Source organism: Hakea prostrata, chromosome 10 (assembly GCF_041222555.1).
Source record: "Hakea prostrata isolate BN-2017 chromosome 10, UWA_Hpros_2, whole genome shotgun sequence".
Classification (NCBI taxonomy): domain Eukaryota; kingdom Viridiplantae; phylum Streptophyta; class Magnoliopsida; order Proteales; family Proteaceae; genus Hakea; species Hakea prostrata.
Genome location: NC_142609.1, coordinates 48,653,845 through 48,793,278, shown reverse-complemented (window position 1 = coordinate 48,793,278; position 139,434 = coordinate 48,653,845). Strand labels below are relative to the sequence as shown.

The 139,434-nt window shown below is 37.1% G+C and overlaps 14 protein-coding genes and 2 long non-coding RNA genes across 24 annotated transcripts in view; 12 read left to right on the top strand and 4 right to left on the bottom strand.

The window, feature by feature from the left end:
• LOC149003667 (O-fucosyltransferase 20-like) overlaps positions 1-2,411 on the top strand; it is a 3,560-nt gene extending 1,149 nt beyond the window's left edge. The window contains exons 3-6 of the mRNA XM_089137122.1: positions 178-267; positions 371-654; positions 739-997; positions 1,317-2,411. Of these exons, the coding sequence (XP_088993248.1) occupies positions 178-267; positions 371-654; positions 739-997; positions 1,317-1,553 (870 nt within the window). The 3' untranslated portion in view covers positions 1,554-2,411. The remainder of the gene's footprint in view (positions 1-177; positions 268-370; positions 655-738; positions 998-1,316) is intronic.
• Positions 2,072-6,069, bottom strand: LOC149003666 (linoleate 13S-lipoxygenase 2-1, chloroplastic-like). The gene is made up of 9 exons (XM_089137123.1): positions 5,715-6,069; positions 4,881-5,149; positions 4,545-4,782; positions 4,116-4,433; positions 3,931-4,016; positions 3,692-3,802; positions 3,315-3,616; positions 2,950-3,216; positions 2,072-2,828 (listed from the first exon to the last, which is right to left on the bottom strand). The coding sequence occupies exons 1-9, from the start codon at positions 6,064-6,066 to the stop codon at positions 2,072-2,074; spliced, it is 2,700 nt and encodes an 899-aa protein (XP_088993249.1). The 5' UTR covers positions 6,067-6,069.
• Positions 6,070-9,323: 3,254 nt separating this feature from the next.
• On the top strand, positions 9,324-13,586 carry LOC149003665 (linoleate 13S-lipoxygenase 2-1, chloroplastic-like). Its single transcript, XM_089136872.1, has 9 exons — positions 9,324-9,634; positions 9,962-10,230; positions 10,808-11,045; positions 11,153-11,473; positions 11,541-11,626; positions 11,755-11,865; positions 11,955-12,256; positions 12,332-12,598; positions 12,814-13,586. Exons 1-9 carry the CDS (start codon positions 9,499-9,501, stop codon positions 13,571-13,573), a joined length of 2,490 nt encoding a protein of 829 aa, XP_088992998.1. The 5' UTR covers positions 9,324-9,498; the 3' UTR covers positions 13,574-13,586.
• An 8,210-nt stretch (positions 13,587-21,796) lies between these two features.
• On the bottom strand, positions 21,797-26,965 carry LOC149003664 (linoleate 13S-lipoxygenase 2-1, chloroplastic-like). Its single transcript, XM_089136746.1, has 9 exons — positions 26,310-26,965; positions 25,187-25,458; positions 24,735-24,972; positions 23,929-24,249; positions 23,737-23,822; positions 23,513-23,623; positions 23,110-23,411; positions 22,744-23,010; positions 21,797-22,640 (listed from the first exon to the last, which is right to left on the bottom strand). Exons 1-9 carry the CDS (start codon positions 26,659-26,661, stop codon positions 21,881-21,883), a joined length of 2,709 nt encoding a protein of 902 aa, XP_088992872.1. The 5' UTR covers positions 26,662-26,965; the 3' UTR covers positions 21,797-21,880.
• A 4,240-nt stretch (positions 26,966-31,205) lies between these two features.
• LOC149003663 (pentatricopeptide repeat-containing protein At5g66520-like) lies at positions 31,206-33,852 on the top strand. The gene is made up of 2 exons (XM_089137445.1): positions 31,206-32,098; positions 32,203-33,852. The coding sequence occupies exons 1-2, from the start codon at positions 31,403-31,405 to the stop codon at positions 33,397-33,399; spliced, it is 1,893 nt and encodes a 630-aa protein (XP_088993571.1). The 5' UTR covers positions 31,206-31,402; the 3' UTR covers positions 33,400-33,852.
• Positions 33,853-34,665: 813 nt separating this feature from the next.
• Positions 34,666-37,183, bottom strand: LOC149003662 (S-adenosyl-L-methionine-dependent uroporphyrinogen III methyltransferase, chloroplastic-like). The gene is made up of 5 exons (XM_089137336.1): positions 36,458-37,183; positions 36,236-36,313; positions 36,057-36,126; positions 35,661-35,938; positions 34,666-35,486 (listed from the first exon to the last, which is right to left on the bottom strand). The coding sequence occupies exons 1-5, from the start codon at positions 37,001-37,003 to the stop codon at positions 35,337-35,339; spliced, it is 1,122 nt and encodes a 373-aa protein (XP_088993462.1). The 5' UTR covers positions 37,004-37,183; the 3' UTR covers positions 34,666-35,336.
• Positions 37,184-40,620: 3,437 nt separating this feature from the next.
• On the bottom strand, positions 40,621-47,163 carry SYN3 (Rad21/Rec8-like family protein). Of its 2 annotated transcripts, XM_089138475.1 has the most exons (14): positions 46,921-47,163; positions 46,468-46,729; positions 46,333-46,379; positions 46,176-46,225; positions 46,011-46,072; positions 45,558-45,934; positions 45,348-45,462; positions 45,121-45,254; positions 44,376-45,028; positions 44,233-44,281; positions 44,003-44,048; positions 43,790-43,916; positions 42,374-42,512; positions 40,621-41,129 (listed from the first exon to the last, which is right to left on the bottom strand). In XM_089138475.1, exons 1-13 carry the CDS (start codon positions 47,039-47,041, stop codon positions 42,417-42,419), a joined length of 2,139 nt encoding a protein of 712 aa, XP_088994601.1. In that variant the 5' UTR covers positions 47,042-47,163; the 3' UTR covers positions 40,621-41,129; positions 42,374-42,416. The 2 variants fall into 2 exon arrangements, with proteins under 2 accessions (XP_088994601.1, XP_088994600.1); XM_089138474.1 differs by lacking the exon at positions 40,621-41,129 and having other exon boundaries at positions 41,311-42,512.
• A 1,487-nt stretch (positions 47,164-48,650) lies between these two features.
• Positions 48,651-61,695, top strand: LOC149003660 (NAD(P)-binding Rossmann-fold superfamily protein). The gene is made up of 12 exons (XM_089136792.1): positions 48,651-48,905; positions 48,991-49,131; positions 50,706-50,754; positions 51,032-51,049; positions 53,472-53,587; positions 53,707-53,820; positions 57,283-57,333; positions 58,605-58,693; positions 60,052-60,112; positions 60,233-60,310; positions 60,420-60,530; positions 60,805-61,695. Exons 1-12 carry the CDS (start codon positions 48,783-48,785, stop codon positions 60,931-60,933), a joined length of 1,080 nt encoding a protein of 359 aa, XP_088992918.1. The 5' UTR covers positions 48,651-48,782; the 3' UTR covers positions 60,934-61,695.
• Positions 61,696-62,272: 577 nt separating this feature from the next.
• Positions 62,273-81,821, top strand: LOC149003659 (uncharacterized). Of its 3 annotated transcripts, none has more exons than XM_089136446.1 (9): positions 62,273-62,962; positions 63,838-63,978; positions 66,825-67,205; positions 69,292-69,396; positions 74,482-74,622; positions 75,520-75,723; positions 75,854-75,946; positions 78,409-78,520; positions 81,141-81,821. In XM_089136446.1, the coding sequence occupies exons 1-9, from the start codon at positions 62,474-62,476 to the stop codon at positions 81,182-81,184; spliced, it is 1,710 nt and encodes a 569-aa protein (XP_088992572.1). In that variant the 5' UTR covers positions 62,273-62,473; the 3' UTR covers positions 81,185-81,821. The 3 variants fall into 3 exon arrangements, with proteins under 3 accessions (XP_088992572.1, XP_088992573.1, XP_088992571.1); XM_089136445.1 differs by having other exon boundaries at positions 62,276-62,962; positions 80,767-81,820; XM_089136447.1 differs by lacking the exons at positions 78,409-78,520; positions 81,141-81,821 and having other exon boundaries at positions 62,275-62,962; positions 75,520-75,760; positions 75,854-75,942.
• Positions 81,822-85,161: 3,340 nt separating this feature from the next.
• LOC149003658 (FT-interacting protein 3-like) lies at positions 85,162-89,447 on the top strand. 4 transcript variants are annotated; one of them, XM_089137565.1, is made up of 3 exons: positions 85,241-85,390; positions 85,573-85,706; positions 85,822-89,447. In XM_089137565.1, exon 3 carries the CDS (start codon positions 86,252-86,254, stop codon positions 88,571-88,573), a length of 2,322 nt encoding a protein of 773 aa, XP_088993691.1. In that variant the 5' UTR covers positions 85,241-85,390; positions 85,573-85,706; positions 85,822-86,251; the 3' UTR covers positions 88,574-89,447. The 4 variants fall into 4 exon arrangements, with proteins under 4 accessions (XP_088993690.1, XP_088993691.1, XP_088993692.1 ...); XM_089137564.1 differs by lacking the exons at positions 85,241-85,390; positions 85,573-85,706 and adding an exon at positions 85,162-85,230; XM_089137566.1 differs by lacking the exon at positions 85,573-85,706.
• A 5,694-nt stretch (positions 89,448-95,141) lies between these two features.
• EIL3 (ETHYLENE-INSENSITIVE3-like 3) lies at positions 95,142-102,062 on the top strand. Of its 3 annotated transcripts, none has more exons than XM_089137522.1 (3): positions 95,142-95,501; positions 96,056-97,879; positions 98,040-100,707. In XM_089137522.1, exons 1-2 carry the CDS (start codon positions 95,461-95,463, stop codon positions 97,848-97,850), a joined length of 1,836 nt encoding a protein of 611 aa, XP_088993648.1. In that variant the 5' UTR covers positions 95,142-95,460; the 3' UTR covers positions 97,851-97,879; positions 98,040-100,707. The 3 variants fall into 3 exon arrangements, 2 of the variants coding, with proteins under 2 accessions (XP_088993648.1, XP_088993647.1); XR_016170254.1 differs by lacking the exon at positions 95,142-95,501 and adding an exon at positions 101,357-102,062 and having other exon boundaries at positions 95,510-97,879; positions 98,040-98,145; XM_089137521.1 differs by lacking the exon at positions 95,142-95,501 and having other exon boundaries at positions 95,510-97,879.
• A 3,187-nt stretch (positions 102,063-105,249) lies between these two features.
• Positions 105,250-106,072, top strand: LOC149003656 (uncharacterized). The gene is made up of 3 exons (XR_016170115.1): positions 105,250-105,432; positions 105,524-105,570; positions 105,653-106,072. It is a non-coding gene; the product is annotated as an uncharacterized LOC149003656 (long non-coding RNA).
• Positions 106,073-107,800: 1,728 nt separating this feature from the next.
• On the top strand, positions 107,801-108,385 carry LOC149003655 (uncharacterized). The gene is made up of 3 exons (XR_016170153.1): positions 107,801-107,876; positions 107,968-108,014; positions 108,096-108,385. It is a non-coding gene; the product is annotated as an uncharacterized LOC149003655 (long non-coding RNA).
• A 1,561-nt stretch (positions 108,386-109,946) lies between these two features.
• LOC149003654 (deoxyhypusine synthase-like) lies at positions 109,947-118,433 on the top strand. The gene is given in 10 exon segments (XM_089138983.1): positions 109,947-110,102; positions 110,251-110,407; positions 110,623-110,844; positions 110,982-111,149; positions 113,068-113,286; positions 114,029-114,115; positions 116,416-116,475; positions 116,477-116,522; positions 116,600-116,835; positions 117,130-118,433. Coding segments are annotated over 8 exon segments (1,113 nt in total). The 5' UTR covers positions 109,947-110,102; positions 110,251-110,407; positions 110,623-110,637; the 3' UTR covers positions 117,220-118,433.
• A 240-nt stretch (positions 118,434-118,673) lies between these two features.
• Positions 118,674-135,872, top strand: FK (Ergosterol biosynthesis ERG4/ERG24 family). The gene is made up of 13 exons (XM_089138984.1): positions 118,674-118,892; positions 118,996-119,113; positions 119,225-119,295; positions 120,452-120,508; positions 122,455-122,546; positions 124,743-124,790; positions 126,368-126,488; positions 126,587-126,633; positions 130,849-130,930; positions 132,109-132,185; positions 132,275-132,394; positions 134,938-135,012; positions 135,135-135,872. The coding sequence occupies exons 1-13, from the start codon at positions 118,845-118,847 to the stop codon at positions 135,286-135,288; spliced, it is 1,110 nt and encodes a 369-aa protein (XP_088995110.1). The 5' UTR covers positions 118,674-118,844; the 3' UTR covers positions 135,289-135,872.
• Positions 135,873-138,260: 2,388 nt separating this feature from the next.
• Positions 138,261-139,132, top strand: LOC149003652 (small ribosomal subunit protein eS27y). The gene is made up of 4 exons (XM_089138542.1): positions 138,261-138,357; positions 138,445-138,546; positions 138,660-138,688; positions 138,788-139,132. The coding sequence occupies exons 1-4, from the start codon at positions 138,355-138,357 to the stop codon at positions 138,912-138,914; spliced, it is 261 nt and encodes an 86-aa protein (XP_088994668.1). The 5' UTR covers positions 138,261-138,354; the 3' UTR covers positions 138,915-139,132.
• Positions 139,133-139,434: the final 302 nt, after the last annotated feature.

Here is a 139,434-nt window from a genome sequence, read left to right as displayed (position 1 = left end):
CGTTCGTATTTTAAATTGATTTGGATTTGGATTTGGATCAGAAGTCATTAAATCCTTCGATTTCGCTGGTTCTGTAACTGTTGGCAATTTCAAAAGTTTATGAACCATTCCTTGAAGAGTTCATTCACGTAAACTAAAAAACTAGTGTTAGTAACTGAAAACTCTCATCTTTTGCAGCTTAACAGGGAGAACGTATTGCTCTTGCGGGGTTTGGATTCTAGGCTCTCAAAGGATCTTCCCTCTGATCTTCAGAAGCTCCGGTGCAAGGTAGGGTCTGATGTAACCCATTTGTTTAATCTCTTTTCCCCTCTTCCCTTCACCTTTCACTGATTTATATGGCATTCTCTTATTGGTTACTGCGTTGTTTTAGGTGGCATTTCATGCATTGAGGTTTGCTCCTCCTATTCTAGAGCTTGGGAACAAACTGGCAGATAGAATGCGGAGTAAGGGGCCATACCTTGCTCTTCATTTACGCATGGAAAAAGATGTTTGGGTGAGAACTGGATGCCTTCCTGGATTGAGCCATGAGTTTGATGAGATAATTTACAATGAGAGGAAATTAAGGCCTGAACTTCTTACAGCAAGATCAAACATGACTTACCATGATCGGAAGCTTGCAGGGCTCTGCCCTCTGAATGCCTTGGAGGTTACCAGGTAGAATTTGAAAACCTTTACTTTTGAAATTAATGGTATTTTGGTTGTTTCTTTCAAGCTGAAGCTCTTCTTGTTTCATGCTAGGCTGCTTAAAGCACTTGGAGCTCCAAGAGATGCAAGGATATATTGGGCTGGAGGCCTTCCATTGGGTGGAAGAGAAGCTTTACAACCTTTAATTAGTGAATTTCCTCATTTCTATAACAAGGATGACCTTGCATTGCCTGGAGAATTGGCGCCATTTGCAAACAAAGCCTCCCTTCTTGCTGCCATTGATTTTATAGTTTCTGAGAACAGTGATGTCTTCATGCCATCTCATGGAGGGAACATGGGGCATGCTATACAGGTATTATGGTGCTACCACTGTTATTCATTTCGCATTGGAGCCAGTTTTGCTAGTTGTAGTTATGCTGTATTGAATATCTTAATACATTATGAAATAAACTCACTCTCTTAACCAGAATCAATTTGCCTAATAGACCCTGGTTCAGTCATTAGTTAAAATGTATACTCATTTACTTCATAACTTTCAACTTTCAAAATCTCTTGCTGATGCATTATTATTACTGAATATTATTGAATCCTTACTTGTAAGAACTGGTTAGATTATCACATTTTTCTTTGATTTTCCGTTGTTGATAATGATAAAACTGTTGCTGAAACAGGGGCATAGAGCTTATGCAGGGCACATGAAGTATATAACGCCGAACAAAAGACAGATGCTTCCTTACTTCTTGAATTCTTCTCTACCAGAATCAGAGTTTAATAGGATTATAAGGGATCTTCACCATGATTCTCTGGGGCAGCCAGATATCAGAACAAGCAAGACTGGTAGGGATGTGACAAAGTTTCCTGCAACACAGTGCATGTGCAATGATTCTGATCCAAGATCCACAACATGATAACAGAATGGAAGGCTTCCCACAGGTCCCACGGGTTTCAATTGCAATTGTCTCTCCATTGGAGAACTTGGTACGCCGCCCTTGGATGAGTTGTACCTTTTGAGACCTGAAGACTCATTTTGCAGTCCCCATGGTTCCTAAACAGTCTTTTAGAGAGACAATTTTGGAAACATATCTTCTGCAAGTATGCCTGGGTATGTTTTTGTACACATTGCTGCATGTCTATGTATACATGCATACGGGTACTCTATGGTTACCTGTATACGATGATAACACCAGGAAACAGCAAAAATCATTCTTTATTCTTTTCAAAATAGTTTTGCCAGGTATTTTTTTGTATTTTTTTTTAATTCATTCTTTTTTGGCATACATGTATCATAAATCAGTGTTATATATTATAAAAATGTTCATTTCATGGTCATGTTTCTTCGATCAGATTTTGAAACTAGAGAACTGATACCATTAAGAAATGCATCCATAATTAACCGCAATATATAATCACTTTCATCTTCCATTTTTCAAATGGAGATACTGTTTGGAACTCCCATCCCTGTCAATCCAGGCTCAGAGAATGGTCTCAAGAGTTGATATGGTACAATTCCTGCTCCAGTTCTATTCTTCAACTTTAAATCTGTGTTCCTAGCATCTATAATTGCTTCAATCTCTTTAATTCTTTTGTTGAACTTCTCAAATGCAGCTTTTGTAACTGGATCCTCAGCCCATGATTTTTCCATCTTTTCTCCAATGTACTCTTCATCAACGTGTGTAGACAACAGTTCATACAGACTCATCATACTTGTAGCCTGAATCTCTGAAGGTAAGCACTGGAGAAGTTCTAATCCAGGGTTCTCTTTGAATTCCTTGAGGTGTTGTTCTGAAGGGTCCTCAGTTGGCATGTTGGTTCTGGCAATTGTAGGCTGATTTGGAAAGTAACCACCATATGCATATTGACCAAAGTTCACAGCAGAATGGTGGCAGGATGCAACCCATATAATTGTTGTCAAGGTTTCAATGAGATCTTCTTGTGCTTTGAGGACAGGCCACCATGGTTCATCCTTCTTGTCTCCATGACCCTGGGTTCTGATCTCAGTCCACCATGCCTGTAGCTCTTCATCGGATTCAACTAGGCTAGGTTTCGGGTAATAGTGGTTGACATACTCACTGATCCATTGCTTTATGGCCGTCCATATGAGGAGACCATCATCTGCAAAAGGGTAATCCCTTATGGTCAGCTTTACACCATGCTCAGCTGTTGGATCCTCCACTGCCATTCCCCTGTTTGAAATTGAAATTTGATGCTGATTAGTCTATTTGTCTTGAGAATTGTTGAGTGTCTAAGGATTCCATGCTACATCCATATTGATTTCAAGACTTTAAACAAAATATGTGTAGCAACCTTCTAATGAGGTCTGCTGGTAGACCCTCCATGTCAAATCGCCAAAATTTATCATAGACAACAGAACTAAGCTCCATTGAGTACTTGTGCAGTGAGAAGGAACTCTCAATTATCCCATTTGCGTCGATGAGGATCTGCCGAGCAATAGAATTGATTTTCATTGTGTACCGAAAATGAGGATGCAACAATCTGTAGATTGGATGCATTGTGCTAAGCTGTCGATTAGTTGCAATGATGTATGGTTCTGTACAACAATGAGTCCTCAGCCTAGACAAGAAACATAGCCAACATCAAGGTTTGTTATATCAATTGCATAAATGCAAAACGTCCCAAGGATAAACTTTGTTGAGCATTGAAGGTTATACCAGTGGTTGACAAGCTGATGATAACATGATTGGTGAGCACACACATGAGATTTGGCTAGTCTCCATAACCAATTATCAGTGGTGTCAGTGCTAGGCAAGAATACTTGTTTCCATGGTGGTTTGTCATCCATGGTTGGTCTAGTGAGCTCAATAGCAATGAGTTTGAGTGTGCCCTCAGGTTTGAGAAAGAATAGTGCACGAGACCCATACAGTGTCGTGCCTTCTATTCCTCTTACTTTCTTCACATAAGGTATTAGCAAATCATGATAATCAAGCATGAAGAGTTTCTTGCCCTTTATAGCCTGCAAAATGTTAAGTTAAAAATTATGTAGATTTGGAAACCTATCTCCACTTCCAGAACATCTCTTTTGTCCTACCTCATCAATGGTCATTGAATGCTCCATTCCTTGCTCAACGATTTCTGATGTAATTGCCGACTCCGGCGGGCCATAGATCTTAGGATCAAGCTCACTCTTCAGCGGCCATTTCTGCAAAAACTAGTGTTAGTATCTGTTAAGATGACAGGATCCAATCTTTGATGTTCATGTATTATAAGGCTCTCAGAAGATACATGCAGGTTATGTAGTTCAGAATGGGAAGTGTTCATCTATCTTACTGTGACTAGCTGAATCCTGTAGGGGTCGATACCAGCAAGCGTTTGACGGGCAAATTCCTCGTCTCTTAACCAAGAAAAATGGTCCCCTGCAAGAATGATGCTTTGCCTCTTAAGAGAGAGAGAGAGAGAGAGAGAGAGAGAGAGAGAGAGAGAGAGATCCTAGGAGAGGGGATTATAGTTCTTACTCTCGATCAATTCAGGTGTTTTAAAGTGCAAGACCTGAATTCCATGATTGATAGCCTTGAAAAGTCCAGAAATTAGTTCCCTTAAGAGTCCTTGATCTTTATCTTGAGGTAGTTCCATCCCTTTAGTGAAGAGGGAGTCGATGGCAGGGAAGGAAGAGAACCCAAGATTGCGGTTTGTGAGAGAGGCTTCAATCTGAGGGAGTAAAGCATCTGAAACAGCACCTACTGTGCTACCAACTGTTAATAGTGCCTTGGCATCAGAGAATTCCTCGTCCCTTGGCACATATTTGTTGAGGCTTCGTTTCTCAGACAACGGATCTAATTCAGCATTCAAATTGCAAATAAACCCATTAACAAAACAAGTCTCACAATGAAAAAAAGTCTCTTATAGCTACAGATAATTAACTACGACGTGACTTTTGCACTCACCTTTGTCAGAAGGATCACTGCCTGTTCTACAACGTCTTGGATAAGGGTGGTTTCCACCACCTAGGACTGGTCTAGCCAGTTCGTCGCTGTTGTCTGGGTCTCCAAGATCATTGTATGTGTCATAGTCATATATCCTCTCGAATGCCTTTCGTTCTCCCTTACCATCACCCCGAAGGCTCTCGAGCTCCTGCTCTCTCAGCCTTCTTATGCCATTTGGTGTCTGTGATGGCAAGTAGGACTGGTGCAGCTCCACACCAACACAGAGTTAGTCGTGTAATTTTCGAATTGAATTGATCATAAAGTAAGAGATCGATCTAGAGCTATAGAGAGAGAGACCTCATTGGTAAAGAAGATCCTTTTCTGTGGGTTATCAGACTTGGGGTGAATCCAAGAGTTGCAGGTGAAGTTGAGAGGACCAGTGGGAGATCCACTGAGGACAATGGTCCTAATGAAGATTTCTGTTTGGTGCTCATTCTTCACAAGCACTGCACCCACATCACCAAAAGTTGCAGGAACCACTAACTTGCTCTCATATATTGCATTCCCATCTTCTTGGCTCACCCAGCCCGCGTACCCAGTTATGGTATCTTTCTCCAATCCCGTCTCTTCAAGAAAAATAAAAATCAACTCTTATACCCATTACAATGCAACCTTTGAGATCGAAAATGACTAGAATAAAAAGGTAAAGTAATATTTCATATGATTTTTTTAAATAAATGCAATATTGTCTTTTTAACTTCTTAATTTTAACGAAGGGCAACAAAAACACTGATTATCCAACCTTAACACTCTTTTGACACTGACACTATTAGAAGTGAGGGGTAATAATAATATCATAAAGAGCAGGGTTCAATTAGTAATTAAGCTGTAATGCAAGGGGATATCAGTAATTATTCCTAAATAATAACAAACCTTAGGGTTATCTTGAATTGTTTTAAACTATAAAATTGTCACATTATCTAATGGAACTAAACAGCAGGAGAACATTAGTAGTTTCGGGTAAAGTCTAAGGTTGGACTAGTAATTTAAAAAAAAATAATACAGAAGATAAGGTAGTAATTAAGATATACTATAGAAAGCATTAGTAATTGTTACTATATATTATCTAAGAGGGATCAAATAATTAAAGCACTTCAATGGTGCAATCAATTTACAAACCAAATAACTTACTTGGATCAAGTTGGGTGCTTGCTAGTTCCAAATGAAAGGTTCTCCCAAGAAAATTCTCAACGTTAACCAGGCTTAATGGAACCTTAGCAGTGACAATGGCAGTGATGGTGATAGAGTTCTTATCTCCTGCATTATCGATGCTGGCTCTGATACAACCACCTCCAGAGACTGATGAGCAAAGACGATTATAACGGCGGTCACTCTTCAGTTTTTGAAACACAGCCGCCGGCAACGTTCTGCTGGGAAGAACTCTGTAAGTACTCTTATGGGTAGAGACGATCGAGTTGGGTAAACCCAGTAAGGGAGCTCCTCTGTAGATTTCAGCTGGAACGACTCTTCCAGCATTAAACATCGATCTTTCCATGTTCCAATTCCTTTTTCTGACCCTGAAGTGAAGTCACGATTTGAAGTAAGTTTATATGGTGGAAAGGTTACAGAAGAAAACAAAGTGGGAGCTAAAAAGTTGGTATGTAGAAGATAAGATAAAAAAATGGAGGAGATCTAAATAGATTAGGTTGAGGAAGATAAGTTCAAACAAGAAGAGAAGAGTTGTTACCCTGAGATTGATTGTGATGGAAGTAACACAAGAGAGAGAAGCTTAACTACGTTCATGGGGAATTGAAGGCATTTGACATATTCAATGTTTGCACACTCAACATGGGGAATTGAAGGTTAACTACGTTCATGGGGAATTGAAGTCACACAAGAGAGAGAAGGTTAACTGCGTTCATGGGGAACTGAAGGATAAGACTTCGGCACAAGAGTTGTTTGGAAACTCTGAGGGGTGGTGGTCTTGTCGTAGTCTTGGTATTTGTATTAAACGTTCATGGGGAATTGAAGGATAAGACTTAGGCACAAAGTAGTCTTGGAAACTCTATGAGGTGGTGGTGCACTGGATTTTCTTTGTTTCTTTGTAGTCTTGGTATTTGTATTAATATAACTACCTCTAGGGTTTTACTTGTGTTGAATTCTTTGGCAGTGGAATTCTATTAATAAAATTGAGATTAGATGATGGTTTCATGATATCCATATTGTATTGCTTAGGCCATGTATATATAATATAATGATTAACCATGATTTAATATAGAGTCTATTAGTTGTGGGATCTCCTCAATTTGTTACCCAACAAAAAAAATAATCAATTTGGTCGTATATTAGGTGAATCTAGTTATATCATCAATAATGACATTTAATTATCAAAGATGATCTCTTACCATCCATTGAGTGTGGTTAAATGAGCCCAATTTATTAGGTTCTTATTTCATCTATCTTTCTTTCTAACCATAATGATCAAAATGTCTTCACCTATATCTTTATTTCTAATAACTACAATGGCAAAGTTCTACTACCCAACTCACGTTGATAATGACTTCTTGATGTTACATACACCAATTCATTCACTTTCGAAAATAGATCTAACTCATTTGGAGCATCATTCAAATCAAAATCTCTTTGTAAAATATGATCAATTTAAGGTTTGGTTATATCTAGAAGTCTAAATGGATAATCGAAATCCATTTTAGAATTTGCATTGTCATCTTTCTAGGGGTATCTAAATTCGTCCGATTACTAATAAGATGCAGATATGATATACTCATTTCTTACCGATTATTATCTGTTCCGATAAAATTATCCGATTAAATTAGTTATTTAGATTTATTTTTCTTATTTTTATAAATTTTTTACCAGTAATATGTGACTATTTTTCTAGATTTTCTACTAAAATAGTTACTAAAGTAGCTAAATTCTTAAATTTCAAATCAAACCTCATAAATAAAATGGTAAAGCTGTAAACGAGTAGTCCAAAACTTGTAGTCATGCCCATTTAGAAAAATCTACTTAAGAAAATAACTATCCGATTATCATCCGAATCCAATTGAATCTGTCCGAATATAATAAGATGCAGATATGGTATTAATTACCACTATCCGATCATTCCATTTACGCCCCTAAAATTTTCTATTAGTTTTGAATCTTAAATCACTATTTTGCCCATAGAATGAAAGGAAATATTAATAATTTTTTAAAATTTTACAAAACTACATTTATTTTTTTTCCAAATTTACAAAAGAACTCGCTGTTCAGGTGATTCACCTGAATAATTCGTCATCTTCGCTGCACAAGAACTTGGGTTGCCTCTCAGATTTATACAATTGACTCAGTTGCCTTGCACCCAATAGACCTTAATGGAGGCAACGAATGGATTGGAAATTCTGCTTATACTCGGGCAAAGAAAAGTGCTTAAATGCACTGTATCTATGAAGTTTCGTAAAATATTTTCCTTCATCCAATGGGCAAATTGGTAATTTCATATTCAAAATTAACAAAAAACTAACGTGGATTTTTTTTTATAATATTTCAAGTTCACTAGATTTGACAAACTAAAATATTGGAAACTAAAATATCGGTCACTAAAATGAAAAAACAAGAGTTCGGGCCCAACTTAAATGGACAAAATTAAAAATAGAAACTCAAAGATTAATGGAGTTCTGTCTTTTTCAAGGAAGTTTAACAATCCTAATCAAGAGTCTCAACTCAACTAATAGTTATAAAGACTAGGGATTTATTTCTCACATTCAGATCTTCTATACTTGGGTGCACGTTGCATTTTAATATTGTTTTTCTCGCATTCCACTGACATAGGTGGTTTGGGGTCGCTTGTGTTAGGTAAGCTGTAAGAGAGAAAAATTAAATGTTGCATGCATTGAATGGAGGAAATTCAAATCCTTAATTTCTCAACTAACAAAAATAATGCTTGAGAAATTAAAAAGAAAATGAAAACCCTAGTTTTCAAATCCTGCAAGACGTTATTTGAGGAAAACCAAAACTTGCAGTTTCTTCTTTAATTTCTCTTTCCAGTGGCTGTTGTAGCCATTATTAGTGCCGTTGGCCATTCATTTAGGATGGGAAAACGTTAGTTCAATTTTCCCTCTCTTCACCCTGCTTTCCATTGCATTACATCTTCAATCAATTGAGTCAAAAATTTTTACATTACAATGGACCTTGCTTCAATCCTGAGGATTTGCGGTTAAACGGTACATTTCGATCGGTTGAATCGAAATCTTGATCAAAATTTTAGATCCAACGGTCTAAAATTTCACTTGACTGTCATACGCATTTAATATATGACTGAAACAATCTTGCATTCTAGTCTCTTATGTTGGGCTAAAATTGGTTGTAATCAATCTCAAACTAATATCCTGGTGTTGTCAAAGAAGAAATGACATTAAAGTAAACAAAGTGAAATTATGTACCCTTGCTTATATTATTGAGAATTAGAATTCCACCCCATACCTTGTAAGTCTATATTCTCTCCAATCCAACTTGCCTGTTCAAATTATTTTTCGACCCTTGCATAAGTGTGTGATCCACACTGTCCTGTCCGACACCCTGTGAATGTGGGTCCCGTTACCATATATAAGTGTTGAAGACAATCTAACAAGCAGGTTGTGTGGAGAGGATCTAGATGCATACCTTGTTCTCAAAGAACTCCCTTCACCTATAAGGACTGAAAAATGTAAAAAAAATTGGAGAAATTATATTACTAGGCTTTGCATATTTAAAGCTTGTGAAAGCATTGCAAACCAACCAGCATTACTGACTCTCTTCCCAGTGCTTTCTTCTGTGATCTTTCCTCTATATATCTTACCAAACTGACAGCCACGGCTCTGTGTGTAGAACAGTTACAGACAGAGAGACTTTCTTTCGCTCATTATAAATATAAAAGGTGGAGAAGAGAGGAGAGCCCAATCTTGAGCTTACTTAGCTTCACATTGGAGCGAAGATGGCTAATGCGGGAGATAAATCTATTGCCATCACTGCCATTGTTACTTCTAAGGTTTCATTAAGCCCCATTAGTGTCGATGATATTCTTGGAAGAACATTCCTTTTGGAGCTCGCAAGCTCCCAACTTGATCCAAGTAAGTTGCAGTAGTGGTTGTTGTTTTACCCAAAAAAACAAAAAAAAAAATTACAGGAGCCAATAGCAAATTTATAATGTGAAACCATCTCTAATGAAGAGATTTTTTTTTCAGCTTATAATGGAAGAAAACAAAACCCAACAGAAAATTTATGTTTTTTATTTGCATTGAAATTCAAAATGCTAGTTTGCATGAGCATCACAATCCATTCACTTCTCAAGTACTACTGTGTTCAACACAAATGGTAGTGCAATTAGGCCTGAATTTTATGTTCATTTAGGTCTGTTAGAAGAAATAATTTTCATTATTTTCATTCCTATGTTAAAGATACAGGATTGGAAAAGGATACTGTAAAAGGACATGCCCATTGGGTGAGCCAAAATGGTGGGAATTCAAAGTTTGAAAGCAAGTTGTTGGTTCCTGCAACTTTTGGCGATGTGGGTGCAGTGCTTGTGGAGAATGAGCACCCCACCGAGCTCTTCATCAGCACAATTATCCTCCATGGATCTCCCACTGGTCCTCTTGAGATCACCTGCAACTCTTGGATCAATTCCAAATCTAATAACCCACAAAAGAGGATATTCTTCTCCAACAAGGTTTCTCTCTCTCTCTCTCTCTGCATGTCATACTTTGCTTGTACTCTTAAGCATGCATGATATATATCTGTTTCAGAGTTCTTCAAATACAACGAGTCCAGATCCTCTACCTTGATGGCTTGAGATTTGAGATCTTCTCATATTCTTCCATCATATATTACTAGGGGTCTTTTTTTTTTCTTTTCTTTTCTTTACTTTTTTTCTTTTCTTTTCTTTATTTTTTTTGGGGTAAGAATTCAGAGGTGGTAAGAGATGTGAGAAAGAACACAGACCTCTACCTTGATGGATAGAGGATCCTAACTTGAAGGGAGTAGAATCAATTGATCTTCTAAAATTGATTGTGTTTGAAGCAAAAGTTTCAACCTTTTTATCAAGTTTGAGACATGAGTATAGATAGTTCAGAATAACATAGAGGACCTGAACAGGCAAACCTGGGAGTTGCTTCCATGGAAAGCACCCTGTGGACCAATGATATATATATAAGCATTGTCCATTTTACTTCAAAGTATTCTTGTTCATTACTTGAACATAGTATGATAAGCATTGTCCATTACTTTTCTTTCATGTTTGGCTCCAGTGCTACTTACCATCACAAACCCCAAGCGGGCTGAGGAAGCTAAGAGAGAAGGAGCTGGAGAACCTTCGGGGTGATGGGAAGGGAGAACGAAAAGCATTTGAGAGGATCTATGACTATGACAAGTATAATGACCTTGGAGACCCAGACAGCAGCGATGAACTAGCAAGACCAGTCCTAGGGGGTGATACACACCCTTATCCAAGGCGTTGTAGAACAGGCCGCGATCCTTCCAAGAAAGGTGAAATATTGATGATCACCACCCTTATCTTCTCCTTTTTTGATGAATATTGATGGCTGCATTCTTGCAGAGTCATTGTAAATGATTTTAATTTTCGAATGTTGCAGATCCATCGTCCGAGAAAAGAAGCCTCAACATATACGTACCAAGGGACGAGGAATTCTCTGATGTGAAGACCCTAACGTTCTATGGAGAGACAATAAGTACTGAATTGGATGCTCTGCTCCCTCAGATCAGAGCTGCTCTCAAAGACCAGAATCTTGGATTCCCTTCCTTTGCCACCATTGATGACCTCTTCACCCGAGGGATGGAATTACCCCAAGCTGAAGATCATGGGCTCCTCAAGAAACTATCTTCTGGACTCGCCAAGGCTATAAAACATGAAGGAGATCAAATCCTGCGCTTTAAGACCCCTGAACTGATTGATAGTAAGAACTAAAAACCTGTCTCTGTGTGTGTGTGTGTGTGCTGTGATGAACATCATTTATTTTGCAGGAGATCGCTTTTCTTGGTTAAGAGACCAGGAATTTGCCCGTGAAACACTTGCTGGTGCCAATCCCTACAGCATTCAGCTAGTCACTGTATGATATATACATGAATACTACCCATTAAGGACATCACCTAGATATGGCATACTAGATCCTAAAGGTACACATATATGTTAAACATTGAAGCTTGTGATCTTAACAAGTAATACCCAATTTTGCAGGAATGGCCATTAAAGAGTGAGCTTGATCCTAAGATCTATGGTCCACCAGAGTCGGCAATTACAACTGAAATGGTTGAGCAAGGAATTGGAAATACAATGACCATCCATGAGGTAGCATAAATTCCTTAAAGAACCATTCAAAAGTTAGGCTTCAGAATAGGAGATGGTTTTAGATCCACTTAATGGTTATGTGTTTGCAGGCTTTGAAGAGAAAGAAATTGTTCATGTTAGACTATCATGATTTGTTATTACCTTATGTGAAGAAAGTAAGAGAAATAGAGTACACGACGCTATATGGATCTCGCACACTATTCTTCCTCACCCCTGATGGCACACTAAAACCCCTTGCTATTGAACTCACTCGACCACCCATAGACGACAAGCCACAATGGAAGCAAGTGTTCTTGCCTAGCAGTGATGCTACCAATAGTTGGTTATGGGGACTAGCCAAAGCTCATGTGTGTGCTCATGATTCAGGTTACCATGAACTTGTCAACCATTGGTAAGATCTTCAATGCTTAGTCAACTAACAAAAATTAATCTAGCAAACTTTGATGTTGCCCTGTTCTTTATGTAGGCTGAGGACTCATTGTTGTACAGAGCCATACATAGTTGCTGCTAATAGGCAACTCAGCGCAATGCATCCAATCTGCAGATTATTGCTTCCTCATTTTCGGTATACATTGAAGATCAATTCCATTGCTCGGCTGGCCCTCATCAATGCAAATGGGATAATTGAGAGTTCCTTTTCACCACGCAAGTATTCAATGGAGCTTAGTTCTGTTGCCTATGACAAATTCTGGCGACTTGACAAGGAGAGTCTACCAGCAGACCTCATCAGAAGGTAATGCATAGATTCCAAACCACAGATTTAGAGCTCTAACTTGAAAAATAATCTTCAATTAGTTAGTGCATAGCTTCAAATCATTCTCAGACAATATGGTTGGTCACAGATGACATAAAAAGTATGAAATTGTTTAAAGCAATTACAAATGGAACACTCTAGACATGTTCACAGGGAAAAAGTATCAAACAGTGTGAAATTTATATTGCTAACAGGGGAATGGCAATGGAGGATCCAACAGCTGAGCATGGCGTGAAGCTGAGCATTGAGGATTACCCGTTTGCAAATGATGGTCTCCTCATATGGACGGCCATAAAGCAATGGGTCAGTGAGTATGTCAACCACTATTACCCAGAAGCTAGCCTAGTTGAGTCCGATCAAGAGCTACAGGCATGGTGGACTGAGATCAGAACCCAAGGTCATGGAGACAAGAAGGATGAACCATGGTGGCCCGTCCTCAAATCACAAGAAAATCTCATTGAAACCTTGACAACGATTATATGGGTTGCTTCCTGCCACCATTCTGCAGTAAACTTTGGTCAGTATGCATATGGTGGTTACTTTCCAAACCGACCCTCAATTGCTAGGACCAACATGCCCGCTGAGGACCCTTCAGGAGAAGACTTCAAGAAATTTATGGAGAACCCTGAATCAGCACTCTTGCAGTCCTTCCCTTCACAGATTCAGGCTACTACTATGATGTCTCTCTTTGATGTATTATCAATACACTCAATTGATGAAGAGTATCTTGGAGGAAAGATAGAAGCATCATGGGCTGAGAATCCAGTTAGCAGGGCTGCATTTGAGAAGTTCAATGAAAGAATGAAGGAGATTGAAGCAATTATTGATGCCAGAAACACAGATATGAAACTGAAGAATAGAACTGGAGCTGGCATTGTCCCGTATCAACTACTAAAACCATTCTCTATCCCTGGATTGACAGGGATGGGAATTGCTAATAGTATCTCCATTTAGGATTGAATATCAATGTTTTCAACTAATAATCGTCCATGTTATGGATACAGGTTGTATTGGATTGGAGATCCAATCTTTTGTTTCTATTTTGGTGCTACAGTTTCTATTTTCTGTAGTTTCCTTTTTTTTTTCTTGCTTAATAAAACAGAATATTGGACTAAATATTCTGTAATCTTTGTTTCTATCCTTAGACTACATATTCTGTAAAATTTGTTTGTACTTTGAGTGGATAGAATATTCTGCTATAGTAGATTGTAATTGCTGATTGCAGCCCATGCATAAAGTGACTGATAATCCAAAGAAGATTGATGGGTTATAGAAAGGATTTTGATTATTCCAATTGTGCTCGGTTTGAAAAGTAACCACCATAGGCATACTGACCAAAGTTTGTAGCAAAATGATGGCAAGAGGCAACCCAGATAATGATTGTCAATGTCTCAATGAGATCTTCATGTGTTTTGAGGATAGGCCACATTGTTCATCTTTCTTGTCTCCATGGCTTTGGGCTCTGGGCTCTGACCTCAGTCCACCATACCTGCAACTCTTGATCGGATTCAACTAGGCTTGGTTCTGGGTAATAGTGGCTAACATACAGCTGTTTGATCCTCCACTGCCATTCCCCTGTTAACAAAAGAGATTTGATACTGATTAGCCTTTAGTCTTGGGAACTTGATTAGTATCAAGGCTCCATTTGGAGTGTGGATCATCTCCCTGGCAATGTCATCTATGGGTGGCCAAGAGAGCTCACTAGCAAGGGGTTTTAGTGTGCTATCAGGGGTGAGAAAGGACAATGGCCGGACGAGACCCATAAGAATGTCATGCCTTCAATTTCTCTTACTTTCTTCACATAAGTTATTAGTAAATCATGAGAGTCTAACATGTACAATTTCTTTCTCTTGATAGCCTGCAATGACAATTAGAATTTAACAAATTAAGTTGATGCAAAATCCTGTCTTTTTTTAAATTGCCATCAATGTCACAAGGCTATATTTTTTCTGGGTGGTCCATGAATGAACATCATTGATCTCTCCATCTTTTGCTGTGCTTCATCTCTACTCTATATGTATACATACAAATAGGAGAATAGGAGAGATCATCTGTTTAAGCAAGCAAGACACTGTGAAGTAGTGCACATGAAGAGGCAATTTGCTAGAGCAGGTCCAAAGGTGATGCTAGTAAATAATAAATTCAAATTGATTGAAGAAGAAGAACAATTGTCACAAATGGACTAAAACTCTGTTTCCAGTGTTTTTCGAATTTTTTTTGAATTCTTCTAGATGGAAAGATTCCGATCCCCCCCCCCTCTCTCCTTTCTTTTTTTTTTTTGTTGTTTTTTTTCTGTTGCCCTGCTCCTCCCCCCCCCCCCCCCCCCGCCCCCCCCCCGCCCCCCCCCCCCCCCCCCCCCCCCCCCCCCCCCCCCCCCCCCCCCCCCCCCCTTCTTTCCCCCCCCCCCCCCCCCCCCCCCCCCCCCCCCCCCCCCCCCCCCCCCCCTTTCCCCCCCCTTGGGTTTTTAAATAAAGAAAATATATTAGATACAAAGAAGAAAGACAAGATGAGTTCAATCAGAACTGATTCATTCAGTTGAGTGCATTACATATTTATAGTAGAAGGAACATCTACTCTGATATGAAAATACAATATATGATTCTTGCACAATAAAGATATTCTTGATATGAAAGATAGATTGCCGCCAAGATAGAAGGTGCATAGAATGGAAATATTGACTGCCAATATTGTGTAATGAGATGGTTGTGATCTTCACCAATATTGCATCCTGAGGTAATTGAGATCTTCAATTGGAAGTACAATCTCTTTGGGGTAATGGACATCCATAATAAATATTATTTATAACACTCCCCCTTGGATGTCCATCAATAGATAATGTACCTCGTTAAAACCTTACTAAGAAAAACCCTGTGGGAAAAAAATCTTAGTGAAGGAAAAAGAGTATACATATCTAAATAATACGTATTAGTAGCTGCCTCATTAAAAACCTTACCGGAAAACCCCTGGGACAAAACCTTGGTTAAGGGAAAAAGATGCAGCACGTATTTTACTCCCCGATGATAACATCATTGAGTATCTTTGAATACGTACATTCCATTATCATATACCAACTTCTCAACATTTGAAGTAGGCAACGCCTCAATAAATAAACTGTCAAGTTATCACTTGAGCGAATTCAATGAACATATATTTCACCATTTCATTGAAAATCAAGAGTGAAGAAAATTTCGGTGAAATATGCTTCGTTCTATCTTCTTTGATGTATCATCCCTTCAATTGAGCTTTGCATGCAGCATAATCTTCATATAATATTGTTTAAATTCCTTCTTCTAGTAGAAGATTGCATGCTTCATGAATGTATTGTATCATTGATCTTAACCAAATATAAAATAACTAACATTCACTTGAAAATAAATAGCATGTTTGAGATCTAGTTTTATGTAGATCAGATAAATATCCTGCATCTGCAAAACTAGTAAGTTGATATCCACATTCATAAAATAATATCATGTCAATAATTTCTCGAATATACTGAAATATATGTTTTATAACATTTCAGTGTCTTCGTATTGGAGAATAAATAAATCTTGTTAATACACTTATAGAAAATGCTACATCCGATTGTGTATTATCAGCAAGATACATTAATGCCCCAATAGCACTAAGATATGGTACTTCAGGACCAAGAAATTCTTCACTGTTTTCTTGGGGTCGAAATGAATCTTTCTATATATTGAGCGATCTCACAACCATTGGGGTACTCAATGGATGTATTTTATCTAGATAAAATCTCTTCAAAATATTCTCTATATAAGTTGATTGATGAACAAATATTTCATTCGTCAAATGCTCAATTTACAAATCAAGACAAAACATTGTCTTTCCAAGATTTTCATTTCAACTTTCTTAAAATAATCTACTGCTTTTGGAAACTCTTCAGGAGTTTCGATGATATTTAAATCATCATCATATATACTTACTAAAATTAGATCCATATCCTTTAATAAAGGCACAATAATAAATTGGATCATTTTTATGCTTTTCATTTAGTAAATATCCACTAAGGAGATTACCATATATGCCTTGATAATCTTTACCTATCTTCCATTTTGAATCCTTCAAGGATTTTCATATATATATATTTTACACTCGAGTGAGCCATATAAATAGGCTTTAATAATATCCATTAGACGCATGTCAAAATTTTCATATCTTGCCCAGTTAATAAGATATCCAAGGTGATTGCATCCACCACAAGAGAACATGTTTCCATGTAATCAATGCCAGGCATCTGCGAAAATTCTTGTGCCATAATTCATGATTTATATATCACGATTTCATTCTTTTTCTCATTTCATTTTTTCGAAAAACTCAATTGTACCCCATGGCTTTATACCTTCGGATGTTGGACTACATGTCCAAAAACTTTATTTTGCAAGCAAATTCAATTCGCTTGAATTGCGTCTTTACATTTTGGCCAATCATTTCTTAATTTATATTCATCAACAAATTTATGTTCAAGATCCTCGTCTTGATATATTATTTCAACAATAGCATAATATGCAAAAATGTTGTCAACAACTTTATCTTTTCGGTTCCATCTTTTTCTGCAATGACATAACTAATCGAGATCTCTTCATTATTTTCAGTACCTGAACCTCTTCGGGGTTTTATAGAAAGTTATATCTTCGGGATCTTCATAATCAATTGTCTCCATATTATGACCATCTTGATCATTTGATCCTTTCCTTTTCTAGGATTTTATCCTTGGAACCGATTGATCTTCCACATTTTAAACGTGGTTTAATTTCATTTGCCTGATAGATTGTCCTGTTTGGGACATCAATTCTAATTGGAGCATTTACAGTTGGAATATGAGATTTAGTAACTCTTAGCGGTCACATCGCAGTTGATTTATAATATTTATTGCATTATCCTTTGAACTTCAAGTTCACGGTGCTCGATCGAGGATCTAATGAGATAATGATAATGCATACAATCAATCTCTTTTTCCAACTGTTTATTCTCTCCCCTCATGTTGGAAAAACTAATTCATTAAATAAATCTCCTATCATTGGCAATATATTGCATTATATAAGAGATTTATATCCAACATATATTCCCAACTTTATTTGGGAACTCATCTTTGTCTTTTGTGGTGGAGTAATTAGAACATAAGCCGCACATCCAAAAATTTTAAGATGAGAAATATTTGGCTTCGACCATAAGCCAATTGTAATAGGAGAATTTATGACAACCTTTTGGCCCAATGCGTACAAATGATGCTTTGTTCTCATAACCAATGGTTTAGCTATTAATTGGAGACATTTAATAAATGATTTTGCTAAACCATTTTGGATATAAACATAAACAACGAGGCTATTCAACTGTGATCTCGGTTGTTATATAATAATCATAAAGCTCGAGATGTAAATTCACCAGCATTATCAAGACAAACTGTCTTTATCTTATAATTCATAAATTATGCTCTTAATCTCATTATTTGAGCAAACAATCTCGCAAACACCAAATTGCGAGTTCATAATGAACATACATGTGACCACTTTATAGATGCATCTATTAAAATCATATATTATTTGAATGGTCCACATGATGGGTGAATGGGCCCATACATTTCACCCTCTATCGTTTCAAAAACGTAGAATGTTCAATCTCAACTTTAGCTGGTGAATATTAATAATAAATATTTCTTGAGAACAAACAATACAAGAAAATTCACTTAATTGAAGAATCTTCGGTTCTTCAATGGATGACAATTGAATTTTCAATAATTTTTCGCATCATACTTGATCCGGTATGGTCCAACCGGTCATGCCAAATAATAAAATTATTGGAATCAATGTTCATTTGATTTACCCAAGCATGTGTTTCAACCATGCGATATTATGTGTAGTACAAATTGGGAGAAATATCTAATAACTTTGTATAGATATTTACTTATACCATTATTTGTAGTCTCAATCTGATAATAATTTTGGCAAATAGCTTTGAAACTTAATAAGTTTCTTTGAGACTTACTACAAAATAATGAATTATTTATAACCAATTTTATCTCCCAGATAATAATAGATTAGCTTTTCCAGAGCTTCCAATCAATATTGTACTACCGATTTTATATGAACATTGGCTTCCACATCATTAAATAAAAGAAATATATATATATTTTTTTCTCTCAATATAATATCGTCCGATATAAGAGAATATTCACATTCTTCATAAAAATGAAACAAAATATATTAAAAGATATATAGAAAGTCAATAAAAAAAATTATAGAAGAAAAAGATTAAATTTAAGATAAACTAACATATGAGATGAGATTTGAAGAAAAAATTACATAATCAAATCTTCAACTATTATCTTCAAAGAAGTTTGCAGCATCTAGATATGTAGTATCTGTGAGGCCATCAAAATCATTCCTTTTATAGGCAAAAATTGCTCAAGTATCATGATTTTGGAAAATCTAATTTATCTCCACATTATTTTTATTTCTTTAATTAAGGCTTGACAAAGCTTAATTAAATATTGTGAGTATGACGATACATGTCTAATGGCTTTCATACCACATTGGTAACAAATATTATCTTCACTCCTTGAATTGTTATATTGAGAATCCTTATTATTCTCTTATTTATTTCCATAATAATGACGGTAATTATTCCGTCTTTTGTCTCATCATCTTTCACAGTCATGACCATAATTTTAATTTTGCCTTCTTTCAGGCATATCATGAATTGTTGCATTCACTTCAGGGAATGGAACAGAACCAATAAGACGAGCTTCATGACTTTTCATTAATAGTCCATTATTTTACTCCCACAAATAGGCATGATATCATTCGATTATTTCTTAAAACTCCTTTTACAATATTACTATTGTAACAACAAATCTGAAACTTGAAAATTTGTGGGATATTTTCATGAATAATATTTTCTCCTTATAATTTCAAAAGAGAATTAATTTAAAAAACTACAGAACTGTATTTATTTACAGTTTCAAATCTTGCAATTTCATGTGCATCTGTAAAACTGTATTTATTTACAGTTTCAAATCTTGCAACTTCATGTGCATCTGCAGATCGCGCGTATTCATTTCGGTTTCAAATCTTGCAACTTCAAGTGCATCTCATGAACGTACTTATTTACAGTTTCAAATCTTGCAACTTCATATGCATCTGTAAAACTGTATTCATTTACAATTTCAAATCTTGCAACTTCAGGTGCATTTAACAATATTTGTGGTGCAAAGCTAGCAACCACTATATACAATAAATAAAACCACAATCGTTAAAGCAACATAATATCTTATTATTTGATTGATTCTTAGATTCAATAAAACACATACCTTTTTATCATGATGCACTTACATTTCAAGATAGACAAGGTAAACTCCGTTGTTTACAAAAGCGTGCGAGGAAGTCGATCATTCTTTTCACTTTGGAATAGAAAACATAATGATACATAGTATGTTGTCTTTCTTCTCAAAACGCAATACTTCGAGCTGATTCGTTCTTCGAGCGGAATCGTCGATAACGTGTTATAAAATAAAGAGAAAATATATTAGATACAAAGAAGAAAGACAAGATGAGTTCAATCAGAACTGATTCATTCAGTTGAGTGCATTACATATTTATAGTAGAAGGAACATCTACTCTGATATGAAAATACAATATATGATTCTTGCACAATAAAGATATTCTTGATATGGAAAGATAGATTGCCGCCCAAGATAGAAGGTGCATAGAATGGAAATATTGACTGCCAATATTGTGTAATGAGATGGTTGTGATCTTCACCAATATTGCATCCTGAGGTAATTGAGATCTTCAATTGGAAGTACAATCTCTTTGGGGTAATGGACATCCATAATAAATATTTTTTTTAATACAAAAAATAGTGAGGGGGGAAAAATAATGGGGGGGGGGGCGGGGGGGGGGGGGGGGAAAAAAAAGGGGGGGTTTTTTGGTGGGGGGGGGGGGGGGGCGGCGCCCCCCACGGGCGCGGGGGGGGGGGGCCCCCCCTTTGTGTGGCTTCGGCCGACATGATTTCGTGAATCTTTGAATGTATAACAACACGACAACTTCATGATGGACCGCGACGTGCTGTCCTTTATTTTGATCGATTTGATGTTTCGACCCATGAAATCTCTCAACACCAATGAGATCTCAGCCTTTATCCAAAAGAATCAACCTTCCATTGCAAGGACTTTTTTATCTTTCAAAACTATACATAAATTTTTATTTTCTTTTTTTCTTCCACCGTGGAGAAGTATGCCCCCGAATGGATCATCTTTCCTCGCCGAGCATTTCACGGCGTTACAATCACAAATTATGTACAACTTATAAGTAAAAAATAATAAAAATAAATAAATAAATAAACTCAATCACCCTAACCCTGTGTACCTCTTGTAATTCATGGTCAATAGTTGTCAGGGGGGACGATCTGGAATCTATACCCCTGGTCCCGTAAAAATTCAAATTCTAATATCTCATTTTGAGTTATTAGTTTTTTTACCAACTAAGCCACCTCTCAGAGTTACAATCCTTATTAGGGATCTTTGAGGCTTCAAGATCCTTAGCGTACATCCTTGTATTGAGTCCGTCTAACTACTAAATAGATGACATGTAGACGGATTTAATTGAAATTGTCAAATTTTGATTCAAACTTAAGTTGGCTTTAAAACATGCATGTCTTCAAGTCTTCAAATTTGACAACTGCAATTAAAGTTGTCCACGTATCATCCATCCAGTTGTCGAACAGACAGGACGCACTGAGAGATGGACACAAAGAATCTAAATACATCTTGGAGGGATAAGGTGTGTTTTGTATTTTGTGAGTATGATTATTATCAACTTCTTCTTTTTTCTTAAAAAAAAAAAAAAAAAAAAACTTCCCCTTTTTTATATTTGAGTCGAATTGTGTTTATTATTGTAAACGGTTAGAAGAATTATAGTTGTATGAGGATCAAGGTTCTCTTTTATATTCTCTATTCACTTCCTAATTCCCATGCGAAAAAAATCTAGATGCCAACAAGGAGATGGAACACCATTTTAAATAGAGAATGATGTAAAGAAATTTATACATTTTGTTTTCTCCAATAGATTTGTAAGCATTTGTATTTAATTGCATTACATTCATCGTATGCTTTATGTGTTGTTCTTTGATAATTTCTTACTCTTAGTATGTTCATGTTGGACAAAATAGAATATTTCAGCTCTTTATTCCTCCTCATTGTTAAAGATACACTATTGATATGACCATACATTGGATAGCCATAAATTTTTAAATGGAAATGCTGTAAGGAACTCCCATTCCAGTGACCCCAGGCTTTGAGACTGGCTTCAAGAGCTCATAGGGTACCACCCCAGCACCAACTCTGTTCATCAATTTCAAGTCTGCATTCCTTCCATCAATGATGCCTTCAAACTCCTTCAATCTCCCATTAAACCTCTCATATGCAGCATTTATGATTGGATTCTCAGCCCAAGCTGGCTCAATCACTTCTCCAATGTACTCCTCATCTACTGAGTGGTTAGACAACACATCCAAGATAGCCATCACCTTAGTAGCCTGAATTTGTGAAGGGAAGCATTGTAGAAGTGCAAACTCAGGTTTGGCCAAGAAATTCTTGAATTCTTCCTCTGATGGTTCCTCCGTCGGCATGTTTGTCCTTGCGCGAGTTGGCCGATTCGGGAAATAACCAGCGTAATGATATTGGCCAAAGTTGACGGCGGCGTGGTGGCCGGAAGTGACCCATATAATAGTTGTCACCACATAGATTAGATCATCTTGGGTCTTTAGGGTAGGCCACCATGGCTCATCTTTCTTGTCTCCATGGCCCTTGGTTCTCACTTCAGTCCACCATGCTTGGAGTTCTTCATCAGATTCAACTAGGCTAGATTGTGGATAATAGTGATTCACATAATCACTCACCCATTCCTTTAGAATATCCCAAAGGATAAGTCCATCATTGGCAAATGGGTAATCCTTAATTGCTAGCTTAAGACCATGCTCAGCTGTTGGATCCTCAACTGCCATTCCTCTGTCCATGAAAATTGAAAACCAAGGAGTACTGATGAGATGAATACCTAGACAAAGAAATGAAAATAACTGGTAGTCTGGTTCATAAATTGACTAAGCCTTACCTTCTAATCAAATCTGCAGGCAAACCTTCTTGATCGAACCTCCAGTACTTGTCGTAATACACCGAGCTGAGTGTCATTGAGTATTTCCCTGGAGAGAAGGCACTCTCAATGATCCCATCTCCATTTATAAGGTAAACTCGAGCAAGAGCATTGATCTCCATGGTATAACGGAAATGTGGGTACAACAGCCGGTATATCGGGTGCATTGCACTTAATTGCCGATTCGCAGCAATTATGTAAGGCTCAGTGCAACAATGTGTTCTTAGCCTGCAAAATTTCATAGCAACAATGGAGTTACTTCTTTATGGATGGTCTCCAATAGGGGCATCACAACTTGGTCCAAATCGAAAGTTTGTAAGAGCTTACCAGTGGACAATAAGTTGGTGAAAACCAGCATCATGGGCACAAACATGAGCTTTAGCAAGTCTCCACAGCCAGCGACTGGTGGAATCCCAACCAGGGGAGAACACTTGCCTCCACATTGGCTTGCCTTCTTTGGCTGGCCGAGTGAGCTCAATTGCTAGAGGTCTCAATGTATCATCATGGGTGAGAAAGAATAATGTTCTTGATCCATACAAGGTTGTCCCTGGGAGCTCTCTCACTAAATGAACATAAGGTAAGAAAAGATCATGGTAATCTATGATGAACAGTTTCTTCCTCTCTATGGCCTGCAAGACAAGCAAAAATTAAAGAATCTCTGTCAGAGATGATATTTCTTTTGTATATGAGGTAGGTGTTACTTAATGTGATCAAATGGATCTTGTGTTACCTCTTCTAGAGTCATTACACCCTTGATCTCTTGCTCAACAAGTTCTTTAGTAATTGCAGACTCAGCTGTGCCATAGATTTTTGGGTCAAGTTTGCTCTTCAATGGCCACTCCTGCAAAATTTATTATGTTTTGCTTAATAAAACTGCACGGTAACCCACAAAAATAATGCTTACCAACAACTTGTATCAGTTTAAGTTCATAAGATCCAACTGTAAATATGTACCGTAACCAACGTAATGCTGAAGGGGTTTAGACCAGCAAGAGTTTGGCGTGAAAATTCTTCATCCCTGAACCAAGAGAACTTGTCTCCTGCAGTGGAAATTTAGGAGGAAATTTTCTTAAGTATGAATTTTGGGCTTGGGAGGGAGAGGGGAGAGGGAGAGGGAGAGGGAGAGAGAGAGAGAGAGATACTAACTGTTTATCATTTCAGGGACCTCAAAGAGCAAGAGTTCATCACTTCCATCAGCAAGGGCCTTCACAAGCCTTGGCAAAGACAGGCTAAAGAGGCCTAGATTTTTGGGTTTGGGTACGTTGATCCCTTCATTGAATAGTGAATCAATGGCAGTAAAGTATGGAAACCCGAGATCTGAATCAATTAGTGCAGTCTCAAGTGAAGGAAGCAGAGCATGAACCACTGACTTCACTGTCTTGGCTGAGAAATTCAACTGCTTCACTTCTGAAAACGCTTCATCTCTTGGCACATATACGCTTGCACTCCTTGTCTCGGACTCAGGATCTATATCAGCATAATTAGAAGTTAGAAGATAGAACCTAATCATGAATTCAGCTATTTAGAAATATTTTTCTGATTCAGCTTGGCAGTCAAAAATCCTGTAATGTTTTCATGAAGAATAAAAAAAATAAAAAAATAAAAATTCTGGGCAAGCAAATTTTTTTTGGTCATCTTCATGTCAACCTAATCACCGGGGGTTGGGGGTGGTGTGGAGACAGGAATTTGAGCAAAAAATCTTCATCCTCTCCACCCGTCTGCCCCTCCACCCATACAGTCTCAGTCATATGAGTGTGTGACGACCCAGTCTGCCTCTACGGAACACCGGCAGGCTGGGTGAATGTGATTTTAATGGGTGGAAGGGCAAGTTAGATTGAGAAGATTTCTTTCCAAAATCGTCTTGGTCTTATTGTCTCTATATAAGAAGATTACAAACATGCCTCTATATACTTTTGATTGAGCATGAGGTTCATTTGTATTATTGGATTCACCTTTGGTGGAGCGTGGACGTCCAGTTCTGCAACGTCTTGGATAAGGATGTGTAGGACCACCAAGAACGGGCCGAATCAGGTCATCACTCTTATCAGGATCTCCCAAATCGTTGTAGGTATCGTAATCGTATATCCTCTCGTATGTCTTTCGCTCTCCTACTCCAGTCCCACGCAAGTTTTCCAACTCCTTCTCCCTTAGCCTCTTTAGTCCAGCAGGCGTGTCCGATGGCAAGTATGACTGCTCCAACACAAAACACTACCAATTTAGTGAAGAGATCATAGGTTGGAGTACTCTTTCATAATACATGTAATATCTCATCCCTTATATATAAAAAATTCCTTTATACCAATAAAAAAAATACTATTAATTTAAACTAAAATAAAATGACCTTACTCTATACACCCATCATGATGAAAAATATATTATAAAGATGTGAGGATTCATGGATGACCTTATTGGTGAAAAAGATCCTTTTCTCTTTGTCGTCAAACTTGCTGTGAACAAATGAACCACAGGCAATGTTAACAGGTCCAAAAAGGAAGCCATCAAGAACAATGTCCTTGAGATATAGCTCTTTGTGATGCTCATTCTCCACAAAAACTCCACCCACTTCCCCAAAACCAACTGGAACCACAAGCTTGCTTTCATACTTCACTTCATTCTCCACTCTTTTGCCAACTTTGTGAGCATACCCTTTGACCGTCTCCTTCTCCATCCCAGTACCTGCACCAGTTTGAATCTATAAGATTCATGAACATTTCTCCCAAAAAAAAAATTTGTTTTCATTTGTTCATCTAAATTGACTTCTAATGGAAAATGGAAGCCACTGTCGATGTTAATCAGTAGCGTAGTGGTCCAACATCCTGGCCTGAACAGTCTTTTCCGGCAATATTGGACCACAGTTTCTGTGGTTCAACTGTTTAGAGTAAATGATAAGGAAAACCATTCAACCATAAAAATAAAACAATAAAAATTAGACATTTGAAATGAAATCTGCTCACAGGCTCTTTTAAGAAGAAAAAAATCCTAAAAATTCACCAATAAGCTTGCTAGGCTGGTGTGTCTAACCTGTTGCTGCCAATGGTGCTCAACATTGGATAGACGTCACATGAATTTCATTAAATCTAGTCACACAAAAGAGCATGTACAGAATATACCAATTTAATGAAATAAACCGGTTTTTCCTTGATCTGAACCGAATTTTTCTTTTGTGCGACTGAGATTTAATGAAATTCACGTGGTATCCATTCAACACTGGACACCACAAGCACTACCAAGTCAGATGCACCTGCCTAATAAGATCCAGATATCGTAAACCCTGCAAAGTTTCCTCAAGAATTCTCAACTTTTTTCTGAGTAAGATACTCAAAATATGACTAGATCTGCTCATGATATCATCAGACCTAACAAAGTTGAGGAATTTTTGTGAGAAAACACAAATATTATCAAAACTTAGATGCATACATGCCCGCTAAACAAGACACACAGACAGACAGAGAGAGAGAGAGAGAGAGAGAGAGAGAGAGAGAGAGAGAGAGAGAAGGGATACGGTTTGTGTTAGAAAATTAACTTACGAGGATCAAGTTCTGAGCTAACAAGCTCCAAGAGGAGCGTTTTACCAAGCAAGTCAGCAATGTCGTCAAGGCCTTTAGAAATCCCAATATCAGAAAAGATACCACCAACTGTAAGTTGCACTGTAACTGTTGCAGTAACTGTCAAAGGCTTATCGTCGTCAGTGGCACTTTCTACTGCTTTAATGTCACTGGAAACAGCCCTGATAGTACAGCAGTTGCTCCTTTGTTTTTGCCGGAGAACCGGCGCCGCCGCAAGGGCGAGCTGTGCACCACCATGACCGAAGACGAAGGACTTCTGTAAAAGCAAAGGGGGACGGGCAGATTCAATCTGGTGTAGTGTAGGGTTCAACATGTTGATTTGGAAAGTGAAAAAGAAAGAGATGGAGATGAGAAGAATGAAAGCAGAAAGAAGAGAGAGAGAGAGAGAGAGAGAGAGAAGAAGAAGAAGGCTTGAGAGCTGAGGTAGTAATGCAAATGCTTAGAGCTTTATATAGAAAAATGGAAAACCCAGACTGGGTTTTCTCAGTTTCATAGCTTTTGTTTGGTTCTTGATCAGCTAAATGGTTTTCAATTTTCGTTCATTGCCAGATTTGGTGAATGATTATCACGTGGAACATAACACCAAGTGATAGGTACTAGTTAATTACCATTACTATTTTTGCAGAAAGTTTCTCACCAACAGGGTTCTGAAATGAATGTGTTTGTCATTCATCTTCAGATTTCTATCTTCTTTTTTTTTTTGGTAAAATCTTCAGCACAGATCTCTTTCTTCTACGTTTTTGAGATAAGATGGTAAAGGAACAATAATGCATGGATTGTCCTCTTCGTATATTGGATGGTTGACACGTGGATAGAAAGAATGACAGTCGTCAGATTAAAGAGAAACTACAAATTTTGAAAACTTATATTTTTGAAACTTCTGAATGTAAAATCATAACAATAAAAAAAGACAGACTTTGCAACCGTCCAAGTCAGATCTTGGACCACAGTCATGGAATTTGCATCCATTTAAAACATGTGGTGCAATAGTTTTTAGAAGTAATTACAAAAAAATAGAAAAACTATTTTTTAGAACTATCTGTAGAAAATATCAAGAACTTAATGGTTCATATTTTGAAAATTACATTTCCTATTTAAGATAAATTTAGTAAAAATCACAAATTTGAGGACAAACAACAACTAAAGTAACTCCGAAGATGGTTTAGTTGGTACAAAATTAACACTTCCTAGTAGGGGGCTTCGACTTTCGAAATTGCTTGGGTTATGTCAAGACAAGATTTCAGACTATCAAATTCGAATTTTCGGTCGAAATTCATTGAAATTCAAGGGTCGAAATCGAATTTTGATCCGACGGCCCATAGTGTATGGCTTGATGGTTCAAGGCATTTTTGTGCAAGACCCAAGCAAGACCCCTCGACTTCAATGCTGCTTAGTAAATGGTTGAGATCGACATCTAAATCTCGACGGTCTATTTCTAAAAAGTATATAAACACACTATTAGAAATGGACGGTTGAGATCGAAATCTCGACTGTTTGTTGCAGGTGTTTCGCATTAATTACGCAGCATCTCAGCAAAATCCCCTAATAAGAAAACATTTTGAAACTTGTATCTTCTCCTTTGTTTTTAGGGATTTAATTGAGTTATCTATTCCTTAGCCCGGAAAGCATTCACCTCTCCTTTTAGGACTGAGAGGCCATATTTGTCCCTATGATTACATGAGGCGTAATCTGTTTATTTTGGGCCTTGGCCAAAAATAAAAAATTTTGATTCAGAAACCACTTTTATGTTACGCCTATATATAAGATCACACGTTATTAAAAAAAAAATACTTATAATTGATAGTAATTGGCAATTAACCAAAGCTACCATAAACACAAAAATTTGAGAGGGAAAAAGTGGAAATGATTTTTTTTTTTCCTGTTTTTGAATGACGATAAACACTATGAAAGTAAGAAATTAATGTGAGAGGTGTGTCCTTTTTATGTTAATGTCATTTTTTTTTTGGGATAAGAATATGTTAATGTGGTTGGATGGTATTATTTACTGTGGTAATTTTGGAGTTAAAATTTCACCAAAATTGAATTGACAATTACAGGCATCATTTTCATTCCAAAATTCAAAGATGTGCACATCCCTGTATTAGCTGGCTGTCTATATATAGAAGAAAAAAACACACTTTTGATAACATACATGTGTAGTTGATGGGACAAAAGGGAAGGGAACCACACTCATTAGGATTTCTCTTTATTCATCCATGGAAAATATATACATGTGTTTTGGAATGAACTGAAATTATATTAATTAGACTGTCCTTTCTGTGTATAGTAACGTTTTGTCATATACTCATACCATACCCAAAAAAAAAAAATAACGTTTTATAATTTATTTTTATAGTGTCTAAGGTTCATCTGGACTAGCTTGCGTGCACCTCAATTACATCCTCAAGAGGAGCTTTGTCGTCCGCAAAGGTCTTAACACTCTACCAACCCTACATTGACAAAATGTAAACGTTTTATAATATTTTACTAGATAAGAATCTTCAAGTGTACATAGCATTGCAGCATGAGAATATAATATTTTTAAAAATTTAATTTTATTTGTTAAAATTAAAAATTTCACTTAAATGTAAGAGCAAATTGCACTAGTACTTTAAAATAGAGACTTTAAAGCATTGATACCACTTTTTGTTTGAAAAAAACATTGACACTCTAATTCATTAAACACATAAGTCTAGTCTATTAGTAAAACAGTTAATTTACTATTTATTTTTCTTTAATTTCATAAATGTTCTTCCCAAAATCTGAGGAAAAAAATTTTAAAAAATTCAACAATAATATCTTCATCAAATAACTTTTGTATGCAGAAAAATGTCTTTTTTTTTTTTAAATAAGAATAAGAATGGTTGGAAGGATATAATAGTCTTTGTGATAATATAATATAACTAACCAATAACCATTCTAGCAGAATATGACCTATATATTTTTCAAACAAAAAAAAATTGGACTTAATGAATGAGAGATTTTTGTTTTTATTTTTTAAAAATGCATAAGCTGAATCAGGATTTAGTATCTTAAGGGACCAAATAATGATTACAAAATTATTCTTTTATTTTTTTTTGGTATCTGAGGTTCATCCGGGCCAGTTTTTTGCCCACTTTGATTACATCTTTAGAGGGAGCTTTGTTCAGAAGGATATAATAGCCTCTTTGCTGATAAGTAGTGGGATCTTACCACTCTACCAACCCTGTTTGACAATGATCACAAAATTTACACCACTTAATATTAGAAAAGAAATTTTATTATGTATTAACCCAAAATCTATATTAGTTTTTACAAAAATATAATGACATTTTTACCATTGCATCGTTAAAGTTTTTCCAGAGGGCCAATTGCTGATATTTCATACATGAAAAGAACAAATTATAGACATAAGAAGCAAAAATAGAATTTTAAATTAAAAATACCAACAATCCAGGTCGGGGGGGTGAGTTCATGTTTCTTCGAAAGGTTATGGGTCATCCGGACCGATTGTTCGGATCACCGTCCGAATCCGAATCCTCCGGCAAAATTTAGAGAACGCTCCGAAACTTTATCGGATATCCGATAATAATCCGATTCGATAAAATATCCGATTATTGATTGATAATTGTCACTTTTTACATTTTTACTATAAATTTCTAATTTTTCGATTACGAACCCCGCTATCCAAATCCGATTACATTTACACCGACTTATCATCTATTTTTAAAGAAAAATTATGTTATTATCCCAAAATCTATATTAGTTTTTTCAAAAATATAATGACATTTTTGCCCATTACATTGTTAAAAGTTTTTTCCAGAGGGCCAATTGCTGATATTTCATACATGAAAAGAACAAATTATAGACATAAGAAGCAAAAATATAATTTTAAATTAAAAATACCATAAATTACAAAGTCAATAGAAGAGTGAAGATTCATGTTTCTTAACGAAAAGGTTATAGGTTCAACCCTTGCATTCGACATATGTAATACACTCAACCCATATACAAAACTCTCAGCTTCAAAAGAATAATAATAATTGTCTTGAAGAACCATTGATGCGGTGATAAAAAAAATGATAGCTCCATTATAAAATGGTAGCTCAATATTGAGTTAGGTGAACTAAAGAAGATAATGCTTATTACTTGTTGACAAGCTGTATTTTGTTAATCCAACAAACGGATACAATGCATCTTAAATGGTCCTACTTCATAGATTTGAGAAGATATGTGTAGATAAGAAAATCTATCCATCCAATATATTGAGTAAATTTCATATGATAAGTCCAATCTCCAATTATCAAGTCTAGATCATTTTTCTTGTCAGGGCATAACAATGTGTTCGTATGACACTTCTTCATCATACAAAAAGTGAAATCCACATTTAAATACTGATAAAATAAATTAGAGACATAGATCCTCAATAATCCTATATAGGTCCCACCTTTTTCTGGTGGAAAAGCATCAGGGGAGGACATTGTTTTTTCTCTGATCACATCAGCGTTATCAACGAAGGAGCACATTGTTTGGAGCAGTGCAGTAAGTGTCTCTGCACATAAAAGTAGGCAGTCATTTAACCTTGTTGGTGGTTGTTAATGGTTTTATTAGTGGGCCAACTAGCTCGTCATTCTTACATGGGCTTTCAGCCCATCATGGATACTCAGAAGTCAGGCCCAAACAGCAAACAAATCCGGTCTATCAGACGGCACCGATTTCAATCAACCCAACTGACTCGGACCGATTTTTAATCCGGCCCATCCAACAAATCGTCCTGTTTTAAAATTTATCGGGCGAGAATTTTTTTTGAAGATGATTTCCCATACCTTAGGTGGGCCACTCGAAAAACTAAAACTAATATGACCTTGGAGGAATTACTCGTCCAAGAAGGGAGAGAGACCTTAATGGAGCAGCAACTACCGAATCCACTGAGGTTTTCTAGCAGGGTTAATCCCAAAAAATAATAATAATAATATGAAAAATGGTTGTCAAGCAAGCTGAGTCCTATTTTGGTTTCGATAGAAAACCTGGGGATGTTTGGATATGCCTTAGTCATGTTCGTCTGAGTTGTAGGTATGAAGCATTATTTTTCCACTTTAATAACAGCTACAAAACCCCAAAGACCTTCAAATTCGAGTCTTCAGTTGCTTCATCTGGTGGATTCTTGCAAATCCATTAACCAAATCAAGCAAAGCCATGCCCAATTGATCACCACTGGTCTTGTCCTTCACCCTATACCTGCAAGTAGACTTGTCAAAATCTTGGCCCAGTCAAGTTTTGCCTCCCTTACCTATGCCCAATTAGTGTTTGATCAAATTCCTTCAAGGGACCTCTTTATATATAACACCATGATCAAAGCTTATGCTTCCACACCCCATTCTTCTTGTGATTCTCTCTTATTGTTCCGATCCTTAATCCGAGATGCTAGTCTTATTCCTAATCAGTACACCTTTGTTTTCTCACTCAAGGCTTGTTCTAATGGATTGGGAGTTACTGGAGGTGAACAAACTCAAGTTCACGCGATCAAACTTGGGCTGGAGAGTAATGTTTTTGTTACCAATGCTTTGATCCAGATGTATGCGAAATGTGGTTTAATAAATGATGCAAGGAAAGTTTTTGATTGGAGTGTCAATAGGGACCTGTACTCTTGGAATTTGATGATTGATGGGTATGTTATATCTTTTGATATGGATAATGCTATGAATTTGTTTGATGCAATGCCTCAGAGAGATGTTGTCTCGTGGAGCACAGTGCTTTCTGGTTATGTTCAGGTAATTTTGGTTGCATATATCTTCATTCCCTAATCAGCTCATTTGCTGTGGTGGCTCCTTCTTGTTGTCATGAATTATTTGAAAACTTCTCTTGTTGTCTTTAGGTGGGCTGTTTCATGGAGGCTATGGAGCTCTTTCAAAAGATGCTAAAGACAGGACCATCCCCCAATGAGTTCACTCTGGCTAGTGCTCTTGCAGCTTGTGCTAACTTGGTTGCACTAGATCAGGGAAGGTGGATCCATGCGTACATTGACAAAGCTGGGGTCAAGATGAATGACCAGTTGCTTGCTAGCCTCATTGACATGTACGCAAAATGTGGAGAGATTAAGTTTGCCACCAAGGTTTTCTACAATGAAGCTTGTCTAAAGCGAACAGTTTGGCCATGGAATGCCATGATTTCTGGGTTTGCAATTCATGGTCTGTCTGAGGAAGCAATCAATGTATTTGAACAGATGCAGTTGAGAAGTGTAGCTCCTAACAAGGTCACATTTATTTCCTTATTAAATGCCTGCAGCCATGGAAAACTGGTAGAGGAGGGACAACGGTATTTTAAATCAATGAAAGGTTCTTATGGGGTTGAGCCAGAAATAGAACATTATGGGTGCATGGTGGATCTTATGGGTCGTGCTGGGCTTCTTAAGGAGGCAGAGGACTTCATATTAACTATGCCAGTGGCTCCAGATACCATCATATGGGGAGCATTACTCGGAGCCTGTCGAGTTCATGGTAATACAGAAATGGGAGATAGGATTGGTAAAATCATTAGAGAACTAGATCCTAACCACATGGGTTGTCATGTCCTTCTCGCTAACATGTATTCTACTTCTGGGAGATGGACTGAAGCAAAGCTTGTGAGGGAAAAAATTGAAATTGGTGGCACAAAGAAGACCCCTGGTTGCAGCTCCATTGAATTGAATGGATTTTTCCATCAGTTCCTTGTGGGAGATAGGTCTCACCCACAAACAAAGCAAATCTATTCGTTTTTGGATGAGATGACTATAAAGCTGAAGATTGCTGGATATGTGCCAGAATTAAGAGAAGTATTGCTTGATATCGATGATGAGGAAGACAAAGAGACTGCTCTTTCAAGGCATAGTGAAAAGTTAGCCATTGCATTTGGATTGATTAACACAGAACCTGGAACCACGATACGTATAGTAAAGAATCTGAGAGTTTGTAGCGATTGCCATGAGGCCACCAAGTTCATTTCTAAGGTTTATGATCGGGAAATTATCGTCAGGGACAGGATTAGGTTTCACCATTTCAGAGGTGGACTTTGTTCTTGTAAAGATTATTGGTAGTCATGAATACATATTGTTCTTGCTTTTCTTCTCCCAATTCATGTTTATATTTGAATACTGAATTCTGGTATGAAGTCTCAAGTTCAACCCAGTATATACATTTCAGCCAGCAGTGTTCATCAGTGCTATTTGTGCTACATGGAAGTTTTTTATTCTGCATTACAAGTCTAATAAGGTGCTGAATATTGAGAATGACTCCTGACATCAGGTGCTTTGAACTACAGAAATCTACGAATTTTGAAGGCCAAGAGCCCAAGACATGTACCAACTACTGTATGTATGTAAAATTTAACTTTCTACTGTCTTCCTTTCGTATGGCTGGTGTCCAAACTGCTGACTATTATTTGTCCTCTTTTGTTGTGATCCTTGAATAAGTGTACAGAACTCCATATCTGACTAGGATGCACTTTGTAAAATGTAAAGCCAACTGTAATTTCAGATCACACACCCATCTATATTGTAGTACAGCCATGAAATGGATCAACAGAATTTCATAAAAAGGAAAATAGGAAAGTGATCTCCACAAAACCAGATGATTCGTAGTAGGAATTTAGGAAAATGCGTCAGTTCTGCAGTGTAAATATTGGGACTTTAACAGAACAGTGTTAAATAAAACCAAACTACTGTGATATCATACTGAATGTTCTAGCATTCTACTTATGAATTACTGAAGTCCTGCATCTAAAAATAGGAGATAAAGGAAATATAGAAAGTTCTGCTCTAACACTTGGCGGACTCCAGAAGATATATGTGCATTAGTGATTTCTCCAAAATCTAGGGCCAAGGTTAGGTCGAAGCTGCTGCAGGTCCCTTTGATTTAATTAGACATGGTAAACTCCAACTTTATGCTGCAGGCCTGTAGTTTCTGTCTACTTAATCAGGGAAAATGTTTGAAGAGAATTTCACAACAGCTAGTAAGTTTCGATAGATTGAAGCTTGTACGGCCATAGCTGAATTTAAGCTTGAGAATTGCAGAAATCTTTTGATGACAAATTTCTTCCTACTCACAATAATGGAGACTGGATTGGAGATAACATAGGGAAAATGATATTTCGAGAGAATATCCCCAAAACATGGTTTTATGATCGCAAATTCCATGCCATTTAAAGATTAAATGCCCCTGGAAATCAAATAAAAGTTCCTGGAATAGAAACATAGTTTGATGGATGATATAGTTTGACCTATGATGGATAAATTTTATTTCTTAAAATTCCTGGATTGGAAACATATGAGAGCATACTTCTTGCAAAGGATATACATTGTATTAAAGAGGAGTATCTCTAGAGTTTGTCACGACATTTTCAAGCAGTGTATCTACACAGAATGTTTTTGCAGGTTTGAAGAAACAGGAGACGTTTTATTTATTGTAATAGAGGATGCATTCCAAATACAGTTTGATGAATATAATGAATACTGAAGTGTTATAATTTATTCAGTGACAGATGGTGCAGTAGAACAGTACTGCTGCTAAATCACAATTTAGCACAGGTAATCCAACCCACACAATATTCTATAACTTAATCTAATGAATTGTGAATCTGACTGAAGAAACCTCAGATAGAAGAAAACTGATACTACGTAGCATCTTCCAGGGATACTCTGCAAGCAAGAACACAGAGCACTATAAAGCCTCTTCTTCTTTCTTTCTTCTTTAACTTCCCCCTAGGTTGCAGACCCGCAGTTGAGGGAATTTCCACATATCAGCCGAGTTGATGAGATTCCTCCTTCCATTTATTGGACACAATGTGGACAACAACCCATTCATTGGCCCTATAGCAAAAATCCAAGACCATGTCCAGTTCAGAATTCCAGCTACGCTAGCACTCAATTCAACCAGGTAGAAGACTACCAAGCCAAATTTGCCTCCATGATGTGCAAGTAACCACACTGATTATCATCCACTGGAATAGAGTACCACTTTGATATCCTGAACATGACTACTGAGCCTCCACCAGGGTAGCTGCTTCTTTTGAATAGTGGGGCCACAAAGGCGAGAGTGCAACAACCTTACCAATGATGATTAGGGTTGGTGAAACCAAGTTTGCTGATGTAACTTCATCTATGAGATCCTTCAGTTCTGCAAATACCTACACCAAGGTTCAAAATTTGTTGAATTAATGATTAACGAGGACTCAGTGGGTAGTTCCTAGTATTAACAAGCACCAAGCATGTGGATTGAATGATCCACAGGGGGAAATATGGAGGTCACTAGACAGAGACACAGTTAAAACAAAGAACAACTATCAATCTTCCTCACTCACCACATGCTGTTGAGGGGTAGTCCCTCGTTCTATTGCAGCAGAAGGTGTATCAGATGGTAAACCATGATGCATCAACTTCTGAGTAAGAGACGGGAGGGTGGACAACCCCATGTATATAACCAAGGTTGAATCAGGATCTGCTGCATTCTCTGCCACATACAGAGGATCAGTACCTCCTTTCCTTGAGTGCCCTGTTAGAAATCTCACACTATTGGAAACACCTCTGTGGGTCAAAGGAATTCCCAATTCTGCTGCTATTCCTGAAGCGGCTGTAATGCCTGAGCCAACAATAATAACTTCATTGATCAAACTAGCCTTCTATTTTAAATGGGTTTTTTATTCAGTTACAGTTAAATAATGGAAAACTGTTGCCCTCATTCTGTTGTACACTCTTACCTGGAATCACCTTAACTTGAATCCCTTGCTGTTGCAAGAAATCCATCTCCTCTCCACCCCTTCCAAATACCTAATTCAAGCAATTGACATTTACTGGAATCAACAACTTCATCAAGTAAATTCCATTGGGCTGCTTCAAAACCCATCTCTCCTTGAAATATGTCATAGTAGAAACTTACCAATGGATCCCCTCCTTTTAGCCTTACAACAGTAGCACCAGCTTCTGCAAAACACAGAAGCAACTCATGGATCTCCTCCTGCAAAACCCATTTGTAGTTTATGAGAAAAATATCAGTGAAACTCCAATTGGGAGGTCAAAGCTAACATTTTTTTGTGCACAGAAAGGAAAACAGAGAACGACGCATGATCAAAACTGAGGCAGTTCAGAAAGAGAAAAGAACCTGCGTTCGGCTATGGTAACCAGCAGTCTTGCCAACATAAAGAAGCCTCGCCTCTGATCTGACCAAGTCTAGAACGTCATTAGACACCAATCGATCATACAACAAAAGATCAGCACTTTCAATAACTCTCAACGCCTTCAGTGTCAAGAGCTCCGGATCTCCTGGTCCAGTCCCAACTAAGAACACATTTCCAGGCCCTCTATTCCTCTCGTTCGACCCTTCAATCTCTCGTTTCTCTTTCAACACCTGAAGTAGCTTCTTCAACTCGGGCAGTTGCAGGGCTATATCGTTCTCTCTAGTGGAATTACAATCTGTTGGGAGAGAACAAGAGATATTCAGAGATGGGTCTCTGTATAACCAGCTATCTCTTTGGTATCTCTCGATGGAGTGTTTTTCTGTGAAGGGTGAAAGAGATGAAGAAGGATGAGGTTTGTTGGACAAGGAGCAAGAGGGTTTCTGAAAATTAATCGAGTTGGGTTTTCTAGAGAAGAATGAAGAATGAAAATGAGAAGCAGAGAGAGATGGAAGTCGATTGACGTGAATCATATTAGGAATCTGAACACACAAATTTACAACGAATCGAGCACAGGGTATGAGAGAACATATTTATACCTATGCAGAGAAGAAGAAGAAAAAACCGGCTTCGTTACAGTATCAGTTGATCTCTGAATTTTGACGTTAATGGGGTCAGATTCATTTGGACCTTTCTGCTACTGAGCTTTTCGCTTTCTGAAAATGTTAGGGTTGTTATGAATCGGCCTGGTCGACCGATTCAAATAGCCTGTTCTTGGATCTGAGGCCCGATTCAGTATCGATTGATTCCGATTTCGAAAACCCTAAAAGTGGTCGCAGCGCTTGAGCCGTAAGAATTGAAACCACCTAGGTTTGGACCGTTTGGTTCGATGTCATTTCCTGACGTTTAGAGCGGTTTATTCCAAGAATTTGGATCAATTTCCTCAGGAACAAGGCAATGATTAACATATAAGTATATAACACCCCAAAAGTACATGTATCACCACATAACATAAAAATTTTTTTAAAAAAAACCCATAATAAAGTGACTCAAAATCCATAGCCATTAGACACTAAAAAAATAATTTTCATCATGTGAAATGTTTCGAGGTTTCATTTAGAGGTATAAACGTGTTTGGATGTGTAGGCGCAACTTTATTGGGTTCTTCTCTCCTAATTAATGTGCAATGCATTAATGTGACCATTTATTCGTTATGGCATGAGAGGATTATAAGAGTCATTGGGGGTGCTACAAGCCTTTGCCAACTCAAGTTGTCAAGAAGGTTGTGCGGCTTGTGCAACAACATTTCATTAAATATGGAGCGAACAGTGGATGACTCACCAACTCATAGGGACTTCTTTTATAGGTGGAAGATCCCAGTTTTTTTCGAGTTTTGGTCGGTCTCTTGGCATCACTAGACTCCTTCGTCAGTAGGGTGGGTTGTGATAAATTTTGATGGCTCCGTGGTGGTGGCTTTAGTTTTTTATGTCGTGACGATAATGGAATTGTGTAGTTTGTTACAGCAAACGATACAACTATAAATAATGTGCTTTCTTGTGAATTGAAGGCCATGCAACATGGCCTTAAGGAGGCTATTGCAAGGGGTTTTCAAGGGTGGTGCTTCGGTTTGATTCCAATAGTGTTGTGGAGATGGTGAAGGGCATCATAGACAAGCCTTGGTATGTGCTTCCCATCTTAGAAGGTGTCTGGGTGGCTTCAAACATATTGTTGCATTGTGATTTTGTTCATCAAGTTAGGAGACAAACCATGGGGCCGATTTCCTCGTGAGGTTTCTATTGGCACCAGGGGAGGTGGTCTTTGATATGGGTACTATCGGCACCGGGGGGTGCCCCCCTTTTTTTTGGGGGGGGGGGGGGGGGTGTTTGGGTTTTTTTTTTTTCTTTGTTTTTTTTTTTATATATATATATATATATATATATATATCAAATAAAGAAAATAAAATTTTTAACGATAAACATGAGTAGAAAATTCATTGTGCTTTGTGTGAAATATTGATACTTGACCCTTCCCAATGTTAAATCCGCGATCCACCCCTGTCTAGGTGGTCCTTTTCTAATATTAGTGATTGGCAATAAACAATGATCTTGATCAAAATTTCTTGTTCAGGTAATCGATAAGTTTTAGGCCTATATCTGTTTGGATAAATGGTGTTCCCCGTCCCATGTTGGCTGGATTAGTAAATCCCCTAGATCAAGTCATCAGTACTTCAGTTCGAACTAACATTTCTGACATGGATCTTGGCCCAAAACTTCAATCAACATCGTTTTCCTCAAATCGTTGTTCAGTTTCCACCTCATGGTTATGGATGCATAAGACTCTGCACCCATAATGCTAGGAATAGCAACGGTGGATTCTACGCTATTAACTCAGTTGAAGCATCCTCTGTGGGAATTGAACCAACTCCAGAATATACGAAATCCTTCTCATAAATGGTATGAAGATTTATGCACAACCTTGTAGAAAATTAATTCTGACATTGGTGAGAAATAGCAAGATGCAACGTAAGTTTTTCTTTTCAATTGCCTCCAGTATATCAAACTTATTCTTCAGAAAGATAAAAAAGTTGAAAGTCATTATGTTAAACTATAATTAAATGCGTAGAACAACAGAGATAATAACTACAAATATTCCAATTATCCATGCAAATTTCATATGATTATTTATTATCCTCAGTCATGCATGAAAAAAATCATGCATAATGTATGAACAAAGTAGTTCTAAATCATTAGGAAAAAAATAATAAAAAATGTCAATGGTGGGTTAGTAAAGCGGTTAAAAGCCCATACTCCCATAAGGAGGTCTTGGGTTCGCATCCATACAGCGATGTTTCATTTCCAGTATTAAAAAAGCACCAATACCAAAATAATAATAATAATAATAATTAAAAATAAAATAATTTTAAAATGCCTCACCTGATAAGTATTTTTAAAGATAACATCACAATTTTAAACATTTTTTCATTCTCTTAATTACATTTGTATTCACGATTTCACATTATACCTTGAAATATTATTTCTTTTTAATACATCTAACAAGTATGACCTGAAATAGATTTAAATTTTATTATTCGAAAGATAAATAAACCCCTGGTTACACAGTTTTCATGCAGCAGGTGTACATGAACAACCCAATGAGAAGGAAAACTAAAGAAAAGAGAACTTTGAGTTTGAGAGGAAAATAAGAAATTGTGAACGGTGGAGCTTGAGCTTCAAGGTGTGCTTTGGGTTTCTTGGGTGGGCATTTCATGTCAACCCCTGTAACTCGAGGGGAGCCGATAAAAAAATAGAAGAAATGATCGATAAGAAACCCATTGATCTGGTCTTTAGCTCTTGACCGCACTGAAATGTCGCCTTGGAATAAATCGAAGCCTTCTTCGTTCTACTTATACCTATTCTGAATTTGATTCAGCTAAAATCTATAATAAAACTTCATGTAAGTTCTGGTGTGATCTACTTGGATCACAAACACGAAGTCATAGAGAGACTAATTTCTGCATAATTCATGGTAACTGATAGAGTTATAACAGCAAATTAGAAAGCTTACATACGAGAGAGGTTTGGGTTGAAAGGGAGAAAGAAAGTGGAATTGTTGGAGCTCCAGATTTTGGCTTCGCTTTGATTGGTTTATGTTGCTGATAGGACTTTTTTCTGGTTTAACTGATCTTCATCTCCCATCAATCGTTGGAAACACGATAGTAGGAAGAAAAAGATCCAATGCAGCTGAAGAGAACTGACATGAATGCCATTTTTGATATACCAGAAGCTTTCACAAACCCAGAAACCACAAATGCTTTACTGGTTTGCAGTAACATGAGAGAGATCCAAATTCCAAACCAGAAGGAAAAGAAAAGCATGGATCCGAGGCTAGCTTTTAGAAGGCCAAAATAGAAAGGGACCATTCAATCTTTGCTTCAACAAATGTAACAGAAATAAGATTGGTATTAACAAAAATAGCTATATGATCTGCAAGCTTTATCCAACCATTCTATACCACAACGTTTACCAAAAAAAAAAAACCATTCTATACCACAACTAGGGTTTTGGATAATTTCCCGCCATTTCTAGACTAACCATGGCAAATTTCTATCCAGATTCACAAAATACAATTTCAGATATTTAAAAACCCTCACTCAAGTTACAAGACGCTTTTTTATTTTTTTTTTCTTAATCAGAAATAACAGTCCAGATACTCCCAATACCCAAACATCCAATGCTCTTTCACTAACTTAACCCTAGTAAATTCCAAGGTATAATGACATGACTTTCACTTCATAAGAGAAATGCATTAAAGCTGAAGAAAATTACAAGGATGCTGAGACTAATTAATTACTGACTGTATACAACCTTGAGTTCCCTCAACAATATTCACAGAAAAGCGGAATTCCTTCAACAATTCTCACCATGATAAACTTTATACCAAGAAAGCTTTCCAATAAGATATTCACAGAGAACACTAACCCCCCCCCTAAAAGAATAAAAGAATAATTAAGGAGGCCTTCCTGGGCATATATAAACACCAATTTAGCAAAATTTGTAAGAGCACCTATAAATTTTTTCAATGTTAACAGCCTTGCTTCCCTGCTTGCAGCTCAATTTTGCACTTAAGAGTGGACTACATTAATACTGCTGCAGAAATATACTGCAATATATTGAAACAAAAATTTATCTCAATCTCCTCAATACAAAAGAAAAAGATTCTTTTTTCTACAATATAAAACACAAAAACAAGCTAAATGTTTAGGGATTGGTGTGTGGTTTGTATGATTACAATTTCATCCCCCCCCCCCCTTCAAAAAAAAAAGGTACTAAATTGTATTTCAACCACATACTGATGCTTACCTTTAAAATGTTAAATGGCTCAAACAGGAAATCACAAATAATGCATCACAAAGTCCAGGCAGGTTTCTTATAAATAAATGCTTCTTAGTCAATGAAATAGAAGAATCTGTTTTTCCAATATCAATTGATCTTTCTAAGGCTGTGCCCTCTTTGGTTAATAAAATTGGTATTCACCCAAAAGAGTGAAAAGAGTATTACAATAATCTTAGGAAGACATTTCCCTCACAAGTAATGTTAGAACTAAGAAAAGGTAGTCAAACAGAAACACAAAACTTTGAAAACAAGAAGGGGACCAGGAAAATCAACAGAAAGGTTGTTTACAGAGTGTACCAGGAAGAACCAACTCTAATGCCCAGTGTGCACCCAAGCCCTTTGACTCTTTTAATGTGAAGTAAAACAAATACCAAGGATTTACTTTTCCAATATCCACAAATTATAGATTTTAACATAGGCACATGCTAGTCACATGTTATAAAATCATTCTAATCATTTGAGGTCACAAATACAAATCTCTTTGGGGCATCATAAATAAATAAATAAAATAAAATAAGAAGAGAGTAACAGTATTGGTAATTAACGAGTTTGAACAGGTTTCCTCAGTAACCTGGTCAAAGTTAATGAGGTGATGCTGCAGTACGTTTTCTATTTTATGAAGCAGACAGATTAGATGATAATCAGTATTTCAAGAACCAGACTGAAGAAAACAGTTGAACCATTCATACAATAAAAAAAATATATAAAAAAGAAAGATCATAGGTTCTATACAGCTTTTCAAGGTTATAACTTTTATCAATTCCACAAGGTGTACATAATGAGTTAGTTTAAGTAGCCGGAATCTGGCCTGATGGTTTCCTAGGCTTCCAATGCATTCCACACAGGTTGAAATCCCAAATCTTTAAATATTCCCACTTCCACACTAAGAAAAAGTAATGTTTGACTTATTAAACAATGTCATGTTTCGGACTGTTATTCTACAATGATTTCAGCAGAAGATTGAAGGATAATATATTAGTCAGCACTCCTAATAAGGGTTTGGTTACTTACATATTTACACGGCATCCTGCAATCATGTCAGAGAGATATGCCCTCAAAGTTGATCATAAAATTTCTGAGTCACCTTCAAACCTATGTCACCATAAGGTACTTCTTGTTGTACATCAATTAACCCAGAACTCTTCAAGACCTACATTTGATTGATGTATAAGAATCTCCACTTTTACAAATAAAATTAACCATCAACAGTATGAAAACAAAGAAACAAATTTCCAACTGACCACACTGACTGAGGATGGTTCAAAAGCAATCAGAACATAGTTTTCTAAACAGCATGGACTGAATTCTCAAAAGAAATTCCAACCCAAATATTGATATGAATAGCAACAAAGAACTGTAAAGTCCCATACACGGAGAGGGTTTTAGGCACTACTCTCGCAAGCATGGAAGGTCACATACTACCATAGTACCAGAAATCCAAATGTTGCTTGGAAAAAGCTAAAACATAAAGAACTACATTTAAAGAGTTAACTTATGCATTGTCACAACCATGATTTGCCATTTTACTTCACTGGTAGAAATAAATTAAACACAACTCTATTTTATCAGTTCATTTTAAAACGTTGTAAAATTAATAAAAAATAAACTCCTATACTGAAAAGGCGGCCTAACCTAATTTTAAGTTAGTAGGTAACTTAAACAACTCAAACATTGAACTAAACTCAGACCAGAGTCAATTACAACTTAAAAGAGAATATTCCTCTTGTGTTTAATTTTGACAACTGTAGGGGCTTCATCTCTGCCTCTGATTGCTCTAAATGAAGAAACTCTTACAAGGAAAGAGAGAGATAAAGAGACCTGGGGTAAGCCAAAAAGAGAATATTTCAGAGTAACTTTATCTAAACTGCTGGTTCCAACCAGCTAAACTGATATAATTTAAAACAAAACTCAAACATGGAAATAAAAGTACCTAATTTCGTATGCAACATTATTACCCATAGTTTAGGCCCATAGAAGTGGCTTATTACATAGAAAACCCCTGGTGTCAAAAACCTAACATGTATAGAGCTCAACCCAATACTTAATCTTAAAAGATTAGCCCAATTTGGTGATGAAACTGCGTCAGCGTAACTGCTGACAATTCCATCTGCCATGCTGCCCCAAAAAAAAGAAAGTTGCAAACCCAAATTGCATCTCTGAGATTGTGATTTTAAGGATAGAGACAACCATATGAAAATATAATATTTAGATACAAATGATACACATAGGCTGTCACTAATCCTCTAAATCCTCTAGTATGTTGGTATAAGGGATACACGTAGGTTGTTAACTATCCACACACCCCACCTAGAAATGCCATCTAAGAGAAAAAATCAAAAAGAAAGTATTATAAGGAAAATGTTTGTATGGAAGGGAATCACAAAATATTGCAATCACAATTTTAACTAAAACTTCTTATGACCTTACCAAGGTTTCAAAGAACATTCGTGCACTTATTTTTCTGGTTTGTCCTTCTAAAATCTTGTTCAAGCTAAGGATTCCTGGCGGACCCTTAGAATTTGGGGTTGAAGGTGACATCCTATTCACCACTTTCCTGCAGGTCATTCAATTCAAACACGCAAAGGTGAATAGAGATTATAATATACTACTCATCTTCAGGTCTAAAACAAAAGTGCTTACTTGATCCTTTGAGACAGTGTATCAAATACTTCATTTTGTTCAAGCCCTGTTAACAGGAACAGTAATTCCACTAAGAACATTTAATCACAATAGATGGACATTTCTTAAATACATCTGTCCTTATAAATAGCCAGTAACCTTTGAAAATAAAGCATCAAACAAAACACTATGCAAATCAGGATATCATTTAACGCAAACTACATATGAGATGGAAAACTTTTGGCATATACCCGTTAGGTTACTAGGTGGTGTGTTATGTGCTTCGAGAAGACTCCAATCCTACATTTTGCATGAAAATAATGAGTCAATAACACATTGCATTTTGTGTTTGCAGGATGCATTGCCATCACATAACACAGAACAAACAACTCACATCTGCTTCTGCAAAGTTCGGCTCTGGAATAGCTGAAAAGCCAAAATCTCTAGGGTTGTACTGATCCTCCAAACGAGTTAATGGTGTTCCCAGTTTGGTGCTGGGCGGATTAGTAAATTCCTCTAGATCAGGAGTTATCAATACTTCAGTTCTAGCTAACACTTCTGACATGGACCCTGGCCCAAAACTGCTCACATGAAGGGGAGTGAATCTATCCCTTCTTAATGGAGAAGGCACCAATCTAGATGGAGATGACCCCAATTCCGGAGTAGAATCAAGACCGATATGGCCTTCCTCACATCGAAGGTGTTCGATTTCCAGCTGATTGTCTGGTATGGATGCAGAAGATTGTGCATCCATGTTGTTACGTACGAGAGCTGTAGATTGTGCACCTATCAACTTAGCAGGAGCATCCTCTGGCCTCTGTTCAAGAATAGAACTGGGACCAATATGGCTTTCCACACATCGGAGGTGTTCAGTTTCCACCTCATGGTCCGGTATAGGTGCAAGAGTCTCTGTGCCCATATTGTTAGGTTCAGGAGCAGAATACTGTGCGCCCATTAACTCAGCTGGAGCATCTTCTGTGGGAATTGAACCAACTCTAGAAGATACGAAATCCTTCTTATAAATGGTATGAAGATCTGTACACATCCCTGCAGAAAATACATGTTGAGATTTTCATAAAATTAATTCTGGCATTGGTGAGAAGTACCTAGATGCAGCCTGCAAAGTGAAAATCGCTCACCAGAAATTAATGGCTGAAGGAAGACCTCCTCCATCCTCAACCTCTTGAATCTCCAAAAATCCAAATCTGTGGAAGGGAGCCTAGTATGCTGCCCCACCAAGCTACTAGGGTCTTGAAGGCTATTTTCTACGAACCTATGAGAAAAACAAATCAATAAAATAAAATCGCATAACCAATTATGAGTATGAGAGTAAACAAGAACTTCACGGTAAAACAAAAAGGCTTACTCATTGGAAAGCACTATAGCCCTGTTGTCAAACTTCACTTTTCTCTTTCTTGGTCTTGCTTTCGGGTTCTCAACAGGCGGTGTTGGTTGAATTGCCAAACCAGGTGACATATGACCTGCATCATGAGAAAGACAGAAAGGAAAATTTTCTTTTAACCCAACAAACAGCTACAAAAATAGATTACTGTAGTGATGCACAAAGTGAACGCACCCAGTGAAAAATGTACATCAAAACCCTGATGAGCCGCTTCTGAAGCAACAGAGGCTGGTGGTTCTGGTTGTAACTGAAATGGTTCAGAATGTCCTCCAGAAACTAGCATATCCTCCACAATTGGAGAAAGAGTCTTTCCCCCACTCATGTTCTCATTGAATTGCCTGTCTTGCTCAAAAGCACCCTTACTGAGGTCTGGCAACTCTGGAAGATCTTCTGATCTAGAGTTGTGAACAGCATCACGCATAACTTCAATTTCCGGAAGGCCTTGAGAGGTACGCATTTCGGCCTGCCTCTGACTGTAGGCTTCTGCCTGACCTCTTGGACCAGGATCAGAAACTCCCACCTGATTGTCTGTTGGAGCTGAAAGTGATGTACTACATAAAAAGATATCATGTTATTTCTGCAAAATTTAGAAACGCAAGCAAAACACAAGACGTAAAAGAAGCATACTCTTCTTCCATTGGACTAATTTCTGGAATATCTGCAGGGGGAGAAGTATCCATTCTCATATCCTATAAAAAGAGCAAAAGTACCTGTCAAGTTCTGAACAGTACTTGGGACTCAAAAAATCAATAAAACATATCAAAAAAACAATTTTTAATAACGAATTTGGACCTCATCAATGAAGAATGCAATGTAATGATCTCCTTCAGCTGGAATTTGATCTGTGAACAATATAAGACAAACATTTACTCATACATAAGTCAAATAAATTTTAGTTAAAGGGAAAAAAATATCTCATGAGTAAGGAGCATCAATTCAAGGCCAAAACCTGTCAGAGTAATCTCTTCATAACTCCCGAGATGATTATCAGGTGATCTGAGAAGCAATATAGAAATTCAACCAATAAGTTTGAATTGAATATAAGACACATATAAACTAAAAACCAAAAAATAAAAAATCTTACCCATCAAACAAGAACTCAGCATCCAAGTCCATTGCATCAAGCTCCAGTGTCTCTGGCAAAGTGATGGTGTGACGTGGAGCATGAGTTGCATCCTCTGGTAGATTAACATTTGCTGAGAGCGAGACACTGTTTATTTTCTGCAATATCTCTTTGGTGTCATCCCAGAGATAATCGACTTTCTTTGAATATACACGAACAACACCCAACAGCAAGTGGGCTGATAATCTCAGCGCCAATGGAACTGGAGGATACATTATAGTATCTAAGACACCACCACAGGAACACAATTGGAGCATTAACTTGATAAACCGAAGATTGAAGTATTCCGGATAAAAAAATCAACCAGATAGTGATCAAAGGGAAGTTTAGCATTGGCCCAAATTTGAAACTTCTAAACTAATTTGCGAGAACTCTAGAAAAAATTAAAGGAGAAAAACACCGCAGGAGACATACCAAGAGAGGAGAGGATGTCAACGGCTGCAACTTCCCTTTTCTTAGTCGGTGGCTTATGCGCTGCACGCCAAATCGTTGATAGAGGACCCTTCGGAGCGAGTAAAGAGTGAGAGTAGAACATTTTCAGGCTCTAAGGTTTTAACTTCAGAGAAGATGAGTTTCAAAACTTTTAGAATCTTGGTTTCTGAAGTTTCGTTTCTTCCTTAGGTTCCCGAATCTCTCCACGCCTGTAAAATCCTGAGAGGGTTTAGAAAGGGGGAAAAAAATGGGGGGAAAAAAAAACTATATAAAAGGCAGAACAGATGAATAATGGGCGCGGGAAATATGTATTGGCGCCAATATTTCTTTTTCTTTTTTCTTACCAAAATTTGGCGCCAAGTATTTAATGTTGGGAGGGACAGTTACGGAAATTTCAAGATTCTTTTGTATATTCACAAATGTGCCACCACTTCGTGTATCAGATAGGTGTTTTCTCTTGGGAAATTTTATGCGACACTCGTATTTTTTTTGGGGGGGCAGTAAGGAAGAGGGGATGTAGCCGCGGCAAACTTGCGCCGCCATCCTGCTATGCAATGTTCAAACTTTTTAGTATGACATATGCAATCATTAGCCCTACGCACTATTAAAGTACTCCTGAATTACTACTGTTGTTGCAGAATTCGGTCTCCCTGGTCGAGTATCATCTCCGACGAACAAATAACTCAATCTCAATCTCTCAGTGTATTCAATAACATAGAGTGCATACTTTATGATGATAATCACACCTCTTTTTATAGTTATTGTAAGTCGATTACTTCAAGGAATTATTGTCCTAAAGTTTCATTAGGAATTGACTTATCTTCAGTAGGTTGAACTCAACTTGAATAGTAACAGTAGAGTCTGATATGAAATCTTCTTCTTGGTTCATACGTTATTGAGTTCGGTTCTAATATAGGAATCTCATAGTCGAACCTAATATTTGACTAGACCCGAACCGACCATGAGATTCCGGTTTGACGGGTTTGACCACAACTACTACCTAAATAGAACTCTACTTGATTGTTGCACCAGGAAGATATATATATATATATATAATATTTATTAGTTAGACCCATTATTATTAAAGCTTTTAGCTTCAATTAATTTTAAAGTACTCATTTCCAATATTAGCCTCGTACCCTAAGTTTTAAAACAATAAATATGAATTATATCCCCAAACTTTATGATGATTTACAATTGATAAATAAATAAGTCATAGACATTAAAGAAAAATTAATAAATGAGTGGAGTGTAAGTTTTTTCATTAAAGGTTATGGTTATCATTTCGAAAAGTCTAACCTGATATATTAGCATTTAATTGAAATTTACTAACAACAGGGAGTGTCGCTGATATATTTTCATCTTGTAGATGATCTGAATAATAAATTAAATAACTCACGAAGTGGCATTTTTAAGAGTAAGGTAAGAAGTGGCATTCGAAAATTTTCACTCTTTTTGGTTTACGATATTTTTTTTATTTATATTTATTAAGAAACAAAACATAACTTTACCACAACGTTGGTAAGAATCTCCACCTCTTGGTGAAGATGTCACAAGTTCTTCACCTGTGGTATATGTAATAGTTATTGTTTCTTAATAATAATAATAATAATAAAAAGAATTGTGTTATTAAATTTATTTTTTCATTTTTATGTTTTTAGTAATGCTACGCATTTTTCATATATATAAATTATTTTGGTTGGTTTCCGTTGTGATCTGGGGATCTGTAGCATCTAGCATTGTCTGATCTCCTTCAGTTTCTTTATCTATCACAAAAGAAGGTCTGAATACTTGGACGTTGAGTCGTGAATTTGTTTTGTTTCTAAAGATCTACGGTGGCTGAGATGACGACGAAGCCCCAAATCGCGGTGCTCGGTGCCGGAATCTTTGTCCGGACCCAATATATTCCCAGGCTAAGTGAGATAGCTGATATTGTGAATGTGAGAGCAATTTGGAGCCGAAGTGAGGTAGTTAAATTCTGTCAATATATCATCCCGTTTATCTGTAATTTATTGCTTGACTTGATTTTATTTCTGCTTTTTGAAAATGTAGGAATCTGCAAGAGCTGCTGTGGAGCTAGCTTGTAAATTTTTCCCTGGCATTCAGTGTAAGTGGGGAGATGAAGGGCTTGAAGATATCATTCAAGATAGTTCAATACTTGGAGTAGCAGTTGTTCTAGCTGGACAAACTCAGGTATGCGCACAGTATTTTGTTTAATACACGAAGTTGCAGGTAGGTGAGCTGGTTTGGTCTAGTATTTCTAAACCGCAAGTTACCTGGCTGCACAAATGTAGATGAACCTCAAATTCGCCTCTCCATCTTCAGAATTCAGCGAGTTGAGATTGATGATGGTGTATATCTATTCATTCGATGTTCTACCGAAGTAGATCCCGATTTGCATTTATTTTTCATCTTATTATTCTATTGATCCCTTCTTCTTATATTCACTAAACTACATGCGATGATTTTGTGCCAAAGAATATAAGAAAGGACTTAAAGCCCAAACTGAGTCTGGGGGTTGCTAGGGGAGAAAAGGAACAAAAATCAAACTGGTGATTGTCTTCAGTCATTGGCAATTACATAAAATAGGCTTATGAATGAGTCCAGAGAACATTGGAGTACTCAATGTACATATGTTTGGTATGTGATAGGAGGCAAGCATAATGAATGAAAAAGTGGGCTCCACGGAAACGATAAAGTACATAATTGTATCAACTAGGGGCACCTTAGCGCAGTAGTCAGTGGACCACAGTTGTAGCCTGAGGTCAAGGTACCAAAATAGCCTCTTGGCAAAATTGCTAGGGTAAGGTTGCATAAGAAAATTGCCCCTTGAACTCTGCTTGTGTGGAAACCTTTAGCACCGGGTTTGCCCTACATAATTGTATCAACTCACAACCTCTTTGGTTCGTTTTATGATTATTGCCAATTAACAGTGAATGGAAAAAGGGCGGGGACGTTGTGTGAACTTGACTTCCGCCACATATATAAACAGGCTGAAGACATTCATTTTTAGAGTATGGTTGCCATGATACTTCCGCCACATATATAAACAGGCTACTCATTGTATGTCATATGCTATATTAATTTAGCAATAAAATATTTTTTGATAATGTGTATATAGTGGCAATAGATAGTGCAAAGATGAAGTTAAGATGAGAGATTTTGTTAGCAATTGTGGATGGTTGAAGATCCTTCGAAGCTTAAAAGGCTCATTGATCCATTCCTGTTGGTAATTTATTGCCTTTCAAACAATTGCCTATTTCAACACGTTCTTGCACAGCTTGACACATGGTTGGACATGGTCACGGTCAGAGGAGGGAGATGGTAGAAGAAGAAGCAGGAGGAAAGAAAGTAGAAGTAAAAAGAGAAAAAAGAAGAAGAGTAGGAGCTGAAGGAAGAAGCGGAAGACAAGAAGTTAGTCAAAACACATCTCCCCTGGATAAGACCTGTTTTGAATTTGCAGCAGTATTGAGTTTTAAGTAATGATCCTAGAATTATTAATTTTTATTTGTGTTGACCCCCTAAACCTAGGTAGCAATTTTATGAAATAGTTTGAACTTTTGCTGTGATGATTGTTAAAGAAGTCGGTTATATCCATAATTCTTTATTTGTCAACTCATTACTTCCAAGGAAATATTTCTCTCTATTGGTTCTTCTGTTGTTAAAACTTGTAGATGTTGATCATGAAACCTACCTCCATTTCCTTGTTATGAGTCGGTGCATCAGTTCGAGAATGGACCACACTAACAGAACTCCTATTTGTACAGGTGGACATCTCATTGAGAATGCTAAAGGCTGGGAAGCATGTCCTTCAAGGTGATTTGATATTTAACAGTATACAAGGGGAAGAGAGGCTATGGATCTTCGTTCTCATCTCATGACACTTTTTGTTTCATAAAGAAGGAAAAATATGCAAAATAATTGAACAAAGTTCTAATTACTTGTCAAGTCATCTGCCTGATACTCTAACCAAAAGTTTGTTTCACTAATACTTTTTTACTCTGCACAAAGTTCTAAAAGTTGACTTTTCACTCTTAATGTGTGTCATCCACTTGTCCTTCAACATTGTCTGATTATCGTGGCGGGCTTGAAGAGAAACCAGCTGCAGCTTGTAAGTATCACCAGTTTCTTTTGTTCAACTATTGCTTTTATCTTATGTTGTCTATTGTCCATGAAATTTGATAACAAGAAAACACACAGTCACAGATCTGCTTTTTTGACTGATTTCTTCTTACCAATTTCTTCAATTAACAAAAAACAAATTATTCTGCATTTTATGCCTTTCAAATAAATCTTGAATTTATCAATCATGAATAGGCTTAAGATTCCCACCTCAAATCGTACTTGGACAGGCTAGGATCTTTATTTGACAAGATATCATACTCTTAAAAGTCCTACATAGATTAGGATTCTTCTAAGAGATTTCTATTGTGAGTCTGTGACTACTATCCACAGTTCCAGTGTACTGGATTCTTCCCATGCTTCCTTGCGGTGTTCTCATTACAAGGCTTTTGGTTTCAGCTAAGATATAGAACCCGTCCCTTGCATCCACAGGGTAACAATGACAAAGTACGTGAGTCATGAGAACAACAATGCCCGACTCAGCCTTTACCCAATTGAATGGCATCAGTTTGATCTTGCATGGAGCTCCAGCGAGTTCTGTTTGAGGTCATACATGATATAAGGCCTAAGCTATGCATCTCTTTCCTCACCAATTCTCCTAAGATCATTTTGGGTCTACCCCTGACTCCTTGTTGCTTCAATCTGAATCAAATCACTCTTTCACTCCTCCTTACTGGTGCATCCAAATATCTCTGTTGAACATGGTCATGCCACCTCAAGTGACTCGCAGCATATCATGTATTGGAGACACTCTTAAATACACTCCAGTAATGATCGTTTCTTATTTTATCATTCCTAGTTTTGCCACTTATCCGTTATAAGACCCTCATCATTGCTACTGAATAATATGATGCCTCTTAATTTCCCAACATTCTAGATTACACATCATACTTGGGTTGTATGACTGCCCTATATAAATTTTCCTTTTGAGTTTATAAAGTATATGTAGATCACACAATATTCTGTCACGTCTCTCTACTTCATCTATCATATTTTAATTTTCTATGAGACTTTCATCATCTATATTGCCTTCTTTATTTATGATTAGGCATAGATTCCTAAAATAGTTAGAGTGCTTTTACTTGTGAATTTCACCGAAATGAGCAATACACAATTCAACGCTAATTAACCTGCCTTCAAGAATAGGCCTCAAGTAATGTTATGTTATTTTTCCCCACCTCTGAACTGATATTGACATATGATAGATCTACAATCTAAATCTGGCAGAATGTGAATCGATCAGTAACATATAGGTACATAATGGGAGACAGAATAGAAGGAGAAAGAAGGATAAAGAAGATAGGGAAAGAGTGGGAAATCTAAGAAGAATTAGACTTGAAGAAGGGGAAGAGGGAGAAGAACACCCATAAGAAGAAGAAGAGAAGCGTGGAGAGAGAGAAGGGTTGGGGCTGCAAATGTACAATCTAAAGCTCCAATTCACGTTTTCTCTATAGTTTTTTTCCCAGTAGGCTGATTATAAACGTTTAAATAAATAAAAGAGACATACTACAATAAGAAAACAACTTTACTAGGACTCTTAGCAATTCAAAACTAACTAAAACTAATCCTAAATAGCGTACATGAATTTAAGAATTGCTTACCTAATTATCCCATAAATAACCAAGAAAAATCCCTTAAAACACTGTTCATGTCATTGTAGCGTGAACAGTAACTGAGAATTTTTTTTTCCTTTCACAAAACAACTAGAAAATTCTTGGAAATATTTTCCCTTCAAATCAGTTATCTTCTTGGCAATTAAATTCATCAAAAAGATAGACCAAAAAATTCATGCGATTGGAACTCCAACTCAAATTGTGCTGCATCAGTACAGGCTTGCAAGACTCTTTCCTGGTCCTTTAGTTCTAGGGTAGTGGCTAAACCTCAACTTTTGCCTACAAAGTGCAAAAAGCCCCTGAAACTTTGATCCTAATAACAATCTGCATCACACTGATCCCTCCAACTACTGATGATGCACCTTCTTTTTGTTCATCTTGCTAAAATTTTGTTCCCTAAGTCAATAGGTATCAACTCACTAGTAAGGTTTTTATTTTTATTATTATCTTTTTTAAGTTTTTTCCCTATCTATATCATAAAACAGAAAGATTCAAATGAATATAGGGGATTCAGAAGACCATACATCAATGCAACACATCTTATGTAGGTCCAAACACAATATTGAAGCTTAAGCATGATGGTTTATGGTCACCAAAATAACAGAAGCTTCAGAATATCTAATCAATTTATAAAATTGCATCCAGGATGAAAAATCTTTAGCTGTAAGTGCTAAAGTCTGCTGTTTTAATATTTTAAACTATTGCATTATTGTTGAAGTTTTCTTTAACAATAAAATTTGAGTTGATGAAATAGTATTTGCTCATTCCTCAAGTGGAGAATTTTCTATTGTGACCTAGCTAATAATGAGGCAGAGACTGCAATCTCAAGCTACAATTCCCTTTTTACCAATTCGTCTCATCGACCAATTTGGGCTGTTGCAGAAAACTATCGGTTTGAACCAGCTTTTGTGGAGGTATTTTAAGCTTGTTTTGTTTGGTTTTCTTTATTTATATTATACACAACTTCAGCTCTTTTATTCCCTCCACTTTTTCGGATACAACTTATTAAGCTTTTCGTTCTTCTTCCTCCCAGGGTAATAAACTTATTAATGAAGTTGGTGAAATGATGAGTGTGCAACTCATTGTTGAGGGATCAATGAACAGTTCAAATCCTTACTTCTCAAGCTCTTGGAGACGCAGCTTCACAGTAAGTGAGGTTAATGGCTGACAAAGCTCATTTCAGCCAAAGGGATTAAATTATATCATCATGATGGTATATGTCATACAAGTTGAAAGCTAATTACTCTCTAGTATTAAGTAGTTATTCTGATGTAGGGGGAGCTCTAGGGAGTAGGGATCCTACGAGGGCTGGTTAGGTGTACTCTAGGTGGTGTAAGTCCTAATGAGAAAAATATCAAAGGGGAATTGGAGCAGCAAAGGAAAGATCATCATGCAACTTGGACAAAAATACATAAATATTCAAGAACAGCCTAAATAAACATGCAAGACTAATTCATCCAAAAAAATTTGATTCATCCAAAAAAACATGCAGAGACTAAGGCAAAGCACAATGGGGACACAAGGGAGTGGATCATGGCAGAATACACCTAGTTGAGTGCAAATCTATCAAAAATTCCAAAATAATAGATGTTGTCCTAGTTCAGATGATCCTACAACTAACAATAAAATTCAGCAAATAACAATGTGAGAGGATCCTAGAAGACTAGAACTTAATGCAAATAAGCCTACTGCAGGAAGAGAAACAAGCTTAAGGTAGAAAAATTAAATATTCTAAGCAGCAGCATGTGCAAGTTACCTTTTATCAAAACAGGAGCAGGATTAATTAATAGAACAGAAAAATGATACCTACTGGTTCTGGGTGTGCCTACAAAACTGCAGTTAGAAAGATGACTAAAAAAAGATTACCGGGATAGGTTTAAAGGAACTATAATAAACAGGGTGGGGTTGTAACTCTGATAATAAGGGAGCTATAAAATTAGGAAGAAGAAATAAAAAATTTCTGCAAGGTATTGTTGAACAGAAAATAAAAGAGAGAAAAAGAATGGGAAAAAGGAGGCAGCAAGGAGCTAGTACAAAGAATGCAGGGGTAGGGCTCCAGCCGGGTAAAGGATAGGAAAAAGGGAAAGAAAAAAAAGAGGGGCAGCAGGGGGTATTGATAGGGAGCAGAAAAGAAAGAAAAGAGGGGGGTGGGTGGGGAAAAGAAGGAAGGGGGGCAGGGTTTAAATTCATGGAAAGAAGAGAGAGAAAGGAGGAATAGAAGAACTTACTGATAGAGGGAGAGACAGATTCTTGGGCAGGGAAAAAAATATATTTTCAGTTTCACTCAATGCCTTTCATTGTGAATACAATTCTTCTTGTAAGAAAATTCAAAAATTCAAAAATTCAAAACCCTAAAATAATCTTCCTACTAATATTCTAATATTATGGTCAAAGCTGGAATTCCAAGAAAATTACCCTTAAGTGAAACAAAGGGCTGATTATAACCCATGGATCGACCCAAGGTTCATTTATCATTAAATAACAAATAAGGACCCTAATGAACCAAATAAAAACCAATAACCCAAATAAAAGACAACAAATGATAAACTAATCCAAATAGAAGACAGATATCCCAATAAAAGATAGATAAGCTGCCTGTGGTTGGTGCTTCTTGTCAAACCAATGAACCCTAGCATTCCTCTAGCCTTTAAACTTGTTGTCCATCTGTATAGGTGCTGCAGTAGGCTGATCTCTACGCCGGTGTGGCTAATAAGCTTGAAACTGTAACTCCGTAGGAATGATGGCCTCATATTTAATATTGTGTGTTTGCTTTTATCATCTGGTAACACACGGTATATTGGTATAAGCAATGAGGCTTCTTCCCTTTTTGTAACACATTTTGCATTTGACTTGTCTGTTGTGTTAGTCAATCAGATAATTTATATCCTGAATTTTTATTTTTTTATCTGATACTTATCTTGGAAGATGGCCTTCATTTTCCAGTATTTTATCTACTTTATTGACATGCTAACTTGCTTTCTTTCAATATGAAACAACTCAGCCTTATTTGAGAGTATTGAATTTTCCATCTTGTTGGGCTGATTGTGGGAGTTGGGTTAGCTTGGGATCTTATCATGTATTGGATCTTCTCCCAAATCAGCTCCAAAATGATCATTCCCTTACTTTATCCTTCTAGTCTTACTACTCATTGATCCCAACAAACATCATCTGCTACCCTAAGTTTTATCTATATGATGCTTCTCAGTGGCCTAACATGCTACATCATACGTAATAGTTGGTTGTATAATATTTTTCCTTCAAGTTTTGCAGGAAAAAGTCAACTTCGGAAGCACTTTTCTCTTCATCCATTTTATTTTAATCATCTATGGAACATCATCCTCTATATCAACACTTCTTGAATGAGCCCAAATGCCTAAAATGATCACTTTGTGAAATCTCCTATTGTCAAATTTCACCACTTCATTGTCCATCATAGTGTAACTAAAGTTACCCACCATATACTTCATCTTCGTTCTATTTATCATAAAACTTTTTTTTTCTTCTTTTCCTCTTTGTTCTATGTATCTTAAACCTTTGGGTTCAAAAGTTGGACTCCATAACTTAGACTTAGCTTTAGTCCCGACTTTCTTTTGTCCACCAAAACAAAATCGTCACAAAAATTCATACACTAAAGAACCTCATCTTGCATTTCTCTGGTTAAAAAAATTCATGAGAAGTGAAAACAAATAAAGGCTTAAAGATGATCATCAATGTAACCCAATTGTAATTGGGAATTGACTACCTTGACTTCCCCCTCCAAAAAGGTTCTTACTCTACTCACACCTATCTTTAATTATGTGCACACATATACTTGAAACACTGCTCTTCTCTAGTACTTCCCATATTGACTCTCTAGGGACTCTATCATAAGCTTTTTAGATCCGTGTTGCAATCTAACTCTTTCCCTGAGTCTCCTTAGTAGATTAATAGCGCCAGTGTGGATCTTCCTTGCATAATCAAAACTGATTCTCTATAATGGTAGTTTCTTGTATTGGATCGGTTTCAATAACCTTATCCCTAAGTCAAATGTATCACTCGTTAGTTTTTGTGGCTCTATAGCCATGGAAGCTCTCAATGTATTTTTGTAAATCAATACCGATGCTTCTACTTCATTCAATGGTATCCCCAAATTCTCATTTCCAGTTATTACAACAAGATGCAATTTCTTGTCTGAATTTTTAGTGTGTCAAGTTTAGCTTGACATATAATTGGTTCCATGATGTTCAAGAAGGTGCTGGTAACCTTTTATCTTGGTAAAACTCGAAACTGCTACATTTAAAAATTGGATTGCTGATCATGATTTTATCCAAGTAAATCCATTGTTCCTTTCATTTGGAAACCTCAATTTGAGGTATAGTGGAAGTGACTAATGAGAGTGACCATTTCTATTTTTGTGCTATTTGTCTTTTAGAACATAGGAACATCCTCCACATGGTAAGACATATTCTATATCTGGATTTCATTTGTGGAAGGATGATGAGTGTCCCTCTATTCCATTTTGCGATTATTTGAATGACGAAGAAGCAATCTCCATGATCCTGGGTTATATAATTATTTATGAATAATGGAATCGATTCTGTTTCATTCTGAAAGCATATTGTTTTGTCAGGGAGGCTTCATTCTAGATATGGGAGTACACTTCATAGCAGGATTGAGGATGGTAAGCTCCTTGTTTATTTCATTCAATTGATTTTGGGAAAATTAATCATGGATTTTTTGAGAATCTGGAAACCCCATTCTGGTTTAATTGGAGAATATGTTTGTATGTTTCCATCTAGAGTTCATTCCTCTGGCCATTCTTTTCTTGCTCTTTGGATCCTGTGACTACTTTGATTTTATTGGTTCATCGTATACTTGTATGTTAAAGATCACTATTTCCTAAAGTTCCTGCTAGTCTTTAATGATAAGTGGGAGGGATGAGTTGGAGAGAGGAGGAGCCACTTTGGTCTTCTGTTGGTAAGCGTCTACCTGGTAAGTTCCAGCTATTACTGGATAGGGTCTGGAGTCAAGGATGGCTGTGACGGCCTGAACCTTCTAGGACTCCGAAAGTAGAGTATAACTGAGTCCTGGTCGGGTATATTATGATGAAGCCCAGACCTGGCTTGCTGACACCTCTAGCCTATGGAATGTGGACTGGAATTACTTGATGGAGTCACATTTGGAGAATAGGTTAAATTCTAAATCATAAGGATCTGCCATTCCTACCAGAACATTTTTCCCTTCTTTGTTCAATGATGTGGACATGTGTTAGGATTTATGCATCCATGACCGATAACAGTCTTTAACACTGTGCCATTGTCTGTGTTTCTTGATGGTTGGCATTGTCATGACTTTAAATGATAAAATTTCCTATCCAAACAATTTGTAAGCATTTCAACGCCTCCACAACTCCTCAAAGGGGGGGGGGGGAATGAAATAATCTAAACTTTATAAACATTTCAGTGCCTCCACCACAACTACCCCTCAAAAAGAAAGGGGGGTATTCGCAAGGTTATTAGTTTCTTTGCAACACATTTAAAATTTCAATTTATCATTCGGGTATGCTTTAGAAGCACTCCCATGTCATGATTATTATATGTAAATGCAGTGGAATCCGGGCTTATATTCTTTGTATTTTCATCATGCAGCCATCCAACTAGTAATTTGTTGCTATAATTGGTTCTTTAGGGTCTGAATTAATCAACTTGATTACTAATGAATGAATAAAGACAGTTGTGTTTTACTTGTTTTGTTTTGATTCTTAAATTTTAGGTAACCTTGGATCTTAGCCCTTAGCCCTCAGCCCTCAGGGGCTCATACCACCACTTCTACTGTCGATTATTATTTTCATCATTTTCAGAATATTATTCATAAAAAAAAATGAAATCATGTTCTTCCAACTTTATCTATCATTTAGTTAACACTGAGCATCTGGTCCATTATATTGAACAGGTTGTTGGGTCCGAAGTGGCCTCTGTGTCTGCTATTACATCTCATGTAGATATGACTTTGCCTCCACCAGACAATATATCCTCCCTCTTGTAAGTTTCTAAAGCATGTTGTAAGTTAGCCTGGATTCTCATGTTCCTGTCTTGTATGCCTTATTAGCAATCAAATGATAGAGACAGCAGCCATTTCAATTTTCAACAGCCCTCATTAGTGGCACTATTACCTAGCTGTCAGAGATAATAATGGCAACAACTCAACCTTTGATGGTATCTTGGCATTTAATTTGAGGATGCTTTCGGTTACATACTCTCACATACCCTCTCCATCACCTACTAACTCAAAAGAGGGTGGGATGGGGAAACCTGCTTTTTAGGCTTTCAATAATTATATATTTGATCTTGAAGGTGTCTGGCCCTGCCAAATGGATTTCAGCTTATGTTGAACACTGGGAATGCAAAGTGCACAGTTTATGACAACAGGGTATCTATATAAAACAAATGAACAAAGTGAAGTTGTTCTGCAACTTGTATTCAAGTGTACTATGACATCTTTCACGTCTTCTTACTGAACTGAAAAGAAATTGCCACAAATTTACGAGGCTGCATAAGGATGCATGAGGAAGGCCATGAAAACTCTTTACCTTTTGGCTTCTTTAAATCTCAGCTGTCCCTTTTTTGGGTGAATAAATCTCAGGTGTCCTTGTTTCATGTGAGCCTCAATTTCCTTTCCATGTCTTTACATACTCTGGTGCCTCTATTCTTTGCATGGTGATGATGTGTACCATTGTTAATGCTTGTCTAAATTTGGGTGATGGAGTTCTGTATAAATCTCTAGCGTCAGTGACACCAACCAGGTGAAACTTGGTTGACATCCAAAAACTGACATCCCTGGGCATGGATCTTGTCATTGAATTCGTGCAACAACATTGTCAGAGAGGGATTTGCTGAGATGGTGAGGGGAAAATGAGAAAGCAGCGTATGGGATCAGTTTTGGCCAACTCAGGTTGGAGCTGATCCCAATTTTGATCAGATCAAGATCGGTTAATCTCTCTGCCTCTACCAAGCCTTGAACCCTTGTTCTCAAGGTCGAATAATAATTGAAACTGTTGAGGTTGCAACAAGGTTGGTTGGATCAGCCAATCCCATTCTGGAAACTAGGATTAGAGCATATTGGGTTTGAAATTCTGATCCAATCGTAACTTCTTAAGTCTGAACTGGTGGAGATTGATCCATATCCCCTCTAGGTATTTGATCCTTGTTTAGCCCCCCGTGGGGTTTTTGGGGAGAGGGTGGGTGGGTGATGAGAGAATGGAGAAGATAAAATTACAAAATATTTATGCATTTGTTTTAAAGTTTAACCTAATTATATATTCATATTCTTTATCACAAAAATGGAAAAATGTGATCCTCCTTGAAGTGAATTTTAGTTGGTTACCTGTCTGCCTGTGTAGTCAGTTGGAGAATGGTTGTCCTGGAGTGTTTGTAATGGCAGTTTCATCAAGATCACCCAAGGTATAATATGATGTTTCTCTTGAACTCCTCCCTTCCCCTCGCCCCAACCCCCATGCGGAAGGGGGGGGAAATCTCTTCCTCTTTTTCTGCTTATTCGACACTAAATATTTGTTCGTTTAGATGTTCTGGCGAGTTGTTGGCTTAAAGGGCACGCTGCAAATTGATCGTGGTAATGTAGATGGGAAACATGGTTACATGGTAAAGCACACAGAAACTATATGCTTTTACTTCTCGATGCATAGTTGTTTTAAAGAATCAGCTAACTGAAACAGTAACCTGGTGCTAACCTTTTGAAGTGCCACCACAGGTTTCACTCTATACAGCAGAGGGACATTGCAAAAACTCTTTTCACCCATTTTGTGGGGTGACTGAAGAACTAAAATCTTTTGTACATGATATTTCGCAGGCTGCCCATGTGGTAATATTTACACCTTAACCCTTATTGAACATTTGTAATGATAATTAATGTTAAGGAAGCTTGATGGTGGGTGAGAGCTCTTACTATTTTTAATGTTCATAACTGATTTTGCTAAAATCTTAGAGCTTCTGAGTTAACAGAAAAATTGCTCGGCTCCTTTTTACCAAGAAGTCTACTTGCCATGTGACAAACCATGCATAATCCCTATATAAATAAAGCTTTTGTTCTATTAGCAAATACCTCTCTGATATCCTATTTCATTCCTACATCGCAGGAAGGAGGCAGCTATGGTGCTGAACCTCGTAGCTCTTTTGTTGAAGGTGCTCGAGATGTTGCTGTCTTAGAGGCCATGCTTGAATCCAGTGTGAAGCAGGGAGCACGAGTGAATGTGAAGAAGTTCTAGGCATCTAGGTGAATGCAGGCTCAACTCAGAGGTCACTTCAAGCACCATAAGACACTTGGACAGGATTGACCAGAATGAGAATCACAGGGGGATCTGTTGTGTAATGAATTCCTTTATTTGACATTGGGATTATTGTTAGGGGTTATTGTTAGGGTTAGGGTTTAGCACAAGGTTGGTTTAAGCACAAGGTTGCTTAAAGCATTACACCCTGAGTATCTAGATTGGAATACCCATACCGTTGCTTCAAACAGTATTTATAGACCAATCCTAGGTTCTACGGTTAGTTGGACTCTCCTACTAAGGCCTATTATTAGATCGTAACTGATCCAATGGCCTATATTAGAACATACATTAGGTATAACTTAAATACCTCAACCTTATTTGAGTATGACTCAATCCCTCAACCATTATTATTTCACATAATCTATTACTTGGAATTAGATTCCCCATAGGGATATATCCGAATATACATCACGGATGTATTTTCTACTTATTTATTTAAATTTTTAAGAATTTCTTTTGGGGGAAGGATTTATTGATCACAATGTTTCATGGTTTGGCTTCTTCCTTCAGAAAACAAATGCTTACTACAAGCTCTTTAGAAGCCACCATCAGGTAAAATTCGAAAGAAATTGAAAATAAAAAGAAAAACAAACTTCAACAATAATACTAAGATTTCACTAGCTTGAGAACTTAGTATTGATATCTTCCACAAGTTTTAGTAGCTAATTCCCAACGATGTTGATAATAGTCTGCATTAAATGATCTGGACAATTTTATTGTGCCACTATACCAGATGAGTAAAATCTTTAGTTGGCACCCAACCCATGGGTTGCGGATGTGTTTCTAGCAGAATGGTGACTGTCTCTTATATAAAGGTCGTAAATCCACGTAGGTCATGGGTACAAACCTCCGTTATTCTAGGGCTTGTGGCCCCAATAAGTATGACTTGCTTGATGATACTAGAAAGATAAAAAATGACAATTTACATATAGATTTTTGTGTTTGCAATCAATTATATCTATTATTTCTTAAAGAAATCAAAAACAGTAATGAGGTATTTATAATTGATTTTCTCAGGAATGGTCAGGAATGGTAGATATAATTGACAAGAGTAAGGAGGTATTTGTAATTAATTTTTTTAGGGATAATAGATGTAATTGACGATAAACACAAGGGTCTATATGTAAACAGGGGTTTATATGTAATTAGCCAAAAAAAATAGGGAAAAAAAATCCTTGTCATGCGTCTTACGTAAGTATTTTTCCTTTTCTAGAGTGTCCAATGTAAATCGTCAGCTCTGAAAATTCTCCACTAATTAGCAAAGAGAAAATAGGATATTAAATCATGGTCAACGTCAACATATTGATTTCCAAATAAACCAATTGAAGGGCTTTAATTCCGAATCACTCCCTGCGATGATCCGTACACACTAATCTCACACATTCCGTTTAGCAATTCTCAAATTTGCAGAATCTCTGAAACTCTCTAACTCTAAGTCCTTCCTTCCTTCTCTCTCTCGTTCACTGTTCACCGAGATATGAGCGAAGAAATCCAAGCGTCAACATCATCTTCGTCAAGCTCTGCCAAAGAACCGGTCTTTGTTCGAGCACGAAGAGAGCCATTCGAGCATGGACTAATCCCAATACCGAAGCTCATCTTCTCTGATGGAACAGCTACCCTAGGTCCTCTCAAGGAGAAGTTTATCCAACATGCTTCTGCTTCTTCTTCGAATCGAATCAATGCCGAAGGCGTTTCAGAAGTTCTTCAGATCTCGATCGAGAATGCTCGCCTTGTTCTTGACACTCTTGCCTCTGTGCTCCCTTCGGATTCAGACCCTCTAGTCACTGCTAAGCCTGCAGAGTTGGATTCTGTTGGCGCCGATGTTTACGACTTGATTCTGTTCCTTTACATACAATCTTACAAGAGGCTTCTCCCCAGGACTCACAAGGATTCTGCTGCCGTTGCCGATGTCTGGCCTTCTAATTCCGCCTTCGACGGGTTCTTATCGGCGCTTTCTCCATTGCAGGTAATGAATTATTAATTGTTACTTGCTTATGGTATCCAGTTCTTGTGTTTGTTGGCTTACACTATCTACTGCAGCTTTAGTTATATTATTTGTTTTCATCTTTATAATTCTTTTGATGTGTTTTGACTTAGTTTTTTTATCTTTTCAGAATCTTATGCTCTAGTCCAAGCTCATAAATGCATTTCTTTTGGGAGGGTGGGAGGAATTTTCTTTTGTACGTTTTACTACATAAATGGGATGCAGAATATGTTCCTTTTCTCTGGGGATTTGTAAAAGTAGCTTACTTGACTGATGACTGGCATCAGCTGTGGTTGCTACCTGGTTCTGCTAATTTGCACTTGCTGGATTATTTCCTTCCTAGATTTATTGCACATTATGCAACCAGAAATTTGGGAGTTGCTTAACAGTCTTTACAATGGTGTAAGATTTGTTGAGATATTTCGGAGGTTGTAAACCAATATTAAAATGGTATCTGTTTGGTGACATTATACTTTTAGCTAGTATATGAGAGTGATTTTACCAATTACCTAAACTCACCCCATAAAATGTGATGGTCTATAACGATATGCCTGTGCTTTGTGCTTGCTCATTTGCTCATAGTTGCAAAAATTCATCATATTTATCTAAACCAAGATATGCACATCCAAATTCATATTGCATGTGCTTCACACGCGCTCATTTTCTATGTTGAAAGAATGTTTTGTATATTATTTTTTTAGATAAATAATGTCTTGTATTTTAAATTCCGGGATACATTATTTTTAAATTTTGTAGGTGAACTTTGAAGTAATTTGGTGCTGTTGGCATACTTTAGATTTTACGAAGCTAATGATTATGTGTTCAATATTTGGTGGTGAATTTTGCATTCTTTGCAGTTTGTGCGCAGCAACAACCGCCGTTTCATGCCATCACAAACTGATGAAGAGGCTCATCAGCTGTCATATCTACAAAAACACATGGCTAACATTCTTGATCTGTTGGCTGAGTCTGTGGAAGGCGAGAATGAGGAGTCATTGGTAACACTGCTCTTTACTTTTCCTTTTTACCATTTTATGTCTGGATTGATAATGATCTAGGGTAAATTAATTTTGCTATAGACACTCTAATAAGTTAGGATGAAGATTATGGAGAGATGTGCAATTGCAATATGTTGATATGACCATGTCTTTATGTATGTTTCCAGCCAAGGAAGGCGAGATTAGGTATGATTGTTTTTTGTCTTACGTTTTGGTTTCGTGAAATGTTTGATAACTAGATTTATGGTCAAGTTAATTGAAATTATTCTGGTTTCTTCAATTTGAGATATATCAAGAATAAGAATTTGATTTGGTAGTTCGATATCTTAGAATTGATACTCTACACTTATATGGGAGAGGTGGTGGTGGCCGCGTATGGGAGCGGAGCAAGGGTATGGGCAAGTCTAGTCTAGGGTTGGGATGCTGTTTAATGTATGGGGGCAAAATACTTAAGATCTCGTCAAAACCAAATAAAAAAAATAATGGATCTCTAAGTAGGATCCTGGATTGTCTTGCAGGCATGAAACTTCAGGTATGAGGTTATGTGGGGGTCAATAATATCTGTAATGATTTTGGCGGTCACTCCAAGCTGTTAGGGAAAATGCAACAACTAGGACTCTTTGAAATGAAACTGATAGGACACCATGTTGGGTGTGTAGGGGTGGGGTAATTGTAGGTTATCATAATTACCCATGTGGGAGGGACATGTGGAAAGTAAGTTTGTTAGGTCTTTGGGGCTATATTAAGTTGAGAACGTAAGGGGAAGAGGGGGGGGGGTGATGAATTCAGTTTCCAGTTTCGGGGGTAAGCTTGCTTGGGGTGAGTTCACTGTTTTGGTAACAGGGGCAGTCGTAAGTTGTATAAGAAGTCTTGATACTTGTAATTGAGTTTACAGATTGATAATGGAATTCGTATGCATTTGATTGTTCGATTACTTGTTCCCATTCTGTTTATCAATTTCAGTGGATCGATTGAGTGAAATTGCAGTGGTGAGGAGGGCATTACTGCTGGAATTAGCAGGGGAGCAGTGAGAGGATTGCCGGAGGTTGCAGGGGTATTACCAAGGTCTTATCAGAAACGCTAATTAATTGAGACTAAATCAACTATGATCTTGGACCTTATATGCTATATGACCGTAGAATTGAGCGGCTTATTCTTGAATCGTCTACTTGATGGCTTCCACATCTTTACAGCTGAAGGAAAATTGCTCACAACCGACTTTTTAATGTCAAAATAAAACTTGTATCCATCTCTAAAAACCTGCTTTGGTAGTTATCATAAATAAATAGAATCGGAACCTTATGAGCATGTTAGATACAAAATACCACTATAAAATCTATCATATTTAATATCATATCATATAGAAAAATTGGGTATTTCTGGTTCCTTGTGAATTTAATCACTCTCTATTATATGGAAGAAATATGAGCGAGCCTTGGTGCAATGGTTGGTGGGCCACAGTTGTAGCCTGAGATCAAGGTATCAAAACATCATCTCAACAAAAATTGTTGGTGTAAGGCTGCGCAGGAAAAATGTGCCCCCCCCCCCGGGGGAGGGACTCTGCTTGTGTGGAAGCCTTAGGCACCAGGTTCGCTTTATATATTAGTTATATGAAATATATCTAGAATGTGTATGCTGTTCACTGATGGTGCAACCTTGAAATTTGTCACATCAGGAGATTAAACAAGTTTGATTTACCAAAAGTTTCAGGTATCTTTCAGATTGACCAATATATCTAATACCAAGAACAATATTACCATCCTACACAAAACATTGCTCACTTTAGAACTATACCTTTGGTGTGTATTGTGGGTGTTGTTCCATGGACATCTATGAATCAGTGCTAGGATCATATCGAATTGTTTAGTTGTCTTTCATTACTACTTTCTCTCTTTAATTGTTTCCTTCATTGATAGACTTGGAAATAATTTGGTTCTGTATGTTATTTATTTTCCATTGTAGTTAGTCATCCATGTTTAGTTGGATCTCTACCAAAGAGTTGATAACTCCTCCAATATAAGGCTAGAATAAGTAACAATAGACTGTAGTCTCTCTACTGTGTTCTGGATCTCCTCCATTCTTCCTATATAAAGCTACAATAAGTAACAATAGACTGTAGTCTCTCTACCATGTTCTGGGTCTCCTCCCTTCCTTATTTTTTTCTCTGCTTGATCTTTCTATAGGTTTTTCTGTCAAAAACCTGTTGTTACATAGAAGAGAACACCTTTTTTATACCACATCTACATGATATTAAGCTGTAATATGACCACATCAGAATACTTCTTTGATTCTTTTCCTTTCCTTCATATCATGCTACAAGTACTTAAATAGTTGCTTCTTACATTTGCTTATTGCCTGCTACATTTTGCAATGTTCTAGGCTAAAGCACTACGCTTGGTAGTCTCCTAGTTGATGCTTTGAGTACATGTTCCATATCCACATAATGTATTAGTATTAACATAAAGATGTTGTTTCGCATGCAAATATGTTATTCAGTGTATTTCTCTTTAAGCATAAAAAAAGGTTTACTTTATGCGTAGACAAAAATTACACACTTTTTTCACCTCTGGAAAAGGTGAATGTAGCCTTTGGTTACCTCTTTATATCTCTAATTTTTTCTTGTTCAAGAAATTATTGCCTGTCGCTCTATTGAATATTGAGATTATCACATTTCTTCTTTACTGTTCTGAGTGCTATAAGTCTGAATTTATCAAGGGATTAACAGAACAAGATTTCATCCTACTGCATGGGTTTGGTGATGGATATCCTTCTCTGGCTATTCATCAATTTTTATTTGCTTAGAAAAAGTATTGACATGTTATATGATAAGTCTCTCCTGTCTGCAGGTTTTGACCTTAGAGAAGTTTGAGCACCTTGAGCTTCTAATTCAGTTTGGTGAAAGGGGGTCTGAAGTTCCATTGAGCCAAGCTGCACCGTTTTTTGCAAATTCTGATCCGGACATGCCTGCTGTTCCTGTTCCTGCATCTCAAATTCATGACTGGGTTTTGGAAAATATAGCTGCTGCTTTAGAACATATATCTGAAAGAATTTCTTCAAAAGAAAATGGGACACCAAATAATGCTGATCAGGATGTTGCTATGGCTGATGCATGTGCTGCTAGTTCATTTAAAGGTTCCAGTGGTTCTAGGAGTCATAGCTTTGTGGAAGGAATTTCCAAAACTTCAATTGTAAAGCAAGCATCTGATCTTAAAGGTTCTTCTGTTAAAGTAAGATCTTCAGCATTTTCTTTTTACAATGCAAATTCATTTTTTTCTCTTGATATCTGCTGCAACTGAAGCATATCTGTTTATGAAGCTTCTTAAGTTATCTGAGATATTTAGGCAGTATGTTCTAACCAGCAAAATGAATTGATGTTCTTATATTGTCAAGCCATGGTTAGAAATCGGGTTTTTACTTCAAGTTATAAAAAATAAAATGAAACCTGGTCGGGAGTCATGAAGATCCACTCAGGTTTAAGAAACAATCAAACCAGATCCAAGTTTTCTTTGGTATGGTTTTTGCCCGAGTAATGTGAAACTTACTGTACTTAACTTATTGAGTTCCTTTTCATAGTCCACTAGTTTGGTCTACAACTAAACAAACTTTAGAATTGTTGTGTATTATCTTCAATATTGGTAATTACCTGTGAAAGAACCATAGCTCACTCCCTTAGGAGGTCTGCCAAGGGGAAAAAGTAAAGCGTTAAAAAATAAAAAAGGGGAGGGGGGATGACTCGCTCAAAAGACCAAGTTTTGAAAAGGAGTAGTTGAGCCAAGTAGCCTGGTTTTCTAGTTACTTGTACGGGATTTAAATCCTATCAACACTTCATTTTCTGTATAATCAATAATATTCTTCTATGTACTCTTAAAAATGAATCTGCTCAAACTTAGCCATCATCATCTGCACCTGGAAATTGCTTTACAGATAAACTAGGGACTACTACCTCAAAAATTTACCTCAAATATTTCTCATACTCATATTTTTTTGGGTAGAAGTCTCATCCTCACATTAACAATGTAAACATTTGATAGATATACCTTCTTACTCCAACACCACATCCTGCCACCCACCAGGGTTTAGAAGAGGATAAATACTTGGGAGGCCCCTATTTTGGGCAGTGTAAAAGAGCTTGCCACTTATAATCTTTTGCAAATGAGAGTTGCTAGGTTGTTTGGACATGTACTCAATGAATAAGGAATAGGAGGTGGAACATATGGTCATTTTCCGTTATTTTTGGTGGAAGAAATGTTAGATTTAAAAATATATAATGGACGCAGGTAAAAGATAATTCTCAATTTCTCATCAAGTTACAGTATAGTATGTTTTAAATAATCGGAATAGATTTCCTACAGCCGATTGAATCTGGTAATTCTTGGTCATTTTGGGCCTGCATGGCGCCATGTTTCTATTCCAGAACTACCATTTTTTGTATTTTGTTAGTGGGCCAAAATATTCACAAAGAGAACACATTTGGTAATGCATTGAATTTTCTTTCTCCTTTTTCTTTTTTGTTTCTGTGTCAGAAAAGAAACATGGAAATTCTACAACTGTTCAAAAATGTCATTGATTACCCAAATACTTGGTGATGTTGATGGTGGCAAATGGTTGAAGTTGCTCTGGAGGTGGTGTTGATTCTCAACATGAAATTGCTGCTTTACCCATCAAATTAACTGTGTTCTTCAAAAAATCAACCCCCCCCCAAGCTTTCTCAGAAGGCACAAAATTTCTGTAGAAGCACTTCAATTGGGGCCTTTTATTCTCTCTATTTTTTTTTTTTTTGGGGGGGGGGTATTTCTCAGCAGCCTTTTATTTTTTGTTCATTCCCAGGAACAGTAAAATGAACCAGTCTTAATGAATATATTTTATTTATTTATTTATTTAATTTTTTGGGGGTGGGGGGGGTGGGGAGGGGTTGGGTTCAAGAGCAAACAAACTGAGAAATAGAGGAAAAGGTGCCAAAGTCCTGCTAATTCAGATTAGAATCAGTGGCAACCAATGCTGATTCCTGATCTCTTGACCATTCTTTATAGTTTTTCAGTATCAGTAGGACTCTGGTCGAGAGCCAAGCCATATAGAAAGATGCTTGCTTGCCATAGTTTGGGCTATTTATGTGGGTTGTTGTTTCTATTGTTGATTATTCTAACAGTCTTTCTCTTGAATTAGAAGGTCTCTCTGCTTCTAATGCTGTTGTTTTCCCTGTTAATTTGTTTGCGTCATGTTATGTTTGTGTACGACTGGAAGCTTTATGATTCATATCTAGATTTTTCAGCTTAGACATTTTTCTGATTTTAACTTTCTTTTGTTTCCTTATAGGTTCTAAATTGTCACGATTCAGTAATCTACATATTGGCACCTGTACGATATGCCACTGTTTATGGATGCTCTGATGCAACTATAGTTCTTGGAGCCATTGGCAAGGTATGTATGAAGATTGAAGTTTGTGCATCAGCTTCTGGATTTCTTAAATTTTGTATGTAATTAATGTTATTGCTCTTGGCTACTATCAGAAGTTCATTTGACTTATCGATGTTTTTGTCAAACAAATGATGTCTGGAATTGAGAGCTGCATTTCTTTGTTGTATATATATATTGTTAGAGATATGTGTTATTATGATGTAACACGGTAGGGGGAGTCCCCCTATCATGGTTTCCTTCTTGCTTCAAGTCTTTACTTATCAATGTCCTAGTCTAGGTGAGTTGCTTGTTAAGCTTAGTTAGATAAGAGTTAGGAGTCATATTCCGTATGTAATTTTGCAACATATGTATATATATGTAATAGGAAATAGATTCTATCATGAAGTCCTGTTCTCCAATTGTTCTCTCTTCTTCTACTCTCTATCTATTACTGGTTACAGAGTAGATTCTATCATGAAGTCCTGTTCTCCAATTGTTCTCTGTTCTTCTCCTCTCTACCTGGTACTGGTTACAGATGTTGGTGTTGTATACAATTTTAATCATGGTTTGAGTCTGTGAAATCTCGGTCTTGACAGGGATGTCAGTCCCTAAAAAAGTCTCAGTTTTATCATGAATTTGGTATTTAGCCTATTTCAGGCCTTCTAAACACAGTGGTGGCTTTAGATTTGTGAGAAAACTAGTATATATTTGAGTTCCAACTCAACCCTTACTTTGAAAATGATACGCTGAAGGAATGAACATGCAGACTTATAAAACCTGAAATGCACAACCATTACTTGATATAAATGCATACATAAAGGCTTAAACTCAAATATACATCAAACATATTCAGTTGTTCATAATTTCACATTACAACATAGGTGTACTTATAAGTTACACTAAGATAGCACACTGAGAAGCTCTCCCAACTGCTGTTTCACCAGCACCTTCAACATATATTTGATTCACATCCAAACACCTAGTGTAGAACGTAGGTTTTGGAAAGAAAAAAAATGTGTGTGAAGAATGCTCACCTTGCTTTAAGATTCGCTTCAAAATGAGTAGATTTCTGTTGTAGATGAGCTGAATAGCTTGTTATTGCAGCTTGGGTATCTATCAGACCAATTTTTCGGGGAAAAATCCGGCTAAAACACCAAAACCAACAAAGGGGGAAGTAAGTGTCAAGACAAGTCGAGATTGAGATATCTCAACTTGTCTCGACCAAGATGAGGTACTCATAAACAGTGGGCTGAATTGAGATTTCAACAATTTCTAGGTTTAGCAGCATATCTCCTCATAGGGTCTTAAAACCGATATCTCGCAAGACCTCAAACTACGATTTTTAATTGTTGAAATCAAAATTGAAATCACAAAAGCATTTGAATTTAGTTAGCTGGCAGTAGATTTTTTACTTCTAATGTGCAGAAGTTACTAATTTTGCCTGAGGTCAAAGCATTGGAGCAGCCTCTCAAAGAAAATGCTGCGGTAAGACTACGTAGGAAAACTCACCCCCCCCCCCCCCCCAAGGTGGGACTTTGCTTGTGCAGAAGCCTTAGGTTACTATTTTGTTAGAATGTGCATGCCTTTAAGTTCGGTCCACAATGCAATTTGTACCAAGGTTCTAGAACTTGGATTTTTCACCAGCTAGAACCAAGATATGGTCCAAACCAGAGAATTTTTCCTAGCCATACAAAGATGGTGGTTTCTAGGCAAAGAAATGGATTATGTAGTTTGATGTTTTTGTATACAGCCTATTTTTTAGATTTTAAGCACAAGTCATGATGCTTTTTCACATACACATACACACAGAAAATGGGTGTTTCTGGTTTTGACCAAGTTTGATAGTGTTCAAACTTTTCTATTGCTGGGGATTTTGTTATATCTTTCTTCTTCTCTCCTTTTTTTTTTTTGGGGGGGGGGTTGTAGAAGGGTTTTTGTTAAATCCAACATCTTCATATATTTTTTCTTCTTTTACACTTTGTGAAAATCAGAATTGCGGTAAAATGAAAAAATTTTCATCTAAAAGAATATTCTCATTCAGAGTGACGAGAGTGCTGTCTGAACAACGTATATTCCTTTTAAGCTTAAAGTGAAGTTCTATGAAACAGTTGTCCGGCCTGCTATTTTCATGGAGCAGAATGTTAGGCATTTAAGAATTGCCATATGCTAACACGTTTACTTGTCAGAATTTGTTTAGTTGTCATGTTGGACGTCTTATACCTTTGTCGTTATTAAATATCCTCCTGCCCTCTCACTCTGAAAACAACAAACAGGGGAAATAAAAAAGAAAGGAAAGGTAAAAAATAGTTGATATTGAAGATCTCCATCAGGTTAGAGAATCCCTTTTTTTTATTTTTAATTTTTTCATGGTGCCCACTTAAGTTGGGTCTATATTCTTAACTGCCCACTTAAGTGGGAAAATTTTCAAAACTGCCCACAATTCACTGTTTTCAAAATTTCAAGTTACCCACTGTTAACTTTTCGGTTAACGTTAAAATTGAAATGACTATTTTGCCCATGGGGTGAAGGGAAATATAAGTTTTGATTTTTACGAAACCTCACTTAATTTTTTAAAATTTGCTAGAAAACTCCTTGGTTCACTTGATTCACTACCCTCCCCTTGCCGGCGACCACCCCCCCCCTCCCCCTGCCGGAAAAGGGCAAATTTACAACCAATGTTTGATTTTTCTCATGGCTCTTTGATTCCCAAGAGAAACAACAATTCTCATTGTTCTTCTCTCAACACTCGCATCAACCAATGCTCTAAGCTTTGAAGCAAGTCCAAAGGTGATTTTTGTAAGAAAATTTATGCCTAGAAGATCAATTTATACCTCTGCACCCTTGCTATGCTCTCTTTGCTGATGGATTGCGGATACATTGGGCATCTGACACACCCCTTTGTCCTGTGAGATTCTCTACAAGGACTTGCCGGAACATTCGACCTTATCAATCAAATAAAGACTTTTCTGTTGGCTATTTGGTACCGTTGGCTTCCCTCCAGCGATGCCGGGAAAAGGAACCTTATTCGGATTCCAGGATTTGTGAGTTCTAATAATCCTTTTTGAACTCTCAGGTGCTTTTATTCTATAGTTCTCATCTCTATGGCTTTTTCTCACTGTGAATTATTTGTTCTATTTAGTTAACATCTGGCTTTGATATGTGTAGTTGATTTGCTTTCCTTGCTTGGCAAATTTTGACTTAAGAGGACTAGAGTTGGAAAGCTCATAACTTATTTTATGTTTCTGAAAATAGTTAAATTGCTATCATTTGCTGAAGTTTCTGCTTAAGTAACAATTTTTATCTAATAATTTCAGACCAGTATTTGGTGCTAAAACGTCTGATCAGTAGACCAGGCAATCTTCTGTTGGAGTGAAACTTTATTGGAACATGGTTTTGATAATTAGCAACCATTGTGAGGCGTTTGGTTTTCCCCCTTCTCTCCTCTTCTCCTCCGGCAAAAATTCTAACTTGTGAAACTAAAGAGAAACACCTGGTACAAAACTGACAGGTGTCTAATATGGTTACTCTATGAAAACCAATGCTCTAATTTGCTCTTTTCTGGCTGGGAGAGGGGGTGGAGGTGGCCTGTGGTGGTCACCGGCAAGGGGAGGGGTGGTGAATCAAGTGAACCATGGAGTTTTCTTATAATTTTAAAAAGATTAAGTGAGGTTTGGTAAAAAAATCAAAACTTACATTTCCCTTCACCCTATGGGCAAAATAGCCATTTCAAGTTCAAAGCTAACTGAAAAGTTAACAGTGGGTAACTTGGAATTTCGAAAAAGTGAATGGTGGGCAATTTGAAACTTTTCCCACTTAAAGTGGGCGCTCAAGAATTTAGGACCAACTTAAGTGGGCGCCATGAAAAAAACTCCTCTTTTTTTTTTTTGGGGGGGGGGGGGGGGGGGGAGGTAAAAATTGGTAAACTTGATCTGCAGTTTGAATTTTTGAAGTTGACCTTTTGTAGTAGTGTAGTCGTAACTGCTTTGGTTAGCTTAGGATGGCTAAGGTTTCACTGTAATTTGATTAACAATAATAAAAGAGAAACTTTCTCTTCTTTCTCCCCAGTACTTACTCTCTTTGTACTCTTACTCCCCTCTCAAATGTTTCACCTCTGATTCCCCCAAGAATATGAATTTTTGCCTATGCTTCCCCCCGATATTTCAGAATGACCAAATTAGCCATTATTTATGCCCTTTAATTGATAAAAGCAATTTTCTTTTCTTTTATTGTGATTCTTTTCTTCATTCTTTTTCCCCTTTTTGGTAAGAACCATTGTACATGATTAAGAGTAACTTTTTTTTTTTTTTTGGCTTTCCCCATCTTTTATAGGAATTCTCTGTTTTTATTTTATTTTGTTTTCCCTTCTCTTTTGATAGAATCTTATTAAATAGGATAAATAAAGATATAAATCTAACATATTTAACAGATTCTAATAAAAGACGGAGGAAGAAAAGGTAATAAATACATCTAATCACATTTAATGGATTCTTATAAAAACAAAGGGGAGAAAAGAAAAGATAAAAAAATCCTATAAAAGGAAAACAGAAAAAATATATTAAAAAAAATCTAATCATGTATAATAGGTTCCTATAAAAGAGAGGAAAGAAAGAAGAAAACAAAGAAAAACAGATAAAAAGAATCAACGTAATTGATTAAAGAGACAAAAACCAAGGGTAATTTGGCCATTTTTAAATTTCAGGGGAGAAGAAGAGGTGATAGTTTGCTTCTTGGGGGGCAGTAGAGGTGAAACTTTTGAGAGGTGAAAAAGAGTAAATAGAGAGTTAATATAGGGGAGAGACAGAAATTTTCCCAAGATAAAACTCTCCCAACACAAGGTTTCAGGGTGTATGGAGTTGTTCGGCTTGGATGGAAACAAGATTTATGGTTAAGAGGGACAAGCAGAAGCATCTTTGTGCTGTCATGTGAGTCTTGATAACAAATTTCAATGTTTTTTGAATTTCAATGAGGTTGGTCTGTGGGTAACTGTTTTAACTTGATTGAGGTGTTTGTTGCATGCTTCCATCAGTTAAATGGTAGATGCTTATGATTGTTGGAATCTTTCTTCGTTATCCTTGTCAAGTCTCTTTTTCCAATTTATTTTTTTAACAGGCCGTAAGAGTGGAGCACTGTGAACGTGTCCAAGTGATTGCAGCAGCTAAACGTATCTGCATTGCCAACTGTCGTGAGTGTGTGTTCTTTTTGGGTGTAAATCAGAGACCACTTGTTCTTGGTGATAATCATAAACTGCAGGTGAATGTTTGCTGACTTGTTTCTACTGCTGTTTGTTTTGGCTTTGGTACCGCTGATCATTTTCCTGTTCTGTTAATCATCCATCATTGATGCATGAGTTCCTAAAGATAGGTTGCTAGACTATGAGTGCAGGCAGCAATTATAAATGGGTCTAATGTCGCATTAAGTGGCTATTTCTCATTTTGTTAGATATTGAGACTATCCGCTGGTTGAGTCTGGCCTATAAGATTGTGCTCTCCTCCAAATCAGCATGATTGCAATCTGATCTGTGCAGTTCTTTATTTAATTTAATTTTATATTTAACCTAATGAATCATTTTTGAATGCAAAATAGTTACAGTTGGTTGGCACATGGTCATGATTATCTTTTTAATGTGAATTTAGTGAAATGAGTTTTATGTTTGGGTGAACCCAAGTGGGTCCCTATCATCTTATCTTGATAAAGCCGTTTGGTTTTGTGGGGCTATGGATCATTCTACTGGTCTGGAGCCATTTGGAGCCTGGGCCAAGATATTCTCTTTATAAGAAATTAATGTGGTACTCATTATTCTCAGAATATGCTACTTGATTTTTCCTTTGCTAATATCTTTTTCTCTACGAAAACATTTGTCCGCAAATCTTGTTCCATATTCAAGACTGTTCTGCCATTCAGCCACCAGTTTCCTGAGTTAGGTCTAGTTTTCTATGGTTTGTCTATCTATTGATATTTGAGCTACTATAGCGTCTTGAGTCAGTTTATTTGTTGATATGCTCTGCGTAAATGCTTTGCTCTTTTAAATTTCTTCTGAAACTTGAAAGTTCTAAATTTAATTTATTCTTGTTTTGGAGCAATTTCCATTGATCAAACGCCTTCATGTTCTAGAATCACTGGATCTGATGGATTACTTCTGTTCATCAGGTGGCTCCATATAATACTTTTTATTCACAACTGGAAGAGCACATGAATCAAGTTGGTGTTGATCCAACAATCAACAGATGGAATGAACCCCTGGTGCTGGGAATGGTTGACCCTCATGATTCGTTATCTCATCCTGCTGGGGTCTCTGATGTTCAAGCTGAATCTGCTACATGTGTTGACCCTGACCTATTCACTAATTTTTTGGTATGTCCAGACTTCTCAGGATCTGCCGAATCATGTGGTAATAGCACCCTTAAGAATCCCCCCCCCCCGCAACAGATTATTTTCAAGTTTCTCCATCTTAATGCATGCTCCTTTTGATCTTATTATACAGATTCCTAGTTGGTTTGGAAGTGAATCTCTTGCATCCACAAAGCACAATCCATTTCCTTTGCCTGAGGTTTATATGGCCTCTCAACAGAAAAATGTAAGCGAAATAAACCATGCTGATTATAGCTAACTGTTGTTTTGCAACATGAGTCTTTTTTTTTTTTTTTTTTTTTGATGAATAAATAATCTATTAAAGGAACCAAGGAACAAGAAACAAATACAAGGGAGCCAGGAGCTCACATCAAGAAGAGGGGGGGGAGAATTGGGAGTTAAGACCCCAGGTAACAACAATGAGCCTGTTCCTTGGGGAGTCAACTACCGAGGGGAGGGAGAGAGAGGAGATCCTAGAAGAAACATCGAAATATATAGCATTCCATATAGCGTCAATGGATTGGGATTTGGAATTCCAGCGCCTGAGATTATGTTCCCACCAGAGATGATGAACAGTAGCACCAAACACCAGCTTACCAATCCGATCACAGATAGAGGAGCCAGGGAACTTGCTCAAAATCCAAGACCAGTCACGGGCAAACCCAAAGGAGCGACGGGAGCGGGGCCAAATGTAACTAAGGGCTTTCCTCCAAAGGGCACTAGATAAAGGGCAAGTAAAAAATAGATGCTCGATGTCCTCAGTACCATTCCAGCAAAGGATACATTTTGGGTTGACAGGGATGTGCCGTGAAATAAGGAAAGATTGGGTTGGCAGGGCTAGGTTTAGGGCTCTCCAAAGGGTGAGAGAGTGACGGGGAATATGGTCTTTAAACCAAACCAGGGCGGGCCATGGAGGGGAAGGGGTGGGGGAGCGAACGAGGTTCCAAGCAGAGGACATGGTGAATGTTTTGGTGATGGAGGGGGTCCAAATTATAGTATCATGAAGATGAGGGTAAATAGGGGGTAGAGAATTCCAGACAAGTGTGAGGCTATGATGTGGGGAAGGGACCCAAGTGCCATTAGAGATGAATTCCGCGAGAAGGGTAGATTTGGGGATTCGAGACTCATATACAGTGCGGGAAGGAAAGAGCGAGAGGAGAATGCCCATCGGATGCCACGGATCCTGCCAGAAAGAAGTAGAGGAACCAGAAGAGATGTGGGTGGTAATAACAGTTAGAGCGCGGGGCCGAAGAAGGAGAAGCTTCCTCCAAGTCCAAGAGGGATTAGGAGGGATGGAGACAGTCCAAAAGGAGTTAGATTTGAGAAGGTAAGAGTGGACCCATTTGACCCAGATAGAGTCATTTTTGGTGACAATTTTCCAGATGAGCTTGAGTAAGGCAGCGGAATTAACTTCTTGGATTCTACGAATTCCAAGACCCCCCTCAGATTTGGGCCAACAAACATTGGACCAACTTATGGGGCGCAGGAATCGAGAAGAATCTTGACCTTTCCAGAGGAAGGCACAGAAGAGAGATTCCATGGCAGACGAGATTGCTTTGGGTATCGGGAAGATGCCACACCAATACAGATATGAAGATTGGAGTACCGATCGAATGAGCTCTACCCTACCTGCGAAGGAGAGGAAACGGCTTTTCCAAAGCTGGAGACACTTACGGATGTGATCTAACATAGGGGAACAATGATGGCGAGAGAGCCTACCTGGAATGAGAGGGAGCCCGAGATAGGTCACAGGGAAGGTTCCAGGCTTGAATCCCGAAAGATTTAGTAGATTGGAGCGAAGAGGCTCAGAAACTCCAGAGAGGAAAAGAGTAGATTTGTCAAGATTGACCCTAAGGCCAGAGATAGACTCAAAGAAAGAAAGGGTAGAAGTGATGGTGGAGATGGAGTTGAGGTCTGCTCTAGATCATCAGCAAAGGCGAGATGGGCGAGATTGATGGCTTTACACTTAGGAATAGGGGAGATTAGGAGTTGATCAGTCTTGGCTTGAAGGAGACGGGAAAGGACCTCCAAAGCCAGGGAAAAAAGGTAGGGAGAGAGAGGGCAACCTTGCCGAATGCCAACAGTAGAGGGAAAGAAGCCCGCCGGCGAACCATTAGTAATGACTGAAAAGTAAGGGGAGGAGATACAAATTTCGATCCAATGGATGAAGGAGGGAGGGAAACTCATGGCAAGGAGAACATCACTAATAAAATCCCAGCGGATAGAGTCGAAAGCTATGTGGAGATCCACTTTGAGGAGAGCAGCAGGGGAGTGGGACACTCTGTCAAACCCCCTGACAATCTCTGCACAAAGGAGAATATTATCCGCAATACTACGGCCCGAAATGAAAGCAGATTGGTTTGCACTAACCAAGTTAGGCATAACCGATTTTAGCCGGATCGCAACATGAGTCTTATATAATCATTGATGATAGTTTCACTCATTTCACTTGTGTGATGTTTTTCATGTTGCTCTTTGCTTTGCAATATTCATATGTTAACATAAACAATATGTATGCTCTCCGATTCACATTTCATTTTCAACTGTCCCATGTTGGCATTAGTGCAAAATGGGCCAATATATTTCATGAATCATAGCTGCATGATTCAACACTTCAATATTGGCCTAGACTTATTCCTTCAAGATTTCCTTTGTGCTGAATATTGAGGCATGCTTATTCTTTTGCAGCGCCAGAACCTAGAAGATATTAAGAAAGCTTTGAGGGATGTGCATCTTGAAGAGAACCGCAGGCGGGAATTGTCATGTGCACTCCATATATACTTTAAAGATTGGCTATATGGTAATAATCAATTTCATATACCTCAACCTTTTCTTCTACTCTTGCTTTCTCGCCCTTTGTCTATTATTCAGTCTGGAATTTTTGAATGCATATTATAAATTTTAGCTTGAAATACTATGGTGATATACTACTTGGCATTTTTAGGCATTCAATCATAATTGAATATGTTCTACTTGTAAAAGCTTGAGTGGGTGCTTGAATATGAGTTCTAGCATTCCACTAGCCTGGGATACTTTCTGCTGCATTATTTACTGGAAAGCGACAGTCAATTACTAGTGGATTCAGTTGGGGCATTTTAAAGCATAACCATTGAGATTGGATATTTGGTTGGGATATTGACTTGTGGCCTTTGTCACAAATTCCCTCGTTCTGTCCACCATTCAAAAATAACGTTGCACTCAGGCACTGGCATTTTGATGCAATTAAGACAGGGCATAGGGTTTATTTTGTTGTGTTGACTAAATGTTGGAGTTAGTCAGAGATTGCGAATACCGATTCTATTCAGTTTTCTCTTTTAGACTTTTACTGGGAGATTTATTTTCTTATTTTCTGCTACATGGATTCTTGTCCTCCAGTAAGCTCTTTCTAAGGTCATACTTGGTGAGGGATCTAAATCACAACTTCTCCTATTGCCATCATAATAGGCCTGCTCCTAGCTGTTATAGCTCCTTTATTCAGAATCATATCACTACTTATTGGGGGCATCCCTTATTCTACGTTAAGTATGACCATACCACCTTAAACAACTCTATCAGATCATATCATTGTTAAGACAATTTCCAAGTCTGCTTTAATACATTCATTCCGTACTTTATCCTTTCTAGTTTTTCCGTCCATCTTGATATCTACATCTGGTCCACACATAGCTTTTGAATATAAGACACTTTAGACTACCCACCTGTCTGCTCCATGCATTTTAGTCAGCCCTGTAGAACTCTCCTTCAAGCTTTTACGACATGCGTCGGTCATACATCAGTCTGGATGCACCTCAATTCATCCATCCTCACTTTAATTCTATTTGAAACATCTTTTTCCTCTATGTCACCTTCTTTATTTGTGATTGACCCTAAGTATCTAAAACAGTCACTTTATGTATCTCTTTTAGCTTAATTTCTTACCACTTTAGCATCCATCATAGTGTGCTAAAAGTACACGTAATATACTTTGTTTTTGTTATACTAATCTTAAAGCCTCTTACTTCCAAGGTTGATTTACATAGATCTAACTTAGCACTAACCCCTTCTTTTGTCTGATCCACCAAAATGGTATTGCTGGCAAAGAACATACTTCATAGGAGTATAGGACCTTGTCTTGAATGCTCTTTGTTAGATTGTCTGTCATACACACAAATGGATAAGGGCTTAAGGCTGAACCTGAATAGAACTTAAATCATAATTAGGAATTCCCTTACCTGACCTCCTGCAGATCTCATACTAGTAACTACATCCTTAAATATATCTTAGTTATATCCACATATTTACTCGATACCCTTTCTTCTCTAGAACGTTCCAGAGTAAATCTCTAGGGACTCATATCATAGCCTTTCTATGTCAATAAAGACCATATAGAGATCCTTTTTACTTTCTCTTTATATAAGCCTCCTCAAGGGTAGATTGGTTTTGTGAATCTGCTTGACATAAAGCCATATTAGATCTGAGTCTCTCCTCAAATGGGTTAAAACTTCTATATATATATATTCTATAAATGTGTGTATGTGCTTTCACTGGGGGCTTGTTGGGAATGACAATGACAGTTCCATTATATGCTGTCCAATTATTGTGCCAGATGTAGGTTAATTTTCAATAAGAATTTATTCTAATTTTGTGGGATCACTGTTACAAATTACATGTCTCTTCATGTCAAGTGGCTTGCATTTTACATAGGTATGTTTTCTTCTACTGATATGTGGAAGATCACTATCTTTACATGCTTTAGAATTTTTGTTTTTGGTGTTAAGATTATTTGTCATATTGGTTATTGCCATTAAATATAATAGAAATAGTTTGTCATTCAGTTGCTTTTCTAGTCTAAAATTGAACATCCCCTCACTTGTTACTTCATGGCATTTTCTTTGCCTATGGACAACATTTTTCTGGTTGTACAGAATATTTTCTGTGCGGATGAATCTTAACGATCCAGTGACCCATTGATGCTTCACTATCAGATGGGATTTAAGTAGGGACTTTGTTGTTGTATGCAATCTAGTGTATTAGATGGCTGACTGCATTTTATTTCAAAAATGGCAGCGACTGGAAATATCCGTCAGCTTTACTATCTACAAGGGGACTGAGGTTGGAAGAGATGACTGAATTACCCAAATCTTGGAAGAGGTTGTATATTTAGGTTTCTGGTTCTCCATATTTTTCACTGACCATTTGGGTTACCTATTTGCTTCATTTATACTGTGTGGTGGTGCACCTATTTATATACCAACACTATTGCACAGAAGGCAATGGGAAATATATGGTTGAACCTTTTGTATGCTTTGTTTACCTAGTTTTCCTCCAAAATTTTAGGTACAGGAGGTTCCATGCCTTTGGAGTTCTAGTATTGACCGTTCTTAACTAGTTTCTTAAGTTACTGCTTAAACTGAATCTGATAGAAATTGCTTGCCATGTAGCCGTGGAATTGTTCTTCATTTGGAATACATCTGCAGAAGGTTAGCTAGAGTTATTCCTCTTCAAAACTTTTGGCCATTATTTATGAAGTCGTACCATATGAGAATCTTTTCTTGTAATCTTCTGCATTTTGTTTTTTCTGGTCACTGCATTTGTTGCTATTTTCCTCTGCTTTTTTTATTATCATACATGGAAATACCTTGTCGTAATCGTCAGCTAATGCTAAAAGCCTAAAACTGAAACAGACTGAAAAAGCCATAAAATAATGATATCTAGAATGTTCCATAAAAAAATCCACAGAAAACAAGCAACCATCTGTTCCAAGTTTCCAAATAAGACATTGAACACTGAATCTTTTTCATTTCTATTTCATAGTACTTCCAAAATTTGTTTGTCCCGTGCACTCAATTATTGGGGTCTATACAAATTAGGTGAGAATAACCCATCGCTATTAGGGATTTGGATCATTGAAAATTCTTCTCTGTTTTTTTGGTAAACCGATCGGTTGAAAATTCAAACCAAATAAATTAGGGAATAAAATAAGGTTTAGCCTTTTTTTCTTCATTATAAAAGAGAACATCTTTTTCAATGAAAAAGTTTTCGTGTGGGACAGAGCACATACTTGAATATCAATGCATGGGTGAGCCTTCGTTTTCTTTATTTTCTCAACCCCCCCCCCCCCCTTCTCTCTAATTTTTGTGGAAAGAACTTCGCATGTAATTGGTAACGAGCTTTTTTAAACCGATGTTTTTCTCGAGAATTGTGTTTTAGCGTTTTATTCAAAGAACGGTGTTCTAAACACAATTTTGATAATTTCGTAAAATCTGTACTTAGAACTAAGGTTTAAAGTATCGGTATTGAGTATCGTATCAGTTAGGTGATTTTAAGAGACGTATTGTCCTGTATCGAATATTGTATCACTTTAGTTAATGTATTCTATTGTAATTTAATGGATAGACGTATTGAGATGTATCAAATATGAATACATATCGGCTAGTATTATATGATATCGTGTGATACTTTAAACCTTGCTTAGAATATTTAAGGAGATTCTTTTAATGATGGCAAGGAGTTTGAAATTGTGTGAGTGAAATTTGTATCAAGTGTTCCTCTTCCTTTTTAATTCTGGGATCTACCTTTTGTTTTCTAAGACTAATAAAACAAGTTAAAGTTGCTCTGCAAAAAATATTTTCGAGCATAAAAATTGAATCGTTCCCTAAGGATGATAGAAGAATCCATTTTACCAAATACTCCTTGCTGGTTTAATATTGTGAGAATGATGAGACGTAAAAAATAATTTGTTGTTTCGTTACCAAACATGTCCTTAGTTGTCACTTCATCTGATTGGCGATGTAATAGTTTCAAGCGAATCCACCTGCATGTTATGATTTTATCAGGTCCATTTTCCTATGGATAAAGGACACTATCTATCACTTACATCCAAAATTTGAAATTAAATTAAAAGAAAAAAATTTATATCTTCTAAAGCTTACTAGAAAAATGGATGGTCCATTTTGGATCTTATCAAATTCCCCAATGCTGATTTCTCAATATGTTTTGGGTGCACTATAAGCTTTCGTGGTGGGCCAGGATAAAATGGGCCCCGGTGCTGTACTTTGGGGACCACTAGAATATGCAATTGGGTAAAGATTAAAGATGATGGGCTCTGCTTTCCCATCTAGAGCCTTTTTGGCATAAGAGGACAAAAGTTACAGCTGGATCCCGCCACCGATCCAAGAAGAAGTAAGCTCACGGTATTGCCACGTGTAAAAGAGTTGGCTCCTCAATCTTTCTCTCTTTTACTTACTGTGGGCCCACTGCAATGCAAGCATGTGACCGAAAAGGTATTCTCGCTGATCTGGCGCACTTTTTTTCGTCGCTGACTGACGGCTTTGAACAATGGTTCACCGAACCGGGTAAAACTTTTTGACCGACCAAGAGATCTGACTCTTTTTGGTTCGACCATGATCCACTTTTTTAATTCTAGCTCACGGGTCAATTTTTCTCCATGGAAAAAAACAAAAGGAAGATCTTTAATAGAGGTCAAAGACTCAAACGCAATGTGTCTATTCCTGATTGGTGTTCATCTATAAAACCTTTTTGCCGTATCAATACAAAGTATGCTTATTTCTCTATCATATGGGTTTAACCCTTTATTAGGATATGATAAAAGAAGAAGAGGACAAATTTTCATAAATAACGTAGATTTTTCATAAACAATCCAAAGGAAAAAAACAAAATTCTTTATCCATCATGAGAATTCCTTAGAGCTGGTTGAAGGATTTAGGAAGAAATGTTCATAGGTCTGGGAAACAAAGTTGCACTCTAAACATTCAGTCAGCAACTTTGTTTGCTTCTCTCTTAATGTAATCAAACTTCACCCAACCATCAATGTCTAAAAGGGTATTTATTTTCTTAATGAGGCGAATAATATTCCCTTACATATGCCTACAAAGGTCGAAGATAGCAACTACTTTCTTAAAACAAAACCCCAAACTTCAAGCTAACCTAAGGCCTTCAATAATCGCTATTAATTCTACTTCAAGAATTGAAAACAGAAGAAACTTCCTTGCAAAACCTCTTTTGAACAACTCCTATTAATACCACAAAATATTCCTTACCTGCATATAATTCTCATTTTGTTTGAGAGAGGCATTCATGTTGCACTTTATCCAGTCACCTACAGGGGCTTCTACATGTCCAAAACTTTCAAACTCTTGCTGTTCGAATGTATCAATGGGCACTTTGCCCAAACATCAACCACCATTCTCGTGTTTGAGGTGAAGCCATTGGAACCTAAAATGAAGCAAAAGAATAGATGAATCCTAAGTTTAATAATAAATGGTTCATTGAAAAGAAAAAGTTTATTAATTAATGATTTTGTTGTTAATTAGCTTTAATATCAAAATAATTAAAATATATTTAAGAATGAAACTTTTAAATGCATTCAACTTAAATATCATTCTTCACTTCACAAAAAATTGAGTTGGGGTCCTTTATTCTTTTACACCTTTTTATTATATAGTAGAAGGGTGGTTGAGCTCTGAACTTTGATAAGAAAAATTAAATTTAATATCTTCAACAAACCTACTTATTTTTTTTGTTTGCCAACCATAGTTTTCAAGGCTTTGTCTTGACAAATCGGTCGAATCTGATGTTCGACCACGGTCACACACCTGGCTGTGGTGGGTGAGTCTCCCACTTGAACCAACTCCCGTTGGTACAAACCTACTTTGCTAATATATAATGAAAAAATATAAGGAAAGCAAAAACCTCTACCTTAATGGATTTAAAAGAATTGAACTCTAAGAAATAAAGGGTTCAATAATGACTTGATTAAATATTTTTAACATAATTAAATTGTTTATGTTTATGAATTATTTTTTGCTTTTGATGTTAGTAACCTTTGCATCATTGCTTACCTTCGATGTTGGGAACTTTTTTTCTTTTTCTTTTTCTTTTTTTGATGTCAGTAATGTTTTCTAAATTTTGAAAAGTGGAGATTAGTTCAACAATATTTGAAAAATTATGTCTTTTTTATTTTGTTATATTGTTTTACAAGATATTACACCATATCATTTGATCTTCTCATTCTTTTCTTTTCTTTCCTTCTTTCTTTCTTTTTTTCTTTCTTTTTTTCTTTCTTTTTATTTATTTATTTTTTATTTAAGTGTGATGTATTCATAAAATTATGAACAATGACAAGAAGACACTAGTGGTTGAGTTGTACTTCCCACACACCATCCTGCGCTCCTCTGATAGTTAAACCGGATTTGATATTTCCGGACTTTTCTGGTTCAAAGTCCGGTCCAGTTGAGCCAATTGCTAGCATGCGCAGTACTGTAAGCTTCACCGCATGTCAGAAATCATTTTCCCTCATTTTTTCTCTTAAAAGTCTTTTTAAGTAACCGAAAGGGAGAAAGAAAGTTCATCGCACGTGCTAATCCCGACCATAGTCTTCACACGTGTGTCTCGAATTTCTATTTCGGTTTATTAAAAAAAAAAAAAAAAAACAGATAGGAGATACAGAGTATGTCTGGCTGCATTTCAGTGGATTCACAGATCTCGGTATTTCATGGGTTGCTTGCTTTGGTATATTTCTAGTGTTCTCTGTGTTTTCTTTGTTGTTTTTTCTTTTTTTAAATTTCTCCATGCAAATTTTTCATTACTGAACCTTGAACAACGTTATCGATTATCTACAATCTCGGTTGTCTCTGCTAGTTTCTTTGTGTTTTCAATTGTTACTTCGCAGGTACCATTACTGCAATATTGTTACTGTTACTTTTGTTATTTTTCTCCGATTTTGGATTTCTCTGCATTCTTACTGGTGGATTTTATCGACTTGTTTGTTGATATGATCTTTACTTGGAAAACTTTTTGAAGTACGAGTTGGAACTCTGATATCTGCGCTGTGTGAATTGTTGTTGTGGTCAGGTTGAAGTTCGAAGCTTGTCTGGTTTTGTTACGATTTTCAGGAGCATTACTGTGCTCAGATCTGGAACCATTTTTTTCTTTTAATTTTCGGAAGAGTTTCTTTGTTCTGTGTTGTGTGAAGATTCTTGGAATGTGTATGTGGTTTTCTTGAGTGTTTTAAGACTATTATGAGTGAGAGTAGACTTTGGAGCGAGGATCAGTTGGTTCTGTTCACGGCTTACAGTTTGTTTTTTTTTTTTTTTTTTGCAGGTTTCCTTCTTTCGGATCTGGAATTTTGCTAAGGAGCTTCGTTTTTTTCTTTCTGAGCTTTCGTGCTTCATTTGTTAAAGCAACGAGATTGTGATCGGTTCCAACGGTCTTATAGGCTCTGCTCTCCAAGTTTTCGTTGGCCTGTGTTCGATTTTTCGATAACGATTTTGCTTTGTAAAGTTTTGAATTTCTCGGGTTTCTCTCTTATCGACAAAGCCAGAAATTACGGGAAACGGTTTACTTCCTCTGTTTCCGAATCTGTAGGGGGATAAAAATTGAAGAAAATCTCTGGTTTTGAGAACAACGGCTGTTTATATGACTCGTTCGACTGTCTAGGGGTGCGAAAGTTTTGAAATTTTCATTTAAGTTGTTCGGTTTCAGGAGTCTCTTCCTTCCGTTACATCATTTACTTCTCTTTCGAGCATAGAAAATGCAGCATAGGCCTCCGCCCGAGGACTACTCCCTGAGGGAGACCTCACCTCACCTTGGTGGTGGAGGTGTCACTGGGGACAAGCTTACGAGCACCTATGATCTGGTTGAGCAGATGCAATACCTCTACGTTCGGGTTGTCAAAGCCAAGGACCTACCTGCGAAAGATGTAACTGGAAGCCTTGATCCTTATGTTGAAGTGAGACTAGGAAACTACAAGGGCACCACTCGCCATTTTGAGAAGAAGACAAACCCAGTATGGAACCAAGTCTTTGCATTTTCAAATGAACGACTGCAGGCTTCTCAATTGGAGGTTACTGTGAAGGACAAGGATGTGGTAAAGGATGATTTTGTTGGCCGAGTTGTGTTCGATATACCTGAAATCCCTAAGCGGGTTCCTCCAGACAGCCCTTTAGCACCGCAATGGTACAGACTGGAAGAGAAGAAGGGAGATAAAGGTAAAGGGGAACTCATGTTGGCTGTGTGGATGGGCACCCAGGCTGATGAAGCATTTCCTGAAGCGTGGCATTCTGATGCGGCCTCTGTTAGCAGCGACGCGGTTGCCAACATCCGGTCAAAGGTATACCTGTCCCCCAAGCTTTGGTATGTTAGGGTTAATGTGATTGAAGCTCAGGACCTACTACTTGGTGATAAAACTAGGTTCCCAGAGGTTTTTGTCAAAGTTGTCCTTGGTAATCAGGTTATGAGAACTAGAATTTCCCAAAGCAGGAATGCTAATCCAATGTGGAATGAGGATCTGATGTTTGTGGCAGCAGAACCTTTTGAGGAACGCTTAGTGTTGAGTGTGGAAGATAGAGTTGCATCTAACAAAGACGAAGTTCTGGGGCATTGTTGGATTCCTCTGCAGAATGTGGAGAGAAGATTGAATAATAAGGTTGCGAACACTAAATGGTATAATCTTGAAAAGCATGTGTTTGTAGATGGGGAAAAGAAGGAGATAAAATTCGCCAGTAAGATTCATCTCAGGGTCTGTTTGGATGGTGGGTATCATGTTCTGGATGAGTCAACACACTACAGCAGTGATCTTAGGCCAACAGCTAAGCAGTTGTGGAAGCATAGCATTGGAGTATTGGAGTTGGGGATTTTAAGTGCTCAGGGATTGTTACCTATGAAGACCAAGGATGGAAGGGGTACGACAGATGCATATTGTGTTGCCAAATATGGGCAGAAATGGGTACGAACAAGAACTATCATAGATAGCTCTACTCCAAAGTGGAATGAGCAATACACATGGGAGGTTTATGATCCTTGCACCGTCATTACAGTTGGTGTGTTCGATAACTGTCACTTGCATGGTGGAGATAAAGCTGGAGGAGCAAAGGATTCAAGAATTGGAAAGGTTAGGGTTCGTCTATCTACCCTCGAGACTGATCGGGTTTACACACACTCCTATCCTCTTCTGGTATTACATCCCTCAGGTGTCAAGAAGATGGGTGAAATTCAGTTGGCTGTGAGGTTTACTTGCTCCTCTTTGCTAAATATGTTGCATCTATATGCACAACCCATGTTGCCTAAGATGCATTATCTTCATCCATTATCAGTGAGTCAGCTTGATATTTTGAGACACCAAGCCACCCAGATTGTCTCTATGCGGCTAAGCCGTGCAGAGCCACCTCTGAGGAAAGAGGTTGTGGAATACATGTTGGACGTTGACTCACATATGTGGAGTATGAGGAGGAGCAAAGCTAATTTTTTCAGGATTATGGGGGTTCTTGGTGGATTAATTGCTGTTGGAAAATGGTTTGATCAGATATGCCACTGGAAAAACCCTCTTACAACCATTCTTATTCACATCCTCTTTTTAATATTGGTACTATATCCAGAGTTGATTCTACCTACAGTTTTTCTCTACCTTTTCTTGATTGGGGTTTGGTACTATCGATGGAGGCCAAGACACCCACCACACATGGATACTCGTCTCTCTCATGCCGATAATGCACATCTGGATGAATTGGACGAAGAGTTCGACACATTTCCAACATCACGCCCTGCTGATTTTGTAAGAATGAGATATGACCGTTTGAGAAGTGTAGCTGGGAGGATACAGACTGTGGTTGGTGATTTGGCAACTCAGGGTGAGAGGTTGCAGAATCTGTTGAGCTGGAGGGATCCAAGAGCTACAGCTCTGTTCGTCACTTTCTGTTTCATTGCTGCCATAGTGCTATATGTAACACCATTTCGTGTTTTGGCCCTCATTACAGGTTTTTATGTGTTGAGGCATCCTAGATTCCGCCATAAGCTTCCCTCAGTGCCTCTGAACTATTTCAGGAGGTTGCCTGCAAGAACAGACAGCATGCTATGAGATCAGCTCATTGTGCATTTGGCAGCCATGAACTCAATCTTGAATCTCCTCCCATCGTCTCTTCGTAACTGTTCTGGTTATGTGGCATTGGATGGAACTCCTAATGTTGGGTTCTGGAATGGTGTACTTTCCTCCCCTTCTGTTGGAATCATGAAATATGCAATTCATTTCATTTCGTCTCAAAGATTTATATATATCAGTTTGTCTTCCGATTGGTGATCAATGCATGTTGATATCTGATTTAAATTGTACATCAGTTTGCTTAGCATCTCTGTGCTAAGTTTTTATACTTGTTTAGTGATTTTGTCATCAACACTTTTTAATGTCTCTTGATCTGAATTCAAGAATCACAACCTATTTAGATATATGTTGAGAGAAGATCCCGGCTGGGAAATCAACATTGAAGTTTTACTTGATGCATGGTTATATTCTCTGTGGTTTTGGCCTCTCTTTTCTTCCCCCTTCTGTCTCTTGTGAAATCTGAAACTTTGCTCTTGAACTGAGATTAAACTATGGATTTGTTTTGTTCAATTAATTCCTGGTAGATCAAAGCACTGCATCTTAAGAGCAGATACACCATTTTTTGAGTCACATGATTTGTTTAGGGTTATCCCAGTGCATCTTAAATCTTTTGAAGTTTATATCTTTTTAAAATTGAATATAATATAAACCATTGAAAGATGAAACTCACTACATATTTGCTCAGATAGATTAATATCCCTACTAGATCTCTGTACACGAAAATTTTTTGTCACAGGTTTCCAGATGATTTTACATCTGACGAGTGTTAATTGGATGGTCATGCCGTCCAATGATTTGTTTAATCATCACTTTACACCTTGTATTCCAAGATTGCACATTGGTTTGTGTTGCAGGCAACGACGATCACATAAACTTTGTGTCTTTTTCTCCTTTTAAAATTATTATATTATATTTCTTCTGAGCTGGTATCTGGGTTGGTGAGGATTTGGATCAGAAAGGTCTGTTTTTTCATGAATGCTCCAAGATGGTTCGAGGAACACCATGGTTTGAATAAGAAACAGAAGCCGAGAAGAAATAGAAAATAAAATTTTTTGCAGGGTTTGGATGCTTTTGCACTTCCCTCTAGGTGTCTGTGTTGCTTTTCTTTATATTTAATTCAGGTCTCCTCGTGTTTTCCTCTTAGATTTTGGAATTAAATCTGTCGATACTGATGACCATCTCAGACAATTCCTGCTTTCTGCTTCTGGATTGCTAGGATACAAAGTTTGGTTTTTTCATTTTTCAGGAATGGGAAATCTATTGCATCTGAACTTGAATGCGACACATATTTAAACAAGAATGGTTTGACCCGTCCAAGAATAATCTCAAGTCTGCCCTTAGCTCTAGTTCAGATCAGAATATTTTAGCCTTAATCTGCCCTTAAGATCAAAATCTTTGGGTCAGTTCATGTCAGATCCGCTAGGGTCAAATTTGCACCTTTACAAAATTTTAACCAAAACACCTGACCTCGGTTTTAAGGTTAGTTTTCATTTTGAGAATTTGGGATAGGCTGTGACGACTGAGGATTAATTCATTAATTCATTAGTCATTAATCTCCTCCCCAAAATAAAGAAAGAACATACCCATTTCTATCAGTAGTTCAAAGCCCTATGCCCATGCCAGCAACCTGTACTAACAAAACTTTCACATAAAAATGTCTCATTGTTTAGGTAAAAGGGGGAAAAAATAAAACAAAACAAAGCAAATGGATCAGAATGCCGTTCATATCCAGTGGATCAAACAGAAATTGTTCAAAAAAAACTATGGTTCTAGCTGTGTTTCAAAGAAGAATCGATGAACTTCAATTCAATGTTCGTGTACATTTGTTTGCCCGATTTCGCCATTAGATGCTCTGAAAATGCTGACAAACTTCCTGCTGCTGTGGAAATCGATGAAATCAAGATTCTCGATAGCTTTAACACCTTCATTCAGATGTGAACCCTAGAACAAACATTGAATTGCAAACCCTAACCCAAGTCACGTAGCTGCAAAAGATGAGTTCATTGTGTGTTAAAGAAGCTAATTAAAGAGAACCCCAAATGAATCAAGAAGATACTCAGTTCCAACATCCAACGATGTAAGCAAAGTAAAAATGTGGGGATATATTTTGTCATATAAATGAAGAAGAATCAGGAAAGCAGAGTTTTTTCTATTGTTGATATGTTTGGCGAAATTCTTTTTCATAGAGTAGCAAGATGGCATTTGGTGACCTAATCTCTCATTTGGGATACTAATATGCTCCAGCGAGATTCGAATACATGACATTGTCACTAAAAGGTGTTGATTTAAACCACTAGAACATATTTACGTGGCAGTGACGTAATCTCTTATTCATGGTAGGAGTGGAAACTCCAAATTTTTAGACATGATTTGAAAGTTATCTGTTTTGATGTCTTTGCTAGGTTTTAGTGTTCGCCCACCCCTATCCTTAAGTTTTTGACACCCGAAAAGAACAATTTGGTAGGAGTGGAAACTCCAAATTTATAGACATGATTTGAAAGTTATCTGTTTTGATGTCTTTGCTAGGTTTCGGTCGTTCGTCCCCCCATCCCTAAGTTTTTGACACCCAAAAAGAATATATTGATTGTTGTTATCCAGGGTCTAGGCTCTCTTTACGACTGCCTAGTTGGTTGTAATCCCCTCTCACCCCCCCTCCCCCCAATTTTATGCTTTTTATTTCTTCCCATTTTGAATCTTGGTAATAAATTTCTTTATTCATCTTTAAAAAACGAAAACTGGAGCTTTAGGAGAGGTAGCCGTCGACATCTCTCCACCAATTAGTTCAAGCTTCCGATTTGAATATTTACATATTCCCTCAAAATGCCCCATTCCAACTAGATCGATGGATCACTACTGTTTAACATATCAAAACCATGTCCAAGGGTACTACCAAGGAGATCCAAGGACTATGCATGAGACTAGGCGTTCTACACACTTTTGGGAGATGGTATGGATCAAGTCATGGTGGAATCTGATTGTCTAGAATTGGTTAAGTGCATAAACCCCCCCCCCCCTCGAGAGCAACAGCCATTGTTGATGATATTAAAGTACTTTGTGGTGCTTTTACATCTTGTAATGTAGCTTACATTTCTAAGAAATCCAATGTAATAGCGGATCTCTTAGCCCAGAAAACCTAGTCTCTTTCGGACGTGACTGCTTGGCTTATTTCCTCTCCTTAGTTGCATGAGTTATGCTCTCTTGCTCCCTTGACTAGTTCGGTTCTCTAATAAAATGGATTAATTACCCAAAAAAAAATAAAAATTACTGTATGGGTCTGAGATTTTCAAAAAATAAAACAAATTAAAAAAACATATATCATGTGATCTACAGTATGAATGAAATATGTACCAAAAAAAAGAAAAAAAAGAATGTGTTGTTGATTCAATTTTGAAAACCTTGCTCTTAATATTCAAGGGCTAAAAGGCCCAAACCACCGGTCCACTTTAATTTGTTTTCTTATGTTACTTTCCAATAGCTCCACGCATCATTTAAAGTCCAATTTTTTTTTCTTCCATTACTGTGGGTTCACAATTTATTTATTATTATTTTTTTAATAAAACAATTTCGTACTTAGTAGTACGTGATCATGCTATTTCACAATTACATGTCTTCCTGCGTCACCATCCTGTGTTGTTATACGATATACTAGGTTTTTTGTTTAATTACGCCAATCAATTATTTATTATTTTTATTAGTAAAAAAGTAGTCTGAATTTATGTATTTGCTATTCTTGATGTATTATTTTTAAACAAGAAAATTTGAAATTTTCTTTATTTATTTTTAGAGATTGTTACTTAATACTTGTGGATTTCTTTAGTGGACCATAAATTAATGTATAATATATTATATGTGAGTCTCAACTAACTCCGTGAAGAGTTCGCTCCCAGAAATATAGCCATCCCTGCCTCCCCACGTCAATCCCACAAGCCTCTTAATTCGCGAGATCGTGCACCTTTCTTTCCTAATTTTGAGTTTTTAGTTTGTAAAGAAGTGTGTTTAAAAAAAAAAGAAAAACCACCGGTCCACTTTAATTTGCGGTGTTACTCCAATAGCTCCACGCATCATTCTTGAAATAAACAATTTTTTTCTCCCACTACTGTGGGCTCCCTTTTTTTTTTTTTTTTCCAAAAAAACAATTCCAATACGTGACCAAGCTTCACATACACTTAGATTTATTGCGTCCCATCCTTGTTGCTATATATATTCTTAGGTTTTTTATTTAATTACGCCAATCAATTATTTATTATTTTTATTAGTAAGAAGAGTTGTCCAAGGACTTATGCATTTGACTAATCCTGATGTGTTATTCTTACACAGGAATTTGCACATTTTCTTTAGTTATGTGGGTGAGTCTTTCACGTGTGGATTTCTTTGCAGTCCACATAAATTAATGCATACTATATTATCGTGAGCTCAACTAACTTGGACCAACCTTTGTTGGTGGAGTAAATATTTTAACACACGTGATATGATATGACATTAGGTGATAAAGTCAAATCACACACGGGAGGAGGAGTACAAATGGAATTTGCACACTTTGAACCCTTTTACCAGATTTTAGAAGTCCTTGTCTTTTGACTCTTTGCTGATAATGAAAAGCCATGACTTTATGTGACCTTTGGTGGAATTTTAATTTCAGGTGCATGCATATGCTTCTTTTTATTTATTTTCCCTCTTCTAATGGGTAAACAGGTGCATGCATATGTATTCCATTCTCCATAAGTGGTCAAAGATAGAATTATTTTAACAGAAAAAAAAAACATTAAAATATAAAGAGAAAATTTCAAAATTATCTTTTCGCAAACTTGAAGGACCCAGTATCCGATATCAAAGATTTTTGGTAGGATATGGGTACCTCCAATCGGATGGAGGGAACCACGGCGCCGATTGAAGAGGGGCTTGAAGTTTATTTCGACCAGTGAGTTTACGTATAGAGGTCCTAAGTTGATCATTGTTCTCGGTAAAGTTTGATTTGAGCCCCAGTCAAACTAATCCCTCCGGCAGCGGGTGGTCTTGTATTAGCAATGTTTTGATCACATGTATCTGTTGTTGCTGATGAACCAATCACCAAGAGAAAGTTTTGGCTAGAAAAGCCTTTTGTTATCTTATTTAAACGTTAACTTAATATATTGCAGGCCTCCACTCAGTCGAACAAGACAAATCTCATCGTTCTATATAAATATAATACCCAAGTCACAATTAAGTACTAATAAAAACAAATTGAAATTTTCAGAAAAGACAAAAATTCCTTTAAATGGAGAATTTTAAACTCAAGGTCCTATTCTTTAACCATCTATAGCCACTCATCTTCTTTGATTCTTGAATCTTTTGAGGTGGGAATAAGATTGAAAATAGATAAACAAAAAGTAGAGTTTTTTAATTAGTGGCCCACTTAGGTGGGTTGAAACTCTAGGGAAAACACTCCCCCATAAGTGCCAAATGTTACTAGTTTTCAATTCCAAAAATTATTGGTTACCCACTAATGTTCTTGATTCTGTTATCTAATTCAAATATCGAAATTGAAATGATCATGATATCATTAACTATAGTGTTATGACTTAAATTACTCTTACATACTTAGCCATTTTCTCCCTTCACTCTTATCTACCATGGGCCATTTTCTTTTGGTTGAGGTTCTCCCCCAATTCAACCAACTCCAAGATCCATCCAAACAACCAGCTTTTGTCATCTCTAGCAGAGAAGAAATTCAAGAAGAGAATGGAAAAAATAAGCTTTTTTGGCAGCAAGATGTATCCACACCCACTGTTTGTTTTCTCTCTTTTTTCAATGATTGAGGATCGTTCGGTTGTATTATTTAGTTTTCTTCCATGGATCATCTATTTTTCTCTTTTTGTTTCTTCACTGAGAGTAAGCAAATGAAGCAAGATCCTCACAGGCTTATGGGTCTGAATATTTTCAATTTTGTTTCTATTGTTTTGGAATTAGTTAACACAAGCCCATCCTCTAAAAGTGGGTAACCAATCATTTTGGAATTGAAAGAATATAGGTACCTAAAGTTTCGCCCTACTTAAGTGAACCACTAGTAAAAACTCTAAAAATTATTTAAGACTAACAATCTTACCAATGAGCTTGGACCATCTCTTGATTAGAGAGAACAATATACTCTCCTGACACTTTTCAACAACACAATTCAGGTAAGAACTTTATTGTGTGATTAAGAAGTGTCGAAAGAGCACATTGTTCTCATTGGACTAAGTGTTGATCTGATTCATAAATCGAGTAACTGAGGTGGTCTTCCTGAAATTTTTTTAAAAACAAAAGTAGAGTGAAAGAGAAGTGAATTGCTACAGTGCTACTGTGCAGCCTACGGTCTAGATCGAAACTTGGGGTTGCCCGAAACCTAAGCAAGAGACCACAAGTTTCGATTTGAACCATAGGCTGTTCGACTCATTTATTCCGCAGCATCCAAGCAAAATCTGTGAGAGAGTTTGGTAGCCGTACGGGGCTGCGGATAGTCATCTTCCACCGAGAGAAAAAAAAAAAGAAAGTATTTTGTTTTTTTCTTTCTCTCCCATCAACCGTAATTTAATTTTTGTGAAATTTCTATCACAAAATTTTCAATTTTCGGGAAATAATAAATTTCGGATTCTTATTTCTTTTATTAATTTCTGTCCTAAGTATCTGTGTTTTTTCCATTTTCATCATCCTTAGATCGCATTCTTAGTCTTGCATTAGAATTTCCCCCTTTTCTGCTGTTCCATTTTAGATCTTTGGTGGTCCACTGCGTTTTTGTTTCTCTCAAGAAAACCCTCTCTCGATAAAACACTCTTCTCTATCTCGACTCCTTTTAACAGAATTTTTTTTAGGTTTAGCTGGTTCTTCAATCTCTAAGCAATCGAAACAAGATGGTGATGGAGGAGTTAGACGATATTGGAGTTTATACTGGGTATGGAATTTTGAATCATTTTCCTCCTTTCCGTAACAATAAGAAAACATGCATCTTTCAGTTTCTTCGTCTCTGTAATTTTATAGTATATTGGCCGTCTCCCTCCTTTTGATTTATTTTTTTGTTAACGGATGAGAAAGTCAATTAATCGCCAATCTTGGATTCTTTGAATGGTGTTAACCGTTAAGCAGTTGCTTTGATTTCCGGGTTTTGAGATGGGTTTTCATGGTATCTTTAGATGTCTGCATCTATGTGAAACTGTATGGGCTGGATTGTTTTGATTGGTGAAATGATTGTACAACTGCTGAAATAGATTAGGCATCCAAAATTGAGTATTGCTTCCTGAAGTTTCATGCTTGTTTCCCTAGAATTGTATTCGTTTAAGTTTATCCGGAATGGTTGTATTGTAGGAGCTGGTTTAGATCCATGATAATTGCTGGAGTTTTGGCCATTTTTCTTCTTTCTCTGCTCTTTTTGTACTGTTGTTCCTTTAAATTTTTGTTTTTGAATCAAATGGAACATCTTCTGATGATTGCCAACGTGTTGGAAGACAGTTCGGATATTGAAGCCGACGATATTAGGTGTGAGAATATAGCGGAGAAAGATGTCAGCGATGAGGAGATTGAAGCAGACGAATTGGAGAGGCGAATGTGGAAGGACAGGATCAAGCTCAGGAGAATCAGGGAAAAGCATAAGCATGCAGCTCAACTAGCTGCTGAGAAGCCCAAGCCCCAGCATACTTCTGATCAGGCCAGGAGGAAGAAAATGGCAAGAGCACAGGATGGAATCCTCAAGTACATGTTGAAGTTAATGGAAGTGTGCAAAGCCCGTGGGTTTGTGTATGGTATCATCCCTGAGAAGGGGAAGCCCATGAGTGGTGCCTCTGATAACATAAGAGCCTGGTGGAAGGAGAAGGTGAAATTTGATAAGAACGGACCAGCAGCCATAGCTAAATACGAGGAAGAGTGTTTGGCTGCTGGGGAGGCAGAGAAAAACAAACAAGGTAACTCTCAGAGCAGCCTGCAGGATCTTCAAGATGCCACTTTGGGTTCTCTCCTATCATCATTGATGCAGCACTGTGATCCTCCACAGAGAAAATACCCGTTAGAGAAGGGTGTCCCACCGCCATGGTGGCCTTCAGGGAATGAGGACTGGTGGATAAAAATGGGGCTTCCTGTGGGTCAGGTTCCTCCTTACAAGAAACCCCATGATCTGAAGAAGGTTTGGAAGGTTGGAGTGCTGACAGCTGTGATCAAACACATGTCCCCTAATATTGCAAAGATCAAGAGGCATGTACGTCAGTCAAAATGTTTGCAGGATAAAATGACTGCCAAGGAGAGCTTAATTTGGTTAGGAGTGTTAAGCCAAGAGGAATCACTTATCCAGCAGCCTAGCAGTGATAATGGGACATCTGGCATAACTGAGACTCCTCGTAATGGTCGTAGTGAAAGGAAGGAAGCTGTGGCTAGCAGCAGTGACAGTGACTATGATGTCAATGGTAGTGAGGATGGTGTTGGTTCGGCTTCATCTAAAGTAGAGAAGAGAAATCAAACAACGGATATTGAACCTTTGGCAGATTCATCTCATAACCCAAAGCGTCAAGATAAAAAGAGAGTAGAGCAGTCAAGGAGAAAAAGACCTCGTGGGAGCTCAAGTCATGTAGATCAACAAATGGCCCCATTGCAAAATGAACATTTACATGGAGAACTTAGAAATACACTTCCAGATATGAATCATGCAGATATGCAGTTGGATGAATACCAGCTACATGTTGTTCAACAGGAAAATGGCCAAATGGCATCATCAGGGCCTTTGGAGAAAGACCCAGAGATCCCAACCCCACCAGCTGAATCTACAATTGACAACTTCTCAATCATCCCTCCTGTGAATGCTGTGAATGCTGTGAATGCAGCTACTCCTCAGAACTTGTCTACTGGTGCAAGGCCGTTGTCATGTGCAGTCATGGAAAATACTGATTTAACTCCTGGAGGCAGCTACTATTTCTTCAATACACCAGCTGAATATAGACTACCTCAGGACAAGCCTCTGCCGCAAATGGAAATGGCCGAGTCCCAGTGCCAGCCAGAGGAAACTGGAGGTCCTGCACCATTGCTACTAGGAAATGAAAATGGAATTCCTGGTGTTGACGTTAACCATTTTGTAAAAGACACATTCCACAGTGAGCAAGATAAACCAGTTGAAAGTTTCTTTGGATCTCCACTTGGTCTTGATGGTTTACCACTAGATTACAGAGGATTCAACAGTCCATTTCATTTTGGAATTGATGGTACTAGTTCATTAGACGATCTAATGTTTGATGAGGACTTCATCCAGTACTTTGGAGCCTAGTGTCCAACAACAAACACTTTGGAAAAAGAGTGAGTAGTAGTTCATTGCATTCTGATATTTTATTTCTTTTATGTTTAGTATTTTATTTATCTACTCATTCTTTTTTTTGGGTGGTGGGTCATAAAAGTGGTTTGCATTTGGTTATTTTAATCTGATTTGAATGTGTTCTTCTGTTGTTATTGATCACAGAATGATGCTTGTATTGTGGAGGGAACATCGAATTTCCAAACCATCATGCTTATGGTCAATATCTGGTATTATGATTTGGGAGCTCAAGGCTGTAAATAATGCACATGTAAGTGTGCATGTCATTCATTGGAAAGATGGAATTATGATTTCTTGTATTTCGCTTAGATGTCAATTGATGAGTCATTGTAAATTTAATAGATTATTTCTTGCATTCAAGAGAGCAGTGTCTAACTTTGAGCCTCTTTTTGCCTTGGAAGATGGAATCGGGTGAACGTAGAACTGTCGATATATTGCATGTGCTTCTGAGTTCTTTTGCCTCCTTTACAGGGTGTTTGTATACTCTTGAGAGTTAATGTTATATCTTTAGACTACCAAGATTTTAGCAGTTAACTTACTGAGAATAAACTCTGGGTGTAATTCCTTTCCTCACCCAGCCCCTTTCTTCTGATCAGTAAATATTTCATGTTTGAAGTTTTAGACTTAGTAGACATATTGTATGCAGTCCATGAGCTCACAGAAGTATTCTGAAGAGCTGGGAGGCTGTGGCTAGTTACAAGCTCCAGTACCACCCAAGAAAGAAGTCAAGGCCAAAACCCTTGTCTCTTACTAGGAATCATGTTCCTATTCTTGATGCAAATACATTGTATTGGACTAACCAGTTGGTAGTCCAGTTCAGGCTTGAGTCTTGGGTCTAGTAGGTTATTACAAATTTATTCTAAAAATATGTTAAAAAAGAGAGAGTACTATTTTAGTCAGTCAATTTGAGAAAGTGGGGGACATTTGTAAGTGTTAGAGTTGGTTAGGAATTTTAGGTGATATATCCTTATTAAATTGTGTTTCTAAGTTAACTTGATTTCCTTTGTTTGTTTTGATTTTCTTTTAAATAGCTTGTATTAGAATGAAATCTCAGATTGTATAGAATGCACTGAGTATATGTTTGGACAGCCGTTGGGCCAGATTTTTTAAAATTCTTTTCTTGATATGACCCTTTTTTTTCCCCTCCTGCAACTCTGATTTTCTTCCAGCCTCTCCCTTCTCCTAACTGGCTCCCTAATTCTTTGAAGTCTCATCCTACTCAAAATTTTATTCCTAGTTTGAATCTTCCCCTAATATGACTTGGACTGTGTTTTCAATTTCTTTCATGTCTGACTGATTATTGGTCCTAATTCAGGAAAGACTAGGATTTTGATTCCAATCCTATTTGGATTATGTTTTCTTTATTAAATCCACTCCTAGAATCTAATGTAGGGGCAAGATCTGCTGTGTCTGCCTTTTGCTTTATTTCAAAGTCAATTTCTTGGATATGTAGTTGTTAATTGGGAGCATTATAGTTGTATGGACCGAAGTTATGGAATACTTTTTCAAATGAGAAGTAGATTAATTTGTTTTTTGTTTCTGGAGCTCAATTATTAGATTTATATGGATGCACATCTGACCCTCCTAAGCCCTGCAGTAGGAGGAACCTCATGCACTAGGTGCCTCTTTTAGTAGTTTACTTTAATAAGATTAGAAAGAAAGCTTTTCAAGTTGGTGAAGCAAAGAAAGTGCAAGAGAAGGTTTAGGTTTATGGTAATTTACTTGTTCATACCCTATACTTTGTCCTATTACTTTTCTCACCAAAAAATCAGACAAGCACTTAACACACCCCATAAAACTGACAGGGTTGGTCTACTGTCAGCAGTTAACATGAAAAGTCTGTTTCACCCTTCTGGGCTATTGAACTGAAACTTGTGACTGGCCATTGTATCTTTCAAAATTGATTTAACATAAAAAAACACCTAAATTCATTAGGTCACTGAATGTGAAGAAGCTCCACATGCATTGCTGGTGAAGAAGATGGCAACTGAAGATCCAGCAAAACTCATTGCTGTAATCTGGTTATCATTCTCTAAAGAGGAGAGGAAATGAGGAGAGTTGGGCGCTTTAGGAAAAGAAGTTAATGGTTATAGTGGAAATACAAAAATTCCCCCTCCTTGCGGTATTCTTTTCCCCATGTAAACATGTTTCCTATCTGACTTCAAAACCCAAACCATGATCAATACAAACTCTCTCTCTCTCTCTCTCTCTCTCCCGTAATTGCACCATTAAATTTCATTGGAGATCAAGGGATTAACATTTCTGGTTCTTTAATTTTACTTGGGTCTTTTATTTAAGTTTTATCTGGAATTGTAAACCTAATTTGGATTTGACAGTGAGTCCTCATTGAGAATCCTAGTTTGAGTTATACGTCAGCCACTATGTCTTGTAATTGTAATTGCTCAGTTGAGCCCATGATTAATTAAATAAGACATTGTATATTAGCATGGTTGATTCCTGAGTGAGCTACTATGTCACCTATTTCCTTTCTATCTGATTTTCAAACAAGCACTAGATCTGCCTGCTTCATCTCTTGGAGCATCTTTCTTGTTGCTGGAGTTTTCTGCTGGTTTAGGAGTGTTGACAGTGGATCTGAATATTTGTCTGAGTCACTCAAGGGTGCATTCGATTATTGCTTGTAGAAGAATCAGACTGCAGTTTTCTAGGATATGGTTTCTCCATCTTGAAGCTTGATCACTCATCACTGATCTTTTCAAGTTGTGTCTGAACTGCATCTTCAAGTTATTGGATCTTATTTGAGCATAGCCTGCAATGTTCATATCCCCTTCTCATTCCAGATCCAATCTTCAATTTAATTACTGGTTTGTTTAAAACCATTATCTTCTTATTTCTTCTTTGACTTTCATTCTCAAATCTCAACCCTAAAATCTCCTTAGATCAGACCAGCAACTGAAGTACCACCATATTTGGATAATCCATACACTTTGACCATTAGAAACTAGATCCTTCCTCTTCTTTCCAAGAGCCCTTATCCTAAAATGCTGCTATTCAATTCCAGCAATTTGGTATCCTACCAGCAATCAATTTAGAACTATATTACTACCTTTCTTTCCTCCCTTGCTTTTATGTTAGGCATTACCGATTTTGGCATTCTATTGTTGTAATAATTTGCTGTCAAGTATCTAAGGTTTGAATTGCATTGTGGATTAAGGTGCAGGATGTGTAAGGATGTTATCTAAAATTGGCTTTCCTTATACAGGCTGGTCATTGCAAAATATTTCTGTTCTCGTGAAAGGGGCTATTATTGTATTTCCCATGTGAAGAAGCTTTGTGATGTAGCTTTTGAACTTTAGTTTGTTCTTCTAATCATGGATCGTCATTTAATATCTTGATTTCAGTTGTACTGCTTTATTTTAATAATAAATTTGCCTCTCCCTAGCCTTTTTAATAGCCAAAGCTTTTAATGGTATATCCTTAGTCACCATTTCTCTTTCTATTAGATACAATCGGCAAGTACTTGAATCACAACTTATAACTTAGCAGATGGGGAAAGATCTGCAATCCACCTGAGCAGTAAGATGTCAGCTTAGGTCGTACCAGTGCACACGGCTTCCTCATTTAGCAGGGTGTGATGAAGTTAGATGTACTCAGCCTTATGTTTCTGGGGCATGAACCCGTGACCAAACTTTAATCTATCTGAAACTAGAAATTTTTATTTTCTAACTTCTGGATGGTTACAACGGTACCAAGAGGAGGATTTCCAACAGCTTCAGCTGTTGGAAAAAGAGCTTGCAGTCAAGTTCAGAATTGAGAAGAACAATGACCTATGAAAGATGAAGGCTGCCATGTTATTCTAAGTTTGCACTCAAACTCAAACTACATCAGCTAGAAGCAGAGACTTCAATCTTCGACTTCTGTGGGTCATATTTGCTGTAGAATTGCTTCCTGCTTATGAATCCAAATTTCTAGTGTTTTTCAAGGTCTTTTATTTGCTTTGAAGGTTCAATGTGTCCTGAAGTTCTTGTGGAATGCATTCCAAGCTTGAAGGGTGTAACTGGATGGTTACTTTCCTAGCAATGGGGAAAACTAGTCATAGATTTTGTTAGACAATCGCCAGTGCGGGAATATGTTTTTGTCACATCTGAGTGGTCTGACCAAAGAAGTCAGATTAATATGAAAATATTTTATTTTCTTGTGTCCATGACTACCATCTAGATGTTTTGTGTACTGCAACATATCTAGCAAACTTGTTCTTTTATAATTCTTATCATTTTTATTATTGGCTTTGAGCTATATCATGATAAAACTTGGACCATAAAGGATGTGCTTGTAGCTTGGTTTCAAGTTGTTCACTTCTGCTACCTGTTGCCTTGGTGCATTGAAGAAAATGCATGCTTTTGATCAGCTTTTGACCTCTTATTTTTGCCACCTCTATCTCTGAACTACTATTAGCCTTCTGTGATGCATTATCCAATTTGATTTCTGTGTACTGTTTTTTGAACTCTTGGAACCAATGAAATTTCTTGTCTCTGTTTCCTTAGTTCCACATCCCCATGGAACATTTCAGTGAGACACTGTAGATTTGCCTCGTTTCTTCTCTTCTCTTTTCTTTTCATTTGTATGTGTATTTGGTTCCTTTGGTGCCCATTGAGATTGATCTGGCCTTAACAAATATGTACCTTCTCTGACATGCTAAGAACCATGATACATTAAGTTTGAGTTGGAAAGATGGCTCAATTTTGAATGACCTTGAGTAGCTAAATATCTTGGTGGTCTGGACAGAGGAAATTCTGAATGTGATTCAGTCACATCTATGGGAGAATTATCCAAGACTGCTATCTTCGTTTGGAAGATATTCAAACAGATCCATTATATCATCGCACAATGGATGCAGATATGGTGTACTGACTAAGCTCACATTGTAAAACCTAGAAGATATGTTGCAAGTTTTAGAACACATTGATGCTTATTGAGCTCTACAATGTTGCTGGAACCATTTTGCTGCTTTAGGGAACTAAAGATACAGAAGAGGAACATACAGTTGCATGACTAACTTTCCAATTGTATGCCCTAGAAATTGTCTTTTGATCTTGTCCACTGTGTGTTTATGAGTTTTCAAGTTGCAATTTACAGGTTAGGATTGGGAAAATAATTGTTTGTTCACTGGTTCCCTGAACTTGAATGCAATTTTACATATGTCCCTTCACCATTTGAAACGAGTTTTGAACCCTTTACCTCATAATATGAGGTTTGGTCTTTTCAAACTGAGCCAATCTCTTCTGAGTTATAACAGGACCCTTTCATTGAAACCATAAAATGAAGCATGTAGCTCATGTATCAAAACTTTTTTTTCATTGAAATTACCCTAGCTTTTAGATTAAAATATTCTACATGGTTGAATTCTATAACTCATTGAGACTCATTGGGAGAGCCCTTCCAAAGAGAGAAGCCACGGCATGGTATGGTTTGTTTCATTAATTGTAAAAAGTAATTGAAAATTTGTGTATCGCACATTCGATTGCGAAAAAGAATGTTGCAGGCTAAAAGGATTGGGAAATAGAATGTCCATTCTACCCCAGTCGAGTTCACAATCTTGTATACTACAATTAGATGCATCACGTCAACAAAATATGTTTGAATTTAATTCGGCATATTTGTTGATACGATGCTCTACTCGGCTTGGGAACGAGCGCATGGGGCGACACGACCCCCCACTAAACGCAAAAACGATAATCGTTAAAAGTTCGATATATCGCGATAAATGAATATCGGATATTTAAAATTATTTAATTTTACTTAACTACCCCCTGCCCCGCCCCGCCCGCCCGGGTTTTTTTTTTTTTTTCCTTTCTCTCATTTACCTTGGTTTCTTGCATTAACTATTCTCCCATTTAACTTTTCGTATTTCTTTCCTCCCGGCGGAAGCGAAACCAGGAAGCGGCCGAAACCAGGCCGATCCCGATGCCGGCTCTCTCTCGGTCTCTCCCACCCGGACTCTCGGACACTCTCACGAGTCACGACTCTCCCGGTTCTCTCCCGATCTCTGTTCCCCCGCGTCTCTCCCGCCTTGGACTCTCCCCCACGATTTTCATCATCGATTTGTTTGAGTTTTCTCAATATTAGTTGACTATTGTATTCGGGCGGTGTGGGGGGCCGCCCCCCGGCCCCCCTATATTAGAATTATGATATTGTATTCATATTAGAATATGAATACTGTTAATATTTACAATGTCATATATTGGATATGTATTTTTATTAAATTGCATTAAAATACTATGAGACGATACGTCTCTTGACACGACACCTTAAACCTTATCTTAAGATATCATAATAATGGTTAAAAAAAAGGAAAATAAATAAATAAATAAATATAATAATGGATTCTCCAGCTATGCAGCTAGCAGACAAGAATCGAGTGCTTACTTTTGTAATTTCATGAACTGGCTCAGCGACAGGCTGGCAATTGGGAGATCCTTATGTGGGGCCCACTCACTAATCATTGGAGAATATCCACGACCGCTTTCCTCGCCTGGCCTGCATAATTGCCCGTGGCAATCTTCTTCCAATAGTAATCTAACACGTGTCATAATAGTAAAGGATTTGTAGCTTCAATATCTCGAGGGCAGGAGAAATGCTCCTGCACTACACACAGATCCCATTTTTCAGCCGACCGATTGGTATCCGGAAGAATCATGTTTTTCATCTACGATCCAACGTCCAGCATGTGCCCATCAGAATAAACATGAGAACACAACCTCTCTTTCTGTATAATTCGTCTCTAAAAACGTGGAAATTTTGTCTTAACCCTTTTGGAAATTGCCTGGTGCACCTGCAGCGAACAATCGAATCTAGAATGTCTATTTTTCAAAAGTGAAAAAAATCGTCCATTTCTGAAAAGTTTTGAGAAACACATGGTTGAGACCGTTCGCAGTATTGTACTGCATATAATTGCACGGTACAGCTAATGGAGGAGTAGTAGGATGGTTAGGAACCTGACTTCTCAGTGGAGAGGTCATTGGTTCAACTCTTACCGACGGCATATGTAATATCCGTGTTCCTATATATAAAAAGCGCCTTTGTACCAAAATATTGCATGGTATGCTACTGCGCATGAATTGTTTAGCACAGTGCTGTGCAGCGCAATGCTATCCATTAATTAAGGCACAACATAGTGCTGCGCATTGAATTAATGTGCAGCACAGTGAAGTTAGTTGAGCTCCATTTTATCAGAAACAATACAAAAAGACTGAAGAAAGAAACTCAGAAAACCATTCACTTCTTTGCTCTGCTTCAGTGTCTACCGCAATAGGGAGGCAAGCAGCCATCATTTGTTAGTGCATTAAGCACCAATTAATTAATGCGCGGCACAGTACTGCCCATTAATTAATGCATGGCACAGTGAAGTTGAACTCCAGAGACACTATAAAAACACTGAAGGAAGAAACTCAGAAACCCATTCACTTCTTTGGCTCTGCTTCAATGGCTACCGCAAGAGGAAGGGAAGCTGCCATCATTTCGATCTGGGTTATCATTTTGATGGCGTTTCTGTGCTCAGCAATCCAAGCTTCTCGTCCCAGTAAGTCTTGCTCTCTCGTTTCTTGTATTGTATCCTTTCTGTCTCTGTTTAGCTTAATGTCTGAAGTGTAAGTGGTGTTCTTTGTAATCAGGTTTTCATGGTGAAAGGAAAGTGATCGAAGGAGACAAAGGTTCGCAGGTATTTGAACTGTGAAAATTATACTGTTAATGGTTTGTTCATTTGGTTGTTTCATCTCCAAAATGGGTCTTTTCTGTTTCAGGTTAGTAAAGGTCCTGAAACCCTTCTGTTTCATTGGGTTTTAGATTCAGAGAGGCTAGTTCCAACTGGGCCTGACCGTGATCACCACCTTTCAAGGCCATGATAGCTCCGATCAAGCTTCTTAATGTATCCGTTTATAATGAAATCTATGTGGGGCTTGCTTTAACTTATCGTTTATGGGTTCGTGAACGAGTTTTTCACTTCTGGGTCTTCTTCTACAAATCAAGGTCTTCTTATACGAGAGACATGTTATCTAATTGATATTTATAAAGGCTGTCTTTCTTTTAAAATATGAATTTCATACATTTTCAGTCTGCAACCTTCCTCTTTCCATTTCTGCTTTCCCATTGAGTAACGGTTTAATGAACCTTGCTCCAAGATGCATTGACATCAATATAATATTTGTCTTTTTTTTTTTTAATTAATTTTATTATATCGCGGAGCTTTACATTTAGCATAAGAGACTCAAAATTTTGACTCTACCTGTAAATGGATAGTAGAAATCGGCCTCCGAATTCTCATTCATATTCTTTTAAGGGTGTTCATATCCGGATTCTCCATCGATCTTTACTTCCCAACAATTCGAATCCTCGATGGCCGGGCTAGTAATCCATGGTTATCCAATTTAAACTAAATTTGTATTTTATTTAAACTCCCCATAATTTGAATTTTATTTCAACTCTGTTGTTGGATACCTTGGTTCTTATGCCCGGCCATCCTTGGGATATGGGTGGGGGCGATGGCTGTCATATCCTAAATTTTTGTTACCATAAAATATCTGGTATCCGTCAGTTAAGCAATCGGATTCAGATTCGAATAATTGTTTATTGGATCGAAAAATATCCGGATTGAGTAAAATATCCAACATTTTTTTCTCTGAAAATGAATGATAATTGGATTCGAAAATCGGTAATTGGTAATTAAATAAAAAATATCTGGTTAGAGTAAAATATTAAACATTTTTCTCAAAAAATGATTGATAATCGGATTTGGAAACCGGTAGTAGGAAATTGTAAATAAAAAATAAAAAATGACAATCACGATTCAATAATCAGATAGCTTATCGAATATTATTATATTACCATCAATAGTTTGGGCTAGTTGGTACTAACCAACAATTCTTAGGTGGTAATAACTAACAATTCTTAATGAAGAGATTATGGTTTGAATTTTTTTAAAGGTATATATAATTAATAATCCCCTATATAGAAATCTCAATTGTACCAAAAATAAAGTATTATATTTTAATACATGCAACATTCTTAAAAACACGTTGAAAATAGAGCAAATTGCACTGGCACTCCAAAATAAAGGCCTTGAAGCACTAAAACCTCACTTTATGTTTAAAAAGCACAAAGATCCCAAAATTATATTTTCATTAAATATATTTGTCAAATTTATCTTTGAAAACAGTTAAATTACTGTTTATTTTAAAAAATATTCCTCTAATAAAGCAATGTCTGAAAGATTTTCAGTGATAATTTGGATAAATATATCCAATGAAAATCCAAATTTAAAGTCTCTGTGCTTTTTAAATATAAAGTGAGATATCACTGCTTTAAGTCATCCATTTTGGGGTGCTAGTACAATTTGCTCTTGAAAATATATATAGTAGGAGAAAATTTGAAAAAAAAAACACTAAAAAATTCCCAAAATCTTATATCCTTTTGTGAGGTTGAAACATGAATTAAAAGAATTCGAGTTTAAGTCCCCTCAACTAGGTCTAAACTCTAGACTTGGCCTAACCCTAACTTAGAATCAGCCATGATTTGTCCAATTGGGCTTATCTGATGGACCTTGTTTATGACGCCACAAGTGATGAGAAGCAAAAATATTGTTGGGTCTACATATATGGAATTTCATAGACTATCTATTTTCGTTTGGATGAAGGACATATGTCTATCAGTCACATTCAAAGATCTAGATTAAATCAAAAAAAAAAAAAAAATAAAAAGAAAGAAAGAGTTTATTCTCTATTGTCTGACCTCAACCTTTGGATATGATGATTAGTTACAGGAGTCGATTGATTGATTCTGGGAGTTGATTTAATAAAGAAAACATAACCCCTATTATAGAGACACTGAAGAAAGAAACTCAGAAACCCATTCACTTCTTTGGCTCTGCTTCAATGGCAACCGCAAGAGGAAAGCAAGCGGCCATCATGTCGATCTGGGTTACCATTTTGATGGCGTTTGTGTGCCCAGCAATCCAAGCTTCTCGTCCCAGTAAGTCTTGCTCACTCGTTTCTTGTATTGTATCCTTTCTGTCTCTGTTTAGCTAAATGTCTGACGTGTAAGTGGTGTTCTCTGTAATCAGGTTTTCATGGTGAAAAGGGAGTGATTGAAGCAGACAAAGCTTCGCTGGTATTGAACTGTGAAAGCTATACCGTTAATGGATTGTTTATTTGGTTGTTTCATCTTTGAAATGGGTTTTTTCAGTTTCAGGTTAGTAAAGGTCCTGAAACCCTTCTGTTTCAGAGGTTTTATCAAAACAGAGGATCTTCTTCCAGCTCTGTTTTGGATTCAGCAAGGCTAGTTCCAACTGGGCCTGACCCTACTCACCACAATGGCTACCCTTCAAGACCATGATAGCTCTCATCAAGCTTCTTAATGTATCCGTTTATAAATGAAATCTATGTGGGTTTTGCTTTTAACTTATCATTTATGGGTTCTTGAATGAGTTTTTCACTTCTGGGTCTTCTTCTTCTTGTACAAATCAGGTCTTACGAGAGACTTTATAGGTTATATCTAATGGATATTTATATAGGCTGTTATTCTTTTCAAATATGAATTTCATGCATGTTCGGTGTGAAACCTTCTTCTTTCCCTTTCTGCTTTCCCAATGAGTGACGGTTTGATGAACTTTGCTGGCTGCGGTGTTTGTTGTTTCTGATGCTGTCCGCTAAGCGTGCGCCTTGTTAAACTCATGAATTTGTTCATTTCATTTTAAACCCCACCCCCAACACCTAAAATAAATATAAATATACTGACCTAGGGCAATTTGCAGGTTCGTCTCTTCTAAAAATTCTAGGGCTCCCTTTATTGCTGATCACAATTAGTATTCTTTTCTTGGGGTAATAAGTGAGTAACTATCCATATATTGAAAATGGCGGAGCTTTACTTTAAACTCGAAGAGATTCGAACTTTTGACCTATCCATATATATATAAAAAAGTATTATATTCTAATACATGCAATATTCTTAAAATAACAAATTACACTGACTCCCAAAATAGAAGTTTAAAGCACTGACACGTACCCAATTTTAGTTTGAAAAACACATAAGTCATATTCTAATAGAATGATTAGTTATATTATCGCAAATACTATTATGCCCTTACCCTTTCAATAAATCTTATTCTCATTTACTAAAAAAAAAAGAAAAGAAAAACATTCTTATGTCTCCGAAGGTTATTTGATGAAGACATAGTTGTTGAATTTTTTTCTCCTTATATTATGGAAAGGACATTTTTCAAATTAAAAAACGATTAACAATGGGTTAAGTATTTCACTAACAGAATGCACTAATGTGTTTCATGAATTGGGGTGTCTGTTTTTTTCAAACATAAAGTGGGGGTGTTAGTGTTTTAAAGTCTCCATTTTGGGGTGCCAGTGCAATTTGTTTTTCTTAAAAGCATGTTAATATGTATAGTAGGGAAAAAATTGAAAAACAAAACCACAAAAACCACAAAAACCACAAAATCCCCAAAATCTAAAATCCTTTCCGAAGGTCCCTTAACAAGGTCTAAACTCTTGACTGAGCCTAACCCTAACTTAAAATCAATCACGATTTGTCCAATTGGACTGACCAGATGGACCTTTGGTGATGGTGCCACAAATGATGAAAAGCAAAATACCGATGGGTCTGCATATATTGGTGTAGCTAATGTCAAAAGCTATGAGTTGGGAATATTTGCCTACTGAGGGTAGAGGGAAAGATTGTACTATTTCATATCCCTTCACTACATATTTAAGAGGAAAATTTAGAGTTTGAAACACCTCCCTGTGAGGGGAACACTATGAAAATCCCATCTCTAATCCATTTCTTCAGTATTTCAAAGTAGGTCATCTTTCTAAATATACGATGAAAATATGTGAGAGAAGCATAATCCTCTTACCATTTAGATATTTCTAGCCAACTAAACCGGAACACTGTGGAAACAAGAAGAGGAAATAAGGCAGGTTGGCCCAACCAAGTATCTCAGCCGGTCCTGTTCGGGTTCCTGGCCGGTTCAGCCGTCAGTTCAAACCTATACCCTTAACCTCGGCCTTTTCGTCTTCGTCTTCCTCTTTACAACCGGTTCCTACCTACCGTCGGTATCGATCGGTGCTGCGTTCATCCTTCTTCGCCGTCTCCGACGAAAATTGCAGCGACCCGGTGTTTTTCTCTGACCAGCATCCATCTGTTTATCTGAATTATTTCATACGCTCCCGGTGTTCGAGTTAACACCAAGTAAGAGATTCTACATCGAACTGTTCATTTTTTCACAAAGTTAATATTTCAATCTTTAAATCGAGATTTGTTCATTATTTTGTTAATTCTTTCTGTCTATCGATCCGGCGGCCGCATGTATACATATCAGAAGTTCGTTTTTCTGTAGAAGTTTGTTTCAGCGTAGCAGCGTGAGAGAAGTTCTACTACTTTCGGCGACTGAAAACGAGGTCTTGCGTGTTGTGAAAGATTTCTGTTTCGCTTTCCTGCGACACCATTGTTCTTGTGGTCTGTTCAATTCTGCATTTGTGAACCAAATTATTGTGGTATGTATTCAAAGATTCCTATGCTGGATTTTTTTACTTCCCATTCTCAGCATCTGATTCCCTCTCTCCAGCCAAATAATTTCACTTTTCGTCTCAGAGACTGTTCTAAAACTTTTCTTTTGAGAGTGGGAAAAAAAGAGTTTGGGTACTTCTTATTGATCCCTGAATAACATCAGGAAAAACTAAATAGATGTACCACATACTTTTTGTTGCAGAAAGGGAAGACGAAGATGGGAGACGCGGTGAAAGAACAACTGATGGAGTCTGTACGCTCCACAGTCTTTAAAGAATCGGAGTCCCTAGAAGGAGCTTGTGTAAAAATTGAGGGTTACGACTTCAATAAGGGTGTAGACTATGCTGGGCTCCTCAAGTCCCTGATCTCTACTGGGTTTCAGGCCTCAAATCTCGGTGAAGTTATTGAACTCGTCAACGAAATGGTGAGTTTAAGTTTCTAGCTCCATCACATCCTACCAAGATTAGGTCTTTTTCATTTTGTATTTCTTTCCCATCTACCATTTTCTGCTTTTTGCCTTTTAAATTTGATGCTACCTAAAATTTTTAAGTTGGCCTGAAGTTAGATTGGAGGCTCTCGGATGAGGTCCCAACCGAAGGTTGCAGTGACGAGGAGTTGGACCCAGTATACAGAAAGTCCGTGAGATGCAAAGTCTTCCTTGGTTTTACATCTAATCTTATTTCATCAGGTATTCGAGAGACGATTCGGTACCTTGTGGAACACCGCATGGTGAGTGTTGTAAATGTGCATTCTGTCTTTCTTTTACGGCTTCAATTGTATGTCAGATTTTGTGAGTGTAGTAGAGACTAGAGAACTGGCAGTTGAACACAATTGACTGCTAGTATGTGTAATGATCTGTAAGAACTTGTAATAGAGAATTAGGACTAATTATGGAACGGGAAGCTGCATTGTTCATTTGTTCAGTTCATAAATAAGTTTTCAAGTGGAAATGTGAACTTCAGAATTGGTACTAGAATCTGTGTCTTGAGACTGAGTTGTTTTGTGAGTGAAGGTAAAAGCACTCTGAAACCCTGTTGGTGACTCCAGGATTTGAGGAATAGTTAATTATTTGGGCATTTATTGGCCGTCATAGTACCGGGTATCCATCTTACAGACTGCTTGAATGGATGATTTTTTTTTATTTCAGTCGAAGGCATATTAGTGGACACCCTCCCCCCTACACACACAAACACAATAGGAAAACCCTTGTGTCTGTGTCTTTGTCTTTCCATTTAATGTTCTTTTAGGACTTTATCCCACATTTCCTTTGGTGCTAATTGTCCGAAATATCTAATTTACCCCATTGGGTATTCAAGCATTGAATGTGGCTTCTGGTTCTAGTAGAATCCATAACCCTCTTGAGTTTAGAGTTTGTTTTTTCAATTCCATGTCTTTAAGTCAATAAATGTGATGCAGACGAGTCACTTAGAGGGTTACTTTTTGTTATTATTTGAATAAGCCCTGAGATAGGTTACATGTCCATTGGAACTTTGATCTCAGGGGTTTATTTTGTAATTGGCTATTTTGATGACCACAAAATATGGGTTGAAAGGAACAGGATGTGTTGTGGGCGAGGGAGAGTAAGGGGAGCAATAAGGTGGGGAGGAAGAACAGTTGAGTGTGAGACCTTCTCTTTCTTATGCCTTGACGGAAGAACTGAGCTAAAGCTCATTCCCAGATTTACTTCAGTAGTTAGAGCCCATTCTTAGTGCTGCTTTCTTTTTTTCCCTTTCATTTTTTCACTTTGTCAATTTAGGATACCCTTTTAGCAAAGGATGGGGTTTGGCCTTTCGATATAGTTTCCGACTCTATTTTTGAGTCTTTCTATGTGAATCTTTGATTTCTGCATTCGTAGCTCATGTATTCTTTATGTTTCTTCCATCTAGTCTTTCTTTCTTCGCTTACTCCCTGATCTATTTTGTCGTGTTCAGTCTTGGTGTAATTGTGGAATGGCTGGAGCACCCTCAAAACCTCTCCATTCTTTGTGTATCACATCAAGACTCTAGGGTTTGAATCTGTGCCTCTGGATGACTCCACCTGAGAAGTCCTTGTCTGAATTCTTGCTGAAGCTGTGAGATACCGATTGGAAACCAAACCTTATTCATCTCTATCTCCAAATTTAGTTTTGTAACTACTTGGTTTGGTGTCTATTGGCTGGATTCAAGAGTGATAGAAGTGGAAATTCTTAATCTGAAGATGAGGCTGATTGGTGGTCAGATGGGAGAAATCTTCTTGCCAAATCAGCTCAGTTTACTGTTTGTATTGCTGGTTAGAAACTTATTTGCATGGATTCCCACAACCTTATATTATAAACTTTAGAGCTTATTGAAGGGAAGGAAAGGATCAAAGGATCCATGTTAGCATATAGCCGACCTCATTTAGTTGGGAAAGGGCTGATTTGCTGTTAAAGGTTGAAGAAGAAGACCACTCTTTTGGTTTACAATGCAGACCCTGTTATGCTTCCAGAGTTCCAGTATTACAAATAACCCTTATTTTAGATCCTTGTAATGGATGTTGAACTTCACTATATTTACGGTTTTTTTCACTAATCTTTCTTCAATAAAACTATTTCCTTACTTATGATACTTATAAGTGTATCATTATAGATATGAGAAGTGCTGCTGCTTATTGGGTTGCAGCCTTGCAGGTAGATGTGGTGGTTACTACAGCTGGTGGCATAGAAGAGGACCTTATAAAATGTCTTGCACCCACATATAAAGGTGATTTCTCTTTGCCTGGAGCGAGCTTACGCTCGAAAGGATTGAACCGAATTGGTAATTTGTTGGTACCTAATGACAACTACTGCAAATTTGAGGATTGGATTTTACCAATTCTTGATCGGATGTTAGAAGAACAGTCTACAGAGGTATCTATCCATAACCTTCTTCTGTTACTTTATTCATATTCGGTGGTTATTAGTACTTTATATGAGTGTCTGTTGCCTCCTTCAATGGTTAGGGTTATTTAGATTTTCCTTTTGCTTTTTCTCTCTCTCTTTCTCTCTTTTTTTTTTGGGGGGGGGGGGTGGTAAGGTGCAGTGTCAAGGTTGGGGGCATTTTCTCTAATCATGTGAGCTAGGATCAGTAATTCCATATCAGGACATCTTTTGTTTAATCATGTCAGGGATCAATGGTATATGGTAACTTATCAAAAGTTAGTGGCAGTCATATCCACATAAGGGAATACGATAATTTTCCCCCCTTCAGATTGACAGTTTTTATTATATATTCTGCATTCAGGGTGTATATCCAATGTGTGTATGCGTGTAATTTTTGTTTTCCCTCGGTAAAATATATATCCAATGTGCCATTTTGGCATTTGACTTTTAAAGGTGGCTTATAGTACCTTATGCTTTTTTTCTGATTAAAAAGCCAGAGTTTCCTTGCTGACAAATCTCCTTTTATAGCTCTTCTTTTGAAAAGAGTTAGCAAGTGATTATGGTACAAAAAAATTTGGATTGGGATGCTTTAAACATTTTCTCTCAGGATGATATGATTTTCTAGATTAAACCTATTTTCAACCTATGTTATTTTTCCCTTTTTTATTGATTGCATAGAAATAACATGACCAACTCCGCCCCTCCCTTTCTGTCTTTCTTCTTTCAACAGAATTTACTATGGACACCATCAAAGGTTATTGCTCGCTTAGGTAAAGAAATAAATGATCGAAGGTCATACCTATACTGGGCTTACAAGGTAAATCATAAATTATAAGCTGTGTGTGCGTATGCACCTTCTTAAATACTTATGTTTTTTTTTCTTCCTTCTCTCTGTCTAATTATTGTATATTCCAATGCTTCTTCTTTTTCAGTGCTGCATCACTTTCTTTATACTTGCTAGTGCAATTTTTTTCTGTATCTTCTTCATTGTTCCTTGACTATATTCAGTATGTTAGGTTATTCTGATGCAAAAATGGTGTATTTTAAATTGCTTGAATGTATTACCCAAAAAAAGACAAAATTGTTTGAATAATTGCTATTCACTCTTCCTGTCTCTTAACAGAGGCATGGTGGTAGATGAATCACATAAATGGGCTTATTTTAGTCAAAAGAACTAAAACAAGTGTTGAAGCTGGGCTATATCTGTGTTTGCTCTTTGTATGCAAAGGAATCTTTGGATTACGTGGTGATTCATTGAGATACCTGCTGTGGTGAATGAGTAAGCTTGTTTGTTGGTGATTCCAGAAGGGGTCTATATGCTCTAGAATTTGGAGAGAAAGAAAAGGGGGTAAAAGTTTGACTGTGACAATGCAACCCCTTTTTCTCATGTCTACTTATCATCTTGGCCATTAGAAAACTATCCTTCATCTTGGTTATTAAAAAATCGTTACTTGGTTTCTACTGTTTGTTTATGCTGTTTTTATTTCAGTTTACCATTAAAATGCAAAGTTTTCATGATGAAGAAAACCATATAGTTTACAGTGGAAGTTAGCTTCAAAATGCCTTCAAGACAAACTAAAAACAAAATGCAGAAGTTAGAAGGTTAGGATTTCTAGCCAAACCAGTCTGTAGAGCTTGACCAAAACCGGATCGAATGGTGGGATGTAGACGAAACACTACTGAAAATCTCAATTGATTCTGGTGGCTGAATTGAGAGATGGCTTCAAGCACCAAAATGGTAACAAGGGTGCTGCAGGCCAAAACAACAATTTGGCTCCAAATATTGATCAAAGGGATGGTTGTTGATGATAAGCTTATGCTGCAAATTTTGTTGAATTTTGATTGCTTGAGTGATAGTTATAGTCTATAGAGGAAGCATGTGATTGTGCGTGAAACAAGTAAATGGATGGAGAAGTGCAGTGAAAGGATGGATTGAATGAATGGGAGGTCAGGAGAGGTCTGGAAACCCAGCTGGGTTGGGGAGTTGAAGAAACAGATGAGGGGGTCTTTTGTTGCAGTGATCAATCCAAGTCACAGAGCAGCAGTTGCTTAGTTTAAGTTGGAGAAGCAGTGAAGCTTTAATCCTTTTGGGAGAGCATGGTCACCGTAGAATTTAACGGTCTCTTCAGCAGTATCAGCCGCTTTAAATCTTCAGCACCTGACATTTGGACAAGATTAGAGGAGAAGAGATAAGTAAATAGCAGGTCGAAGGATGAAGGTAATTTGGCCCGCACAGCCAAGTTTCCCACCCATTGACAAGGGAACAAGTAGAACGTCAACTTCTATTTCTTTCTATAACTGTTTTTTTTTTTCTTTGGGGGGGGGGTTGGGGGCACTCAAAACAAACTTAATAGTAACTAAGGTTAACAAAATATAAACTAAATAGAATTCTTCAGTTTTCAAGGCTGCAATCAAAATTTGCATGTGGCCCCACCAAGATTCCGTTCAGCCAGCATGTGTCATCTTTCTTGATGTCCATAAGGGCAGCTGAAGATGACAAAAGATATGCACATGACCCTGGCTTAAGAGACCCAACAATCGCAGCCCTACTGGGGTGTCCCAGCTTAGTAGGGCTGTCCCAACTTATAGTTGGTTTGCTTTACTGCGAAGGGAAGTGAACCCACTGTAGATATATGAGCACCTTTAACTTCTTGCTTGCCAAACATCTTAGGTCCCGCATCAGGCTTGAGTTTAAAATACCCCCACATAATGGTTATGAACATAAAGATACCATGACTGGAAATTTTAAGATGAAACCATGTTTATGTCTGAGAATGTGATTTGAGGTTAAACACCTCCTTCTTATGGTTACGGACATCAAGATATCATGTCTGGAAATTTTAAAAGATGAAGCCATGTTACTGTCCAAGCAATTTGAGGTTAAACACTCCATCTGGTGGTTATGAAAATAAAGATTTCACTACAGAAGTTAGTCTGCTATGCAGGGCTATTTGGGGGGTTAGTCTGCCATGCAGGGCTATTTGGGGTCAACTTTCTAGAACAATATCAGCAGCTTGGGAGATTAATAATTTATATTTTAAATTTATTATTTTTTAATCCATGTCTTCTTGGTTTCTATATGCCACATCATTAACATTCCTCAATGTTTTCATCCAGAACAATGTTCCTGTCTTCTGCCCAGGCATAACAGATGGTTCCCTAGGGGACATGTTATACTTTTCATTCCTACCGGAATCCTGGGTTAATTATTGACGTTGTGCAAGGTAGACATATCCATCTTCATTTTTGCTTATTGCTAGTCAGTTTGTGTCATGTTATTTAATTCTCATCCAATTGACAGATATAAAAGCCATGAATGGGGAAGCAGTTCATGCAAGCCCTAGGAAGACAGGCATTATAGTTCTTGGTGGTGGACTGCCCAAGCATCACGTATGTAATGCCAACATGATGCGCAATGGTGCAGATTATGCTGCTTTCATCAACACAGCCCAAGAGTTTGATGGCAGTGATTCTGGAGCACGTCCTGATGAGGCTGTATCATGGGGAAAGATCAGGGGTTCTGCTAAGACTGTGAAAGTACAGCCTCATTCACATCTATATTATTTCTGTTTCTTGTTGCTTGAACTGTGAAATTTTGATTGTTTATCCAGGCAGACTCATTCCATTTCATCTTATGAAAATTTTCCATTTATGCTCGTCACATTTGGTTTATATTTGTGATTCATGTGGACTAAATGCCGCATTCAATTGGTTGTTGGCATTGATTATATTCCTCATTTTGAGTCATTACGACGGCACTTGTAACCAACTTGAACCTGTCTCAAGTGTAATTCTTATGGTTTTCTGTCTTTTTTTTGTTATATTGGGCAGGTACATTGTGATGCAACAATTGCATTTCCTCTACTGGTAGCTGAGACATTTGCTAAGAAGGCAAAAGAATTTCTCAAGACAGATATTTGAGCTTCACTTTCCTGTCACTGGGTGCGGCTGTATGAAGTATCAGATAGACCATCCATGAAGTTCACCAGAGGCAGGTGATATTATTTTTAGCTCCCAACAGGCCCGAATTTGATTAGGGGAATGTGAAGAGGAGGGAAAAGTCAAGTCCCCAGAGTCTTTAATGGTGTCAAGTATGCAATTTAACCATGTTGTGTATGCAACAGACATGTTGGAGTTTTTTCTACATGGAATTAGCAGTGAAACTGTATGTCAATTTTTTTTTTTAGTTTTGAAAGAGCATTATATTATGTAGGCCTAGGTACTCGAGAGAGAGCCTTTCAATTGATATATTTTGAGGTGTGAAGTTAAGAGATCCAAATTTTTCCAAGGGATTTTGAATTAGACGATTTTTTTATTTTTCATATCGAATAAGTAATAAGAATGAGAGGTGTTAAGTTTTTATTATTTTGAAGTCGAACTATTTTTTTGCAGGACCCCTACAGTATTGTCACTGCAGTAGAGTTAACCATGAAGTTTGGAATGGATTGATGTGGTTACTCTATGTCTAGGACACTAGAATAGATAAAAGCAAATTGGCTAGTGATTGTGAGGCCTGGAGGAGACACCAAAAGCCTTTGCCTTTTTCAACCCTTGGATAGTTAGAACTCATGGTTTTTTCATGTTATATTGTCAAAGAGTGAACAATGAAAATAGATGGCAAGTCGGGTTATGTAGGAATAAGGTTCAAGTCTATAGTCGATTTGTTAGGATGCCTCAACTGCATACATCACTGCACTTCCACTTGACACCTATCGTATGAGAGGTTTGATTTGTAAATTAGTAAACTTTAAATTCTTAAAATGTAAAAATAAATTAAATCTAATAAAATTAATGGCTGAATTCTAACCAGATTTAAATTGCTATTAGTAGAATCAAAATTTTAGGAGAAAAAAAAACAACAAAATAAAAAAAATAGAAAATAAAAATTATGCTTGATGAAAAGAATACTAGAAAAATCTTGAGTGAGAGAAAGAGGGGAATAATTTGAGAAAGAGAGAAGATTTATGAAAATTTCAATGTCTACTAATTATTCCAGTGTTTTGTGAGACGTGTGAGAAAAAATAAAAATAAAAGAGGAGATTCACGAGTGAATAAATACGAATTAAAATATAAATATGAGAGAATATATAAGAAGAAATTCATGTGGTACTATTTAGTGAGAGAATTAAGAAAAAAATACAGGAATTTTTGAAATTTCAAATTCCGGGGGCCATGTCCCAACGTCGCGCCGCCACTAACAGCTGTCATAACGGACTTTCATGATGTCATGGAATTGTTCAAAACACCCTGGCAGGAAGGCACAGTCGATTCCGTTAATGACCGTATGCAAAAGGGTAAAAATGGATTTTACTTTTTACTAAATAAAGGTTAAAGGATTAAAGAGGTGATGGTGTCAATGACCCAGGTCACAAAGGTGGTTGGTTACTTGGTTGGACCATACCGATCCTGAAGTACCAAAATCGCTGTTGGCTCAGATAATGCTTCAGAGATTCTGAGGAATGCACAGAGCTCTGTGACTGTGAGTGAGGAGCGCGAGGTTCTATTGGAGTAAACACAGAAGCAGAAGAAAGATAGAGACTTTGAAGATGGATTTAGGTTACATTGTGAACGCCATGATCCCTACATGGAGATCTGTAAGCAAAATCTAGAAGTTCTTGTTTTGATTTGAAAAGCAACTCTAATTGAGATAGTTCGATTACTGATATTTATACTTGTTAAAAATGAATGATTTTTCAGGTTTTTATACTTCATTCTTACTTCATTTACTTGGCTATCGCTGGATCTCTTCTACCTGGGAAGAACGTTCCTGGCGTTACTTTATCAGATGGCACTCGACTTCATTACCGCTGCAACGGTATGTTTCTCTCTGTGTTTGTTCTTTTATTGCTTCTTATGGTTGGCAATCAGATTCGAATAAAAATCACTACTTTTGAGCTTCCAATGCCATGTTTTCGACATTTTGCAGGCCTTGTGTCACTTCTTTTACTGGTTTTCCTATTGGGCATCGGCGTTACCTTGAAGCTGATATCGCCAACGGTTATTTTCTCTCTCTCTCTCTCTCTCTCTCTCTTTCTTTTCTTACTCTCTTCGTGTTTGTTGTACCATCTCATTCAATCTGTAATTGCTGGTGTTTCAATGTGCAATTGTTATTTGAGAAAGAGAGCTGGAAATTCATCAGGATTGAGTACAGCGATCATGTTGTACAATTTCGTCTATGAAATATGACTGTTAATATCAACATCTGGGTGATTGCATCATTACTTTTCAGGTGGCTAATCAAGTTTTTTTCTCTGACCCAAGGGAAAAAAAAAAAGGATCAAGTTTTTTCTCATTCTCACTGCCAAACACCGTTTACTAGCTTCATTTCCTACGTTTGAGTCACCCTTTTTCTTTTCTTATCTCTGAGACGCACTGGACTGATCAGTGATCCAACTCCCGCACCCTTTTTTTTTTTTCAAAATTTTGCCTGGTTGGAATTTGAGACATGATTTGGGGTTGATCACTTGCTTTCCTATGTAAGGTTCATTACATGTCTATATGTTTCCTTCCAGACAGTTGTGCGATTATGCTTCCATAGCCTAAGAATCAAACAAATCCCAAAGTAAGGTGTTTTTTCCCCCCCTCTCTCTCTCACCTTTGGTAAGGAACTAGGCATGATCTACTGTGGAAATATTCCAATGTGTCAAGTATAAGTGATCAATCAAATTTTCTTAGCCTAGTCCCTTTTCTAGATTTTGAGGAGGTCGTAGAACTGAAACTTTGGTGTCCATTGTGTACAAAATACTCATGTCTGAGACCATGCTCACATGCCATAGTTGGAAACCACATGCATAGACATCTCATGCTATGTTGCTATGCTAAAGATACTTCGGGTTTCTTTCTGTCATTTTAATTGCTGGGAAATTTGTATATTAACAATAGTCAGGAAATTGGTCATCTACCAACCATTAAACTGCTCATTGTTTGTCCCAAGTTTTCAATCAATTGTGAGGTTGTTTGCATATCACTCTCGTTTAACAATTACTGAAATTGATCATCATCTATCAGTTAGTCACAAAATCACAGTCAGAATGTAATTCATAATGGTGTGCTATACTGACTGTTGTACTGGGGTCGGAGAGCTTTTAAATATAACACCATGGTGCATTATCTCATAATTTCTGTTTGCTGATTTTTTTTTGTATGATTGCAGGTGATAGCTGACAGAAGACTTGAGCTACTATTTACAACTTTCATATTCAGCTTCATCGTAAGTTCAACTTCATGTTTCATTGTCATGCTTTAAAAAATAGTAATGTGTTAGTATCGTTTGTCACAGTATATAACATAATTTTGAGATCTCGGCCAAGATTTGCTAATCTTTTTGTTTCTCCCTTTGATCTCGTCTCGAGTCCTCACGAAAGTGAGATCTTGTGAGACCTCGAACCATGCCTTTCAAGGCTTTTGGTAATGGTATGCTTTATTCATCCAAACATTTTTTGAAAGGTGTGGGCTTTCCTATATCTGAAAGCATGTTTCAATTTGAAATCCAATTTAAGATGGAGATGATGCAGATTCATCACTCAAATAGGCCTAGCTTGTTAGGTATAGTTCTAGGGTTGGGTTATACGCATGTTTACCCTTTGACATGATGTGTTTCCTATGTAATAGGTCACTTTTATGGCCTATAATATGGGTAATTAGGTTTAGTATGAAAAAAGCTTTGTTCCTTAGTTTCTTTTAAGTCGTTTTCATTTAGTTCAGTTGAACTGGTTTTATGTTGTATAATTGAAGTTGCAGATAAATTGTTAGTAGTGTGTGGAGGGTTTGGATTAGGACTTGACAAACCAGCACTGTTATGTGTCTATTTTAGTTTCCTAGTCAATTCATTGTTTTATGGATTTCTTTTTCTGTGTAGGAAACTATTTTGAGTCTTTCATATAAATTTTTAAGGGGGTACATTATTGAAAACAAATTTGATTAATGAAATTGCTTTGCAAGCTGCTGCTGCTGCCCGTTTCCTCCATTGAGAGAGTTTCAGTTTAGTGCGTGATCTAAACTTAGGTGGAATTGGTTGGACCAGTTGGTCCTTCACAGTGTGAATCCTAGGAGATTCTCAATCAAGCTTCCTCTTCATTAGTTTGAAGAACACTAATCCTTTTTTGACATATCAATTTTCCCAAAACCTTAACTCATCACATACCATTACAAATACAAATAGCTAACAGTTTCTCGCCAAACTGTATCCACTGCACCCTTACCCAAATCCCGTACTTCCTTGTCACTTGACAGGCCCACTCATTCATCAAATCTAAATTCCCAGAACCCTAACTTTTAAGACAGCTACTTCCCAGCATCAAAATTCTTCCAAATTTGGATCAAATAACCTTAACAGTTCCTTTCAAACCCCAATCAATACTGCTGCTGTAATTCCAACTAGAAAACCTAAATCCCCAATTCCCTGTTTTAGAACCTTTATTGCCCCAACTCAAGTTGGTTCATTTTAGGTCCAGTTCCATTGACATCAGAAAATGGTACCTTTAGTGCTGAGAAGTATAAGAAAGCACCATCTTGTAGATGCCATTATTGCAGGATAAACTTATGTTGACTTATTTGACAAGAACCCCTCAAATGAGTAAAGGTTTCCGGTTCCATGGTCATCATTGAGTGCATTCAGGCTGGAAATTTAGGCTCTCATTGGGAAGTAAAATGGTAGTATGGATATTGTTTGATGCCTTTTCCTTTCTAACAAGTTTTGTTCTGCTTTGCGGTAAGCAGGAGTAGGCAGCCCATATGAGTGGGTGTTGCTTTTGGTCAATCCTGTAATCTGTGACATGTCATTTTACTGATTCAAAAATTTTCTGCCCACCTTTTTTTGAGATACAACTTTATTGGACATTTATTGGATTTAGTATGTTTCATTGGGTTTGGTGGACTGAACACTTCTTATGTATTCCTTTTTGTGCTACTCTCTCTACCTCTAGTGGCTTGCATGTAACTTCATGTAAAGCTAATATGAAATCTCTAATTTATTTTTCAGGAGAAAGAAATTATTTTATTTATAAACAAAAAAATCAGTGTTGCACTGGTATTTACTTAATGTATGCTTTAGTTCCAATGTTTAAATTGATTGTAGCCATGGCTCATGCAAGTCCACTTGACCTTAAGATAGTTGATAGCTTTGAATGTCAATAATTTGTCTTTTGTCCATGACAGGTGACATTGGTTCTTTATGCTGCTGGTTGCAAATCTCGTGATCAGAGTTCCTCTTTAAAACCACATGTCACAACGAACTTTATTCATGACTGGTACTTCTTTACTAGCCCCGTATTTATCTCAATCAGCATCTTATGGTTTTTACTTTCATTTCATGTGTCATACTTCTTTATATGAAAACTTGGATTGACACAAGTAAATTTGTCATTTCATGTGTAACCGTAATATGATCTTCACAAGTAAATTCATCAAAATACCTCATTCATACATGTGATGTGTGACGATTTATGCTCTGTAGCTGCAATATTTAGACATGGATAATGCCACTATACCACTAACCAGGTTTGTAAGTACCAGCTGATACGTTTTGTATTGGTGGGTGTTTATTTGATACTTAATATTAAACTGGCTTTGAATGTGTGTTTGACCACTTATGGTCTGTAGTTGAAAATTTTAGACATGGATAGTGCCACTCTATCACTAGCCCAGGTTGTAAGTACCAGCTGATCCATATTGGTATTGGTGGGTATTGATTTGATACTTAATATCAAACAGGCTTTGTATTGACCAATATGGGTTGATATAGTCTGATACGGGGCTGTATTATCTGATACAAGTAGGACACATCTCTAACTTGCCATTAGTCTTTTTTCTTTTCCTGATCCGTCAAAACAATATTAGTACCAAAGATGGAGATACCTTTCGTTTTAAAATGGAAGGAAGAAAGAGGAAAAGGGATAGTGACAGGATAGTGAGACATGAAGGGTAATTGGAATTTTCATGAAGGGTAGGGAATTCAGGAAAAAAGTTGTGCTGGTTGGTTTTGTTCATGACACCAGTTTGTCAGCTTAATTGGTCTAGCCTGAGACTGACCAATTAAGTCATATTGGTAAAACTGAAACCAGACTATTTTAATAATTGTTTCGGTTTTGTGCTTGTCAGTCAGGTTCAATTGAGTCTGCTATAGGCCAGAAAAGGTAATTTGGAAAAATGACATTCTTTTTTATTCCTGTAAATTAGGGAAAGACATTTTATTTGCAGGAGATAACTTGCTAGTATGGTGAACAATGTGATTAAAAAAAAAAAAAAAAAATCCAGACAACCAAACACGTTAGGGGCCCTTTGGTCATGCTTCTTCTGTTTTGAAACACATATTTTCCACCCAAAATGATGTTTCTGTTTCTGTGCTAAAAAGTCATTTTCGAGCTGTAATATTTTGTTTGGCAAACCTGTTCCAAATCTCTTATTATAGGTAGAAGACGATGGAGAGTTGCAGGTTTTTTACTGTTCTCTCTTCTTTGTTTGAGTCTCTAATAAAATTTCTTGGGAATGGTTCTTTTAGTTGGAGTCAGATTTAAAAGAAAAATTGTTCTTTAAATTGATGAAACAAGGTTTTTGGTGTTTGCAAAATCTTGTTTCCGGCACAAGAAAGAAGCTCGTCTATTCCATTGGCACATAAAAGCAGACTGGTATATACCCAAACAGGAAGTTCCATTTTTTTTGTTCCAGTAGCATAGAAAATTCCCAAAACAAGTTACAGAAGCTTTACTAAAAGGGCACTAGGAGTCAGAAGGATGATGCAAATAAGAAATGACAGAGTGAGGGTGGTGGCCATTCAAAACTGACAAGGCATGTGCCTAACTAGTGCAAAAGTATGACACAAACACCCCCCTTCTAATTTCACCTATGCCATTCTGCTATGAGATATGAAAACCAGGAGTTTGTTGAGCAGTCCTATTTGTAAAAGGGACCCTACTCATCATCAGGCAGCAAAATTAAGGGAAATGAAAATTGATACAATTCTTTTTGTGCTATGAGTTGAAGACTTGATGAAATATTAGAACCTTCTTTTATTGATAAAGTTCATTCTCCTTGGCATGAGGACAAAGTGTGAATATGCCGAAAGATTTTGTACTCCGATTGGCATTCCACAGGCCATATGTCATTTTTGATGTACTAATAAGGACTCAAATTATGGGTGAGAACATGAGAAAATAATGTATGCACAATAATGGCCTTTGAATTCTTTAGCTAATGGATTGTTAATGCCCCTTTTTTCTCCTTGGTGGGTGGTCGCTGGGGACGGTTGGATCATTTACTTCTTTCTATAAACAATGTTTACTGATAGGTGGTGGGTGGGGATGCTTGAACCTTTTACGTTTTCCTAAACAATGTTTACTAAGTCCAATTGATTCTTAGGTAAAGAGGATTTTATTTCTGTAATCCTTAGTGTTCGTTCTGTTTTCCCATAGAATGTTGATTAATTATTGTTCTATTTCATCTCATAGGTGGCTTGGGATACAGCTGAATCCTCAGTTTATGGGAGTGGATCTCAAGTACGTGAAAACTTCATGCTTTGTCATTCAGTTTATCAGTAATCCATGACTTCATCTGTTTTTTATGTTGTTTGACTTAATTCTAGTTACCTCAAAAACACCATTTTTATATAGATTAGAAAGTGTGGAAAATAGATGATTTCTTGTAGGGAACTTCAGAGTTCTTTATAACATGAAGACCTGCATGGCACTGATAGAATCAAAGGTCTATATGAGGTGAAAGGATAAATATGTGAGAGGAAATCTCTTTATCTTTCAGTGTTTCTTTTGGTCTTCCGTTTTTCTCATTTCCTAATTCAAGATCAGATGTAAGTAGGGTTAATTTTAGAGTGATGTCTTCAGTTTCAACTATAAACTTTGGAGCTGTCCTTATTTTATTCTTGAATTCTGAAGTTGATTTTGGTTTCTGTACGTATACTTTTCAGAAATTTCTGGATGCCACTCTTTTCGCTTTTTTCTTTTTTTTTGTGGGAGGGGGGGGGGGGGCGGGCACTTCAAAATGTATACCTTATTCTAGTATCATTTAAAATTTTATACAACTAATTTGCTAACAAGCTCAAGACTTGTAAATCAATTTTGTTTGCAGAGATAACTGAAATATTTCTGGGTGTTGTTCTTGTGAGATTTATATTAGTGTCATAGTTTTCTGAAAATTAATTATAAAAATTTTGCTATTATGTTGAGGAAACTGTTCTTACTTGAATGTGTCATGGCACAAATTACCTAGATGTGACTAGATTCTTTTCTTTCCGATTTTTCCAGAACTCTTATATTTTTATTTTTTTCCTTCTTATTTTCTGTTTCTATCATTGAAATCTTATATCCAATTTCCCGTTAGCATTTGTTGTACTCAATACTATTACAATCACTTATGCAACAGTAAAATTATGATCCATAATTGTGGAGCTAGGTTTATAGCATTTTGTCAAATAAGAAAAGTAAAATTTTGAGCTCATGATGCTTTGGTTTAGTAGCTATACAATTGGTTCATTTTTGGTTGGCCTCAATATATTCTGAACCAGTGTAACCTGCCCCCATCCCTGTATGAATGCTATCTAGACAGTAATCATTTTATCTCAGGTAGTTCTTTTTCCTGTAGCAGGCTTTGTTAAATCCTAAATGTGAGTCTTTTACCATCCTATCATAATAACAAGGATCTCACCTTTTAAACCTTCATTGCGTCACTATCTTTAGTCGTGGTTCTTTTTAACAGTTTAACTAGAACATCCCAGGTTAAGAAATGGTTGACAGGGCAACATACTTGCTGAAATGAAATTTGCATCACTGCTCTTTTCTGCCTTTTTAGTCATGGGTGTCTAGGCAGTGCATTTCTGGTGCTTTGTTTTCTGGTGTTGCCTTAATTTTCTGCTAGATGCTGTGACAACTATGCTTTTAGTGATTTAATAGCATATTAGGATTACCATGAACCTCCGTTAATTGAATTACTTTTAACACCATACAAAACATAGTTGCCAAACTGAATATTCAATTCAAAGCAATTGAATGGGACATCTTATTAAGTTAATACTAAATGCCTATTCTTACAATGCCATCTTTGACTGTTCCACCATGTGTAGATTTTTCTTTGTTAGAGCTGGAATGATGGGCTGGCTACTCATCAATCTTTCAGATCTAGCCAAAAGCATTGAAGATGGCAGCTTAAGCCAGTCAATGATCCTTTACCAACTATTTTGTGCGGTAATATGACCACAGTCCGTGCTGAAATATTTAATTTTATCTGAACATTTATCAGTTGCTCAGATTTTCCATTTTTATTTTTTATTTTTTATTTGCAGTGGTATGTTTTGGACTACTTTTTCCATGAGGAGTTCATGACCTCCACGTAAGTTCTTCTTGTTTCTCTCCAGCAATGTAGTTTTGATCTTTAATGTGCACAGTATACAAGTGTTTTCATGAGGTTGTTTATAACATTAATGCCCCTCTTCCCAATGACTTCTTTTCCCTATATGCTCTCTTTTTTTAATAAAATCATCCCTCCTTTATCTTCTATTTAGAAACTAAGACAGTAATTCTACAAACTTTGTCAGCTCTTCAAAGTCAGTTGTGATATAGGTATGAGGGTTGAACTGTAAATAGATGTAATCTTCTTATAGACATTATGGAATATTTTTGTTTCCCTTGCAAGTAAAAATGACTTTCTGATTACACTATTGTCACAATTTCTCCCAAATTATCATGGTGTTCAAGCAGATGTGGCTCAAGGAACCTACTCCCAGGTTGGAAATGATGCGTAGATGTATGAATCATGTGAAGAACTTCATGAAGCCAAGCAGAAGGAACCAAACCTGCCATAGTAGTATTCTGAGTTGTGCAATCTGGGGCAAGAATTGGATTTCTACAGTACTTTTTAAGCCTCTACCCTTACCAATATTGTCGTTAAGATTGTCCAAATGGGTCAATTGAGCCTTGGAATACTTTATGTTGGCCCCATAGATTGCTTTTATAGACCCTATGCTTCTTATTTTTGGGTTTATTGATGCAATGGCATAATTTGAAGCTTATTTATAAGGTGGGGTAGTGTGATTACATGGGATTAGTAATTAAATTCAGCATGAGTTAGATTAAGATTATAGTTTTCATCACCTGAAAAAAAAAAAAAAAAAAAAAAAAAACACAAACAAACTTAATAGCTAGATAGAATTTTGTTTACGTTACTGAGTCTTTTAGAGTGATTAGGAGTCCTTCTATGAGTCAATTAGGAATTTTAAGTTCATCCCCCATCAATTAGAGATGGGTTGGATAAAGAATAGGATTTTCCCCCCTTAGAGATTTGGGGCTTTTGAGCAATGCATATGGGTTTGATATCCCGAGTCTGATTTCTTCTTTTCTATTTCTTCCTCCCAAGAACATCTTCAACCATTAAAGCTGCTGTTCAATAAGATCTTTGACAACAGTTAGTTGAATTATTCACATTCCCAAGTCTTCTTCCCCTTCTAATCCTCTAATTTCCCAAAGCGTAACCCCTAGTTTTTGTCTTCTACAAACCCTAGCCACTAAAAATCGTCTACAGCCTTATTTCACCATCAGAAAGAGTTCAAATTCGTTCCACAGCCTCTCTGATGCAACTATTCCTTTTTTGGTTCTGAAAGGTCATATACAAGGTGATTTTCACAAGAGTCTAGCCCAGTCACTCCTAGCCATTAAAACCAGTTTTGATCAAAGCTCCTGCTATCACTAAGGAAGAATTTCCAAATTTCATACACATCCACTCAGTCGATTGCTTGCAATTGTCCTTCACAGTTCCATCCTGTTCTACTAGGAATCCCTTGTAACTCCAAATGTGCAAACCTGATTTAATTACAATTTCCAGCATATATTCTACCCTAGCCATCAAACCCTAACTTTTACTTGCCCCTAGCCCACAAGTGAACCCCACATCCAATGCTGACTCACTTAAGCTTACCAGTCCATTCTAGATCTGGTAACGGCTCCTAGTTGGTCTCCTACCAATCTAGGACATCACAATGTGATATGTTTTCATAGACATGAAGTCATGAAGTCAATTAAGGCATATGATTTTCTTTTTCTGGGCTTATTCTGTAGTATGATTGGTAATGTGCCCCAAGTGCTAGCCATGTTCCATTCCCTACTTATGGATCAACCCTACTCTATGGTCCTGTTAGAGGATAGCTGTTGCAATACTGTTTTACACTCTCCTCTCAGGAAATAATCAGCTCTTACTTGAGGCCTTCCCAAACAGCTGAAAAAGGAGAGGGGATTCCTATTGCCCAATGATCGTCTGGTTTCTGATCAGGACCTCATCAGGCGTGATTTCTATGGGAAGGAACGGCACACCAAGGAATTCTGGTGGAAGCTTTATGGCTGCTGCATAGCCTCTTCTATTGAACTTTGTGGTTGCAGCCATGACAAACCATCGGCCGACCAGACTTAGACCACTTCAAGTGACTGGAGCTGTTGGTGGTCCTTCTACCTTTTAGCATGAACTTACTGTAATGCGCGTGCTGTTGGTGACCGAATTGGATCCGTCAGCTTTTGTCAAGTTCTCATCCATGTTAGTACCCTCAAATTCTTCCCCTCCAGGTATGTTTTCGGCTGGTTATTGCATATTGGGTGAAACCCATCCATGGATCATCAATTCAGTCTCTCTGGCTATATAACTGTTGTGGATCATCAAAATGATCATCTATCTTTGGAGTAATTAAATGTGGAATCTTTATGCATTAATTCACCACATAAAGTGATTTCATCATGACCCAATTATTTTTCAAATTTAATAGTTAAAAATTATTCCAATATTGATTTTGGAGCACACTTGTTGACCAATAATAAAGAGATTGGAATTTTGGACTACTTAGGGGGCATTTGGTTTCGCGTTTCCCTGGAATTAGATTCCAGGGAATCATGAAATTAGAAAAAAAATCATGTTTGGTTCAAAGTTGAGTCGAATCTAGGTTCAGCTGGAATCCACGTTTTACACTAAAAATTGGAATCACTTGGAAACCACCTCTAGAGGTGGTTTCCAAATAGACTCACCCTTTGGAACCCACATATAAATACGGGTGTTGAATCACATTTTATTGTGAAATCCAGAAAAGGTTCTCGTTCTCGCAAAGTCTCTTCCATCACCCAGCTGCTAGGGTCCTCGCGAGTCTCTTCCGTCGCCGAGTCGCTGAGCTCCATTGTTGGGCTTCTTGAGCTCCAACGCAAGTTCAGTTGCAGGTTGCCTCTTCTTGAGCTCCATCGCATACGTTGATCTATGATTTGGCTTCCATTCTTCATTGATCTTCTTCCGTCAGGTCAGTGAAATCTTTCGGTTTTTTCTTCTATTCAGAGTATTCTTATTATGTTTTCATGGTAGATAACGACTCCTTGTCTTCTCGAACTCGGTTTCGCTCTCCTTTCCCCCTCTTCTTCTCTACTTCCTTTTCTTCTCCACTATTTTGTTCCTCTTCTGAATCTATTGTAATTAACTGCTAATAGTAATTGTTAGATTCTCGGGGAAATGAAGTCCCACGGTTCAGAAGTTATCAACAACTTGCAATATTTTTGTGTTTCATGTTTTCTGGTTTTTATCAGGGTAACCAAATGTTGATTCTGATAGATTCACTTGCCAGAATCAGGGTAACCAAACACGATTTTTTTTGGCCAATTGCCATTGGAAATTGAAGTTAAATGATGTGTGGACCATGTAGACGACTCATCATGCTTTTCCACGCGTGGTCAAAACTCTAAAAGAACTGTTGTTCACTGCAGTGAACAATGATCAGTTTCCTCAAAAAAAATATCGACTTTTCATCCTCGTCAGAGAACTATATGGGGATTTATTGAATTATCAATTGCCTGCATGGTTAGAAAGCCAACTGACAAGACCGTGGTTGCTAAGGCAATGCGGGAACAAGAGCATGCCTTGATGTCAAAGCGGCGTGGTGCTTTATGTTTCAACTCTCCCATGTGGCCATATGCCTCGATGATAAAGGAAATATACCTGTATTTTGGAGTGTGTTTATGAATATGGAAAGTTACCTTGAATATGGTAAATATACCATGTAATATTGTCTTATCCTTGGGCAGCTTGGATGTTTAAGTGCCATGATAACTATGGATACGTTCTGAATTTATTCGGAAACTCATTTCAAAGTTTATAATTGCAATAATTAGTGACATGGTCTTGTTATAAAACTTTCAACTATTAAAGGCATCTTGGTGGAGATGTATCATAATTTCTGATGGAGAAACAGGCACTGTGTGCATATGCTTACTGGTTTTCTATCTTTGAAGGCCTTTTAAATTCTTATTATTTTTTGCTAGCATTTTTAATTCTTATTACAGGACAATTATTGTTAATGCACTATCATGTTATGTTTGTTGATGATTTCTCCCACATTCTGTGGATCTACTTGCCATTTTCTTGTGCTGGCTTTTGCTTATTGTTAATCATGTCTATGATATGCAATTAATGTAACCAATATATGTTCTTGGAGTGTATGGTTTCACTTCCAACATTTGTGTCCTTATTCTCTTATCCGTATTTGGTTATTCACCAGGCTGACATATTTGTATTGTTTATGTTTTATAGATGGGACATAATTGCGGAGAGGTTGGGCTTCATGTTGGTGTTTGGAGATCTAGTGTGGATTCCTTTCACTTTTAGTATCCAGGCATGTAAACAATAGCCATAAACTGGAATTTAGATTGCCCATATTCATTTCTTAACACTTGTAGTTCAGGCACTCTGGAATATAGATTTATAGTTTGAATTCTTGGTATCTCATCTTATGGTGGCTGGTTGAGTTGGGATATTATGTTTTGTATTATGGTGGGGCTTCAGGGCATCATACTTCATACTGCAAAAAGCTTGTTATTCTAAAGAGAAAAAGTTAAAAAATAAAATCCCAGAATTGTTGCTGGTTGAATATCTTCAAGTTTAGTTTTTCATTAGAAGTTTGTTTAGTTCTCATAGCTTACCATCACTTGGAAGAGACAATTTCTCTCATGGATTTTGTTGTTAGGTCTTTGTTTTATCAGACTTGACTTTTTAGGGAAATGGTGACTTATGACTCCCTCTTGGAAGAAATGTCGGTGCTTATTTCTTTGTCTACTTCTTGTTAACCTATTATTCTTTTCGTCAGTTTTTGTTCTTAACTTATACCCAACATTTTCTTGCAGCTTTGCTTTGGAAAATTTATCCCTTATGCCCAAGGAAAACGTCAATTTTTTTTCCAGCATAGTTATGTTGATTTTGTTATTAACAACTGTTACTCAATTTCCTTCTACTAGTCCTATTGAGGAACTGTAATTTCATCTCAGGAGCAGCTTGAACTGTTACTCAATTCATGCCAATTATCTAAAACTTCCGACTTGAAACTCCTCTCGTACTTTCAGGTCTTTTGAAAGTTGCCTCTCTTTATTTCTTACGTACTCAAGAGACGTGTGGCCAACAACAAGCATATATGAAGTCCAACAAGAACCTCGTGCTGTGTTTTATCTGGGTTTTGTGACTTTTGTCATTGTTTGTCTGTTTCTGATATTTTTCTTTGGTCAAACCAAGCTTGGGATTCATAAAAAATAATTCTATATTGTTTTATGCTTGATGTCGGGTAACATCCACTCTTCCTTCCTCATCATGACTCAACCAATCCTTGCTCATTGACAGCTTTTTTATTTAGTTTACTGCATCTGCTTTAAATAAACATGTTATTCATCATGTTCTGTAATGCTTTATATTTTATAATGATATCGCATTTTCAAACTACAAACGTGGTACAATTCGTATAGTGGTGTGGATGCCATTTTTGAGACATTCACATGATTGTTTAGTTTTCTGTTCTTGGTGTAGGGTTGGTGGCTGTTGGAAAACAAAGTGGAGCTAACAAAAGCTGCTGGGTTTACAAATTTTTTCATTTTTTTTATTGGGTAAACTCCATTTTATCATCATAAAGTAATCTTCTCACTTTATAATATGACATCTGTTATGACATAGCACTTGGTCATTTGTTGCCTAGGTATCGGGTCTTTAGAGGAGCCAACAAGCAAAAGCACGTATTTAAGAAAGATCCAAAAGCCCCTATATGGGGTGCTCCGCCAAAAGTTATCGGGGGGAAACTCCTTGCTTCTGGCTATTGGTAAGGTTTATATTTGAGCTTAATCTTTTTGTAGTGAATAACTTCTTCATGTAAGTTGATTTCTCAAGTAATTCAAATTCATTAAATAGTTAGCATATGATATATGAGACTTAATTTAGAGCTGAGCAATGGCTTTAAATGCAAAATATTGTCACTATTATGGTCCTTCTCTACCATGATTAGCCCCCTATCTGAAGCCACTTCCTTTTGGATTAACTCTTTAGTTCTTCAACCGGTACTACTTGGTTCACCATACTGGATCCTTTCTACTGCCATTCCCTTTACGAGGCTTGCCTTTTTCCAATCCATGGCTGGCCCATCAGCTGATCCCCACCTCCTTTTGGCTCAGCTTAGCTCTTATTGTTTTAGTTCCTTCAACTTGCGTTGGTTTGCTCCTTCTCATTGATGTTGTTATTGGTCTTTCTTCAGAAACAGACCATATCAATCTCCTATTCTTTGATCTGAAAACCACATTTGGTTAGTGTATCCTATGTATAAGTTATTTTCTAATTGCTCAACATTTAGGGGTGGGCCTTGGCTCAATGGTTGGTCGATCATTGTAGCCTAAGGTCGAGGCATGGAAACAACCTTTCAGAAAAAAATGCTGGGATAAGGCTGTGTAGAAAAATTAACAACCCCCCCAGGGCATGCCCCAGGGGACTCTGCTTGTGCAGAAGCCTTCGGATCCATGTTCGCCCTTTTTATTGCTCAACATTCTATTGCTTCAATCATGTTGAGTTGTGTTGCTGCCTTTGTAAAAAACTCTACTCCAAGTGACCTCTATGCATTAATTATTTGAACCATCACGCTCCCGTTTTCCTTGTGTAATAGTTCGAGATAACAGAAATGGTAATTCACTGCAATATCCTTTCGCGAAACTTACACCTTTATAGTTAGCTTTCATGAGTAATAGTTAAATTTCTCATTGAACTAGTTGTGGTAATTCCAAATTTTTTTCTTTTAATGTGATTTGCTGGGTAATGTATTTATTATTTTATCTATTTATTGTTTCACCTTTTTTGCTTGATTCTGGTTTCATATTGGGCTCTTTGGTCCAAAAATGATGTCTGTCCTCAAATTTGGTACCTTCTGTGTTAGATTGTTAGGGCATTGATTATGTTTAGTGTTGAACCAATACTTGGGCCACAAGTTTCTTGTAAAGCAAGTTAGAGCAGTTTTGGGATGTCTGTGTTTGGTTACTTTTGATTGTAATTTTGACTGATATTTACTTTCATAAATAGTATAGGACTATATCTCTCTATTATAAATAAAAGATCACAAGAGGAGGAGAGGACACACACACACGATACCTTTCTCTCCATCTTCTCTCTCTCCCACCGTCATCTCTTTATTGAATTTTGTTCTTTACTGCTTCATTTAGGTTGTCAACTTTCTAATTTTTCTTGCATCATGAAAATGTATCAATCACCTTTTGCATGGACCCTGATGAATGTCTATGAAGAATAATGTCTTGTCGACCTTAGGGTGTTCCCCAGGTGAAACGTACATTATGATCTGGGTGCATTGGAAAATGAACATGGGTTAGCTTGGGCACCCCTTCTAAGAGACATATGCATCACTCTGGTGCCTATTTAAGGTGACATTTAAGCTTGGTTTTTTGAGAGTAAAGAAGCTTGCATAAAAGCATAGGATTAAGGAAAGTATTCTATAATTAGCAGATACATTGAAAAAGGAAGAATTAGTGTAGCTTGTATACAAGACATGAAGTGGGAGAGTAAAAAGGCCAGTGATCTAGATGACTAAAGTTTGGTATGATGGGGATACTAGTGATAAAGGGAGAGGGAATAATGGGAAAAATAGCAAATAAATGTTTCAATAATGATGTCATGGATTTCAAAAGAATGATGGGAACAAGCAGCCTTGCCCCAACTAAATGGAGTCGGCTACATGGATGCTTGCCTTCCAATCAGCTCAATTTGATGCCATGATAAATAGATACAAGGCCTAAGCTATGCATATCCTTTCTCATCGCTTACTGTAAAGTTATCTTAGGTCCACCCCTAATTTTCTTATTTCCTTCAATCTAGATTAAATCACTTTTTCGTACTAGGGCACTTAAAGGCATCCGTTAAATGGCCGTGCCGGCACAATTGACTTCCTTGTAGCTTATCATTTTCTAGTGCTACTCCTAGACCAGCTTTAATAAGAAAAAACGAAAATTAGGTGAAAGCCTGTTTAAGAATTAGGCAAAATGAAAAGATTATGATATGGAGAGATCTAGATGGGTATGTTGAAAAGGAAAGTAGAGGCTACGAAAGAATTCATAGGATTTGATTTTAGAAAGGACTAACAATTTTTTATTTTGTGATTGTATATGATTTGCCAGTATTTTTTGGACACATTTTTCAAGAAGAGAGAAGATCATTTAATAACCTGTATCAGATATCTCTTGAAACTGTTTTAGCCATCTAAATGAATCAGCATTCAGCTTGATGATAAAAGGGTGTGGCTTGCATGAGTTTCATATCTCTTATGACCTTCACTTAATTCTGGAATGGTTCATCTTCATCCCTTTATGGCAGGGGAATCGCAAGACATTGCAATTACTTAGGGGACCTGTTGGTAGCTCTATCCTTCAGTCTACCTTGTGGGATCAGGTAATTTCTTGCTTAAACCCCCCCCCCCCCCCTTTTTTTTTCCTGTGCTAGGTACAATTTCTTATTGCTCTATATTGCATAGTACTGAAACTGTAATTTTTAACATCACCCACCTTTTGCAGTTCCCCTATTCCATACTTCTACCCCATTTACCTTCTTATTCTGCTGATATGGAGAGAGAGAAGAGATGAAGTTCGGTGTGCAGAGAAGTATAAAGAAGTCTGGGCAGATTATTGCAGGCTTGTTCCATGGAGGATACTGCCTTATGTTTATTAGAGATGCTCGAAGATCGCATACTTATCAATCATGGTGTTTTCTTGCCTTATCAGTTGATTATAAACATCTTATAATTTTGTTGTAATTTAAGATCCTACTAGGTGCTTGGGCAAGATGCATGGATTCTCCACCCAAACCATTATGTTTGGCACCTTACATCTTGATCATGATATTTAGCAGGGTAGATGATCAAAGAAAGTAGAAATGCTGAATTAGTTGTATTTCTTGACTTCACTAATCCAATATGCAGTTTTGAGCCTATATTATGTATGGATTCCCTGTAGGTACATTTTTGCCCCTCCACCCCTAAAACCTTGAAAAGCAAAGAAGGAAAAATATTTGAATGGTGTAAAGATCACTTTCAGCATCTTCTTCAGAGAAAGAAAGTTGATTATTAGTCCATATTCAAAGACTGCATTTATATCAATTGATAGCTACATCTTGTGAGGGTGCTAATGCTCATCTTTCTATCTTCCCGGACTGAAGATATGTGGTGGCTAATCATTTACTAGCTTCTGTGTTATTAGGATAATTCAGATGCTTTCATGGTACTGAGCACTGGTCACCAGAGATTATTTGTTGCTGATTGCATTTGTTGAGATAAGTCTGAAAGCATCCGCAATATCCTCGGCTTCTTAACATTATGAAACCCTTGGATCCAGTTCTTCCAATAATCACATACGATTTATCTGCTGGAATTGCGAATCTAAGGGCCTGTTTGGTTACATGAGTCTAGAGATTTCAAATATTTAGAGATTTCAAATTTATAGATTTCAAATCTATGGAGTTATAATTTATAAAATTAGATGTTTGGTTGTGGAATGAAAACTGTAGATTCATCCTAAAAAACTATTTGATCGACGTGATTTTTGTGAATGTGCAAATGTATAGCTTTTTTGAAATCTCTGGATTTCTCCCCTTACCCATAAATCTATAGATTCATGTTTTTAGTGTAAAAAGGTGAATCTCTAGATTTCATGAATCTAGAGATTTTTACAACCAAATGGGTATAATTCTCAGACTCATGAATCCAGAGATTTAAAATTTCTAGATTCATGTAACCAAACAGGCCCTAAGATAATTAAACACCTAAACGTGCCTTATATCTACTAAGGCTCTTTCTGTCATTCTCTTATACTTGCTCAAATTTACATGTTTGATTCCCAAGAAAAATCCAAACTCTTACCATTCCTTTGCCCTTACTTTTTTTTATTCTCAAATTATCTTTTATTTATTTATTATTAATTCAACCTATTCATATTAATTGGGTCAAACTTACTAGTTGAACTACTAAAACAATCATGTAATTTTTCTAACTCTACCATCGCTTTCTTAAAAAAAAATAAAAATAAAATAAAAGCCCTCTCTTTTCGATCAAGGTTTAAAGTATCCCACGATACCATATGATACTCGATACGTATCCATATTTGACCCGATTGATACGATACATCTCGATATGACTCCCCATTGAATTACACTAAAATACATTATCCAAAGCGATACGATACTCGATATAGGATGATATGTCTCTTAAAATCACCTGACCGATGCGATACTTGATATCGATACTTTAAACCTTGCTTCCAATCTTCTCAATGATGATGGGAACATTACAAGTCTCAGTGTTTCTGTAGTCTCTAAAAAGATTGGAAGAGAGAGAGAGGCCTTTCCTCATTAGGAAGTGACGGTAGAGCTGGAGAATATGTAATATATTGTGGTTCAACTTATGAGTTTGAACCAGCTCAACTCAAGAGAAAAAATAAATTAGGTTACAAAAATTAAGTGTAACTTGAGAATTAAAAAATATTAGGGAAGATAGATAGGTGAGAGCAGTGAACAAGATGTCGGTGATATATTGCCGTATCGCATGCATGGTACATTAAGTTGGCGATATATCACCATGTTGATGGATGGCAACATGGAAATTTGACCAACATGAGATTTCCGTAAGTCGACAATATTGCCAACCTTTGAATTTTTGGCGAAATTTCACTTTGTTTTTTGCCATTTTATCTCTTTCTCTACCTAGGCACGTATGATCTCTACAGGCTCTAGGGGCACTACCCCCACACCCCAGCCAAGGCGGCTATCCTGATGCCATCCCACTCACCGGGGAGTGGGACCTCCATGTCCGTCAGCAAGAGAATGTGAAGCATGAGGTATACTCAACATGATGACTCTATGTACTTGCCTACATTGCTATACTTCCGTAGTGGTAATGTATCTTGTAATTGCATAATAAATTATAGGCTTTAGTTCTTCTCTTCACTAGTTGTGTATTAAAACTAGATCCAAGCCATGGGTTGCTTGAGATTTTCCAAATATCACAAGAGGATAAGTGTGATAGATTATGTGAAAAGTAGGGGTCAAGAACCGGTCCAAACCTACCCTGAGTCCCACCCGAGCTCGGCCTCACATTTTTAAATCGAAAGGGAGGGTTTGGGTCACAAAATAACTTGCCCTAGTAGAGTCAAGTAGGATTTAGGTTTAGCCCTCTACCAACCTAGGCTTGTCTTATCCAACTTTGTGTTAATTTAATTAAATTAAAATTATACATAAATTAGTTTTAAATAATCATTTAACCAAGTATTCAACATTATCTCAATGAATTAGCTCAAATTGTTTTTTGGTAGAATGAAATAGCTCAATTAGCAAACACTAATATTTCATGATTATGAGGTAAAGTGTTGAATTCTTAAAAAAAAAAAAAATCTATGCATTTTGTTTTGTTTTCAGTGTTAAAAATCAAGGTCGGACCAAGGTTAAACAGGGTTAACCAACTCCAGGTAGGGTTGGGTTGGGTTTGGACTGAGCCCACCCACCTCGGCCCATTTAACTCGGCCCATTTACACCTTCACCGCCTTAAATAGGCGGTCTTAGGGATACCCTCATGCGATCTTGATCTTCAATGATTCAGGGTGACACACTTTCTAATCCATCGGACGGTTTATATTATTCCATCATCTTCTATATATAATATCCCAACCGTTCTACAGAAACTCTCCACAGTCTGCCGAGGCTTAAGAATTTCTAGGGTTTTCATCTGCAAAAGGGTTTTCGGCGAAAATGGTGAGCGAAATTGCTCTATCTTATCTCGATTTGGCTTTTTGGATCTTGTTTGGTGTTGTTTTTTAATGTTGAATTCTGCAAATCCAGGTTCTTCCCAACGACATCGATTTGCTCAACCCTCCCGCTGAACTTGAGAAGAAGAGGCACAAGCTTAAGCGTTTAGTGCAGTCTCCAAATTCCTTCTTCATGGTAAGACAAATTTCGATTATTCTTTTTTTTTTTTTTTTTTTTTTTCTGTTTTTCATGGTAGATCGTTTTGCCGATGAAACATGGTTGCCTGATGGTTTTGTTTTTCCTTGAAGGATGTTAAATGCCAAGGATGCTTTAACATGTGAGTTCTTCGGTTTTTCTCTTATTAATCCTTTTTTATTTGATCTCGTTTATGATTTTCGTCGATTCTATGTTTACGTTGTTATATCCTGGATTGCAGAACTACTGTTTTTAGCCACTCCCAGACCGTTGTGGTTTGTGGAAACTGCCAGACTGTTTTGTGCCAGCCTACGGGCGGACGAGCTAGACTCACAGAAGGTTGCTCATTTAGGCGAAAGGGAGACTGAGTGGGCGATCTGCTTTTCCAATGTGTCACTGAAGATTTTGCCCTTCTTTCTTTTTAATTGGTAGTTTTCTGAAGAGTTTGTTATGAAAACATGAGTAGCTCCTCTGTTTTAGTTTACTATAAGATTTTGGTAGTAATATGAAAAAGTACTTCGTTTTATTTTGGTGGAGTGAAGTTTAATTTTACTAAATCAAATTTTGTAGTTGAACATGAACATAATTTCCTGATCGTACTTGCTGTTCAACATATTTATCCTATAAGTGTTTAAATTCTAAGCGTTTCCATGTTGAATAGATGCTGGTGTAATGGACTTGCTTGAATTTTAGTTCTCATTGGTTTGATTGAAGGCATCCGATCACTTTCCTTGTGTTAATCAGGAATCATAGATTATTGGTTTTTCTTTAAAGCTTGAATCTGAACGTTATAGTCTTTTTGGGAGATTTGGAATTCCAAAGAACATACCCTGTGAGGAAGTGAGTTCTGTCACTCTTCTTAAGGTTTCAATAACACTTGGTGAATGG

Coding starts and splice junctions, on each gene's coding strand:
- LOC149003666 (XM_089137123.1), bottom strand. CDS start 6,066: ATGTTTAATGCTGGAAGAGTCGTTCCAGCTGAAATCTACAGAGGAGCT. Junction 5,150..5,714: donor AAGCACCCAACTTGATCCAA/GTAAGTTATTTG, acceptor TTTTTCTTGAAG/AGACGGGATTGGAGAAAGAT. Junction 2,829..2,949: donor CCAGCAGACCTCATTAGAAG/GTTGCTACACAT, acceptor AATTTCAAACAG/GGGAATGGCAGTGGAGGATC.
- LOC149003665 (XM_089136872.1), top strand. CDS start 9,499: ATGGCTAATGCGGGAGATAAATCTATTGCCATCACTGCCATTGTTACT. Junction 10,231..10,807: donor GGATATTCTTCTCCAACAAG/GTTTCTCTCTCT, acceptor GTTTGGCTCCAG/TGCTACTTACCATCACAAAC. Junction 11,474..11,540: donor GACCCCTGAACTGATTGATA/GTAAGAACTAAA, acceptor TTTATTTTGCAG/GAGATCGCTTTTCTTGGTTA.
- LOC149003664 (XM_089136746.1), bottom strand. CDS start 26,661: ATGTTGAACCCTACACTACACCAGATTGAATCTGCCCGTCCCCCTTTG. Junction 25,459..26,309: donor TAGCTCAGAACTTGATCCTC/GTAAGTTAATTT, acceptor AAACTGGTGCAG/GTACTGGGATGGAGAAGGAG. Junction 23,823..23,928: donor GGTCCCTGAAATGATAAACA/GTTAGTATCTCT, acceptor TTTCCACTGCAG/GAGACAAGTTCTCTTGGTTC.
- LOC149003663 (XM_089137445.1), top strand. CDS start 31,403: ATGAAGCATTATTTTTCCACTTTAATAACAGCTACAAAACCCCAAAGA. Junction 32,099..32,202: donor TGCTTTCTGGTTATGTTCAG/GTAATTTTGGTT, acceptor TGTTGTCTTTAG/GTGGGCTGTTTCATGGAGGC.
- LOC149003662 (XM_089137336.1), bottom strand. CDS start 37,003: ATGATTCACGTCAATCGACTTCCATCTCTCTCTGCTTCTCATTTTCAT. Junction 35,939..36,056: donor TCAAGTTAAGGTGATTCCAG/GTAAGAGTGTAC, acceptor TTGTTGGCTCAG/GCATTACAGCCGCTTCAGGA. Junction 35,487..35,660: donor CTACCCCTCAACAGCATGTG/GTGAGTGAGGAA, acceptor ACCTTGGTGTAG/GTATTTGCAGAACTGAAGGA.
- SYN3 (XM_089138475.1), bottom strand. CDS start 47,041: ATGTTCTACTCTCACTCTTTACTCGCTCCGAAGGGTCCTCTATCAACG. Junction 45,029..45,120: donor CCTTCAGCCATTAATTTCTG/GTGAGCGATTTT, acceptor TATTTTCTGCAG/GGATGTGTACAGATCTTCAT. Junction 44,282..44,375: donor CGAACTTTGCAGAAGCAGAT/GTGAGTTGTTTG, acceptor TGCAAAATGTAG/GATTGGAGTCTTCTCGAAGC.
- LOC149003660 (XM_089136792.1), top strand. CDS start 48,783: ATGACGACGAAGCCCCAAATCGCGGTGCTCGGTGCCGGAATCTTTGTC. Junction 48,906..48,990: donor CAATTTGGAGCCGAAGTGAG/GTAGTTAAATTC, acceptor TTGAAAATGTAG/GAATCTGCAAGAGCTGCTGT. Junction 60,531..60,804: donor TTTCGCAGGCTGCCCATGTG/GTAATATTTACA, acceptor CCTACATCGCAG/GAAGGAGGCAGCTATGGTGC.
- LOC149003659 (XM_089136446.1), top strand. CDS start 62,474: ATGAGCGAAGAAATCCAAGCGTCAACATCATCTTCGTCAAGCTCTGCC. Junction 75,724..75,853: donor ACCTATTCACTAATTTTTTG/GTATGTCCAGAC, acceptor CTTATTATACAG/ATTCCTAGTTGGTTTGGAAG. Junction 78,521..81,140: donor CTTTAAAGATTGGCTATATG/GTAATAATCAAT, acceptor CTTGCCATGTAG/CCGTGGAATTGTTCTTCATT.
- LOC149003658 (XM_089137564.1), top strand. CDS start 86,252: ATGCAGCATAGGCCTCCGCCCGAGGACTACTCCCTGAGGGAGACCTCA.
- EIL3 (XM_089137521.1), top strand. CDS start 95,928: ATGATAATTGCTGGAGTTTTGGCCATTTTTCTTCTTTCTCTGCTCTTT.
- FK (XM_089138984.1), top strand. CDS start 118,845: ATGGATTTAGGTTACATTGTGAACGCCATGATCCCTACATGGAGATCT. Junction 118,893..118,995: donor TGATCCCTACATGGAGATCT/GTAAGCAAAATC, acceptor ATGATTTTTCAG/GTTTTTATACTTCATTCTTA. Junction 122,547..124,742: donor ACGAACTTTATTCATGACTG/GTACTTCTTTAC, acceptor TTCATCTCATAG/GTGGCTTGGGATACAGCTGA.
- LOC149003652 (XM_089138542.1), top strand. Junction 138,547..138,659: donor CTCCAAATTCCTTCTTCATG/GTAAGACAAATT, acceptor TTTTCCTTGAAG/GATGTTAAATGCCAAGGATG. Junction 138,689..138,787: donor TGCCAAGGATGCTTTAACAT/GTGAGTTCTTCG, acceptor CCTGGATTGCAG/AACTACTGTTTTTAGCCACT.